At 38.9% G+C, this 118,904-nt stretch overlaps 2 protein-coding genes across 6 annotated transcripts; both read right to left on the bottom strand.

Moving 5' to 3' along the window:
* Positions 1–34,933: 34,933 nt before the first annotated feature.
* Positions 34,934–55,706, bottom strand: LOC135985074 (Y+L amino acid transporter 2-like). Of its 5 annotated transcripts, none has more exons than XM_065628003.1 (10): positions 55,477–55,706; positions 49,124–49,641; positions 46,850–46,975; positions 44,134–44,278; positions 43,041–43,164; positions 42,173–42,276; positions 41,769–41,865; positions 40,338–40,487; positions 38,284–38,467; positions 34,934–36,822 (listed from the first exon to the last, which is right to left on the bottom strand). In XM_065628003.1, the coding sequence occupies exons 2-10, from the start codon at positions 49,623–49,625 to the stop codon at positions 36,701–36,703; spliced, it is 1,554 nt and encodes a 517-aa protein (XP_065484075.1). In that variant the 5' UTR covers positions 49,626–49,641; positions 55,477–55,706; the 3' UTR covers positions 34,934–36,700. The 5 variants fall into 5 exon arrangements, with proteins under 5 accessions (XP_065484075.1, XP_065484076.1, XP_065484077.1 ...); XM_065628004.1 differs by lacking the exon at positions 55,477–55,706 and adding an exon at positions 54,505–54,703; XM_065628005.1 differs by lacking the exon at positions 55,477–55,706 and adding an exon at positions 53,588–53,645.
* Positions 55,707–61,572: 5,866 nt separating this feature from the next.
* Positions 61,573–83,411, bottom strand: RIPK2 (receptor interacting serine/threonine kinase 2). The gene is made up of 11 exons (XM_065629074.1): positions 82,919–83,411; positions 79,146–79,299; positions 77,830–77,985; positions 75,359–75,516; positions 72,414–72,463; positions 71,898–72,059; positions 68,622–68,707; positions 68,363–68,452; positions 67,660–67,765; positions 64,033–64,212; positions 61,573–62,153 (listed from the first exon to the last, which is right to left on the bottom strand). The coding sequence occupies exons 1-11, from the start codon at positions 83,104–83,106 to the stop codon at positions 61,828–61,830; spliced, it is 1,656 nt and encodes a 551-aa protein (XP_065485146.1). The 5' UTR covers positions 83,107–83,411; the 3' UTR covers positions 61,573–61,827.
* Between the last annotated feature and the right edge of the window lie 35,493 nt (positions 83,412–118,904).

Raw genomic sequence — 118,904 nt, 5'->3', positions numbered from 1 at the left:
GGGCCACCTGGAGCCAGTTGCCCAGGACTGTGTTGGGCTTTACATATCGCCAAGGATGGAGATTCCACAGTCTCCCTGGGCAACCTGCTCAGCTGTTTGACCACCCCCACAATGAAAATAGGTTTCCTTATGTTCAAGTGGAACTTCCTGTATTTCAGTTTGTGCCCATTGCTGTTATCCTCTTCCAGGGCACCACCGAAAAGAGCCTGGCTGTTTGTTCCCTCCCATCAGGTATTTATACACATGGTCAAGATTGTCCTGACTCTTCCACCGGCTGAAAAGTCCCAGCTCTCTCAGCCTCTGCTCATAGTAGCCAGTCTGCTATCCGAGATTCCCATGTCTCACACTGGATTTCTCTATTAAGAAGCAATAAGGGAGAATGACAATAAAATATGAGTATTTATAAAACAATTATAGCCTTTCATACTGAGTTAAACTTGCCAATTTGAAATGTCTTCTCAGTGAATCCATTCCATAAGTCCACGATTTGAAGACCCTACAAGGCCGTAGAGTTACTGGGTCTGAAGCAGCTGTTGGCAGCTGACAGTCCAGTTCATCTCTAGATTGTTCATTCAAGATTGTCATGATCAGCAAGTAATTAGTGCTTAATAGCATCGATCTGATTCCCACTAGAAAGGATGGCTTTATATTTGTTAGATATGTGCATTATAAAAACATAAGGCAAAAGAACACGGAAGCTGAGCTGTACCACTGAGGAAATACAGAATATTTATATAAAATCCCTGTTTAGAAAGGACAAAAGACAAGTTAAACACGTTGTTCTTCAAGTGGACCTAACACTGGTTGTAATGTGTCTTTAGACCGAATCACCAACCTGAAACTATGCAAACACTAATCACATTTTAAGGGGATTTACATCTCCTGTTCGTTTATGTTCACAGATTCGGGCAGTTGTTAGCTTCTACCTGTGTTCCAAATCTTGACAGTTTAACTCATGCTAACCAATCAGCCAATTTAAATTTCCTCTATTTCACTAACTCTCATTATGCTATTTTAGGTAACAAAATTGTGCATTTGTTCAAGAAATATTTTTTTAAAACTGAACCAAACTGTAAAAATTTTTCTTCTTGAAATGTTCAGTAAGTTATTATCTCAGCCAATGATGTTGGAAAATAGGTGAAATATAGTTTTTGTGAATCACAAAGGTCTTTTTAGCAATATTTGTAGCATAATCTTCTCCTGATCGACTGACTCATAACTAAATATGTTTAGTACCAGCTTGACACTGCAGAATTCCTAAAAATCCTGTGGACGTGTAAAATGGGAGCACTGGAGCAGGGGACTGTTGTCTCAAGCCATTATACACAGCATGGAAAAAAAGTCTTTAACCTCTTCTGTAGAAGCAGCATGGTCAGCGAGTAACTGGAAAACAACAACAAATGTTTGCTGAATACAACCTGCATGATGTAATTCAGCATGGGGAAACAAGGAAAATGACTGCAACGTTTTGGTAAGATTCCCGTGCCTCCACGCACTGCAATATGAGATTAAAGTACAAACTAAGTAGAAAATAGACCTAGAATGCTTCAGATGTCACCACAGGACTATGATCAACTCTGGATAAATAATGCGGTATCTCAGCACTGGTTCTCACCCAGAACATGTCTCATCAGTAACAATCCTGTGCCCTGTAACATTAAATGACTCTGAAGGATGCACGAACCACAAGGCCTAGAAGGTGACAGTGTAGTGAGACTTTTCTGAGATGAGCAAACAGAAAGTTTGCCACAAGCCTGTGGCACTCAGCCTGAAGTACAAGGTGCTGAAGTAAGGCCAGGAGAGATTAGGAAGACTTGAAATTATTTGCTCTCAATACTGTTAAGTAAGATGGCAACTAGGAAATCTAGTTGCAAAACAACTTTCTGCCTGGCCAAGGGAAAAGAATAATAAAAATGGGGGGAATCTCAGTCAAGAAGTTCTGTTGCAGTTATAACAGATCCTGCCAAAAAGTGAAGATTCTTGCCAAGAGGGACAAAGAAAAGACACTTATGGAACAAGCTTAAATGAGCAGGTCTGTTAAGTTCTTTTCATCAGCTGTTGAATACAATTATTTTAAATGGTTCTCTTCAGATGTTTCAAAGTGCTAATGAAATAATGCTTGCTTCGAGAATAAAGATGCAGAAATTTCTGCGTCAAAGAATTATTTTAGTACTATAGAAGGATTGACAGGAGGGTCTTCGCTGGCTTTCTGCACTTCAGAGAGAGACTTGCCTGAATATGTCAAAAGGGGTCTATGTAGTATTCTGTGATGACAGGATACAAGAAGAATTCTGCTGATGCCTCCTTCTCACGGCCACTGCTGAAACACACAAGGGAGCTGGCTGCAGGGACACTGGGGTGGGGAGGGGCAGATCCACTCCAGCCTCTCAAATCGCCCACAGTCAGACTCTGTGCTAATTATCACAGAACGCTGGATATTCTTTATCATCTTGGAGCATTCAAAGTTTTTTTGTTGTTTTGCCACAATGGGAAGTACACCTCAAATGTGTTTGGAAGATGATACTGCTGGGAGGGAGAATAGCTGACTGGGATCTAGTTACCATTAAGTGGGACTGGGCAGGGGCCAGGTGCCAGAAAAGAGGATGTAAAGGAGCAAGCAGTGCTTAAAAAGACTAGTGGGAAGTGGTTGAGCCAGAACTTACAGACTCTGGGAACAGGAGAATTTGATAGCTTCAACAAATGCATGGGAGTAAGCATGTGGCAAGGCATGAAACAACCTTTATGACGTATCCTGAGTAAGGCAAAAGGCATATATTCCAAATTGCCATAGATGTGTTGGCAAGAAGTGTGTGTAGGAAGATCTGGGTGAAGACGTACTCTGTGGCATGTACTAGACCTGCTCTGTAAACTTAATCAGTTTAACTCCTGAGGCAACTGTTTCCAAAGTACAACATATAAATCTTTTGGACAGTTTATATTTCACTTTGGATTTGTGAACTGTTCTGGTGTTAATGTATGAAATATCCACAGTAAAGTAATGTGAATAACAGAAAGCATCCAGGGTAGTAAAGATTGTGTTCTGCTCTGCCTTTAATGGATAAATACATTTAACAAGCTACAATCTTTCATGAATATGAGGTTTTATTTAGAGAATTTTCTATTTCTGAGCAAAATTGTTACCCGCTCTCTAATTATAATAATAAATAAACTGTAGATAAGATATGCAAATGGTATTTTGGAAATATAATTAGTCTGGAAGTTCTGTTCCCTTTGGCAGTTTCAAAATTCTCTGGTGTAACCTTTGAAGGAGCTTTTAGCTCTGTCTGCCTCTATAGAAATAACAAGCATTTATGAAAAATATATTTGGAAAATATGTGAAAATTATTTTAAATTGCCATATGAAAATACATTGTCTATTCATTACATAATGCATCTCTTATTTATTTGACCAGGAACAATGGTATGTTCTGAGTCTAAAATGTAATAGATTGTCAGTTCCAGCAAATCTACATTTGTTCTTATAGGTATCCCCTTTGTTTGTCCTCTGTATTTTTAGTGTGAATTATTGTGTATAGTTGTACTTCATCTAACATACAAGTAGCCCTAGTTGAAAAATAATTGATAGAAAATATTTTATATATGGATTATTCTACTAATACAAGCACACACTTTCTAGAAGGCAGTCAAACAGCTCTGAATCTTTCTTGGATGTAGCTGTAACTTTAATCGCCCTTGGTAATAAGCACAAGATACTTACTGTTTACCAGAAAAAAAATAGAGCCATTTCAGTGCTTACATACACAGCTGAACATCTGTCCTTCCAATTCTATGTTATTTTTGTATTATGCGAAGGAAAAAATAACAATGACAAAACATTCTGCATAGGGACATGAATTATTCAAAAACATTCTGTATCTTATCTGAAATACAAAATGCTGCAGTGTAGGAGCTGATTAAAAAAACCAGAGGGAAAGTGTTTGTGGATTCCTGTTATTTGAAACTTGGTCCAGTGATTTCTTTTTGATCAATTTGCTATCAAACAATCTTTACAGCATGTTTATAACTTTGCCAAAATTGCAAACCATGCTACCGTGCTTCTAGGCCACTTGAAGCATAGTGAAGAAGGTCTCTTATGGTATTATCCCACCGATAAATTTGCGATAGTGATCTTCAAATAGGTCTTGTAGAGAATATACACTTGCTCCTCATTTGATAGTTACTCTTCATCTCTGTATTTTTGCACAGTATGTTTTACTTGAGAATGACCGTTCTGTAAAAACCAGATAAATATTGAGTGGACTTGACCCTTAGTATTGTAAACTGCCCCCTGATCCGAACAAGGCGCTGTGCTAAGGAAGTGTCTTTATGTTGATCTATGGAGGCACGGGGATGGATAGAGCTCAGTACCTGACCTGACCAAATGAAAGCAAACTTCTAGCCCATGGCAGAGTTCCTGTAAATATATCCTCCACATGCAACTAGTAGTTCTTATCTTGGTTATTTCAGATGTCTTATTCTGTAAATAATCCCATCTAAGCTTACTGATTGTACTAAAGTTAACAGCTAATAATGTTACTTTATATCATCTATAACTATCCAGATCCACATTCACTCTTGGGGAAGAAATGCTGCAATTTTTAATTAGGAAAGGCTTCCTATTAGCTCAGAGTTTTTCCTTAATATAGACTTTAGAACGTGTTTTTATTTATAAATAAGTATTTTTTAAAGGGTGGAACTTTCCCCTCCCCAGTACAGCCATATCTTTCTCTATACTCATTATTTTACCAGAGTCCAGCTCTTGCAGCCAAATTATTATATAGGCTGCATCTAATCCTCTGTCCCCCAAAAGTCTGCTAAAAGTATGGCATACTTCTGATTGCACAAAAACTCTGTCAAAAGTTACTCCTTATATATAAATTAATTTCAAGTCCATATGTTTTGTAGGTCTGATTCATAATTTCTTAAATACTCAGGCAAGCACTACAGTGTTGCTTTAATTTCTTTTAGATATAATGCCATGATGCAAACAGCATTTTTATATGAATGTAAGAAAGTATAGCTTGTTCCTGAGAGTATCCAGTGCACACTTCACGCTGCCTTCTCTGAGTCAGCCCTGCTCACTGTGTAGAGGACTGAGACTTGTCACAGGAAGTGTTGGGAAAGGAGTAACATGAATCCAAAGATGTCAAAATTGTAATTGAATTTATAATGAATTTCATGTTTCTTAGTTCTTCTGTTATGATACACAGATTGTTCCCAGTCTCTCCTGAACCTGCCTGTTATGAATGTCAGGTTGCATCTCTTGGGGATAGTGCCAAATCCATGGGGAAGCTTTATGTACTTGCACTGATGTTTGAAAAGAGTGAGGAGAGGATTGTGTGCGAAGCAAACTGGCCAAGGCTGGCATGTATGAAGGATTTGAAGAATAATATAAAGAATGCTAACAATAGTTTTCAAAACAGGGAAAAAACTCCAGGAGATGAAACAGCTGAAATTCTTCAGCTACAATAGGTTGCAAGGGTATTGTACTCCAACCTACTTCCTTTTTTTTTTTTTTTTTTCCCCTGTGGCTTCTGCATTCCTCCCTCCTTTAATCTATTAAAAATCCAGCTGTCATAAGCATCCTATTGCTTTCGCTGCTTCGCACATTTCTTTGAATCACCCTTCTGTTGTGTTGCCCAAGTGGGACATGAAGAAGAGAGTGGGAGAGAAACATCAAAACAAGGATGTCAAGTAGTGGAAGATGGAATGTTCAGGAATAGCTCTTAGAGGTATTTAATTAAAAAGGAAAAATTAAAACATTTCAGTCATTGAACTGGGCAACGTAATTGCAGAATCAGAGTTGGTTTTGTTTTGGTTTGTATTTTCTGTCCTGTTTTTCCTCTTATCTGCTATAGCTATTCGTAGCATTTTATTTCTGATTACATTCTTAGCAGAGCGAAGTGTCCTTGTGTGTTTGGGTGGGCACTGTTGTCCTGGAGCCTTGTTTCTGATTAGGCCTTTCTACTTGTGCTGTAAACTAAATTCAGTTAGGTCAGAATGGAAAAAACAGACTATGTGGTCAAAGTATTTTGATGAAAAGTGCTGTTACTGCTGATTTGCCATTTCATTAATCCTTGTAACCACTTATGTAGCAGTAAATCTCACATTATTAGTGTAGTTGAGATTGTCAATGCTGCTTTGATTCTAGTGCAAGATGATTAACATGTTAGTCTCTGTTTTTATTCTGACACTCTCATTTTCTAAAGCTGCCCAATGATAATTAAAAGTGACAAATCTGAGGTTTTTTTTTTTTTTTGGTCTGTTGCTAGTGACTTGTGGTTTTGTCACAGAATGGGAGACACCATTGCTGAAAATTAAGGGAAGTAATTTTTCACAGTACACAACACACACCATGTATTTCAAACCTTCTCCTTTTCCTTCTGTTAGGCATCAAAGGAAATCAAAAGAAGAGCCATACAAAAGGTTTTATGCCTTTAAATGTTAGATTTCTGAATTTTAAGAGAATAAAGTACCCGCTGACTGTTTGGTTATAGCTGCACCTCCGTAGCAACAACACTTCGACCACACTTAGCAGTTGTGTATGAATGTGCGTTATTATTTTAAGTCACGCTATTTTAATTGTTACAGCTATTAACTGCTTCATGTCTGTAAAAGGCAGAACACTGCAAGAATCTTGGAATTTAAGTAGTGAAACAAGGGATGTGACCAGACCATGATGGGACAGGTGGTTGGAAAGCAGAGGCTGCAGGTGACAGGAGAAGGAACCAACAGGGAGTTCACATCATCTATGTCCATGTGCATGTTCTTTAGCTACACACAGATGTCCAAAAAAAAAGACTAAATCCAGTCCCAAAAACAAACCAGCCAATTAACAAGTATTGCAGAAAGCTTTAGAAACAACAACAGGATTTTCTGCTATGTTATCAAGCTTCTCCTAAGCCTGCCTAATCATAACTTTCCTCACTCTTTAATAAGCCCATCTTTTGTTTTGTGTCCTGTCTTGTTTGTCAGACCACAGGAATGGTCTGCAGCTTGCACTTGGTGTTACATGTGTTTGAGGACAGAATGGGATTTGACTTGGGTGGTGACTTGGCAAAATGTTTTGAAACATTTGCCAGTAATAACTCATAACTTGTTTGCTTTTCTAAAGAAAGTATGTAGTGCATGAGATGGGCATTTTTAAGGACCAACTTAAGAAAACATGTAGCTAAAAGCACATAAATAAATAACTACTGACTATATGTTTTCCTGTCTGGGAATAAATGGATTATTCCACAACACTCTGCAGTACAGTTTATCTTTCTTTATATATATATTTTCTAAGTCTCTCTCTCTCTCTATTTGTTTTTCTTCTACATGGACTGAAGGGTTATTTGTCTGAATGCGTGAGTATTCCTTTCATTGCTGTAAATACAACGGCAGTTTGCGTAAGATGTGCTGTATTTAGTGGATTCCAGTGCAGTTGTTCCTCTTTACCTCACATTAGAGAAAACACAGAATGTATTATGTCTTCAAGGACACATTTTGAGAGTAAACACAGACTTTTTCATGTGAAATGCTAAGGGCCACAATTTTCTTCATTCAGTTTTGCTCCTTAGGAACTATAACTTAAAGCAAAATTTGGAACCAAATATTGTCAGGTTCTCCTTAGATTCATGAAATAAAATTTTCCATCACAACTTCTGAAAGAGGAGTTCTACGTATTTTAAGTCATGAGGACATCTGATGTGTTTTAGTATAGATGTTTTTGATTTTTTTTTTTAGTTTGCATTAAAGCCTTCACATTTTAAAGCAGCATTATATGGCCTATTAAAGCCAAGCAAATTACCTGACCCAATATTGTTATCGTATGTTCTTTTATCAAAGAGCATTTAACATTAAAGATGAGGAGTGGCACATGCAACTGAGCTAGAGAATCTATAAGAAAATAAAATTAGGATAGTAGAAAATATTTGCTAAGCTCATATGCTTCTGAAACAGAAGACAAACCCCGACACAGACCACCTGCAATAGCTGTGTTGAATTCCAAAAAGAAAGCCTGGAAAAAGCTGCTTGTTAGAAACTTTATGGTCAGTATTACATAATGACATTCATTCCTTGAAGAGCACTGCAGTCTGTCAAAATCAGCAGTTTCACCAACAACTAGGGAAGAGGTGAGAGAGAGAGAAGAAATCCCATTCTGAACGGGCTATCTCATTTTCTCATTACACCTGCATAAGTAACATGGTAATGGTGAAATTAGATAAGAAAATCAAAATCATCAAAATGAACCATGAAGCATTACAGGTGCCCAACAGTAAGACTTGCTTCACCTTAGCTGCCAGGTCTGAAGGAAAAAAATAGCAATTAGTTTGATGGGAAAAAGTAGGGAAATAAAATCTAATAAATATTTCATATGAAAGCTTTAAAATTATTATGACAAATGTTATATATTTTTCTGGTGCTTACAGGATTATCTTCATCACTCTGTCCTTTGTTTTATCACTCGAGTACCGAATTCTACAGATTTTGGGGGAGAAGTCATGTTTTCTTCTTTGCTTCTACAGCGTCTAGTACTATTATACCTTAGTCTGGATTGTAATCATGGGGAATACTACAGTACAAAGACATATTTATAATTATATTTTAAATCAATAAGCAGCATTCAGTACCAGATACAAGCAGCTGCTGTTATATCCCCCAGACTGTATTTATCTCAGTAGTCAAATATAGTTTGCTGGTGACCAGATGTACTGATTTGCATCTTCCAAGAATATTTTTGGATGAATGCATGATGGAAATAGTCATCTAGCTCCTCAGTGGGGTTGCATGAAAAATCTATTGGGACAAGTTAATGGGAACAATTGGCACAGAAGCAGACAAGGCTCTTAATTTTGTATGTTCTTAAGTGGCTTAGTGTTTCTGGTACAACTTTGTTTTGGGCTCAGCGCTCAGTTATACTCATAGGTCTCTGCATTTGCTTAAAAAGCCCCGTGTTATATTACTGAAACAACAGACGAAAGACTCAATGATAATAGCTTTATTCAACCTTGCTGAAAATGTTAAGTCTAGTAACAATAAGGGCTTAACTGTTCTACATGCCAGCCAACTGGCCTTTGCATATTACAGCAAACAATTGCAAGCATTTAGCGTTTCAGTACACATAAAACAGAACTACTTGGGAATGCAGGAACTGAATAGATACCCCTGATGCATCCACACTGTGAAATGACAGAAATACACATTGTTGTAATCAATATCGGTAATGTCACCTTTGGAAAACTATGTGTTATATACATTTCAATTTTGCTGTCATGCATTCAGGTGAAACTGAAGAGAGTGTTTCAAATTTTCTGAAGCTTCAGAGACTCAGACAGAATTTAGGCTTAATCATTTTCCAGGGACCTGGCAGAGTAAGGATGGTATGAGGGCTCTTTGCAGCTCATATAACCCACCTGGGACTGGAATCAGGGATGATTTCCAGCTGCTGTGTGCAGAGCCCAGGTAGGTGCATCCTGCATCAGCAGACCTGGAGCCAGTTGAGTTTGCTTGCCACAGCTCTGCCAGCTGGTTTAATGAAAACCATTGTGTTTCTTATCGAGTGTTGCCTTATGCAACTCTTCTAGGAAGCAAAGACATCGGTATATGAGCAAAGATTCTTAGCAAATTGTGATGTAAATAGTGTAGAATCTATTTATTTGCATTTGTAATCATTTTGGGTCCCTAACCTGCTCATGCTTGTAAATTCTTCATTTAAAACCTAGTGTGAAATAAATCAGAGACAGGTGGAGAAAAGCAATGCTTTATCTGTTTTGAATTTCATCTTAGTGATTTTTTTTTTTCCTGAGTGTGAATCACTAGTTACCATTAAAATCATTCATCTTGATAATTCTTAGTAAGAAAAGCAGATTTTTCGGTTACATTTAGTTTAGTATGATTATTATATGATTATATGGTACCTGTATTTTTATTTTCCAGAAGTTTATTATCACTTTTAAGCTACATGCTTTAGAAAAAAATAGTTTCCACTCAGCTTCAGCTGTTCATGACTTTGTTTTAAATACTTGAAGGTACTTATGACACTGTTCTAATTTTAGATGTCAGATATACCCTCCTGCTCCTCTCTGCATTAAAACTTTTTTTATTTTTCCAATATCTTTCTCCAGCCTTTCTTCCTCAGACTACCAGGACATGAACATCTGTGTTCAGGTCACTTCTATCAAACTCTTACTTTTCCTACAGGACAAATTCTTCCCTCTAGTTTGTGCTAATGCCTTCCCTTTATTTGCTTTTATTCATCACGATTTATCTAACATACAGTTTAGAAATACTTCAACTGAGAATAACAAAACTTCATCACAGTAGGAAATTCTCTCTTTATCTTAGCAGAATACAACGGTACACATCATTTCAACTACAATCAAAATGTACAGGATCCTCTTCGTTTGTGTTTAGACCTCTTAGTGGGAAGTTTAAAATCAATATTTGGAGATCCACCAGCTGAAATTTTTCCTTTTCTGCTGTGGCGTTACTGATGGCAGCAATGGGTTATCATGCTCAGTATGAAACAATGATGTTGTCAGATAATGACAGAGCTTTTTGAATGAAAGATTACCCTAGCTTTTAATACAGGAAAAGCAATGTGTCACCATAATCTTCCTCTCGGAAATTGCTGAGCTATAGTTTATGTATCTTGTTCCGGCATTCATGTACAAAATATACTGACTTCAAGATTTCTTGGCATCGCTTACACACTAAGGCCCTATGGCTTTGGCTGTCTGTTATTTCAGCAGTGCCTTATCCCAGCCCCCTGGAAGTCAGAGTGCTGTGCTCATGCCACTCCTGATATTTTCAGACTAGCAATTCTGAAGTTATTTTAACAAGTGTTCAGTTGTGATACTGAAGTAATATTATGCCAGCAAGTAGCTTGCATGGTTGCCTTTAGAATAATTTTTGAATGTGCAGTAACAATCTGGTTTTGGAACGTGTGGCTCTTTTTTCTCTGAGTTATACAAATTCTCTGCTGTGTATGCAGGAAACTAGTCTGGGGTCTTTGGAATTTTTATTTGGTTTGATTTCTTTATTTTTGCTTTGAGAAAACCAAGAGGTCTCCTGTTACTGGCTTATGTTGTGTTTCTGTTTAAAAGTTTCCATTATGTGAGAAGAAAAAGTATTGCAGATGCCCAGGCTAGATTCATCTAATCTCCTAGGAAAAATCACTCCAGAGCTGTATCCCTAAGAGAAAGAATGCTTTGCCGAGGCTGGGATCACATGCTCTGTACTGCCAGTGTCCTAATCCAAGGCAAACCAAAATGTTTCATACCATCCATGAAAGACATTACAGTGCTTGGGGCGATGGGGCATCAAGCCAAAACCTCTAGAATCCCTCTTTCTACGGCAATCTGTTTGTGTTAGAACAACAGCATTTCCACTTTTAGAGGGATATGGCAATATTTTCAGAGATGTCCTTGTTGGTCACTTTATTTTTAAAAAATGAGCTGCAGACAGAAGCAGTAAGTCCACCAACAATATTCCTTTAAACTGCACCTATTTGTAGTGTTTGGGACACATCCTAAACAGCTCAGCTGCCTTGTCACATGAAATGAATGGAAGGCATTTTGACATCATTTAACCTCTGACCTTAAATCTCACTCTCAATAAGCAGAAATGAAAACATACCCCACAAAACACTGAGAAAATAGAACCTGTGACTGTGTCATTCCAAAATGAATCCCTATCACTACAGATGAGATGTTTCCCTGCTTTCACACAATAGATGCTTTTATTTATTACTATCAAGACTGGAGCCAAACTGAACAATCTCTCTTTGTATACAGATCCTTCTTTTAATTTTTTTAGTGGGTGAATCCTTTTAAAATTGCTAGTTAGCTGAGCTGTTATTAATGTGACTCAAATAACTGGCAAATCTCATAGTCTTATGATCAGAGGGCTTTTCAACTGACTGGTCCACAAGTACCACTCATTCCTCTTTCAAGTAAACTGGTGTTTAGTCCAGAAAGAAAAAAGTAAAGTAATGCATACTGTTCAAATTGACAATAAAAGTGTGTTCTCAATATAGCATTTTAACACTTCCGATACTTGATTAAAAGCTCAATTAGTCTCTTTAGCAAAAACAAATACAATTATTGCAAAAGTAATAGACAATTTTTAAGCAGAGGAGACTTTATTCATTTCCAAGTTTCTTGGGACATACAAGAGCATCTTAATTTCAGTGGAGGTCTTACTACAGAACATACATCCTTGTCTGTATTTTGTGTACTCTTTATTACAACAGTAAGTCCTTCAGTTCCCTGGTGTTGATCAATGTACCTTTGTTTTCAGTGTGTAGTCGTTGTTTTTAAACCTAGATTCATGTTACGTATTGTCTGTAGCAGTTTGCAAATAAACAGGATACTTGGCTCCAACTACTACTCCTCTCTATGTTAAATCTCTGTTTTCTTTTTAGAGGCTTATACTAAAAAACTACCATAATTTCTTTTATTTTTCCTTCTTTTTCTCTTTTCTGGAGTAACAAGCCAAACCATGGACCCTTCTTCTGTTGCTAACTGGGGAGTGGGGAGTTATGAGAAATCTTTCTTACCCATAAGCCAATTTATTTTTTCATACAAATCAGCGGAGTTCAGCTTAAATTACCAGATCTGCAGCTGGTAGTAACTCGTGTTTAGCTAACACTTCTTTTCCTTGAATCTAGAAATGCCATCTGCTGAGCAGAGCTGTCAAACTGTAGCAGAGGGCAATGGGAAAAATATGACATGCAAGTGCAGCTTAGTGGTAATTATAGCTTCATAACAGAACTAACTACCACTAGGATATAACTTAATCTAATTCGATCAGATGACAAGTGTGCATGACGCAAAGTTTGTGCTTAAGGCAATAAAAGTTACTGTGGCAAGACAGATCGAATGAACAATGTTGCCAAAACTTCATTTATTTGTGTAAAACTGAGGGCGGTTGTAGAAACTGTGTTCATATCAGATTTGCTGGTCTAAGCAACTACATCTTTTTAAGGATTCTCAGTCTATCAGCCTTATTGGCATCCAAGTCTTACTTTTTACTATGCTTGCAAAAGATGTCCTTATGGAAGTTCCTACAATATTCCTTTACTGATTCTCAGTTTTAATGCTTTTCCAAATACCAGGAAAAAATAAAACTATGCATATGACATCTCCTGTCACTGTAGAAAAATAAAACGGTATATCCAGATAGGCAGGTGGAAACTCATGTGTGTTCACTCTGCTAGGGGTCCATGGTGGCCAGATTTTGATTTAACTCTGATCTGAAATCAGGACAGCTGTATAAGTGAAATGGTGCATCTAAGCATCGCTCTCCAGAAGATATTATTGAAAGAAGCCCAACGCTCCTTTCATGAAAAAGTTACATGCAGCCAGGTAGGAAAAAGATAATGACGAACTGCCTGTACCCGTCAACAGACCCTAATCATAAGTTATATTTTAAATAAGAAGTATAATTTAATTGGTGGATGCATCGTCACACTGTCTGCTCATGGTCAGAAATAGGAATGAGATGGCAACTGCACAAATGTCAATACCTAAATCTTCTGTTCGTACAAGTGTTTTCAGGTTTTAGCCCCAAAGTCTTATTTATGTAGGTCTCTGGTTCACACCAGCAGATAAATCAAAATGAAGGTAGTAAAAAGTGTACCTTAGAAGTTTCTTCTGCAAGTGTTACTAACAGTTCATTTTAGAAGAGAACGTGATGAATTTTGAGGTCAAGGCCATATTCCACTGCAGGCCACTTTTTATTGTATTTGCAGTAAGTTTCCACTGCAAATCTCAGAACTGGTTTAATGTTCCTTTCATCAGCTGTCACATTATGATGCGACCATTTGAACAGACACTTCTTGCAAAAAAGCAAAAACCTTCATCTGTTTTTTGGTAAAAACAGGGGGAATTCATTATTGTGTCTTGGTTACCTAAGTGAGAGCAGCACAGTAGTATTATTACAGATGTGCATTTCAATAAGCAAGGAGAAATCTCTTGTACATTAATTGCTTTAATGAGTGTCAGTCAAGAAGAATCTCACACATAAAAAGATTCTAGCTAATAAAGAAGAGCTACAATTTGTCATGTTGCCTGACCTGAACTAATTAGATTGTATCTCACGGTTTAAAGATATAAATAATAATAAAAATAAATGTTATACATTAAAAAGTTTATTATATTGGCAGAACTATTAAGATTTTAATTTTAGTTCTATAAATACTAAATTACAAGGTGGTTCAATTTGTGGACGTTCAGTATTAAGAACTAAACTTTGAAATACTACAAAGCAAAAGTAGTGATATTTTGTTTGCTTCTCTTTCTTTGTTGAGAGCACCTGTAATGAAATATCTGTTACAAATGTCTGAATTTGAATGCAAAATTTACCAAAATAATAGTTTTGTTTTAAATTGACATCGTACATTTGCAGTCAGACTTTCCATTATTGTAATGAGTGGATACGATTCTGAATTCCAGAACTCATTTTGAATACAAGATTCTGGAATTTTAATACAGCATTTTTTGAGCTTGGTTACTAAGTAGACATATTTCAGATTACAAATGAACTCAGTTGACACTACATTCTTGAGAAGGAAAGCTGCTACTCGAGTAATTCATTAATATGATTACGTGAACAGAGAATGAAAAACGCAAGAAGAAAATCCAACAGGAATTCTTATAAAAAAACACTTTTGAGTTTTCCAGAGGCCATATCTGCTCCCCACAGACTGGCCAATGAATTTTTTTTTGTTGTTAGTTTTGTTTGTTTGGTTTTTGTATCTTTGTTTTTGTTTGTTCGTGTGTTTTGTTTGTTTTTGTTTTGTTTTGTTTTGTTTTTCAAACCTCCAGAAAATGGCTCGGGCCATTCTGTGTTCTTAAAGGTCGTGAAATAAAGTCATGACTTCTACCTGTCTGATTGGATGCTGGATTCCTTAGGGCAGCAGAGGTCCTTCTGAAGGCTGTGGTAGTCTTGTCTAGCACAGGCTGCCTGGGGACACCAATCAGGGCTACGCAGGGACGCCTCCTGAGCTGAAGTCCATAGAGGTTTAAAGCAAGAGTCTGACTTTGACAAAGCTTTTTTGATGCACTTCCATGACAATATTGTTTTGTTGTTTTGTTTTGGTTTGGTTTTTTTCTGTGCTTTAACTATAGAGCTTGAGGAAGCATAAGATGTTTCAAGAAATGAGATTTCTTGCTTTTCTTCAGAAGTTTCCGGTATGTACACCATAAAAGCTGTTCACTATTAAAAAGGAAAGAGATTTAGGATGGAGTTTTCAGAGGCATTTAAAGGGCTTTTGTTTTGCTCTGAGCCCTTTATTTGCTTAGACGCATCTGAGAACACCACATGTAGACTATGGTTTTGTATGTGCTTTGTTGTGGCATTGTGTAGTTTTGAGTGTGATGTGTAAGTGAATTAAAGATATGTATGTTCACATAATACACCATTCAAAACCACTCTTATTGACACAATTTTAAAATTACCTAAATCTGAAATTCAGATAAGTTGTACCAGTAGAGAAATAGGCCACTATGCAAGAAATAGAATTATTTTAGGAAATTAGACGTTTTTATGTAACATGTTAGTATCTTTAGCAATTGTTGAGTCTCTTGAGAAAAAGCTGAGTGGTTTACATTAACCCACCGGTATAGTTAGCTCAGTACTCTGTGGAGATGTGTGAGACTTACTAATAAGCATAGAAAGAATGACTGTACACGCAGTAGGGTTTCAACAGGCCTTCTCCTGATGATTATCCATGCCCTGAGGGAATTAAACTTGGGCTCAGTTGCCATAGAGTCTGCTGAGGCTTTGTAAGGTGAGACTGTAGCTAAAGGTCATCGTTTTATGCTAAGAACAATACTTTAAAAAATTCAAATCCACAAAGTTGACTTTTTGAGGGACTCTCGGTATATAGTTTTAGAGCGAGGTAGGCATTTTAGTTGTCTGTAGGTGGTGAGAAAACTGAAGAGGTAAAAGAAAAGGAATTAGACTCATGACATCAAAGCTGGGGTGTTCAGTATGTGGGGTTTTTTTGGTTTGTTTGTTTTTTTCTTTCCAGGAGAACTGTAAAGTTTAAAAAGTAAGTGGGATACTAGAGAGTTAGCAAGCATGGGTGTGGTAGAGTGTATAAAAACTTTGAAATACCAATGAGAAATGAAAATGAGCTCCTGGCAGTTCAAAGCACTATGTGAGAAGGAACAACATCAAAGACAAGGCTTATGATACCTGAATTGGAGAAAAGAAACCCCTACAGTGTGGTCGAGGTGAATTATTTTGCAGAGGAAAACTAGTGAAGAAAATGTTGTCATCATACTGTTTTCTCACTGATCAGTTCAGTGCCTTTTCAGGACACGCTCCTTCCCTGCTGCTCAGACAGTGTTGGGGAGCTCAGGACTGATGTCTCAAATACCCTGACGAAGAGAGTGAAATAGTCTTTCAAATACAGTAGGTAATGCACAGCTCAAAGCTTTTGTTTTGAGCTCTGTGCCTTTATGGAGTGGAGCACTGAAACAGGCATTCTTGATTCTTTTGGCTAATCCTCTTTTTGTAACACTGACAACTCTGTGAAATTGTTTCTCTCTTCCCTGTCAAGTATAACTGCACCTGGGTAGAAGATGATGCTCGGTACAGATATGTGCTTACGCTGGAATTCAGATGGCTGGTTGTTTTGACTGTCCTTTAAAGAAGGCTGAAGAATGAATATATGAATAAAACTCTGATGAATCCAAGCTGGATATTCGAAAATATGTGTGAAGATCACCCCACTCATCTCTTTAAATAGATGTCTTATTCAAGGAGATAGGTACTTGGGGAGTAGGTCTCTGTTACTTCTTGAAGACAATACGGTAGTCAGTGAAAGAAGTTTGATGTGGTAGTGTTCACTTTACCTTTAGCAAATTAGGCACTTAATAAAGTAAACTAATCTGAATATGTGAAACAGTTATCAGATCCAGAAGCAACTGATGTTTGTAGTATCTACTGAAGCTTGAGATTCAATTTTAATATTTTATAACAGAAATTATATTAAAAGAGTAGTTAAAAGTTAGCTTTCTTAAATTCCTGTTTCTGATGTATAATTAGTAAAGGTTATTTCTATTTCTTTTTGCTGTATGGTCTTGGATGGAGGCTACAATGCTGAGACAGAAATCATCTTCCTCTCTTGCTGAACAAGCCATGTGTCATTCCCCTCCAGCTCCTTCACTGGGTCCTTCTGATCTACATCATGTTTCTAAGAGTCTCCAGGTTTTTTTTGTCTTTATGGACATCTAGTAAAATATTTGCATGTCTTTTATTCCCTTCCTTTTCCTTTTCCCCAGTATGCACTTATTCAAACACTCCTGACAGGCTGCCTCTTTTGGCAGCCTTGTTTTGCTTATGTCCTTTTGCACTCTATGCTTGCATTGTCCCCTGTGTTTGTTTGGCAAATGATCTCCTCCTCTTGTTACAGTGGATTTTTCTCTTCTGTTTTTCCTCAAAAAGGCACTCCTGACAGATGTCAGCCTTTAAGAAAAGCAAAAAGAAACCTGGAAGCAAAAGTGTTCAACCTTATATCCTCTATGTTTGATTAAGCGTAGTATTCAGTTTAATTCATAATTTTAATGAGTTTCCCCCAGATGATTCAAATTCAATTCATGAGTTTGCTTGACATTTACTGTCATTGGTTGAATGCATCTCCCTGTTCTCATCTTATTCTGGTTCTGAACTTAATTTTTGCTTTAGGTGTTTGTATATGTGTTTTGAAAACAGAAGTTCCCCACCACTGCCCCTTTACTGCCCACACACACTTTCTGTCTGAATTACAGCTCTGCTGCTCAAGTGCTCTCTTCTTCTCTCTCTGAGCCATCAGTCTGGAAAAAACAGAACCTGGTTTATTTTAGCTTTGTGCATCATTTATGGAAAAAACAAAAACTAAAATATCTACTGGTTGATTGTGGCATGTGAAACATAACGGTGGTGGTGCTGTTGTTATGACAGCCTAAGGACATAATCAAGACAGATTTTGTTGGTGGAAGCAATATCTTTTATTAGACCAGCTTGTATCATTGGCAAAATTAGACAAGGTTTTGGACATGTGAGTTCTTCTTCAGGTCTGGAATAGAAGCAGCAGACTTCAAGGCTAAGTACAAGTTGAGAGCATTGTCTTATTACATTGGCTGTGTCTCAGACCTTCTCAAAGAGAAAGTAGCTGATGTTTTTGAAGGAAAGAGGATGCTATGGGAAGAAGCAGAGGGAGGCAGATATCAGGGTGGTGGTAGGAGATTTAATTCACAAGAGCACTGCCTGTGAGTTCAGTCTTTGCTCCCTAGCAGATTTATGAAAGAACACAAATTTTTCTTTGGAAATTGTTGTAGGAGTCCTCGAGGCTCAGGACTAAGACATTCAAAATACAGTGATTATTTTCTAAGAAATGTTCCCTCCCTGATAAATGGGTGCTTTTGTCCTTTACAGGTTGCATATGCTTGTTCTTTCTGGTGTATAGTAGTTGCTTAGTTTCACCTGCATAGTTATCCTGAAAGAACTTGATACACTTGAAATGTGTTATGTTCCCAGAAGTACAGGCACAGGAGTTGATTGTTTGGTGTTAAAGGGTATTTATTGTGCTGGTAGTGGAGAGATGTTGGTTACATTTTGTACTTGGGAAGGGCCTAAATATATTTAGTTTGTTTTGGCCACAGGCAGCTTGCTTCTCATAATGGGTTTAGTGAGGTTGTGGCCTGCGTAATTAGGGTGGTTCTGGAGAGAACTATTTCAAAATAGGATTGTCTTTTAATAAATCTTTCAATGATTGTGTGCATGTAGGTTCCAGTACATGAAATTGCAAGTGGGAAGGATGTGAAAGAGCTTGATGATATTCTGCTACCCTCACACTATTTCAACATTGTCCATACTCAACAGTTTGTCTTGCTTTTCTACTTGCGGCAGTCTGATAAAGCATATTATTAATGCATACAAACAAAACCAGTATGCTCTTGCCTTTTAAAAAACAGGTCCAAAAGGCAAGAAAAGAGAATACATGATGCTAACATTAGCTTTTGTACAGTTTGCATCACCATGCGCCAAGTATGTTGATTGCACTATAGTTAAAACAATATTTATGCAACCGATTGAATCACTCTGTGGGGGAGGATTTGCTAATAGTGTTGCAATTAACCCACTCTCTAAATCTTTTTTTTTGGTTATGAGCCCTAAAAGATGATCAGTGTATGACCATCATTAACATTTCGTTAACCACATCTACATCTTGATATTTTTAATTTCTGTTACTTATGGTCATTCTTGGTGACTACTAGCAATGCTGAAACACGATGTCTATACCATTTAAATTAACAGCCCACACTGTCCTGTTCACTGTAGGGAATCCACTCTATGTCTAAATAACCAGGCAACTCTATATAGTACTTTGGCCTTTTCCAAGAAATGTCCTCTCTATTTGGGTAATGATTTATACTCCAGTTCTTTTTGGTTTCTCATAAAGCCATCCCATGATGACTTCTCTTTCAAATCAAGTTCTCCACAAGAGGGAAGTCTTCTTAGTGCCATCAAGTACATAGTACAGGGGGGTAGTTTGCTTTTGTGATGCTTGTAACTTCAGTATTAAACTGATTGATGATATTATTTAGCATTAAACCAGGCCTGTCTGGGGAAGGTTATGGAGCAGATCATCTTGAGTGCCATCACACAGTATGTACAGGACAACAAGGCTATCAGGCCCAGTCAGCATGGGTTTATGAAAGGCAGGTCCTGCTTGACCAACCTGATCTCTTTCTATGACAAGGTGATATGCTTAGGTTGGAAAGGCCATAGATGTTGTGTACCTAGGCTTCAGTAGTGCCTTTGATACCACTTCTGACAGCATGCTCCTGGAGAAACTGGCTCCTCATGGCTTGGACAGGCGTACTCTTCACTGGATAAAGAACTGCCTGGATGGCTGGGCCCAAAGAATTGCAGTGAATGGAGTTAAATTCAATTGGTGGCTGGCCACAAGTGGTGTTCCCCAGGGCTCGGTTCTGGGGCCAGTTCTGTTTAATCTCTTTATCAATGGTCTGGATGAGGGGATTGAATGCACCTTTAGTAAGTTTGCAGATGACGCCAAGTTGGGTGGGAGTGTTGATCTGCTGGAGGGCAGGAAGGCTCTACAGAGGGATCTGGACCAACTGGAATGATAGAATGAGGCCAATTGTATGAGGCTGAACAAGGCCAAGTGCTGGGTCCTTCACTTGAGTCACAACAACCCCAGGCAGCGCTACAGGCTTGGGGAGGAGTGGCTGGAAAGCTGCCTGGTGGAAAAGGACCTGGGGATGTTGGTTGACAGGCAGGAGAACATGAGCCACTAGTGTGCCCAGGTGGCCAAAAAGGGCAACAGCATCCTGGCTTTTGTCAGAAATAGTCTGGCCAGCAGGACAAGGGAAGTGATCATCTCCCTGTACTCAGCACTGGTGAGGTCACACCTTGAATCCTGTGTTCAGTTTTGGGCCCCTCACTACAAGAAAGACATGGAGGTGCTGGAGAGAGTCCAGAGAAGGGCAACAAAGCTGGTGAGGGGTCTGGAGCGCAAGTCTGATGAGGAGCAGCTGAGGGAACTGGGGCTGTTCAGCCTGGAGAAAAGGAGGCTGAGGCGAGACCTTCTTGCTGTCTACAACTACCTGAAAGGAGGTTGTAGCATGGAGGGTGTTGGTCTCTTCTCCCAGGTAGCAAGTAATAGGACAAAAGGAAATGGCCTCAAGTTGTGCCAAGGGAGGTTTACATTGTATATTAGGAAAAGTTTATTCTCTGAAGGGGTTGTCAAGCATTGGAACAGGCTGCCCAGGGAAGTGGTTGAGTCTCCATCTCTGGAGGTGTTTAAAAGACATGTAGATATGGTGCTTAGGGACATGGTTTAGTGGTGGATTAATGGCTAGCAGTGTTGGTTAATGGTTGGATTTCATGATCTTAAAGGTCTTGTCCAACCTAAATGATTCTGTGATTCTACAATTCTAAGATCCACTGAAGTGGTGCTATGAGCACTTGTAATTCTTTAGGGTTTAGGGGTGACAGTGCTTTGTAGGAGAGCTTCCACAAAGCTGTCATATTCCTTAGGGGAACACAAGAGTAAAGATCTAGTAGTTATTTTGTAAATGGCAGTGAAACTGGTCTCACTGTGTCACATCTGAGAGAAGGATGTTGGCAGCCTCTGCTTACTGACCACAGTAACTTCCAGTTTGGGGTTAAGTTTGAGCAGCAGTTTTTCTGAGAGTAGGCTGGTTAAAAACTTAAAGTGGTAAGGACAAAAGAAGTCTAGGCAGACCATGGATTTTGGAAAGACAAGGATATAACTTCTGCATGGAAAAATAAAATAATAAAAGTGTAGCATGGGGAATTGCAGCAGTTCTTGATCTCTAGTGCTTCCTGACCTTAAAGTTGTGTCACTCTCTACTTCTCACCAAAAGTCAGTCACATCCAAATCAATTCATACTGTGAAACTTCCTTATCTCCAGCTGGGACAATATGTTTCCAAAATGTCTTTCATTTTTTTTTTCCATCCTACAACAACTTAAGAAACGTTGAAAAGCTTGAGGTATTTAACAATGGTATTGTGGTGTGCTGATGTTCTCAACTTTTAGGGAGTACTCATTTAAGAATAAAAGCTCTTGTGATCTGTACTTTATAGTCTGATTTCAAAATACTGAGAAGAAATATTTTCGTTTAAAATTATGTCTTCTTTCACAAAAAACCTCCTAACAGTATTTTCCATATTTTCCATTGGGTTCTACCAGAACCTTTCTGTTCTTTCCAAGTGAAGATACAGGTGGTAGAAAACCATTTGTAAAGCTAATGGTGTATATTTAATATAGCATATAACATGAGATTAATTCTTAGTGCTCTTTGGAAGACAAAGTCTCAGGAAACAAGCAGTCCCCAAGCTTATAGCTGCAGAAGCTCTCCCATGGTGGCTCCCTCGAGTTGGACTCAATGATCCTTGTGAGTCTCTTCCAACTCAGGACATTCTGTGAATCTATGATTCTCCTGAGGCAGGCCACCAAGCTCAGGGCCTCGGGTTCTACCATGGGGGGTTGCTCAGACATCAGCCAGATCCCAGCCTCCAGAGATATCCCAGATCACATGTAATTTTCTGTATTACATAGCTACATGCTGTGCTCTTAAACCCGCCTGCCCAGCACACTCAGGAGGGTGCGGGCACAGTGATTTCATTGTGTGGGATGTGTGGCTGCCTCGTGTGGTTTGTCCATCCCAGACTTCACCAGTCCTCAGGCACCACCAAGCCCAAAAGCCTTGAGATGGCCCTTCCCAGGGCAATGTGGGGCTGTTTCTGCTGAGGGTTTGGCTGGGAGTGGAAGAATGGTTTCCCTTGCAAGCTGTGGCTTGCAGTAGTTGCTGGCCTTAGGTCACCACTGCACTGGTGAGGCTTCATCTCACATGGATATAATGAAATGACCAGTATGGTTACATCAGCCAGGGACTCGTCCTTTTTGACAACCCTCTGTTGATTGATACAGCTGTATTAATGTTTTTATCTGGGGTTTATGGGAAGCAAATACTTAGTAGGGAAAATAAAACAGAATATAGGCATTTTTATTACTACCATACAACTTCTAAAATTTAAAGTTGTCACTTAGGACTGTTGAAATATTACACAAAGAAATACAAATAGTTGACTGAAGCAACACTTTGTCTTGCTCTTTTGCAAGTAGTTTTTCTAATAAATCATTTAGCTTAGTGACAAAGTACGTATTCTCTTCACTTAGGATCTTTTTTGGTCTCCTCCCTGACTGATATTTCTCTTTGGGCTCTGAAACAATAGTTTAGAGTATGTCTAAGTTATTATATCCCACCTGAAATATTGAAAAAAAAGGTTTCATTCCGGATGACCCATAAATGGTTATAAAGTATTTGGATTTGTAATCGAGAGAAGAGCTTTTTTCCATGTTTAGAAACAATAGAAAACACAGTTTATTAGGTGAGAGTACTATACCATTATTTTCCACTAAAGCAACAGTTAAAAAGCTATTTACTATAAAGTGCAATTTACACTAGCACTTTCCCTTTGTTAAAAGGGGGAATTGATAATAATTCTTAATTAGAAAGAGGAGTGTTAGCAGTATTTAAAGAGATGTCATGCATTATAGCCATATAGTAATTAAAAAAGAAGGGAAGATTTCTTCACTATTTTGTTTTTATGTTTGCAGCTGTGGACTGCAAATATGGGTCAAATAAACTGCAAAGAATCCTTGGTGACAAGAATACAGGGTAAGGTTTTCACTACAGAAATGAATTAATCAAATATTCTTAGATCCAGTTTAAACTTTGTTCATAAAAGAATGCGGAGGAGGTAGGTGGCATAAACGCTAATGTACCATTTCTGTTTTAAGTAGGCACATTCAGCTTATTTAATGGAGATTCATCTATTTCAATCAGCATGAATCTTAGGAGTTGTATTTAGTATATGTGGCTCAGAAAAATCTCTTTAAAAGCAGAATTACTGAAGGGCACTGCAGAATCTCAATACTGTGAACCGATTACCTGAAGAACACAAGTATGTTTGGATCTTTAAAGACAAAGTAAGCCAAGGAAAACTTACTTTATCAGTGCACTTTAGGGGAAGCTGGTGACTCAGTACTTGAATTCTAACAGTATTCCTATACTGTCTTGTACACCTCCACGTGAAAGTCCTCCACTCTCCTTTTTTAATCAAGCAAGTCTGTAGTGTCTGCACACAACAGTATTACTGCTAGGTGCCTCAGACAGTTTTTTTAGAGGGCTTTTATCACTTGTGTATGTACAGCTTAAAATCTACTGCAACACAAAGTCTTCTGGGTATTTACCCAGTCACCATGCTTATACTCACAAACTGCTCAGGCTGATGTCAATGTTTGAATAAATAAAACCCGTTTTCTCTGACACCTTATTTTTCAAATACTAACTTCTCTGTGTCTGACAAGTAAGAAGTTCTTGCTGTTACATTACAACCTGGCAAAGAAAGTCAAACAGATTAAGTCTCTTGTCAAGGACACACCAGAAGAGGGTGAGATAGGTGGGAAGAGCTATTTTCTGCTGCCGAGTCCCTGTGCTTCAGCCCAAGGATCATACAAATGAACGCAGCCAGAAGCATGACCTGAAAAAAAGCAGACTTTCAGTTAAGATCACTAATGAGGATTTTAATTAGTTGAGTGAGCCAGTGTCAATACAATCAGTAAACCAAGCTCCATGACCTAGCAGCCTACTTCTTTCTGAAGGAAAATGTATTGTAGGCATGTGGATAGCAGGCCATTCTCAGCTAATTTTTCCCGTTTATTGGCACAAGTCTGGCTTCATTTAGTATTTTAATGCATTTTAAATAGCATGGTTCTTCTTAGGATGTAGATCCATTCTAAATGCTCTCATCTGGACTAGAGTGGCCACCCATTTCCACCAAGAACTGGTACGACTATGTGTCTCACCCAGGAGGACCCGCTAGCCTAATGTCTCCTTCTGCCCTGGCAGCTGGGATTTCCCCACCCAGCCCTCTCCAGGCTGCCATCACTTGCTTTTTCGTCTGGTCCCAGCAGTGACTTTCCCTAGATTACAAAGGGAACATTCTGCAGTGGTTGTGGGAAAGCCTCCTCCCCAGCATCACTGAAGGTTTTCTGTTCCCTGACCTGGACACCCCTTAAGTTACAATTACTAAAATCAACTTTTCAGCAGACCTCATAACCCAGTCTTTAGCATGCTACACATTATGCAAGGCTTGGCAGTGGCTCTATTACAGCTTTAAATTTATCTAGACAATGTAGACATTCTGTGATGCAACAGAGTCTCTATCTTTTTAAAGTAGCATAATCACCAGTGGAAACAGTTCGGCCCAGTGAGGTAATTTGTTATTTCCATGGTGTGAAGTCATGGTTACAACAACAGTCAGGGAGGCTTTCTAGCTGAAAGTTTGTGAATATGCAATAAGATAGGGAACTTCTGAACTTGCAAATAGCTTAGGATGATCGTATGCATTATAAACAATAACCCTGCAACGATCACGAGCGATCACAAGTGCAAATGTTGTGCAAACACTGAACAGGAGACTTCCATATCCCACAGTGCTTATAAACAAAACTAGGTGAAAGGGAGGAGGAAGGCTGAAATGTGGTTGGAGAGAGGATAGTGTGATAGCTGGCAATCATCAGGGCAGCAGCAGGGAGGAATTAGCAAACCAGGAAAGGAATGGAAGGAAAAACTGGTAAAGAAGTTTCCTTGGAAGCTCCCTAGGAAGGGAGGAGAAAAGCTGGAAGTGTGGAAGGGAGAGAATAGTTCTGCTCTGCTGGACTCTGCTGGATGAGTTGCAGAATGTCCCTTCTATGCCTGATCTAGCCTGGGAATACACTATATAAAATGGCCATAGGGCCAGGCTAGCGCTGGTCCCAAGAACTATTTCACCATTAGGATTAATTGCTTTTCCTGCAGCATGCAGGAAAAGCCCTGTGTGAATTGAGCCTGCACAGGGCTAAGAGAGTCCTGCCGGAAACAATGTGTTGATGAGGGCTGTAGGAGGTCTTTGCAACTCTGTTCCATTGGCAAATCTGCACTTCATAGGAGTGAATACAGATAGAAATATAAAATACAGACAGACTCTCAGGAATGAGAATGCAGAGCAAAAATGTCAGGCTAGGTCTGATAAAGAAGAAAGTTTAGAATTAAATCAGTGCAAAACATCTACTGACTATTGACTTAGGTCACTAAAAGACTATAGGTACAAACTCTAAGTCAATGGCCTTTTAAAACATTTAAGATGTTTTCTGGATGCTATTACGAATGAAATGTTAAATGCACAAAAAACAGTAGAAGCAATCAAAGACAAAAATAAAAAAGGTTGTAAATTCCTTATGTCTCGATTATACAGACTATTAAGTGGCAATAGTACAGTGTCAATTTGCATTAACTTCTGCCATTTATAGCAGATGAAATTGTCGTTCTATTTTACCCAGCATCAATGGTGTGCTGGTAATTAAAAATATCACAGCTTCAAATAATTTTCTAATTCAATAACTTTTCTTCTACCCTTTTACCTGAGTTCAGAGTGAATGAAAGAAAAATAAATCTTTAAATGCTCACCAATTAAAACTTTAACCAAATTCTCCGAAGTTTACTAGATTTATTTTTCGTGTGTGAAACTTTTTGCAGAAGCATGATTTTTCTGAAAAAGAAGTTTTGGTTTTTAATAGTGTTTGTCAACAGGTCGTGCAGAGGCAAGAAGCTTGCATACATATCCAGGATTTATTCACCTTCCTAAGCACAACCCACAAAGTTTTTGAGCCTATTTTGACTGTTCTAGATCATTCTTTCACTTTCCTGCTCATCATTTCCTTGTTAGAGCAAGATCAGATCAACTGATTTTGAATTTTATCTGCATTGCAGGGCATTCCTACCACACCATTGGAATCCCAGAATGGTTGGATTTGGAAGGGACCTCCGGAGATCATCTCCTCCAACCCACCTGCTAAAGCAGGTTCACCCAGAGCAGGTCGCACAAGAATGTGTCCAGGTGGGTTTTGAATGTCTTCAGAGAAGGAGATTCCACAACCTCTCTGGGCAGCCTGTTCCAGTGTTCTGGCACCCTCAAAGTAAAGAAGTTACTTCAGGTCTCCAATAGCTCTCCTCAGTATATGAAAAACTGCAAGGAAGTTAAGCTACTGCAAGGAGACCTGTACCATCCATCACTCAGCTTTTCAGTGAAGAGGACTAGATTTACCAAAGCAATAGCGAGGCAGAGGTGCCTCTTGAAAACATCTTTGGCCAAATTTTCAGCTAGAATAGCTCATTTTGGCCTCATAAATACTGGTTCAATTTTTGGTCCATTTCTAATATGCTCAGAAGTATTGGTTTTATTTCAAACTGTGGTCTAATTCTCATCACAATTACCCAGATATCACTCAGAAGATTCTCTTTTCAAAAGTTAAAGACATTATATTAAAGCAATATGCATCTGGAAGACAAACACAGTTCTTTTAGGATGGTGTATACTGTTTATTTATAAAATTGAACTGTCTTAGCTTCCTTGAGTGTAAACCTATAATAAAACCTAAAGGGGAGGTAGCAGGTACCAGTTATAATGATGTCTGCATGGGCACCAAACCTGCAATTATAATTTGCAGGTTAAGTGATCACACCACTGAAAATCTGAGAACATAACGAAGAATTTGTTCAACCTTAATTGGGACAAGTAATTACAGCAATTTTGAGGGAGAGGAGGGGAAAAAGCAGGCAATGAAAAAGATTTCTATCCTTAATATTGCTGTATAAAGTAAAATCACTCTCAAGTGAATATAATTGTGGCCATGGAAATGGTTAAAAAAAAAGAAAAAAAAAGAAGGGAAAAAAGCAAGGGAAAGAAATTGAAAAGAAGTAAACTGTTGATATATGAAGGGAGAAAGAAATAAAAAAAAAACCAACAGATATACGGCTTTCTTAAATCTGTGTATGTTTTCTGCTAGCGTGGCTGTTGCAGAAAGGTTGATGTTGTCATTGCACACCCATTGCTGATTTCTTCCCTGGTTCCGCATCAGCTAATTTACTGTTGGCTCTCTCTGCACTTCAGTGACAATGTTTGGAAGGACCATAACGAGGAGGGGAAGGGCACAGCTGAGAAGCTACAGCCAGAGGTGGCCCATCAGCCAGAGCTGGAAACTGCAGGGTGACCACAGCTGCACTCTGGTTGCCCTCCTTTCTGACTTTCCCCATTAAGGTAATCGTTAAAATCTGTTAATTGTATTTCTAATTTTAAACTGTTCCATGTATTTGGTTAAACCCTAACTTGAATATTTTGATTCTGTGCTACTCTCTCCTTTTAAAACCAAAAATCAACTAATAAAAGAACAAACCTACCCATGTGAATGCCCTCTCTATACCTCATTATTGTTTGAAATGCAACTAAAATATAAACAAAGAAACTGAAAGACCTGACCAAAAAAGAATTCAACACTGCTATTTTAGATCTCATGGGATTTTTTTTTAAAGTTTATTAATTTGGGAGTTCTGGCTTTTGAAAAATAAGATAATACCGGTAGGAAGGTACTGCTGTCCCCCCTTGTTCCCCGCTGGCACTGCCGAGCCCTGCTGGCTCTCTCGGAGCTGAACAGCACAGGCACAAAGCTCATACCACTTAAGGACTGTCAGCCTCCAGTCTATCAGTGCAGGAGTTACTTAATTAGGATTATTTATATCCCTGTAGAAGTCAGATTCTGTCTATTCCTGTTCTGGTTGTAGGATGCTGAGTATCTGTCCCATTTGTGCAGGCTACTTGTCCCCACCTTCATATCCTCGGCGTGGCTGCTGCCTGCTCTGCCTGGCTGTCATCTGCAGCTGTGCTCAAGCCGTTGTCATTTATCCTCAGATGTGGCACCACAAGCCCTGGTGCCTATGATCAGCCAGAGCGCAGAATTTCTCTGACAGTGCCCTATAGTGCACTTAGGGGCCAGACATGTATATCCTGACCCTTCTTCACGTAGAGAAATCATGCCCAGCTGATTATTTCCTAGTGACCATGTCTGTGTTACAGCCTTTTTATTCTGCCAAAAAAATGTGATAGAGCCGCGGGGCAATGGAAACCAGCACTGCCTGAGCCCAGGATGTTGGAGGCATGATGGTGACTCACTGTCACAAGCTTTTGCCTTAGGTCCTGTTTCTAGGGACCTAATCTTGCAAAAGCACCCTGCTCTGTCTGAACCATGAACAGAAATGGATTGCCTGCGCTGTATTCAGGAGGCTGTGCTGATACATCTTTCCAGTCACGTGAGAGGCTGAACAGCTGTCAATCTCCATCCTCTCTCCTGCCCTGGAATTTAAATAAAATGTTGTGAGATCGATTTATAAATGCCATGGATGTCAACAGGGCATAAAATCTACAGCACAAGAGGTACCAGACAGCAATGGTGGTGTTTTCAGAGAGCAGTTGGTGTAAGCTGATGATGTTTAGCCCCTCTACCCCATCACTTTCCCTTTCTGAAAAATGGGTGAGGAGTGTAATTAGGGAAACCGTTGATGTCTAGTGAAAGCAGGATGAGAGGCCAGGGGTGTGCCCAAGCATTGTGGGTGGTGGTGCAGGGGGAGGCAGCCCACCTGGGCTCCCCCTCATGTTCCTGGCACAGCCACAGGAGCACAGCATCATCCTTCGGAGGAGCAGCCTTCTCCCCACATCTCACTCTGTATCACCCAGGTGATTGCTGCAAGAATGTCCTCAAAAGGGTAAAGGCTTTGGGGCCTTTTTTTTTTTTTTTTTTAAGTGCTGTGTTAGTCTCTGTACTGAGAAACATCTTTTAATGCTTTTCTCCATAATGACAGACAAGGCAGTGTGGGTACCAAAAGTGTTCATACCGACTTACAGCTGCCTTTCTAGGTATCCCAGACCTCATGTTTCTTCTAGAAACATGAAGCAGTGTAAAATAGGACTGTTACTCTTCTAAAAACCTTTTGAAATCAAGTGGAATTTGTAGTCTTTCCATAATGCAGCTGACAGTAACTGGAAAAAATAATGCAAAGCTATATTCTTAATATTAGATGAAGATTTAGAAAAGTCTGGGTGATGTATTACAGACTGTGCAGCTCTATAAAAAGCACATATTAAAGTCTTATTATTAAAAAATTTAGGCATCATCCTATCTTTAATGTATGTGCTTGAACAATGTTGCTGTGAAGAATTCCTGTTAACACCATTTTAAGGAGCTGAGGCTTAGAAAAAGTTAGATAATGTTTTTGTCATTATGTAGGTTACATTTCAGATCCTCAACCACCAAAGCCGTCTACAGGGGCTTGGGTGTGCTTGAGCTGGGTGAAAACTCAGCCTCAACTTGAATACAGACCTTACTGGCACAACTGGCTAAACCCATGAAAGAACTTACCCTGTTTCCCCGGGTATCTAGATTATATTTAAGATCGACATTTGGAAGTGGAAATCTGTCCATTACCCTGTTTCCCCGAAAATAAGACAGGGTCTTATATTAATTTTTGCTCCAAAACGTATTACCTTTTTATGTCTGTAGCTGCCTGGACACTATTTAAATTGACTTTTTAAATGAACTGTAACTAGGGCTTATTTTTGGAGTTGGGCTTATATTTTGAGCATCCTCAAAAATTCTGAAAAATCTTGCTAGGGCTTTTTGTCAGAGTAGGTCTTATTTTCGGGGAAACAGGATATCCTTACCTGGAACAAGAATTCCAGTTTGTTGCTCCATTTATTATCATCTTTAGCCAGGAGGTAAATGATACATGATTTTTCATGTATGGAAGTCTGAATCTTTCTTTATACAGCTTATAGAATTTACAGATTACTAAATAAACCTTACTTTTCAAAAGGCCTCAAAGCTCTTAGACAGTTAGATCTTTTCTCCTGTACCAAGAAGCACATTGAGTCTGGTAATCTGCAGTGTCCTGGAAAAGCAGGACTTGTAGGTCTCAATTCAACATTTAGTATATCTGGGATTTGATCTGTTAATTACAGTGAATGTCAGGAATAGATCCTGCTCACTGGCATCTACTGCTAAGTAGGAACCAATGTAACCTCTGAAGCCAGAGCTGGTGTGCTCATGGCAGCCAAGGTCATGCTGAAAGTGAGGAGGTACATTTTGGGTCAGCTGGGATTGCTCCAGCGTCAGTAGCTGCCTCCTCAGATGCAGCGAGTGCAGAGTCCGGTCCAGATGTGCGTCCCACAGAAGGAAGAGGCAAAGCTCGTGCAGTGCAAGGGTGTGTGAAGATACTTTCACAAGAGACCCAAGTGCCACCATGCTGTTAGCCAAGCCTCGCAAGCAGCACAACGGGGTTCAGAAACTCTGCACAGCTGACAGACATACCTAACACATTTTGGAGAGTGAATAGCTGAGATATATGGAGGGAGGTCAGTAGGCCAATACACATCTCTCTACCATCCAGTTTTGTAGCAAGCACTGTGGCTAATATGGGTGCTCTGCCTGAGAGAAACATAAGCAAAACGAAGGAATATGAAACTTGCATACCCTTCCCCACTTGCTACCTTTTGCTGGCAACTGCTTAGAGAGATCTTGCCTACTCTCTGCATATTGTTCACTTGCAGCTATTACTGGAAGTAACTAATTCAGAGTACCTTAAAGTATTGAGAGAATTATGGACAGCAGGTGGATATCATAAACTGTAAGGCAAGGATGGCTTGGTATTCCACTTAGTGGGCAGAGCTAGGGGATTACTCCAGAAGGCATTTAAAGCAGAAGTGAATTCAACAGAGTGATATGGAAAAATAACAGATATATATATAGAACAAAGGCCAGAGCTGCTCATGTAATGACATGATATTGGCAAGAGGTCAATAGGCAACAGATTTGACTGAAGCACTGTATTTTCCAAAGGTTGTCTTTATAAATAGCTCTTCACTAACAAGTAGCAGATGACTCGGAGATTTCACAAGTTTTATCTGAGAAGAAGGGAAAGTATGGGTATGGAAGGAGAACTGCTCATACATTAAAACAGAACAATTTTTTTCCATTTCCATAAAATAGCTAATTTATTATCTATTAGCTATTACTAGCTTGTTTATGTTTTATGCTTGAGGTGGAAGTTCTGAAAAGAATGTTAATCATCCTTTTGAATTAGGTATTCACATGTGCTGTTATATGTGGGAAACAGCCAGGATGAGAAAATCTGTCATCTGACACATACACAAAAGCAGTCCTATAAAGAAAGAGGAATGCTTAAACTTTAATCTCATCTTCATTTGAAATTGCAGCAGGCTGCTGTACAGCATTATTCAGAATATGTATCTGACACTCTTCACTGGAGCTAAGCCTGTCCTTCTCAGGACTTTTCCTGTGGGAAGCAACGTACACGTTGCTCTGATTCTGCGGCTCTGAGCAGAAGGTCTCAAAACAAGGTTCTCTCTTTTCCCTGAGAGCTTCGAGCAAAGGAGTTCTCCCTCTTGTGGAGTCAAATGTAACTCCACTGGAAATTTTATATTCTGCTTCCATGACCACACACATGCTGAGCCAGACAGGACCTAACTCCTAGGACAGCAAAAGAAAGATGCATTTAATTTGCAGCTTTCCTTACGGGATGGCGTGCTATGGGCAAGAGCAATAGCTAACCAGAAATAAGGTAATATCATCATAACGAGTATATTTTTACCCAAGCACATACTGTCATTGCAACCAGGTTCTGAAATTCTTCTTTTGTGCTATTATCGAAATATATCTAAATAGGTCAGGCATCTTGTTCAGCAGCTTGTCTTGAACTTCTGATAATTACTAGCAAATTTGCCTTTCTTCTATTTCTGAATGACTCTTTGCATTTCCCCTCTAAAGAGGAAGGATTTATTACAGTTTTAAATCAGTGCATGTTCCTTTGTATTTTTTGGTCTCTGCATATAGGTAGAATGTTCTTCAACAGCCCCAAGCAGGTTTTTTATCTCCCTCCAGCAGGCGTGGCTCACACTTTTTTTTGGCTCTGTGAAATGAACATTTCTGAGTGCTAAATAAATACATTGCAGAAATAATCTTTGTTCTGTTTGTACGTTGAAGTGTATTTGGTTCTGTCACTCGACACATAGAATGTTTTGAGTGACCGGCTCTTCAAACAGCTACTATTTTCTACTGGTTTCTTCAACTGAAGTGTAGCAGCAACCAATTAATGCTCATTTATTCTTCCTGTTAGAACAGCATTGATTCACAATCATTTGCTCTAATGTTGACGTCTCCTGATTAAAAACCATGGTCATGTAAACCAGGTTCCAGTCCCTACCTTTTACTCTAATACTGATCTTCTAGGTAGCTATGATAATAACCAGACATTTCAGTAGCCCGCTTATCTTTCATGTTTTTCAGTGACATCCATTACATTAAATGTGTCTTCCTAAATAAGCACTTCAAATTTTTTTGTGGTTATAATTCAGGTTCCTGACGTACAAGACAAAGAAGTTATTCTCTCCTTATTGTGTGCCATCTTGTTTAGAATTGCATTTTATTTTCCTCATTTGCCTTTGTTTTTTTAATCTTGGAGCTTCTGAGACATTTGCAAAGTTACAGCACTTCACACGGTTACATAGCTCCTCATAAGTAAAAAAAAAAATGGGGAGATCTACAAAACCCGATAGTTTATCAGCTCATCAGGGACTTGACAGATCTAGTACTATAGATTCAAAGATTGTGCAATAATACTTCTAAAGTTCCTGTTACACAATGAAGGTAAATTTTGAGAAAAGATAGTTAGGAAGTATCTTCAGTTTTGAGTCACACATGTGCTGAAGGCACTTTGTCCTGTAACAGTGCTGTGACCTGGGCCAGTGTCAGGTTGTGTGTCTGTCAGGTTGTTTCACACTTCGATATCCTTGTCCTACTTAATGTCTGAAGGCATTTCTTCACCTCTGTAGCACGCAACAGCCATTACCACTCTTCAGGCTCATGCAAAGCCCAAACATCTTCTTCAGACTTTCTGTGCCTGATAATTAGTCTTTCCCCATCAACATCAACTTCTGTTTTCCTTTGCTGACACAGAAATGGAATCTAATACCGATACTATTCTTCCATTGCTATTCATAGAACTCCAATTCTTCATGTGGCAGTTGCACAACCCCCTGAGATCTGAAGCCTTCAATGGGCCAGTTGATGGCTCTTTAGCAGCTTTTGTGCCCCATTGTGCCTGTCCCCACATACACACCTATGGTGGTACCAAGGTGCTGACAGTCACATCCTCCCCTACCATGGGGCAGGGTGACTTCACCTCCACCAGCTGGTGGGGCAGGAAGGAACATTTGACAGGGTCATTAGCAGAGGAGGTGCCCAGAGTAGCTGCAAAGCTTCTGGACCATGTTGTAATGCCCCCAGCCAAACTTGACCAGGCTATAAAATGGAGTTCCCGCTGAAGACCTCCTTTGGATTGGTCTTCTTGGAGCAGCGGGTCTGTGAACTGGAGCCCTCTCCTTAGACTGGGACACCATCTAAGGAGACTTCCTGGGATTGAAAGTGCCTCACCTCCTCATTTGGGTGAGCGGTTATTTACTGGATATATCCTTGAATGAGTCCTTGCCTAACCAGGCAAGTGTGAGTCCTTGCCTAACCCAGGCAAGTGATTATTTCTTGTGGGTACTCTGGAGTCAGAGGGCTCTGGTTTTGTTTCTTGTGAGTGAATGCATGCACGCCGTGGATCCTCATTATTCTTATTTTGCTGTACCCCAATAATCTCCTCAACTGATATCTGAATCTGTATTTTATGTTATTGGAGTGCTAACTAATTGTATAAACCTTGTTTCTAGTTAGTTTATTGGCTGCACTTTTCCAGCCAGAATAAAGTCTATTTTGGAACTTTTGTCTGCCTAAAGCTGACTTTGGGGTTCCTCTGTGACACTTGATAAAAAACAAGAATCACGTATTTTCTTGATTCCTAAAGGAGAGCTAATACTACCCCCAAGTACTGTATTGCCCCAGCTTTTGCACCTGACAGACCCGTCCCCAGCTCTGCGTGTGGGCTGTTCTCCAGGGTCTCTGGTCCCTGCAGCTGCCAGGCTCCCGTCACGCACTGCAGCAGCCTGCACCTCCAGGGACTGCGTCTTCCAGAGGCTTCCAGTGTTATCCTACCCCAGTCCCTTCCATGGCAGAGATGCCAGCTGACATATTAGACGTCAAACAGCCTCCTCCTGATATTTTGTTATGTAATAACAAGATACGTAGCCTGGATGCCAAGACTGTCTCTGAAAAAGTGTTTATTGTTTGACTGCATAATTGAGCATCCATGAATAATGTAAAAAGATGTGTTTACTCTTAGAACAAGAAAGCATTTGGGTAAAGAATTGCTCATAACTGCAGTGAGAAAGAATCCTACCTGGAGTAACTAGAAATTATTCCTTCCATGAATGCTTGTTTTGTTGTGTTATAAAGAACACAAATAAGAGTTAGTGTCTCATTGCTGTCCTGCCAAACCAACTTGCAAGTTGTAAGGCAGGGTAAATTTCATTCACAGTACTATTTTTATGCTTTAAAACCACACAACTACAGCATTTGCCATGGATCAAATGTTTATTTATTTAAATACTTCGGCATCTATGACTTAGTTTAGATGTTTGACAATAATTTGCATACATTATTTGTAAGGAGTGAAAAATCAACAAACACATTAACATTTCTGAGATTCTGATGTCCATAGAGAATTTCAGTAACGTTATTTGCATTTATAATGTTACTTCTGACTACTACTTTCCTTCAGTCCATAAAGAAAATGAAGGCTCGTGTGTGATGCCCAGAAAGTTAACAGAATCACGAAAAAACAGATTTTGGCAAAAAGCAGACAAAGAAGTTTCTCAGTTCTGAATTCTTTATGGAAATAGCCTTTGTCCATAGCCCTTATTATACTACCTGTAGTGCCCGCTATCTGTTACCACTTGAGATGTCACCTCAGGTGTCCCAAATCACTTAGGAACTTTGGTCCTGCAAGGAAGAACTTCAGAGGATGGTACAATGCTTTCTTGGTGTGACATACAGCTCAGCACTGAGCACGACTTTAAACTCTTGGAGACAAAGACTGTCACGTTTAGTTTGGTACTGACTTGTAGGGTTTGTACTCTCTTTGTGCCCTCATACAGTCTGGTACCATGGCTCTGTCGTTATCAGTGCCTTGTAATAGAGGGGATGAGAATGCAACTTTTCCGTACACTTGCAGAGTGTTATCGAAATGGCGCTGTGCTGTAAGAGAGGCACGTGCTGTGTATGTGAAGAGCACACAGGGATGTTCTGAGCTGGGCAAACTAAACCACACCTCAGGTCTTCTTTCCCCTTAGTGATTTGTGATTGTGACACTTAGATGATTTTGCTGCTCAAAGGTTGTGGCTTCCAAAAAGCAAAACAAGTACCCCTAATATCTTCATGTTTACTTTAATTTAGTGCATTTTTATTGTTCATATTTTGTACCGAAAGAAAACCCTGTTGAAAGGAAAACGTCACAGCAGATGGCATTGGAATGCAAATATAAGGTTTCACAGGAGCCCTATTGGGAAACACTGTGTTGGAGATGCACAAAATTGCAATCCTGCAAATGACCTTACAATGTGAGGAGGGAATGAAGAGAGGTTTAAATAGCAATGATTGCCTTCTTCCCCATTCCCTTGCTCTTTCTCTGGGCAGAGATCAATAAAAGACAATAATGGTAGAAACTACAGGCACTTGAATAAGATTAAATTACCTTAATTGGGGTTAATTGAAAAGAAATGGTGAAACTCAAATTAGAAACAATGTGCATTATATTCAAATGTAATTACAGAAAGGAAGCACGACTTGACAGCAAGGATAACAAACAGTACTACATATCAACAGAGCATATTAGAGCTGGAGCAGCTGTTTTTATGGTCTAGGTTGCAAGGCTGATGGCTTTTTTTTTTTTTTTTTTTAAACAACAGTTATCGTCTCTTTCGTTTCAGAATACTAAGAATTAGGCCTAGTTGCACATTCCCATGTGCCACACTGAAAAATTTAATATTCAGTAGAATGATTCTAGTTCTTAACTGCCTTTTTGTTTTGTGGCACCACCGGTGGGTGCACCTGTGCTGGCTATTGTGCAACAGACACCTGTGTGAGGTGGACCTGGCAGCCAGCACTGGAGACTCTCTGTGTGCTCAGCAGGAGACCTGCAGCAGGCCAGCAGGAGCTGGTGAGGTATGAAGGGTTGGGCAGGGGCTCGAAGAATTTGGTAAACATCAATAATTTTTTAATTTCTCCTTGTGAATTCCTTAAATAAGTTCCACTCTGGAAAAAAAATAGTATGATTCATGGGGTCACAACTTTGATACTTCTAGACAAGCAATGGACACTATGAAAAGGTGAAGCGTTTTCCCTGATATTACACCAGCTGGAACATGGCTCAGTCCCTTACAGTGTTCCATGGCAGGCTGTTCTGCTGGAAAGCAAAAGTACTGCAGTTACAATGATATAGTTTGTTTGTTGAAAATACTACTTCTGCGAAAGGATAATGAATGTGGGATAGAGTCAAATGAGAATTTCTCACAGAATCTAAGTGGCCAAAAACTTTGGGTAAAATATGTGTGCTGGGAATTACACGTCAGAATAGTCTAATGCTAATCCTACACTCAAAGCATGTCTACCAGTTTAAATTGTATATTTTTTACTTTGGTTAAGGATTTAGTCATATTTTTAGAAGTACACTGTGGCTTCTATTTCCCAACTTGTGTTTTGAATCTTGCAAAAATCTGGCCTGTCTTTTGTTATATTTATCAATTTATTTCTTAGGATTCTGGCTGGACCTGATACTTTTATTTTTGCATTTGTAATTATCTTAATATTTAGCACTTAAGTACTAAAAAATTTTTGTTCATACAGTGCTTTATAGTTTCAAAGTGTCACACAATAACTCACTATTCATAAACAGAATTAAAAAAAAATCTACTAAAAAAAGTGGTTTATAAAACAAGGACAAATTAGCAAACATCAAACTAATGCATAGTACAGAGGTTAGTGCTTTAGTGTAACTGAACACATGGGGAGAACTTCAGATTATAAAAATTTATCCAGTTGCAGCCCTCAATGTCAAGGCAACTCTCTTCTCTTAGCTGCTGTATGTTCCGTGTCTATGTCCAGATCTGACAGAGCACAGTAGAAGAGCATCTGAACATATTTTGTTGTTGTAGCTGTAATACATAGCAAAAATGTGTAGCTGAGACAAAGTTATGATATATCTTAGACAAAGATATGGATTTCGATGAATTTGAAACCACTACACAAATATTAGTAAAAACTTGAAACACCTTAATCAATTGGATTGAGCACATTGTAAACAACTAAAGGCAAAAGGAGCTCAATAATTAAACAAAGTCTTGTTTAATCTATGTTTCATCAACACTTTCATTGAATTATCGGATTGATAGCTGAGTTCAAACTGAATAAAAATATTAAATTTTGATTTTTCAAGATTGCCTGAATTTGAGGAGTTGAAACTAATCTTCAGGCCAGTAATTCATTATTTCGTAATTTATGAAAGTGCATGTACTCCTCTGACTCGGTGAAGCAATAATGTTCTAGTGTTTCTGCCTTCAGGGTGCCAAACTGCATACATTTAGTCTTCACAATCATATGTGGCTTTTATTGTGCCAACATAGTGAAATGGCTCAACACCACAAATATTAGATGACCATATTATATCTACATAGTGAACTGTTTTGTACAGGTATGCATGGTTTTATTTTCAGGACCATGTGATGAAGCAAATGATCTCAGACATGCCGTATACAGTAAAGTAAAACTTCATAAGGAGAAAAGATTTCAAGAAAAATTATTCTTTCTCTCTTCTGACCAAGCATGCAAGATTTTGGCACAGTGACTAGGACAAGATCATGTTGCTTACCAGTGAGCTGCTGTAGATATTTAGGCCTTTTTTCAACTGGCAGATAGACTCCCAAATAGTATGCAGGAACCCCTGAGAGGGCAATGCCAATGCCAATAAGGGAATTGAGTGTGTCGCTGTAGAGAGGAACGATGACCACGAAAAGGGAACAGAAACAGTATACTATAGGGATGAAGAGGTTAAGCTGTGGAGACAAAAAAATATTCCTACATTTATTAAAAGATGCAGTAAATACTCTACTGTAAAAATGTCAGCCTTTTCAGATTAAAATTAGACAGTCAACAATAAAAATATAACTATTGACTATATGACTACCATGTACTTTATCTTTTGGCTGCCTAAAGTCAGTACAATTTGCCAGCTTCTGTGAACACTGCTGAGAGCCTCTGATCTGGTATACACCTGAGTATCTGACCATTTTGTTGTTTTCAGACCTGCACAAGCTCAGTTCCTTTTCAGTTAGTAAGAGATCAGTCTTTGAAAGCAGTACTTTAAAACTGAGCAGCAATGGCTGGTATTGCCTCTAATTTCAATTACAAATTTTTAATTGTAAGCTTGATTGAGAACTAAGTGAGCTGGGCTTTCAATTGCCATGTTGATGCCACAGAAGTAACAGACTGAGTTACAACTATTTTGCTTGCACACTTAATAAATATAATATCATAAATACAGAAAGTTGCAACAACCTCTTTATGGATTTATTTTTCACTAAAATATTTTTCACTGGCTGTTGTAATGAGCTTTCTCAAGAGTCCAGTAGCTGACATTTGAACAGTAGCTGAAAATCCTGAGAGCTTACTGGTATAAATACTTCTTTTTTCCTTATTAAGATTAAAAATGTAAGTTGATGAAAACCAACTGCTACTTTTCAGAAAAGGAAAAAGTTTATTCAGTTGTGGTGTTGACTAAGCTGGCAAATGCTGATAGGAATTAACCAATCATTATCTATAATCTGACTGTAATCCTTGCTTTAGTAGAGTTCATGACAAAACTGCCAATAAGGCAAGATTTAATCTTTATCTTCCACATATTTTGGGGGCGAGTTTGTAAATGTAGTGTGAACATGCTTCAGGAAAATTTGATCTGCTCTGGAAGACTGAAAGGTTTTCCAGCAGTAGGTGCTTAAGATATTTTACTCCTTTGCTTGAACCGCATATTTTATAGTCTGGGTGTTGCACCTAAGCAAAAAAAATGTGTTGGTAAAAATCATGCAGGAGGTTAGGGAGAGAGAGTGACAAGAAAGAAATGTTTAGACAGGGTGTTAGTTTGGATTTCTCATAATTTTTACTGCATCACTGCAGAGCCAAAATGCAGGCCATGGAGCCAAGAGAGCGCAGGGAAACGGATGCCAACGCGTGGTTTTGTGTGCCTGGGGGAAGCTCTGCATTTCCGTCCCTGCTTCCCAGACAATCACTGGATTACAACTTTAGGCACGCTTTATTTCTGTGCAGTCTCCCTCTCCTAACTGATAGCCGGACAGTCTTCTGCAATCAGTCATTAAACTTGCATTTTACCGTCTATGACCACTATACAGTGGGAGGGAACAATCAAAATATATTCAATTGTTCAAGCTTTTGAACTTCTGCATGAGCAGAATTTTGGGCATTTATGGCCTTTGGAGGAATTTTGCTGCATTTGTTAAGTCACATAATTTTGCTCAGAGTGTGAGCCTCCCTGGTACCCCATCTTAGCTCAACAGAAGTTCACTGTGAACAAAACAAAAGGGGGTTGTTCCAGGATGGACCAAGAACCCCAGATACTTATTTGTTCCTTATTTATTTTGACATAAAGACAGTTATAAGATTGAATGAAAGGAAAAAGAAATTATAAATATCATTTAAACCTCACAGCAAAAGTACCAGAACAGATGCTCTTCTGGAAACTCAAATGGCTTTTGCTCTTTCATTTCTTTTCTTGTATGTTAAAGGAAATTTCTATGGATGAAAAAAATAGTCTATAACATAACTATTAATGTTACAGGTGTGGCATTATGGGTCACATAAATACGTACCTTAGCTGTTTTTTAGGGCTTGTTTCCTCTCTTGTTTACTTACTTTAATAGGCCGTGGTCTATGTGGCTGAGTATATCTCAAATATATTAGTCCTGCGATAGATAGACCCACAAAGAGCCAGTAGTTGAAGCTGTAGTAATTAATGAGGAGGAAAACATCTTCCACAAGGAGATACAGCATAGTAATTAAGCCCTAGAGATAATAAGAACAAAGACTTTTAAATGTGAAAATAAATACACCTTACAAAATGAAGAGGCAGTAAAGTTATAAACCGGCCTCTTTCCAACATATATGGCTGGGCTTAGGAGACCAGGTCCTAAGAGGTCTAGGTTTTGTGAAGTTGTGTTTCAGCACCAGCAGAAACCCTCCTAAGAAGGCAGGTGAGGAGACCCAGACTCAGCTGCGCTGTGGAAAAGGCTGGTAAGAAGCTTTCTGTAGGCAGCAGCTTGATCTGTTCTTCTGGTTGGCTTCAGTCTGAAAGCAAACTTTTAATGCAGTTTCACTGTTGGAGGCTCCCACAGCTCACCCCTACATTGAGACTATTAGAGTAAATTCTGTGGTACACAGTTATGCTCTGGAATGGAAATGCCTGCATGGAAATACCTAAAATACCAGGAATTTAATGTCTGTTTTAACAGATGAGCAGAAAAAAATTCCACTGTGAAAAACATGAATGGTGGCATATTAAGGGAGTACAGCTCATCTTACTGATGCAAAAAGAATCTCTCTGAGAAGAGTATTCATAATGAGATCATAACTTTTAGTAAATTATTTTATGTCAAACAGAACTGGTATGATAATCTATATGTAACACAGGGCAACGGAACACACCAAATAAAATACATGTTCTAATAAACAGCAGTGAAATGTATTTGAATAATTCTACCTTCTCTGTTTGTACATATCCTCTCCCTTATTTTAACCTATTAGATGTATGAGTTATTTATTAAAATAATTTGCACTAATTTTATACCTTATGGTTCCTTGATTTTGTGTCACAAGATTCATTTGTATAGTGATAGCAGCAAAAAGTCAACATGGTTATAGGCATCCAATGGTGCGAATTTAATTTGAAGTGCTTTGTCACTCCTGTTATAACTAGAGTCCTAGAAAATCAGCCTGTGGCAGTGTCTAAGAGATGTTCCTGCTGTATTTTTCTTCAGTGACACTCTGAAAACTCACATAAAGACTTTAACAGCTCCTGTCTACGCCGTTACATATTTAGTCATTCTATGTTCTCTAAGTAATGCTATTGTACTTCTCACTAATCTTGTTCAGAGGGCATATGAATGTGAATCAAGCCGTTCTCTTTCCACTGAAAAAAAATCCCACCAGACAAAATAACACCACTGCCTTCAGTGTGTTTTAGAGATTGTGGGCATTTGAGGAAGATTTCTGCAGCACAGGAGAAACAATGGGCAGAGGTGACGTGTTGTACTCCCTGAGTCCCAGGGCAGGCACGGGGCCACTCACATTGAAGAGGAGAGCAGGGACTGGTGTGAAGCGCTTTACATGTATCAAGCTCAGGCTGTCAGGGAGGTGTCCTTCTCTGGCTCCAACATAAAAAAGCCTGGAAAAAAAGAATTAGGAAACTCAACCAGACAGTGAGCCAAGAAATATCTTGTTACTTTCCGACAAACGCATCATTAATTATTTTATTGCTCTGTTCTAAATGCTGCTCTCTTCTGAAGTGACTTTAGTTTACCAATTAGTGCCGACCATGAGAAGACACTCCAGATCATGACAATCCTTCCATCATAAATAATTTGAAGTGGCAAAAATTATGTCACTTTTACAATGTAAAATAATGTAAATAATGCAGATTAAGAATAAATTATTAATTTTCAATTATTTAAAATAAATATGATATTTCATACCTAGATGCTGCAATAATTGATGAGTTCAAGCCACTATAGCAAGACATGGCCACTGCTATAGGAATTATCCACTTGGCATAGCTAAGGGTTTCACCGCCAAATGTCTGTAACAAAAAAAGAAAACAGTAGTGAGGCCTGTTACATTAAGCATGTGGACAATCCTGAGAAACTCTCATGAAAACACACCAGCCCAAAATAGCATCATAGCCTATGCTTTCCTATGACACCGATAAGAACTTTGGAAATTAGAATTTGGAAAAACTGATCAGTATCAAAATAAAAATATCAGATACATTAAAAAAGGTGTTTTTTAAATATATAATTTCTAAGCCTAGATCAAGTCAATGAGATAACAGATTAAGATGTATTGATTTTAATATATTCTGACAAATCTTGACTGTAGTAATCTATGAGTTATAACTGTACTTGTATATAAAAGAATGATAAAGTTTTAAAAAACATTTCACTGCATATTTTTGTGTTGAAAATATTGCTGTAATCCTGCAGCAAACACCACACACTGTACATCAGAATGATAGCGAAAACCTCTGGTTCTCAAACTGCCCAGACTTTCCCTAGCTCTTTCTCTGTCTGGCCCTGGCAAAAGCATCTTCTATAATGAAGCACTGTTAGGAGCAGGTTTTACAGAGTTTATAAGAGGATTTTACAAGAACAGATTTATTGGATACATGCTTTATATACACCTTCTAATATATTCTTACTCTTACATGAAAACAAAGTTTAAAACAAAGAAAAAATCTTCAGCATGGAATATTTCAATTGTTTTGCCAAGAAGTATGCTACCTGAGATTCTTCCGCAGTGTCATCCATACAGTAACTTTTGTTTTACTTGTTTTATACAACTTACCACAGCCACTGCATCACTTGTGAGGAGAGCTGACATGTCCAAAACTACATAGTATGCTATATTAGTCAGCAAGTAAATAATAGTCACAATAGGCATTGAAATTGCAATAGAAATGGGTAGATTCCTGCAAAAGGAAAGTGTCAGAATTATTTCATGTTCTTTAAATATGAAATATTTAAATAGAAGATCGTTCCCAAATTCAAGTGTTCGTGAATAGATACCTCCATCCCTTTTTGTAATCTGTCATTTTCTTATCATGGGGTTACAAAATAAAGAACAGCCATGTGTGAAACAATTCCATAGGCAGCTTAGTTGTCTGCTTGTGGGTCTACCACCAGTTTTAGAGAAAAAAAGCATACATTTATACTTGTAATTTTTATATACTGTCTCTTATATGAAGCGATTTAAGAGAGCACTTAAGCAATGAGATTTAAATGTACACTTTGGTGTTTTCTTGACTGTAACATTTTTTTCCTGACTCATAACCTATGCATGTCCCAAGAAAAGGTGGACTACAGCAGTCTGAGTAGGTGAGCTCAGCACTCCCACAGGCTGGACAACCCTGTGAAGAGGAGGAGATGGTATTACTAGCGTCACTGTGGACTTCTTTATTTTTTACTTAACATTTCATCTTTAGCAAAATTAAACATTTTGCCCATAAACAGTAATGCTGAAGATCACATGATAAAACAGCCATAAGCCTGACACTGTCTTACTCTATTGGTGCAAAACAAAATAACTGTTCCATCTGACTGAAAAGAAATACGGAATTTTAGAGGGCTAGATGGACCCACACTTTTCCCTGCTTTCAGCATGGATTTGTTCTCCTCCTTTAAGAATTCTGGCCTAAAGCGTAAGGTGTAAAATACATATATGCAGACAAGTGATTTATTAGTGTGATACAATTGGTGAGAGAGGAAGATAATCAAGAAGTGTTCTCACACTTATTACTTCTTTGGAAAAGAAGAAGGTTTTTGCTGAGAAAATAGTTTGACTAATTTCCAGTCAGAAACAAATACAGAGCAGCTTGTCCTGCCATCACCTGTCTTACCAGGACATTCTTCAGTGATTCAAAGGAAAAGCACACATTTACCTCTCGGGATTCTGCATTTCCTCGGTGACATAGTTGAGTGTGTCCCATCCCGAGTAGGAGAAGAGGGCTGAGTAGAGAGCCAGAGCGATCATCCCTGGGTTTGTAGCTGAGCCCTCAAACGGAGCTCTCAGGTTTTCTGTTTCTCCTGTAAAAACAGTAGGTACCAATTGTCTGTTAACGTTTCAAGGATTACGATGTAGAAGGATGCTACACTAAAAGTCTTGGCTAACCAAAAGGAACTGAAACCCCACTGCATCCAGACTACATTACTACTTCTGAAAGTGCACAGCTTATATTTTCACTTGGAAAATAGGAAAGTTCCATTCAGACATTCAGACAGCTGCATTTGTACCAGGAGACAGCAGAAGATGTTTTCCCATGTTTGTTGTTTGGATGTGACTTGTGTAATTCTACCAGAATTCACAGCGTTCTTCTCGTCTCCCAGCATTGCCGTCCAGCCTGCCACGGGAGGGAGCCATACCGAGGTCGTGCCGTGCCCTATGAGCCAGGCAGAGGCAGCTGGGAAAACCAATTTCAGTTCCTGAATCTGTCTCATATTTCTTCCTCATATCTGTGCTTTCATTTTCACTAGATGAATTAGCGACGACTGGAGGGGGAACTCCTGGAGACATGGTCCTCAGTGCAGTGCTCTGCCTCACAAAGGAGACTGCCCCAGAACTGGGAGGAGACTTTAAAATATTTCCTTTCAAAATTCTCCTCTAGTTTAGCTCAATCGGTTAGATGACGACCTGCAGAGTGTTGCAAAATAGATGAAATGTTAATGAAACTGTGTAAGCTTTCACTGTAGTTCTGGAAAGGGGAAGAAAGGCCTTACTGAGTTTGCAGAAGGAAAGTGAACTATCCAATATAAATGGAAATGGGTCAAATATTAAGGAAGATAGAAACATGCTGAAACCTCTATTAGGGAAGAAAGTAAGGTCTTTGTTATAAAATGAAATAATTTCACTCTGTGGTTAAACTAAGGAGTTTATAGATACCACAAAAGCAATTCAGTATTTAAAGAGCAGTAACTACCAGGAGACTATCCAAACTGAGGAAGGTGAAGCTGCAAGACATACGCACACTTTGAGGAAGAAAATAGTTGAAAGCAAAATAAAAAGAAAAATCCAGAAGGTCCAAGAAAAGCTTTTTTAAAGTAAAGACAGCTCATATTCAAACCCAAATACATTCACAGTGTTTTAAAACAAGAGGTGTATCTGAGCCCATCAGAAGGAATGTGGCAGGGCTAAAATATATTAACTGTTCTTTTCATTAAAACAGCTGCTGAGTTTCAGGGAGTACATTGACCCAATCACAGCTTCCTCCAGAAGTCTGCATCATTCCTCTTCCCAGTCCTTTCTGTATTTAAGTGCTTGGCTCTGCTTAAACAAAGCAAAGACGAGACCTTTACTACCAGTAAAAGCCCTCAGCATTTTGTGTTCCTCACAACACTGTTTCCTCTCTGCCTTCACCCTCCCTGACCCCGCGGAGCAGCGCTAAGGACCCGGTTGGGTTACATACAGCAGAGGGAACAGCCCCTGGCTCAAACTGCATTGGGGTAGCTGCCAGCCAGTGAGCGGCTGGGAGGTTCGAAGGTGGCAATTTAAAGCACAGGTAAATTTGTGGCTGTGGGGACAGGAAGAAGCTGCTACACACCTTTTTAAAACTGCAGCAGCTTGTTTTATAAGGAGGACTAGTCATTCGTGTAACTGTGCTTTTCTTGTGCATCTTCACATTCCCTCCCTTAGGACTGGGTTTGGTTGTTCAGGTTTCTTTAAACTTGAACGAACCAGTGACAAATGATGCGCACAGATAATAGCTAAACAAAAAAGCTTTCTTAAAGCCTGATGTAGCTTTACAGAGTAACAGCTGATGCAGCTGCAGCTAAGGAAAGGAGAAGGCCAGCAAACATGGAAAAGCGAAACGCTCATTAGGTTTTACAAGCCAGTTTCAGCAGGAGAAAAAGACAATTCCCAAATTGAAGAGGGAAAACCATCTTTATTTTAATTGAATAAAGATACAATGGCTATTTAAGAATTTCATGGGAAAGGAAAATGAAGAAACCTTAGTAACTAAGCAACAGAGCTAGAGTTGGAAGAGACTTCACTGTACCAGAGACCCAAATTAATAAAATCAAATCTATTGTCATATGCAAAGATCAGAGGTAGCACCAGAATAAACTGGTCTCCAGCTTTTCAATGTATTCAGTTTAGTCCTGTTGCTGCTGATACAAGGTGGCTCATCTGTCCTGTGATGTCTTATGAAACCACAGTGATTCACCAGACTGCACTATTAGTCTTCTCCCTTGTTTCTAGGAACAAGCACGTCCTGTCGTCACTGAAGGAAAGGACAAGAGTTCCTCCCCCCTGAACCTCTCCCCTCACAGGGTGCTGCGGTGGCTGTCTGGAGAGCGATGGGTGAGGAGTGATGCGAAGGATGTGTCCAGCAATTTCTATTATGCTGTCCTGTCAAGTATCAACTTTAGCCTTTAACAACGAGTGGTGCATGTTGCTTCGCCACACTAAGGGTAGAAGAATAATTAAACCTGTCCTGCTTAACAAGCCCTAAAATTCCTCTTCCTACAGCAGATAGGTGTTTTTCCAAAATAAATAACATTTCATATATAAGTCTTAAGGAGTCTTATCTTCCTGCACAGATTTCGAAACTCATATAGGGTTCATTTTTAAGAATTCAAGTAAATGAAAAATATTCTTACCTTTACCAATTTTGTAAAGGCCAACAGCTATCACCAAGATAAGAGCCAGAACTTTTGCATATGTGAAAATATCTTGTACACGGGTTCCCCACTTTACATTAACACAATTAATAAATGTTAAGGAACCTGTAGAGAAAAAGAAGGAGGAACACTGCATGAGAGCAGCACTGATATTTTACATCACATACAGCAAATTTCAAATATATCCTTCCAGATATCACCCCTCTTTCAAGACATAAAATCAAATTTCACTCTTTCAAGACCCCCTAGATTTATTAAAGCAAATAAAATACATGATTTAAAAGTTATACCATAGTTTTTGGAAGATATTGTTTTCATGACAGTAGGTAAGACAAAACACATCAGATCTTGAATTTCAGGACTAGCTCCTGATCCTTCTAAATAATATTTAGATTTTATTAAAGCTAGTAGAGTTTCTCACTTTCAGAAGGTAAGGTTTCTCAATCTTTTATTTGTGCTGAAGTTCTTCCTGAAGTTCTCCCTGCTAATTTGAGTTCTAGTCTACATACAGAGTATGGACAGATTCCGCACCAAAATGTTTGGATGCGGTTTACAAGATACTGAATTGAGCCAGGCTAGCATGCTGTTCCTCTGGGCCCATGGTTTAGGAGCTGTGCCATTTATACTTTGACCCAAAGTCTGAAGATTAGAGAAGTACTTACAGAGTTCTCTTAAGCTTCAGTTTTGATAGAATCTAAGAGAAATAACAAAGTAGTGAGCTTGTAGAGAGTGGGTGGGATTAATTAATTCTCCTTTCCTCTTTCTGCCACATGATTTGCATTCAGTTTTGCTGCAGAAGTTAAACCCCATTGAGGGGATAAAGTGCTGTGACGAGCCCTGCTGTTCGGCCTGGCAGGTCCACCAGGAGCTGAGATGTGTACCCACCTCCTCTTGCTCTAGCGCACACACACACGGCATCATGGGCAGTGTATCTCTCTTGGAGCTCCATAATTCAAAACAGAGGTAGATGAGGAAAGGACAGGCTGTGCATTGGTATCAGGTGTGAAGCCCAGCTGCTGGAGAAGACAACGGGCCAAATGCGGCATGGATGGTCCAGAGCGCTCTCAAGCATGGATCAGAATGAGCTATTTCTTCTCTGCCAGACTTGTTGGTCTTTCCTTCTGTTTCTTTGACCTGCCTATAATCTACACTTCAGTTTTGAAAGGAAGAAAAATGGTTTTGTAATGCTTAACATGAAAACCATTTAGAAACCTTTCTATTTAGTAAGGAAATTAGCATCTAACCACAGATGCTCACAGAATTTCTTGCCTTCATTACCATAAGTGACTGCAAATTTGACAGAGTGTTCTGTCAGCTGTCAAGTTAATAATAAACCTATTTACAGAAATGGGACCTGATTTGCCCCCACTATTTCCTATTAATATACCAATGTTGTGCAATGGAGATAGATTTTTGTTTTTATTCTGGTATTAAAAAACCCCAAAAGGTTATTGAATGATTGTTCATTTCTAGTGTCAGGTTTGAATATAATTTTAAATATGTCTGTAAATAATGACCTCTATAAACCTTGCTCTAGTAAGTGTGGCATATATATTGAAGTAAGATTTTTATGCTCTATAGTTTAAAAAAATCTGCTTAGTAGAATCAGTACCTCAGTAGTATATACCAGTAACTGTTAGAATTATAGGTCTATGTCTTGAAAATTATAAAGTATTGACTGAAGCTTTTGATACTGAACATTTAGGAGTCATTTGTGATACTATATAGTGTTATTTGAAACTTATAGCTATTTGTCCATCTGCTAAAGGACAGATTTGTAATACTTATCTGTGTGTTCACTTAAGACATACATTCATGACCAGGTCAACTCTGCAGAGCGTCTGATTACACTACACAGTTTTTCTAGAGACAATACTCATATTAGGCAGAGTATTTCTAATTCCACATGAATGTTCAGATTTTTGTTCATCTTTTACGATTTGCAAGAAATGGGGAGAGAGGGCAGGGACCAAACGTGGGCTATGAATTAGGCCAATGATTCACAGAGATATATGTATCTTTAATCATCAGTCACAGTTTCCCTCAGCCAAATTGCTGTAATTCTCCTCTCTCCTCTAATAAACTCAGCTCCAAATAAAATCCATCTGAATAAAAGATTATTAGTTCCTAAGAAAGTGTTTTAGAGAGGCAAAAATTATTTTCACAGAAGGTTAAAGAAGAGAAAATCAGAAAAATCTCTCTAGGAACCTACAATTATAACTCTTGACTTCTACGAATCACAACTTTACTTACAAATACAAGCAGCTGCAATCAACCTGACTGCATCATACGGTGGCTCACAATGAGGAAAAATTGGTTGAACAATATAGTTAGCAAACGTGATTGCTATCACTGCCTGAGTTGTTGGTTCGATAATTAGCAAGGAAGACCACAATCTGATGAAGGCCACAAAGGCACCAAATGCTTCTAGGATATAGGCGTAACTGGCTCCAGATTTAACGATGGTTGTTCCCAACTCAGCATAACACAAAGCTCCGAACAGTGAAAACATCCCACCGAGTGCCCAGATGACTAAGGAGAGTCCATAAGAAGCACTGTACATTAAAACACCTTTGGGTGATACAAATATCCCAGAGCCGATCATGTTCCCTACGATTAAAGAAACTCCATTTAGTAATGTGATTTCTTTTTTCATCTGCATTTTTTCACTTGTGTCTGCCATATTGTCCATTTCAGCTTTTCCATTCTTAGTTCTGGATTTTTTATTATAGCATTTTCTCCACGAAGCTGACATCTTCAACTATCATTACCTGAAAACAAGAGGAGAGACCATCTTTTGTAACACACATGGCATCAGAGACTTGGATAGGATAATCAGTATACAAGGCATAAATGCTACAAAGAACGATTATTTTTATCTTGCAGTCCAGGATCCACATACTAGTGGACTTTCTTAACTTTCATTTTTCCCTCCCTTTTTAATGGCTGTGAGGCCATTCTCTTTGTTTATAGATCCTGCACCTTTCCTGAACTCTGAGTTCACTTTTATTATTTATCTTGAATTGTAATTCTACGTTATGTTATTGAAGATATCTTAGGGATGAAAGAGATACTGTACCCCTAGAAACATGTTTTAATACAGCTGGAGTGTCCCCCACGGTTATACCTCTCCCTAAGTTTTGCTCTCATCCCAGGAAGAACTTGGCTTTATTATTATTTGTTTCACCAAATCACATCATCTAAAATGATATGCTGAGGAACACAAGAGAAAATAGAGAAAAAGATACCAAAAACTCCAGCCTCAGGAGGCTAATGTTAATGTGAAGACAGAGAAAAGAACTGTAGCTGTTCTTGGAGATGAGATTGCTGCTGCAGTGAATAATGAAGCTTGTTTAGTTATTAACCTCACTTGACTTCTGGGCAGAAGCCACCAGCATGCACAGGGATTGAGGTTTGAACATCCTGTTCCTGGAATACTTTTGTACAAGGGAGTCCAACAAAACACTTCTGTAAAAGCTTCCTGCTCTGGGGCTCACAGGGCAGGATCCAAGTATGCTGGGAGCTGGGGAGAATGATGTAACTGTGTAGCTGCGTCAGTAAATCAGCCTTGTACACACATCACACCCTTCTGGGGCTGAGGTCCTCAGGGATGGGGAAGGGAGACGTAACAGCCGGGACTGCAGCGACTGTCTCGGTTCTTGGGTCCTGCTGACTCATAATGATGCCTACTTACAACAATAACTATTTTTTGGTGCCAGTCTCAAAAGAAATTAATTTCTCCTTCCCTTCCCCCCTCCACATACACTCTCACTTCCAAAGAAGATTTCCTCAAAAGGGGCTGAGCTAAAGTGAAGTTCTCTGAGTAGAACAAAGCTCCTCCATGCGACACTGGCCAAAAACTCTTGATCACAAATTTATGTTGTTAAAACATGGGTCAATGGCCAGTTTAAAACAAACAACCTGCCTGCCACAGACTTCCCAAAAGGTTTGCTTTCCTTTGTAAAGCGTCTTTCTTTTAGCAGCCCTTAACAACTTATATGTGTTCTTTTCCAGCTTTTTTTGGTACAACTCAGTTTCCTAGTTGATCAAATAACTAAGGAAGCCTGATAAGGATTAAAGATTAAAAGGTATCAAACTCTTTTTACAGGTTAAATGCTTTTCTCATCCCAATGGCACTTTATCTAATTGCAGGAGAACTGTGGGAGCACTGGAGTAAAGTTTAACATTAATTCTTGCCATGGGTGTTCAAGCATGACTACTGAGTCTCCCATCTTTTGCTGACCTCCTCTTCACACACAGGTGACTCCTCTTACTTCTCACTTTGTCCCTCTATGAATAAAAAAACCATCACCTTGGTCTGCGGGAGGACTTTCAGGCATCCAATACACCAGTTATATATCTTTCTAAAAACTCCTGATAAGCATTCCCAGTTTCCTACTATTAAAACAGTTTTTCTGCTTGTGTGAAAGAAAGGAGGGAAAAAGCCACCCCCACTGCCCCCACTGAAATACCAGCTGATACTTCCAGAACCTCCTGGCTCCGTTTCTGCCTTCCACGGCTATGTGAAATATTGGCAGAAACTCCCTCCTGTGATCACAGCTGTCCAGGAGCCCATCAGGACAGCAGCATGCCAGAAATTTGGGCAGAACTCTGTATTAATACTACTTTGTTAGCAGAGATGGTTTAAAATTACCTTGTGCTTTTTGTGTCTGATGTGGGATTTTTTTTAATTTTTATTTTTAAATATGGGTCATTCAGAGCACTGGTTCTGAGCCAAAATGCATGAATTTAAAGTGGTTACAGCTCAAAGGGAGCAAAAATTTAAAATGAAGCTGTTCCCAAGGTGTTGTGAATGTGGAGCTATGTAAGCAGTGATCAAAACCAATGGCTATCAGTTCTCCTGGAATGAAGTCTCACTGATAAATAAGATAAAGTTATTTCCCTATAAAGTAAGACACATAATGCAACTGGTAGGTTGTTACTAGTAGAGGTAATTTGTGCACAAAGTATCAAACCTGAACTTTGATGTCTAGTGTGGATGACCCAGTAGCTAAAGGGAGTTTGAGCATTTGAACTGGCAATGCTACTTGAGTCTAGTAGAACTTTTACAATCTGTAGCTTTCATGAGAGCACAAAGGTAAAGATTAAATTATTTTTATAAGTAACAGTATGTTTGGCATATTTTTTTCTTCTCTCTTGTGCTAACAAAAGGTTATTTCAGATCTCTAAAAATGTGTAACCAGAGCTGTGTAGGGAAATATTTCTTTCATAAATAAGTGACTGTGGATGAAACCATTTTGAAAGAAAAACAATTAGATGAAGAAACAGTTCAAACTTCTGTAATTTGAGAGATGTCACATTAGCAAAACTTTTAACCAGACCCTGAACCAGTCCATGAATAGGTACCAAAAAAACCAAAGGATGAGTAATTCAGTTTCCATAACCAAGATGCGTAACTTCGTTGTAGTAAAGTTACTCCAATTTATATCAGCTGATAATCTGCAAGAACAATCAGAGCTGTAAAAAGTTGACTTCTTACAGAGGGGTGGCCATTTTCAGTTGGAAAAACCTGTATTATAATAGGTAACAAATCCTTACTTTGAATCCTCTAGCATGGAGGAAGTCAGAGTGAATTCCTGAGAATGGAAAGATTTAATTTATGCAGCTCCCAAGAAAGGGAGCTTCTTTTCATTCTGGCATTCTGCTTTAGCATGGTTGAATACTTAAAGGCTAACACTACTGCAACAATAAAACTTTATGGCATCGAAAATATCAGTACAGGTATTTTAGTAGCTTTCGTGTATGAAATCTGAAGAGCAAGACATAAAAGCTTTCTGATATTGAAAGAAGGTCCCTGCTCTCTTGGTGCTCCTGAACTGTGACAAGCAGAAAGAGCTGCTGCTCTCTGGAAATCAGAGATCCAGACAGGCATCAACATGCTGATGCACCCCGGAGGCTAAATGAAACAGCTGCAAACACTATCCTGTGCTTTGTGTCAGCAAGTGATCTCCACCACAGAACTTCAGATCCCCGTTTTCATGCAGGTCTTGCTCTTCCTTAGGGTATCCCTCAACAAATTAGGGAAAAATTTCCCTTCAGAGAAAAAGCAGAATGCCTTGAGAGCACACACAGGCACAATGGCCTTAAACCTTTGCAATCTTATGTTTACTTCCCAGAAAGAACAACAGAAAGGAACTTGTAGACTGACATCTGAGAAGTTAAAGAAAACAGTAACACCATACATGGGTAATACTCAATAGTTCGTTTTTTTAGTCAAGCCATTGCCAGAAGTCATAGAGAGAAGTGAAGGGAGAAGGGACAGCTTCATAGTAGCTGAAAACCAGAGCTGAAATCAAAGAGAGATCTTCCATGAATTAGTGCAGGACTGGTTTGGCAGGGCAGGATTTTCTCAGGCACTTCCCATCCTTCAGGGATCTACAGCCTCATGAGTGAATTGCCTGTTTCTTGAGAAGGTAATTAACTTTTGCCAAATGATTAAGCAAGTCTTGGTTGGGGTTATCAGAGTGTGACATCTTACGAACTGCTCCATAGACTTTCAGAGGGACCAAGCTGCCTCCGTTTGTTAGGACATTTTGAAATTCTCAGCTTCTAATTCAAGGAATACTAGTAAATAATCAGAGAATCTCTCTCAGGGACCACATATTGTTCACTTCAGCAGACTCCCTTGGAGGCTGAGGCCATTTAGAAAGCCATCTCCTATCAAAGATGTGGGAACATGCTAGACATCAAACTTACCATTTAATATTATTTCAGATAATTTCATGGCTTTTTCTCTAGGTGATTGTTGTCTACTGCCACATAATTTTTCAATAATCAAAGTCTGCTACACCATTAAGGAACCTAGCAAAGTCAAACCAGACAATAAAACTGATAAAGCCCCAATATTTTCTAGCTTCAGTTAGAAAATGAATGACATTAAGAATGGCATTTAAACCAAAATCTAGCATATTTTAATTATGTTTGTATTAGAAATCAATATGTGTGTAGAAAGCCATTTTAAAAGTCATGAGCAATCTCTTATTTTCTCCAAGTACACTCTGGGTAATTTTTTCCTGCATGCAGCAGATTGACCAAAAATGAAAAAGCCCAACAATATGCATCTATATTAATAGATGTTGGAACATAAAATCAGATGAGCCAGCAGTTTTCAACATGACCAAAAATGTGTAGATCAAATTTCAAAACACTGTTGCTGAACATGAGCACCAACAGGTCTTAAAGGGAGTATTCATGGCAGATTATGCTGTTGAACATTTTCCAGTGAGACAGGGGACTGAGCAAACAAAACAAGATTATACGTTATGAAGGAACAGCATAAAATAAAACACCCTTAGCAATAATTTAAAAAAATCTCAAACAACAACAAAATCCATTTTGATGTGCTTTGGAGAAAACTTATCCCACTCAGTAGGAAATGAGCACATTTCCTTTTGGTTTTTAAATTTTCTGTTTACAAAAATATTTAATGAATTAATGCTTCACATGCTCCAATTGCATTACTGTGGTCAGAGGCTGCTTTTCCTGTGGGAGGGACTTGCTCCACCCCCAGTACTCCATTCCCACCCCAAAGCAAATCACAGAGGCTATTTGAAAGAGAAGCTACTGTAATCCAAATCTAAGAAAGGCATTAAAAAGAGGAGGTAGCAGCTTACCAGAAGGCAGGTGATATGCTTGCTTCCTCTAGCAGAGAGCCTACTGTAATTGAATAGTGACTCTCTAGCTGCTGCTCTAAATAAACACACATCTGTTTCAACAGGATGGGTAAGTTAACACCAATATGAATAGCCTCTTCTCTCACTCCCAGTTTATCCTTGTCTATAGCTACTATTTTTATTACAGTAGCATGAATAATAAAATCAATGAGAGCTTTCAAGAAAGAACGTCCCAGACTCTCTGAAATGTGGTTTCTCCAAACAACCTCAGTTGAGGTCATTAGCAGGCAGAAGCAAGCAGCTTAAATATCAGCTGCTCTCTATTCCTTAGAAAGTTGAGATAGAAAGAAGACAAAAGGAAGACTGACAAAAAAAAAATTCCTTCTTCTACATGTCACTGAAACCAAGAACCACACTTTTCCAGATGTTAATGTGAAACAAATGCAGTCTAGTCCCTACTCGTTTATTTAGAAAGCCATGATGAGACTTTTTACTAACACTGTACACAAAGAAGATGTTTATTCTTGTGGCATAACTTGCCAAATCAGAAAGATTTTCAGAATAGGGAAACTAGAAAAGAGTGGTACTTAACTGAAAATTATAGGTATTATTTTGTTTCAAACAATCTAATGTTTGTCTGTTTACTTTTTAAAAAATACATATTTGCTTTCAAATTTAATCTACTCATTGCTAAATATGTATCAACTCAGTTATTTTTCTTAACCAGAGAATTATATATCTGTGGCTTTTCCAATAACTTATAACATGATGTGTGGTACACAAAACAGGTTGTTCTGGTGTAAAGGTTTTAGTTATTTTTTTAAAGCTTATTTAATTAAAATAACATTAAAAATAAACGAAGGAAGAATTACTTACCGAATGTATTTGGCTTTCTCTTCTGAAACAATATGTTGCCCTGTCTATGAAGTACAAAGTTAATGAATGCAAGTTAATGAATGCAAGAGCACTAACCTGGGATTTTTGTTTTCCATGAATGACAAGGCCAATAGTAAGGTAAAACAGGTAGGAGGTGATCCAGTAGGTAAATAGTCTTAAGTCACTGGACTGAGCTAAGGAACCAGATAACAGGGCTTCATCAGAACGGGCTACTGATCCACACAGAAAAGTGAAATAATTGAATTCAAACACAGATATCCCTCAAATCACGCTCAGTAATCCAACTGGAAAACAAGTGGGAGAGTTGCATCATGTTGCACGTTCCATACTGTAACCCACAGTGACCCAAAGGAATAATAAAAGCAACCCAAATCTTTCCCTCGTAAGTCAGTGCTCCTCCTATTTCTTCCTTTTAAAGTAACATCTTGTAAAAACATGCTTTCTGTGGTAGATCGAGACAGGTCTACAGTTAATGTTTACCCAGAAATGGCTGTGCTATTTAAAAATACTATTCGAAACAGGTATATGACAAGTATTATGAACAAACAGCCTCCAAGGTGCTTTATTTTTATCTGTGAAGGACAGTTACTTATCCCTGAGAGCTCTCTATGTCTGACTGAAAAGATTGCACAATTCCAGCTGCCTGCAAGTCCGTGCTTACGTACATTATAATATATCAAGAAACATTTTGGCAACAGAATTGTTTTGCAGGGATGTTGTTCTCTGCTGGACGAGCAGAGAGGCTGAGTGCCACATTCTTTAATCGGGGCCTCTGTCATCTTAAAAATTTTTCTTCTGTTAGGGCAGTGTTAACAAACTGTAGCTTAAAAACCAGAATACATATTTTTAAGAATCTGTAATTACTTGCACTCTGAAATTTGAACTTGAATTTGTCCTGTTTCTGATTTGGGGCACCAAACTGTTTCTCCGATGCTGAGGAACTCTGTCATCAGACACTTGCCCCCTCTTATAGCTGGAGAGTACCTTCATATTATTCATATATCCCCCTTCTAAGCCAGCTTCAGGCTTTTGTTTTAATTCTGTAGAGGCTGCATGTTGGATCATGAAACAAAACAATTTCTTCATTAATGCTTCCTGTATTACTATTGGTCTGACCCTGATAGTTACGTTCTACTTGGCATTTCCCACAAATTTACAGTAATGGCACATAAATCAGTAATGAGCAATCATAAAGCATGCAGTATGCATGAAAGACATTTCTTTCTCAAACATTTCTTCTGTGACTGGAAAATCTAGTTTCTTCGCAAAGGAAGATTACACTCATCTTACATTTTAAGTAAGTGGGATGGGAAATGTAAAGTTAACGTGACTTTTATTTTTTCTCATTCATTTTCACAGTCTTGCAGAATTTGATTAGCACTTCTACAGTGAGGATTCTCCTATGCCAACTTACTGCTCATACCAATTCTTCTGTGTGTTGTAGCTACACATACACACACTTGCTTATGGAAAAACAAAGTGAAGTACACTTGACTGAATAAGCTTGTGACATTTTCTGGTTTCTTGCCTACATTTCCATTACAGCACAGGAAGGCTTTTCATACTCTGCACTGGAGATAAGAGTACTTCATTCATTCATACCCTCTTCATTCATACCATTGCCCTGGTGCAGCACACAGTTCAGCTGCGCCACTGCCAAGTGCTCTACTTCTCGTGCCCATCAGCTCTGCCCCCTGCATCTCAGTGCTCAGCCAGCACAGGTTCCTACAGTCCTCATCTACAACAGATGCACTTACAATTAACCATGGTTGGAATAATACTGGTGAGCATCCTCTGCCATTAGGTGCCAGAGTCTGAATGACAAAGGCCACTCTTTTTGTTATCTTGGTAAAATCAGATCTTTACTTATTATACTTTCCCATTAAGTTGATGCAGGATATAGCATAGAGTCATAGAATCATAGAACCGTTTCGGTTGGAAGAGACCCTCAGGATCATCAAGTCCAACCATAACTTAACTGTAGCACTAAACTGTGTCCCTAAGAACCTCATCTAAATGCCTTTTAAACACCTCCAGGGATGGTGACTCCACCACTTCCCTGGGCAGCCTGTTCCAATGCCTGACAACCCTTTCCGTGAAGAATTTTTCCCAATATCCAATCTAAACCTCCCCTGGTGCAACTTGAGCCCATTTCTTCTTGTCTTATCACTTGCTACCTGGGAAAAGAGACCAACACCCTCCGTGCTACAACCTCCTTTCAGGTAGTTGTAAAGAGCAGTAAGGTCTCCCCTCAGCCTCCTTTTCTCAAGGCTAAACAGCCCTAGTTCCCTCAACAGCTCCTCATATAGCATACTGCACAGACAGTATCAAGGAACCTCTACCAACCACATTAACTCAACATGCGGGAGCTGAACATGAGGATCATCAAAGCTTTGCGCATACAGCAGTGAACGCTGTAGCTGGTCAGTTTGGCAGCAACACAGGCAGGACTGAGCTCTGCTTGGGCTTCTTCATCATTATATGCACACACCAGTTTGGGTTGGCACTAGTGCAGAATATTTCCAAAGTTTTGGTTTTGAAGAGTAGCAGCACATCACCAAGACCAGGTGGCTTCAAGGTGCTGTGAAGGACAAGTATTATAAAGAAGGTGAATAATAACCTAATGACACAAGATATTCAGTGCAGTAAAATTAAAGATGATTACAGATACTTGAAACAGTTACACTACTGAGTAGGTGCTAAAATGGCATATGAAATCTAATGGTAACAAGTGCAAAATAGTATGTATAGTCCTATGCTTCTATTTTCCACCTGTACATGTAAAAAGACATTTTTACATGTACATTTTAAAAGGCTCTCAATGAGCTATTACAACGCAGAGAAAAGCTCTTATTGTAAGAAAGAACACTGCTCTGAATCATCATCAGCATTCCTCCTTGGAGTGAAAAAGCTGAAAAATCTGTTAGGAATTGCTACAAAGAAGTGGGGAGTGCACAAAATACTGCTGGGTATTGGAAGGTGTGGGGAAAACCAATCAGCTTTTCAAATGGTTGTCTTCTGAGAGCTTACAACCCTTTTGTTGGAGAGCAGGGTCCCACCTGCCACATCCACAGAGCGTGACTATAGAAGACACCCCGACTTGGGCTTCCTGACAGAGCAGTTCTGCATGAACTGCATGGCTGTGCCCGACTGTCCTGGCTGACCCTGGACTTGCTGCCACAGTCAAAATCAGTGCTGAGTGTTCCACTTGGACAGAATCTCTGTTCCTCTTTCATAGTACTTGAGTTAAATGACAGAAGTGTCAAGACTGATGGATTGGCTCATCTGTCTAATTGTCACCTCCACACACCCTTCACACACCCTGTGTGGCTCAGGCACACAGCCTCCACCTCCCTTCCCCATGCCTACCTCAAAGTTTTCTCCTTATCTCTTCTTCTGTATCCCTGAAGTCTTGAGTGTGGCTGCCCCCTCCTTCATTTGACTCTTCAGGAAATCTGTGCATGCCTAACATGTTGGAGAGGACAGGTTTATTGATGCTCCTCCCTCATGAAGGGAAACTCCAGCTCCAAGAAAAGAAGAAGAAGATAGGACCAAATTCTATCAAGCAGCCTCAGGGCTTCCTTGGAGTGCTGGGTTTTGGCTAGAACAATAGTCATGGCCTTACAGATACATGTATATTCAGGACTGGGGGTAGAAAATTACTCTTCCTGCAGCTGTGCCACCTCTGGGTGATGTCAGATGAAGAGGGGCAGCCAATAGTAATTGGAGCAGCAAGAAAACCCCATTCCTGAATGTGACTCTGTTGGCCAGATTTATCATTACTATTATTATTATTAGCCGACCCCAAGCTAGTTCAAAGGAGACTTCATAAGGCAGTGAGATGCTCTTTTCCGTCAGCCGGGTGTCCTACCAGTGTGTCCTCATCTTTTATCTCCAAAATTTCATCTCCACTATGAAGACACTAAGGGTGAGCAACTACCACAGCACCTGGAATGGCTCTGGGATCTGTCTCACCCATTCTCCAGGGCTCCTCCACCCATCGCAACGACCTCTGGTGAAAAACAGCTCATGGGGAGCTGGCAGAAAAGCTGCAGCCAGCCTCACTGTCAGGCTGCAGAACATGCCAGAGGTGAGTGACTACAAAGGTGCAGCAGCAACACTGGGAAGAATCAGTAGCACGGATCACGTGTTCGGAACAGAGCCTGCCAGACTGTACAGGCATCATCAAGTACCGTGCACAGCACGTACAGCTAGGAAATCTGGCATCTGTGCTGTGCTCTAGTTCTGCTCGCTCTAAGGTAGAAGTTGCTTTCAGTGAGTTGTGAAATAGGAAGAAGGTGCAGACCTGCCACCTGGCAGGCCAACAACCGCTCTCAGCCTTTTTTTTCCCCTTTTTTTTTTTTTTTTTTTTAAAAAAAAAAAAAAAAAAAAAAAATCAGGACTGCCTTTACCTTCTTAGACATAATTTAAAAGAATAAATTACAAAGTTTGCAACTCACGCAGACCCTGCTACAAGAACAACTTACCAGTGGGTAAAAGGATATGCCTAAAGAAGCCTCTCTTCTTCTAGACACTAAAACTACAATTCAGGTAAGCTCATAATACATGAGGAATTTTCGAGTAAGAAATGTGATTTTCCTACCTGAGATGACAGAATCTTTCTTTAGGCACTAGTATTAACAAACAAATGTGGCTTAAAACATGACATGCAGTGAAACACACAGTTCTGGCACCAAACTCCCACTGGGAAGGCTGGCAGGTTTCCTCAGAGCCTGTCCCTGCTAGACATCTTCAGATCTGTTCTACAGAAATCACAACCACTCACTGCACCTTTACCCTGGTCTCAGCTATCTAGTTTGAATTTTACAGCCTTCAGAGGGAAGCAGGATAAAATGCTAATTCCCAGTTTATGCCAAAAAATTATTTATAAAAAAAATTAACCCCCCTCTTTTTTATCCAGTAAATTATAATCTTATTCTTGTCATTCAGTTGACAAATTAAGGCAGATATTGAAAAAATTAAGCTGTTGGCAACTAGTAATGCCTACACTGAAGCTTGAATCATTGAAATGGAGCAGATCTCACATCTCTGTTGGTTTCCAAACAGCTCTTTCAGCATTTTTCATTTATTGGCACCTTCTTATACAGCAATTTAGGTAGATTTCAGCTTTCTTGTACCAGAAGTTTGGATTTTCCTGAAGTTTAGACAGTGTTACCAGAACTTGTAATTATTTGTGTCCGTGAAAATCATTTGCCTGTGCTGTTTTCTGACAAACTAAAACCTGTAATTTCTTTACTGGATTTGAAGCCACCTAGGTAAAATCACTAAGGGTTTCTGAAATGAACTAAGAAAACCACCCACCACATACCTTTTACTCTCAGGTGGCCCCATTTGTGCCTCAAGCTGTTGGCACCATCCTTCGGACAAAAAAGGACAGCAGAGATGCTGTCCAGAGAAGGTTAAGGTGGGTCAAGGCAGGAGAGACCCATGCACATCACTTCCAACCTGGCAGGGCAGTGCATGATTGATCTTTGTACAGACCCAAACTACTGCTCATCATGTAAATAGGAAAAATAAAATTGAATTAGAAGTTTGATCCAGCAACGTGAGATAAGAACTATATATGGCAGATGACAAAGGTAAGGGAGGCGTTAACTAAGGAAACATAAAAGAGGCATTAACTGAGGGTTCCTTCCCATAAGCTGTGTGTGGATCTCATCATACTATGATTTCAAGAGGAATCTAAGTGGGTGTAACCAAATAATGTAAAAGACTATAGCTCCACCCTTTCTAATGTATCAGTTCTTGGCACAACAAGGATGACCAGCATAGTGTCCTCATTGCCCTCAGGCTCCTCTTTGGACTGACATTCTTCTTATGCAGTGGTCTGAAGTGCTTGCCCTGGCAACAAAATCAGAAAAACAAAACAAAACGTAATAAAAAAAATCCTGTAAAAATGCAATGTAAGCCTCCTCCCACCTACCGCTCTTCTGAGGCATCTCAGGAGGAGTAATCAGTATGGCTGAAAGGAAATTTCTTATAAACACAGCACACAAGTCCCAAAATAGAGCACCCAGATTTTTTTCCCCCTCTGTGGGAAAGACCAAATGGAGAGAGATAAACCAATACTCCAAGTTGAGATGGGTTATCTCAAACCTGTGAGGTAGAAGGAAAGGATATGTATAAACAGAAAATATGTAAAACAGGGAGCATTTAATTTTTTTCTTTTGTCATGTATAAACAAAATACTTGTATGAGTCAATAACTGTCAAGTGTTTGACTTCATGACTGCACTCAAACTGATTAATTTGTAACTCACCCAGTGCAGTCTAGATGAACTCAGTGTCATTTCTGAGACTCTACAAAGGCACAGTAAAGACAAAGCAGTACATATATAAAACTACTATATAGAAACAAATCATGTTGTAAGAAATATTCACATAGCTTCATATCGAAAGAATAAATTTAAAAATGCAGTCTTAGAGAATTAGATACAATGTCTGGATAAGGTTGAAGTCCTAGCTGTTTGTTATCTTTCAACTTTTGTATTATAATTCTGGCAAATTCCTCTCCTTGGCTGTCTGAAGTATCAAGAAGTTGTCGGACTTTTGATGTCCTTGTAGGTTTGGTGCTTATAAGTTCATAGTCTTCCTTCATGAGTAAAAACCTTGATAGAAGAGCATCCAGGGACTGATTCAGACATGCTTCAGTCATTTGGTCAATGATTTCTTCTCTTTTACTTTGGATCCACTGATGAGCTACATTCTGTTGTATGGTTTCCAAAACAAAATCTGAGATTGAGGAGGATTAAAGAAAAAAAAAAAAAGCATTGTAACTGTCTGTCAACAACCAGTGCCATAGAAAAAGAACAAGCTGAGAAAGAGCTGTTTAAAACTTGGTTTTGGTCAGAAATACACCAGACTACTAAACATGCTTTTAACATTTCACTATTGTTTTCCCCATTTAAAATGTTCCACTTTGTCAAATTTGGTGGTTAGAGTATTTATTTTATCTGAATTGCAGAATAATTTAGGATGGAAGAAACCCTCAAGGAGGTCATCTGGTCTAATGGCCCGCTCAAAGCAGGGCTAACTTCAAGGATAACTCAGGTTGTACATCTCCAAGTGACAGTACTTCTACAGCTTCTGTGGGCAACCTGTTCCAGTGTTCAACTGAACCCAGCAGTAAAAACAGAGAAGTGGTAAATTCACTTTCCAGTGGGATTTTTTGGGGAGTTTACTGAAAATATTCCTGTAGTTCTCTGTGTATTTTCCTTAAGTGGAGGATTTGCACAATGAAAAGGTGCCGACTCTCATATGCAGAATAGAACAGACTATTTCAGTTGGAATGGACCTACAACGACCACCTAGTCCAACTGCCTGACCACTTCAGGACTGACCAAAAGTTAAAGCAAGTTGTTAAGAGCATTGTTCAAATGCCTCTTAAACACTGACATGCTTGGGGTATTGACCATCTCTCCAGGAAGGCTGTTTCAGTGTTTGACCACCCTCTCAGTAAAGAAATAACTCCTAATGTCTAGTCAAACATCTCCTGGCACACCTCTGAACCATTCCTACGTGTCCTGTCACTGGGTCCCAGGGAAAAGAGCTCAGTAACTCTCTCTCCGTGTCCCCTCCTCAGGAAGCTGTAGAGAGCAACGAGCTCTCCCCTCAGCCTCCTCTTCCCCAGACTAGACAAACTCAAGTCCTTAGCTGTTGCTCACAGGACATGCCTTCCAGCCTCTTTGCCAGCTTTGTTGCCATCCTCTAGATGCGTTCAAGGACCTTCACATCCTTCTTAAATTGTGGGGCCCAGAACTGCACGCAGTACTCAAGATGAGGCTGCTCCAATGCTGAATATGGTGGGATAATCACCTCTTTTGACTGGCTGGTCATACGGTGTTTGATGCACCCCAGGGTGTGGTATTCCCTCTTGGCTGTCAGGGCTCACTGCTGACTGACAGTGTACCTGCTGTCGGCCAGCACCCAGGCTCAATATGAATCAGAAGAGGGATGATGCGGCAGATCTTTATAAGGTTGCATGTTATTGTGTGGCCCATAAGAAAATATCTCTCTGAATAATTAATCATGCATTAAAGTTTATTTTTGTTACCTTTTTGGAAGCACACTTTTAACAGTTATTTGATGCATAGGAATATCATGCAGTGGGCTCTCAGCTAACACAGAATATCATTAAAGGTGAGATGCTGACACAGCTGCTGCTTCTCTTTGGCCTGCCATTACTAAGAGGAAGATTGACAAGCCTAAAAAGTGGGGAGAAGTGGCAGGCAACAAGATGAGTTAAGCTCAAGATAACATTTATTCTTGTTCTGCTGGATTGCAGAACTGCTACAGCAGCAGGAGAAAGGAGAAATAATATAAGCAAAGGTAATAGGATAAAGAAGACCCAAAGCAGCAGGAATTAAGATTGCTTAAAACGAAAGAGAATGCTAGGAGCTACGGGTGCATGTACTAGGTCACAATTTACATTGGTTTCACTTACTTTGTAATTTAAGGCTACAAGGATAGAACTACTTGCATTCTTAACTTGTAGAATGCTTTGTTTTCATTTTACAGATGAACAACAGTTCCAGTTTCCATTTCATACACACATGTATTTGATATTAGGACACTTATTGTAGGTCTTGGAATTAATCAGTGTTTGCTGTACCTGAAGGAATTGGTGATGACCGCAGCACACATGATGCAGAATTTGAGGCTTCTGAAGTACTCTTGTCAGATGAGGGAAAATAACTGTATGGATGCACAAGAAGTTTGGCGCTCTGAGTTACAGAGATATTTTCGTCTGTGCTCTGACTGCTGAGAGAGTGTACACTCCCAGAATTTTCATCTTAAAAAAAAAAAAAAGAGAGAAAAAAAAGATCTGTATTACTTCCATGTTCAAATAAAACAGAGCCATCAGAGACTATTTAGAGCAATTCCATAAAACAAGTAATAAAAACCTAAATTCACTTCAAACACAACACAATATTCCTTACACTCAGGTTCTGAGTACATTTATGTCCCATATCTTTTACCCGGGCTTGACCATGGGATTGGGGGTCTTGTTTTATTTTAAAAGAATATTAAGAGAATAAATCTGGTAGATGTGAACTTTAAAAAAGCTCAGTTTAACAGAAAATTTTTGTATGGACTAGAAGAACAAAATAACTCCTTCAAGTGTTTGGAGAGGTAGCCAGGAGACAGCATGAAAGCTGACTAATTTATTTTGCTGAAGTTTGGCAGCATAACAAAGGTGGAAAGATTGAAAGAAAGATTCAGGTGGAAGGAAAGAACATGAAGACCAATGGTGACATTTGGTGGGAAGCCAACTGAAGCTTTTGGTAGTCTGTCAAAACAGCATATGACTTCAAGAAAGCTTCATGTAAACGTTTGCAGGGAAAGGGAAAAAAGGGGGTTTTAATCAGGTGGAAAGCTCAATAGTTTCTATTTTTAGATTTTTTTTTTTAATGGCAGGAAAAGATGATGGATATGAAAGCAGCAGGAGGAATAACTCGAAGTGATGACAAACAGCTGATCAGAAACCAATTACAGGGCATATGCCTGACTCAGTATACATTTTTCATTACAGACTTCCATAGTGTCACTGAATAAAGAGCTCAGGAGATGTTAACTCAGAACCAGAGATGCAGATGTAAGAATTCAGATGAACATCTAAAGACACAATAAGAACAGATAGCCCCCTGGACAACTCAGCATTTATAGATACCCATTCAATGAGGGTATTTGAAGGTGTATTCCTAGATGAGAGTGTTGACCTGTGGAAGAATATGGCTATAAGTACAAGGAGCAGGAAGAGGAAAACAAATAAGGAAAGAAAATAGGAAAGAAATTACAGTCATATTGTTTAAAAAATGGTGGACTAGAATTCATAGTAATTAGCATTTCATTTCATTAAAGAGAGAGAAAGTAAGCTGGGCAGAGCTATATAGTGTGAAGCAGCAGATGTTATCTACTACATGAATGAGAAAGGATTAGGAGACAACTGGTGTGAGTGAAAGATCATTTTAGAAAAGGATTTTAAATGGCTCTGCTGGGATAGGATGTTATAGAACTCTAGGCACACACAGACCTTTAAAAGCATTAGAGACAAAACTACTGGGATTGTACTAGTATGGGAGAATGCACTTGACCAGTGACCATGGCATAAAAACCAGAAACATGCTAATGACATTTGCAGATGTTATTCAGAAAGAACAGGTTGACCCAGGTTACTCAGAAAGAAGCTAGCTGATCTAGAAGACTGGAGTAATAGAAGTGGAAATTCGGTAGCACAAAACATGAGATCTAGATTTTCTGCTTCAAGCTGGAACTAGTGATTTGGAATTGAGATGAAGAAAAAAACACCCACCTAGGGAGATTACTATGTAAGGACCTTGTGAGAAAGGAAAAATAAAATTGTAAGGTATTTTAAGAAAAGTTCTTATTTCAGGCAGAAAACACTGGTCACACTCTTTTTTTTAATACCAAGTACAGATATCTGGTATCTAGTAGGATACCAGGGGAATGAAGAAGCTTGTTTTGCAAATGGACTTCAAAAGAGTGTATCCTGTTTGTCTAGCAAAACAAAGTATATTAAAGGATTACTATCTATATCAGAAATAAAATGAGCAAAGAGGGAAAAGAGCTATTTAAGTTTAAAGCAATGCCCAAGAACAAGTGTGTGTATAAGCTGGCTAGGGAAGAAAAATTGATGAGGCTGAAAGTTAGAAGTCTAACTCTGAAGGAGGAAGTTTGTGAAAAAAGTCTTCTAATTGTATTGGTGGGAAAAACAACTTGACCAAAATCTGTAGTCATTAACTTCTGCCTTGGTGCCATGCCAAACTCATCTCTTGCCAACAGCTACCTGGGAACAGATTTTTTCTGCCGAAACAATTGCATCTAATTTTGGCAAACTAAGAAGAATGTCAATCTTGCCTTCTATTATAAAACTACCAGATGCAGATATTGGCAAAGTAATAACAAACACTTCTGCTGTGGTATGGTTTTGTAGACGCTATTTTCACAGGCTTTACAGTATCTACATGTACCTGCAACAAAGTCTAAGCAGGAACTCTGTAAAGGACCAGATTAATAGTACCACTACAATCTTATCAGTGACCTCTACAGGCAGATATGACCATTTTTAACAGAAAGAAGGGCTGGCATTTATCATTATCCTATCTGATTACACTTATAGTATATGCTCATATTCAATCTAATATTCCATTTTCTAAAATTATTCACAACATTTCTATTAAGCTTGGTAACCACAAGTTATTCTTCATATTTAAGATTTTTATGCTATGTGTATAGAAAATGCTTAGGTAGAGGTACAGCCAAACTACACTACTTTCTGCCATTTTCCCCCTGTAACTCAAATTTCTTAAGCCTCTGGTAATTTATTTTCCCTAGAATTCCTGCTGTATTTATATCTTTCTAGTACATTGAGTACAAGCCCAGAATTGTGGATGTGCCCAAACAGGAGCTGGAAAAGAAACTGCCTGTGCCCTCCTACCTCTACCAGAATATCTCCAGTTTTGCAGCACCTGAGCACACTTTTTGACGCCGTACTTTAAAGCAGTGAAGCCAATCGCCTTGTCTGCTTTCACACCACTGGACCCTGCAAAGTCAAAGGATGCTCCATTCTTTTGAAATTTATGTATGTTTGCATTCTTTCAAGAGAACAAACTCAAGTGCAGTTTTAGTTTCACAATGTATTGCTATTTCACCCGGGCCCCATCACATTCTTCTGGCTTCTGACATCAGCAAAACCTCAAAACTGCATTTCGTCTGCAAATTTTCCCAACTTTTATTTAGAAAATGTGACAGGTACAAAAAGTCTGTGCAGATACTTTTGCAAGTCAATCTATTTATTAAAGGCATTTTATTTATTGAATTAAAAATGATTGAGAGGTTGGGCTGCATTAGAAACTTTCAGTTTACTTAGCGTTAGGAGTGCCTCAAAATGTTTAGCCTCTTTATCTTTAGAAGTAGTTCACAAATGATTAACTAAACTGCCAAGAGTCTGAAGGGACAAGTAAATGCCATCTCTGTACTCAGTACCCTGAACAGGAAAAATGAAGCTGTGAGCTGTGGGGATTTCTCAGGGGACAGGAACAGAAAATTGGAGCTAAATGACTCTAGTTTTTTTACCCAGAACGCTAAGTTTATGAAACACACCTCTTTTCTGACATAAACACAGATCCAACTTTCTACTATGCAAATGTAATGTCAAAGTGGGAATGCAAAGCTGCAATCGCAACTTAAATTTACACAAAGTCATGAGTATCTCTACCTGATGAGAGGATATTACACTTGGGAACAGACTTGAGTCTTGATATATCTGGAGAGATGCTCCGAAGGGGAAGTGCGTCACATTGTATGGAGGCAGAATATATTTCCTGAAATGATTCCAGTTGTATATTGAAAAGGCATATTAAATAAATACAAAGCTGCATTTTTTTACAGAGTATTTTCCCATCACCGTCTTTTCCCTGCTACCCCCAGCACGATCAAAATACAGCAAAATAGAAGAAATGATGCAAACCTAATGCTTGTGTATTTACAAAGCTGTCAGTAATTTTATATACTTTAACTATTAGTAAGAACCAAAAGCAGCAGCATTAAGAATCAAAATAAAAAGCAAATCTATATGATCCTATATAAGCAAGCTCCACAGAGGTGTAAGGGAGCAGAAGACAATCTCTTACAAGCTGCAGACGTTGTGTGCTGCATTCCTCTTCGAGGAGATGGCTTTCCCACATTTAGAGGATATTCCAAACATGCCCTTCTTATTTCTGCTTACCCATCCTTTCCTATCTTCACCTAGATGTCTATGAATTTGTTACACTGCAGCTCAACTAGCACATTTTATGCCTTTCCTGACTACGTAGGAAGGTAAACAACAGAACAATTCCCCCTTACCAAGTTAACCCCCCTTTAGGCTCTCAGATCTTTAATGATGCCAACATAAAAAATGCAATATATAAAATTTTTACCTCTTGAGGATTCAGAGGTATATTCAGAGATATCTGTTTCACATCTGCTTTCTGTTCACTCTTGTGAATACACCGTGATTCGTATAGTGACTGGAAGAGACATATTTACCTGCATTAAAATTCTGCTGTAACACAAGATGACACCCCTGTACAAACACAAGCTTCAGCCAGATAGAAGATTAGATGAATGCGAAAGGTGATTATATTTCTTTTAGCAAGTAAACATTACCAACTTATGACTGTAACACAAGCCACTTACCTTTGATCTCTTTAACAGAATTACCGCTTCCAGCATAGCTATTTCATCAAATGTTCGCAGGACTGGCTCAAGGTCTATTAAACATTCTAAACAAAGAAAGAGTACTTTGCTGAATTAAAGTGGAAATTAAGTCTTCATTTTGCTAAAGCTACTTTCTTACATTTATGAAAGTAATTTGTCTATTGATTTGTATAAAACCACTTATGCTGCCAAACAGAAGTTTCTTGCTTTCACCTGTTACAACAGTTTCACACCACCTAAAGAAGCCCCTTCCTGATCTGCTCACCTCAGCACTCTGTATCACAAGAGACCCAGGGCTGTGCCAGACCACAAGTGTTGCATTCCTGGAATGGATACATCCGTGGGTTTGCTATGTTTCAAGACAGACCCAACAAACCTGGCTTGCTAAATGCGACCAAACAGCACAAGACCTCAGCATGGGTCACCGTCTTCCCACTCCAGCAGAGGTGTTAAAGATTTCTATGAGAAAAATAAACAAAGAACCCCCCACCACAGCAATATCCAGAAGAGGTGATGTGCTGCAGGGCCATAAAAGGTGGTGATAGTCAAAGGCACTGATGTATCACACCCAGTGAATCCAAATGATAGTGTCTGCATGCTCACCAAAAGCTGCAAGTCACAGAAGCTAAAATCACCTGCTCACGTAGGGAGCCACCCGACAATCCAAAAAGCAAGTGACAACCTGTGCTATGTTCCCTTGATTTCCAACGCTGACAGGTTTACAAAATGAAGTATTTCAAATTTTGAGGTGACTGTGTTATAAAAATGTCTTTTTGAAACTGTGCTCAAGTACAACAAAATCTCAGGAAAGTATGATGGCATATCACAATTCTACTGCATTTCTACGGACTCCACCCATTTGGCAAAACCTATTTACCTTACTAGCAATCCATCACACTGTGTCCTTATTAACATATTTTTATTATTTACTGTAACTTTACCACAGTTCTCCCATATTACTTTTTTTTTTTTTTTCCCACTAGCATCTTCAAGACATACATTCAGTACCGGGATTCTTATTTTCTTGCATCAGCTAAAATAGAGTTTTACAAGTTTGGCACTCCATTTTCCACACTGAAATACAAGCACTGTTAATTTTTGTTGATAATAATTAAATTGCAAGTACACGTTCCTAGTACATGCAGAAACATCACGATAGTCTTTACCCCTTCCTTATAAGGGGAACAGAGAGGTTAACCAAGCTTTTCTATTTAAAGTTTATTTAACAAAAAGGGGGTTTGGGCTTTTTGGTTTTTTCTCCCACTGTGCTATAGCAATTGCAAAATTTCCCAATCAGTGAGCTTTACTTCCCTTAATTTTGCAACACTTTTGCAACTTCCTCTTTCTTTTTATGATAGTAAAGTAGAGGAAAAACAATGCATGTTTTCTTCAAAGATCGTCTTACTACAGACATGGTACTAATCATAGAACCCAAGTTAGCTCACACTTTAGTACATATCCCAGGAAATTATCCCTTCTGTGAGACCACAGACTTTGACTGCTATTTTGTTTTGGTTAACGGACACGGGAAAACAAGAATATGTAAGGAAATATCATGATGTGTCTATTCTTTCTGATTAAAAAAAATTAGATATATTTCCTTGCTTGAAAAAAAAAAAAATTACAATTTACAATCCTACAAACCAGACATGCCAAAATATCCTGAGATTTCAAAATGTTCTTAATGAAAAAATATGAATGCCTCAAAACAGGTAATTTATTCTGGACTGTAAACTGAACATGAAGATGCTGTATGCATTTGCATGTGTCCTCATTTTGTTCTCTGCCAAACTCATGCAAAAAACTGCAGTTATGAACATCTCTTTCTAAGCTACCTGAACAGGCACTTTCTAACACTTTCCAAATCAAAGGAAGTTTTTGAAAATAATAAACAGACTTCGCCAAAGCTATGAATGAAACATTAAGATTGTGGACCCCTCTACTCGTAACATTAAAACAAACAAACAAACCAACCAAAACAAAACCAACCAAACAAAACCCCCCAAACAAACCCAACCCCCTGCCCCAAAATAAAACAAAACCCTAAAAACAAAACCAATCAGACCAACTAAAAAAAACTAGCAATGACTCAAATGTGAAATACATCTTCAACCTAACCAGGGAGAAACTTAAAATATAGCATTAAGCCAGCTCTTTGTACTGTTCTACACTTGAATACTTTCAGTAACTCTTTTGTTCAATATTTTTACCTCTCCAAGGCAATTCAGCTTTCCTACAGAATTAGGATCATTTTTTCTAAAGGACTAGGGAGGAATTTTTTAAAGCATACATAAATCTAACAAGTTGGCTTCACCACACTGTCATATGTGACCACAACAACACTCGCAAGAGCAAATTTCACAGCTGAAAATGTAACCACTTTCTGTCAATTTTGATGGAATTACCTTTACACAACGACCAAACAAGAGCTGAAAGTCACCACAAAATTAAGCATGTTAATGAGAAATTGTTATGGGAGATCAATTTGGACTCAACATATACCAAATACGTCGGTTAAATGCAACAAACACAGGTTTGCAAAAACCAAAACAAAACTTTTCCAGTTCACAGTACGCCACTCTAATTTTACAAGCTTCAGTCTGATTCTCTAAATTCTGTAATCCACTGTAAAAAAGGCTGAAAGTATCTATATTTGGTCTCATGGACAAAAATCTGAACAAAGAGATGGAAAGGGAAAGTCAAGCATGTGGGTTCAACCAGTTCCTGCTCAATTTGGGAGGTGGAACAACCAAAGATAATGTCTCAGTGAAAAAGATCTATACTGAGATGCAAACACTAGGTGAAGTCACTATAGCTTATCTGATGTGCAATGATTTGTTGATGTGTTTGCCAGCTTGGTCATAAATCCCACTGTACTTATTATATACTTCACTTCCACTCCTTCTCAAAAAAAAAAAAAAAAAAAGCCATCCAACAATAAACAAAAAAGCCCAAGTGCAAGTAGTTAAACAAAACATGCTGCTTTTTTACAGGTAAATTAGAGATGGCAAATGCAAAAGACTCCAACTAACAACTTGGTTTTATGGCACACACATGGTTCCATTAATAAAAGTTTGTTTACAGACATGGTGGAAGCAAACAAGCACCTTATCGTACAAAACAAGACTGGGCACATGTATCTCTTGACATCTTTACCATTTTCTTTTTGAGATTATAACCTTGCTCTGTAAGCACCATGTTCAACAGAAATCTGACAATTTAAAAATCTTTTCTCCTTATGCAAGGTAAACTCACTTAAGAACGATGGTCTTTCATCTGGGTTTTGTGCCCATCCACTTCCTATCAACCTTACGATGAGCGCTCGATGAGGAATGTCCATTGATAAACTTTCTTCACTTAAGTCTAGTCGCTGTCCTTGTGACACACTATACATTATCTGCAAGGGGTTTATAACTTCTGTCAAAATAGACATCATGCATTCATTAGAAATATATGCAATATAAATAGCTTACTATAGGAGGAATAGTTTAGTTTGCAGACATAGTATTTATAGTTCACCAAAATAAGGTTGTTTCTTTTCTTTTTTTTTTTACATAAAAATGTGATTTTAATTTATCAAACAACACTATAGTTAAAAAAAAAATACAGAAAAGAACCTAATTTGAAAAGTACCTCAAAGTGTTCTTTAACAAGCTTACAAGTTGAGTCATTAAAAAGTAACCCCTAAAATGAAGCCCCCAGGTACCCAGGTCTCAGGTTTAGCCTTTAAGTAAGGCTGGAAAAATAAAGTAAAAGAAGACACGGCCTTACCTTCAAATGGCTGTTTCCTTGACATCACTTCCCACATAATAATTGCATAACTGTTTAAAGTATAAAAAGTATAGAAGACATTATTTTAGATTACCAATACTTAGTAACACAATGTGCTCGGCTTTACATTCTATTAAAAACATTTAGCTGAAGTGATCCTGCATGCCCAGGTGGGACTGACTATAGCTACCTACAACAATGACCTGAATATATGAAAACTAGCAGGAATTTTAACCAGTGACTTCGACTAGAAGTAGTTAATAATATTAAGAACAGAAAAAAATACATGGCATATAAACACCTATTCCAAATCTGTATTAGCTCTGCTCTGCTAATATGTTGTGAATTATGTACATACAGTGTAATCTCAGTAGGCAAATTACAGTGAGGCCCAGAGTCCCAGCTGCTCTGTCCTGACTGCAATACTGCGGCATCTCCCCAGTCTGGATTGACGCCCCCTGACATTCCCACAGGAAGCAGGGCACCAGCGGGGAGGATGGTGTTCACCCACACCTCTATCCCAACGCAGAGTCAGGGTCAGGTAAGATACGGACTTGCATCTGGGAAACATACTCTTGCTTCCCCCTCAGACATATATATAATACTTTCAAACATACACAACCTTCTCTATAGGGAGAGGTGTCACTTTTACATACAAGACTCACTTTAGAAAAAAGACTTCCAAGAAGACCACCCTGAACTACAGCCAGCAGACTGAACACACATCTGCTTACTCAAACCGGTGATTTTTTTTTTCCCCTTCGCATCAACATGAACGAGAAGTGGCTCAGTGGGTACAAATCTGGTACATCTTTAGTAGACCAGACACTCTCTCTTCAGTCATCAGGAGATGTTAAAAAAAGGTAACTTTAAACAGGTTTGTAATTTGAATTGAATTAGATTATTTCATTTAAATGAAGCGTTGACTTCATTTATAAAAAAATAATCAATGCAGTTAAAGCAAATAAAAGAAAATAAAATTATGTAAAAACCCCAAATCTGGCCTTCCTATTTAAGAACATGAATTTGATGTGAGGAATAAATCAAGTAGTTCTAAGGCTAAAATGAGACCACAAAAATATTTAGCTGCTTAAGAACCTAATTTCCAATGTCAAACATATCCTTGTAAACTTACCTCTACTCCTTTATTTTTTCAGTAAATCAATTTAAAAATGGATTGAAGTTTTTAAAATGTTCCTTAAAAAAATTGAAGTCCAAAGAATTATTTTTTTGCTAAAGAATCACACCTATCAGAATAAATGTTTGTTCAACTACTGAAATAACTGTACACAAAGACGGGCTGATTTTTTTGGCATGGCAAATTTTTCATTTTGTAAAAGTTAATGCTGCTTGACTGCTGTTCAACCAATTTGTTTCTTTAAGAAAGATCCTTCCTCACAAATTAGCTTCAATATCTCAACAACATTCAGCTGAATCTGCTGTGGTCAATTAATCATTCAGCCTTTCATTCAGTTGGGAATCTCTCTACAATTAAAGATTATTTTCTCAGTCCTACAACACTGCAGCATACCACTTTCTGCTGATTCCCCTTTACACTCTTCGTGTTTTCCTTTCTTATTTCTGTTTCAGGGCATCTCCTTCTTTCTGATCCTGAGCACAGGTCTTCCTGTGTGACCTTCCTGGTGGTCACTTCCTTCACTGTGTCTCTATCTTCATGTCTTTGATCCCTTTTTATGATGTTGTCTCAGTTTCTTTCCTCTCTTCTGAAATAATTTATTTCCTTCCTAATTTATCAGATTTCTAAGCTCTTCTTCTGATCTTTTAGCTCTTATTTTCTCCTATTTGACTGTTATTCCTCTGCACACATTTTTTTTCCTTTCTAAAATACATTTGTCTTCTTCAGCTCCACTCACTCATTAAGCCACCAGACACACTTTCCAATCCTCTAAAATCAGAAGCCAGAGAAAATAATGTCACACGGCTACTTCTTTCCCATTATATACCATTATTTCTTTTCAATGTTTCCCTAGTCGAGATTTTCTCATCAAAGGGTGAGGAAAGCAGGTATGTTACCTTCTCTGTTCTTTGGACAAGAATGTCAAGGAACTTCATGTGCCCCTTAAGGGTAAGGGATAATTCAGAGAAATAGCGGTCTCCTTGGAAGTCAGTAAGACCATCTGAGACTGATTCACCTCTCACCAAAATACAACCCTCTCAAAGATAACTGGAGGTAGAGGTGGTAAAGTGCAACAGAGAGATGGACTTTGTCACAGTGATATGCCTCTTCATACCTTCTCAGTTTCCATGTATACATGACAACTTCCTTCATGATTGTTCAAGGCATCCTTGAGCTCTCCAAGCCTTTTCAGATTAGCTAATTGTAACCCTTACATCCTAAGAGCAATTGCCGTTTTGTTTTATGGGTTGCCACCACTCTGCTACTTCCTATTCTATTGCTTCAACTACTCAGAACTGACTGAAGCAAATCTACCTGAACTTCCATGAAGTAATTTATTCCTTAAGGTGATCTCTCTCAATACTTCCTCCAACCCCATTATCCTGTTTTTTTCCTAACCACTTTTCAAAAATAGGTTTTCTTCTTTCCCGCAAGTACATTCTGCAAATTATGTTAATTGATGTGAACAAATTGCAGGGGTATGTGCATTGAGAGAATTGGTGTGAACAGTTTTTCCACCCCTGACATTGTCTCCATGTGTACATTAATTTATAGAAAACAGTTTCCTCTATCTGTTTCTGTAGTTCTAGCTTAACTTCTGGAACATTACACTTGTCACAGTGTTTCCTAAAGAAACAGGTGATCAAATCCAGCTGTCGCTCATTTCTGTTTTCCCTGATTCTTTTTGCTTATACACTTATGACACTTCTGAAAATACTAAAATTGCTGAAAACATGTTAAAGTCTAAGTCCAGTAAATCAAATTGGAATTTAGATTGCAAAACCCACTTGAGAACAACATGACTTACCTGTAGATATCGTGTTTTACACTTGCACGAGTTTTCTGACTGGGGTTGTAATCTTCAGGTGGCATATAGATAATTGTCCCTCCTTCTGGCAAAGAAGTTTCGCTTCGTGATTGCGACATGGATATGACACGCCACTTTGACATGCCAAAATCTGCAATCTGGAAAGGACAAATCAGAAGTTCTGAGAAGAAAAACTGGATTTATCTGCTGACCGTTGTTAGAAATTGCTGAAATACGCCTGAAAGAACAAGTCACTTAAAGTCCTTAACCCGACTGACAGAAAGTATATGGTTGTCCTAGCAACAGGCAACACCAGCTCCAGCTCAGAAAACATTCCCAGGTCCTGACTCACTCTATCCCTACAGCACTGCCCTATCCTGTTCTTCTTCTAACGAAGGATTCGTATACTCTGTGGCTGGGAAATCTGCTATGGCAGTCTGTCCTGTATGAAGAAAATCACTTTCTTTGGTTAAAAAAAAAGTAAACAAGAAACCACTGAGTACTTCTAGCTCCCTGGTTGTGAAGAAAGCACAGGTTTAGTATAAATCATAACTCTCTGTAACTTATCTTGCAGATATCCCAAGAGAGTTGCTCCCTCAGAAAAATTTTAAGGTACTCCACCTCACTCCCAAAACTATGAAATATTAATCTTGAATTAATACATTTGATATTCTGAAATTCTGTGCTGCAGAAAGTTGCTGAATATTTTGTTTACTGTGCACTCTGGGGCCTTGTCCCTTCGTACAGAGTTTACAGCTCCTCTACATAAAGAATTAATTGACTTCAGTTTACATTCCCTGACATCCACGAGCCAGGGAGCAAGATGTCAGACTAGGTTACAGGCAGGGAGACAAACGGCCAGCAGAAGCAGCTTGCTGGCTGAGCTGCAGAGTGTCCGGCCTACAAAGGAGAAAAGATAAGCAGCCAGATATGAGCTCTGCAGTTGTCCAGCATTTCCCTAAGAGCAAACACATTTTCCAAGGTGCCTATGCGAGCACAGTGGCAACTAAGATAACAGAAATAAGCTTTCTGGAGAGCATATAGTCAAAATCCACAGTGAAAAAGAACCTTTTTTCTCAACTCACTCTCTGCAAGCCCTCCTCACTGTAAATGGTCATGTCATTTTGCTAGTTCAGTAGATCTGCGACAGCCAGAGGCACTCTATGAACAGTGTTACTTTTCTACATATGAAATATTTCTTCTATTTGGCACGCGTGATAACCTTCCTTGGATTTCCTGACAGCTGACCTAATTGAGAGAATCTTGCTTCATCCCAAAAACACTGAAAACCCCTAAGGACAGTCTTCCAGAGACCCCTTATAGGAGGCAGGGCAGGCATGCAAGAGTTAAACTCTTCCCTTCAATTGCTCCAGCAAAGCAACTCCTTAGATGTGGTCAGGCAGAGCACCAGACCACACCAGTGCAGACGGGGATTAAAAAAAAGTGGGGACAGAAAAATTACTTGGACCAGTTTCCCCATCAGGTTTATCAGGAAGCTCGAGAGATGGCAATACCAGCGCAGCTGAGTGGGAGGAGGTGTGACCTGCTGAGGGTGTGAGTGGAGATGAAGCTGCGCAAGGTGCCTTGCTGCCAAGAAAAATGTCTTTGCACTGGAGAAAGAAGAAATCAGCACTGCATCTTTGATCTTTGCTCAAAGGGCCCACAAGAAGATTCATCTCACGGCAGCAACTGAAGCATTCGCCATTCAAGTATAAATTAGATGAAAAATATCTCTTATTTCTTGTTTACTTGAACAATATATTCTATCCATTTTAAAAACAGAGGATCTTTTAAAAACAAAACACAAACAACTCTTGAAATTATGGAAGCACACAACCATTTTATCAGAAGTACTTTTAGTCTCTTTTTCACATCATGGCAGTGGTATTTTAAAAGGCAGAATTAAAGCTTTAAACTAATAGTACTTCTCTAAGTATATTTGCTTCCTCTAAGAAGCTTCACAAAAGCCATTTCCCAATATATCCAGATTTTGCAGCTCCGTTTTACATGTCCTTGTACTACATGATCAGAACATATACGTACACTTTGCATGAAAAATATCAAATGAGGTGTTAAAATCTGAATTTTATCTACTATCTTCCAGAACTAACTTGTCTGAGCATCTTGGACAGGGACGCTTTCTATTTTCTCTTCAGAAAGGGCCAGATATAGCTACCCTTGGAAGGTTACCATACAAGAGTGTCGCTGTTAATGGGTATCAGCTACTTCTATAGCACAAACAGCCTGATTTCTGGCTTTCTGGTCTTTTCAGATGGATCGAATGCACACTTGAGCAAAGCAGAGTTTCCAAAAGAAGTTGATAAGATCTGTCTACAAGGATAGAAGAAAACATCTGGCACACAATTACATCCCCTCTGTATGGCCACATCCTCACTCTTCCTCCTCTACAATAAATAAAACACTGTTGCCCATTCTAGACGCTGAAGAACATAAGAATTAAATAAACCTACCTTGACATGAAACTCATCATCCAGCAAAATATTCTGGGTTTTCAAGTCGTGGTGCAGCAATGGAGGATTCATGTTGTGCAAATAGTTTACTCCCAAAGCAATTTCATAAAGAATGCGGAATCTAAGGCACCATGGAATGTCAAGATAGACATCTTTCTGCCAAGATAAAACCACAAAACAAGAATATAACCCTCTGTTCTTATCTAACAGCACAACACAAAGACTTTCATAATAAGAAGAAAGTGACTTGGACAAGCAGTAACCTCTTAAAACATGTATTACATTAACTCCTAAAAAAAATGTAACTGAGTGTTAAGACTGGTTAGCTGTTAAGACAAATATATAAATCTTAATCATGCAGTGTTATGTTTCTGTTCCCTAGCATTCACATAATAGTTCATGACAGGTATACATGATGTAGAACATTTACTGCATTATTCATATGGAAATATGGTTTACAGATGAGCTCCTGTATGAAACTTGTAACTCACAGATTATAAGTACTACACAAAAGAAGGCAAGAATCATATCTTCAATTGACATTGGGGGAAAAAAAAAAGTCGTGGTGCAACTAAGCACAATATACTACCTTTATAAATATTAATACACCAAGAAAAAGACAGTAAAACTCCACTGAAATATTAAAAGTTGCATTGACACTAATGCCTTTATGAAAAACACACACCTGAGCTCTCTAAGATGAGAGATATTCATTGATTAAAGGTAGAAAAGAGATTCCAGTGCTGTCGAGACATAACTGCAGTAGCTTTACAGCAGCAACACTGAATGCTCAGAGCAAGCTAATGGGAGCAGTGAGAGTTCAGCACAGAACTTACTCCTCAGAGTAAGATCTGGTTAGAAATATCCATATCTGTTTAGATTAGCAATATTTGACTTCCTTAAACCAAAGTCAAAATCTTCATTTTTTTAATAAAGATTCAGAAAAATAAAAAATCATCTTTGTGTGATATTTACACTGGCAATAATTCTGACACCCAGGCTGAAGTAAGCATAAGTATTTCAGCTTCTAGTTGGAGAATAACAGAGATTTTTAAAGTGATTGCATACAACAATTCAACATAAAGCTAGCTATAGGTCACAACGTTAAAAGTGCAATAAAACTGAAGTCTACTGAGTTTAGTTGTCTTTTTGAGACACAGAAAGTCTATCAGAGCACTAAAACCTACTAGTGATGATGACTGTCTTTTAATTTGAAATGTTATGAATAATGCACTTCACTATACTACTTAAGTATGGAAATCACAGTCTATTTGAAACAACCAGGAATTGTATTTAAAAACTGTAAGTACACTTACCCCATGTAAAAGCTGGTTTAATGACCCATTTGTCATGTATTCTGTTACTATCCCCAGAAATTCAGGCTCATTGCAAATTCCCAAAATTGGCAGAATGTAACTAAACCTGGCTTTGTGTAATATCTCTGCTTCTTTTAGAAGATGTTTTCTGTCACTTAAAGAAAGCAAAAGAAACAGGAAAGGTTACCATACCAATACTAGGAAATTCAAAGCAAATGTTGGTTTCACTATAGTCTCCTAAAAAATTATGTAGCTATATGCAGTACCACCACTGTTACCATTTTTTGTACTACACTGTTTTGATAAGAAGATACTGTATAAACAAATTAAAATCTGCAAATGCAAATACAAGATAGCTTCTTCAGTTTTCTTCTCTATTTCCACTACACATTTCATCCATGTTTTCACTAAATAAGGATACAGTCAGAAATCTCTTAGCATTCTGTGTATCCATAACAGGAATAACCATCTACATTTGTCTTATTTTACTGCCCATCTTCAAACCCCAAGTTTTCACTGAGGCTCAGTATTAATCTCCTACGGAGTGCAGATTCTAACACTTGCAACTTTCCAGTCACTTAAATGTAGTGGATGCTGATGTGCACTAAAACAATACGAGTTAAAGGAGTGCACTTTCAGTTTCTGAAGGAAAAAGAATGAACTATGTTTTGTTTTCACACAATGTTCCTCCAAACTGGGCCCCTGCTTTGAATCACCCTCTGGAAAAGACATTCCCTGGCTGCACAGGAAGCAGGAAGGGACCAGCCTTATGATGTTTGGGTACCTGAATTAGGCTGTGTGAAAACTCTCCGTTACGTCAAACCTCCTCATAAAAGTGAATTTGACACATCTTTACAAATTCAGGCCTTGCAGCATGTGGGCTCAAGGAGCTCAAGTTTTATTTAAAAATGCATATACTTCTATCCCTAAAAATCATAAACTTTTTCACATGCCTCATATCTCAAATGTTCTTGAAAAAAGTTGGTTTATTGACAATGAAGATAGTTGGACCAAGAAGGATCAATTCTGAAAAAAAAAAAAATTTAGACTTTATACCAGTGGAGACTGCTAGAGATACAAGTAAGTGACTAGGATATCCAAACATAGGACTTTTACAGCACATACAAGATTGATCCTTTGGATGTGAGCCAGTCTGATTCAGATGTGATACAGCTGTACTGGGGCACGGCTGCATACAAGCCAGGGCTCTGCCCATCACAATTCAGTCAGCGCAGTGACATGTGATATTGCTATACAGCGAGAGCTCGCTTGTGTCCATCGAGTTCAGGGCACACGCTGAAGAGCTCATGTCAGCCTAGACCCATGAACGTAAATGTAGCCCCCGCACTGAAAAGGCTGTCTGAGTATATGGGGAAAAAAGGAAGCCTGGAGAATTAAAGCTTGCTGCTTTTATGACAGGAAAACTTTGAATTAAGGTGGATGTGAAATTAATGCTGATTGTTGTTCCTTATCTGAGGGAAAAAACCTTCTATTATGGGAAACAGCAGAAAACAATCAAAGTAAAAAGGCAGCCTTCAAGAAAAACACAGGACAAAAGACACAACTTCTTCCCTTCCTTCTTCTCTCCAGAAAAGATTAAGTTTGAGAAAGTTAGGGGTTTTCCCAAACCGTGAGGCACATCTGTATGTGATTCAGCTGTAGCTGGGAAACGAGTTGCAATATACCGAGGTCTACTCCTGTGGCTGTAAGTCACTTCACCTTTGCCTGCTCCATACCAGAAGGGCATGGAGTAATACCTAAATTAGTGCAAGCCCACAATAGCTTCCAAACTGTCTCTGCTGTTCGGCTGGTCACACACCAAATTCTGGGATACACAGCACAGGCTTCCTGTTTGGGGAATTAACTACACTGTGAACTCTTCTCTTTTCTTGACAGCACTTACAGAATGGCATTTTATGTTGCCTCCTATACAACCGACACTTGCTGTAGAGACTCGGCTATAGCAGGTTTCTTAAAGCTTTCGGTTCTTCTGATAGTGTTTCCAAACTGTGCATGTTGTATGGTAAGTGGTTGAGTTGCCTTGATTACCTCAGTTGCCCTTTTTGTCAAAATTTTACAGGTTAGATGTCACACTAATCCAAATTCTTGCAAGGCTAAAAATAATATTTACTGTTTTCTCTCAACAGAGTTCAGAGGATAAATACTATATGTCTGATTAGAGGGGATTTAATCAGACATTTAAATTAAAGGGAAAAACCCAAGCAAAAAAATGAAACAATAAACTTATCAAAGAACACAATACGCCAGCTTAAAAACATAACTGAGATTCCATTTCATTCTGGCAAGACTTCAGAGACAAAGCCTGCGTATACACACCTACGGAATAAGAGGCTAGATAGCTCAAAACAATTTCTCTTCTATAGTAGCATGCTGAGTCACAAGACTAGAAGTTTTCTGGGCTAACTTTTGTTAAACCTTCCAGAAAACACAACAAAACAAAACTTACACATGAATTGTGGAAAAGCTGGAAAGTTTTTACACACACACACACATTTACACACATATATGTACACCCATGTCCCACTATTTTAAGTGTGCACATGCACAAACACACACATATACGTTGACTTCTAGACTTCAGTGAGGCTGTCCTGCCTAAATGCCTAACACTATGCATCAAAGAAACCCAAGGCAAAAAATATTAAAACAGCTAAATAGGACACAAGAGGCAAGTTTACAGTCAGGCAGGCTTCAAACAGCCTATGGAGAGGCAAAGTTGCATTGATGTGATAAAAAATTGGCACTCTAGGGAGTGAATGAAGCAGAGACAGATGAAAAATTATTACCTGCTGCACCCTTACATGGAGTGACAGCTCCTCTAATACACATGGTGTCACTTGGGCCCCAGGAGAATGGGGAACACAATTGTTACAAGTTGAAGAGCTAATGGAAAATACCAGTTGTGAGGACTTACAAGCTTCTTATTTTAAATTAGCTTATCTGAGTACTGTGAGATCGGTGCAAAAGAAAATATCAATTGTACTTTGTGTTGAAGAAGCTTCTAGGAGCTAGAAGCAATCTCTAGTGGATACAGTAATATGTTCCTTATATTTGCTCTGTCTCTCACTGTAAACAACAAATTTCTAGTAATTACTGTATTTTAATACCCCACTGATACTTCTGCAAAACGGCTGCCAACCAATAGACCCAGAAAGAAGCTGAACTGCGCAAATCTCACTTTGAACAGGGACCAAGGTGTGCACTGCAGAAGAAAAAACCTTAAGAAAAGGTGAACTGCTCAGTGTCTCACAGGCTGAGACTGAAACTACCCATTTTGAATGACGGAAAGAGAGGAAGCTCCGAGGCTGGTACGTGATTTCTCGCTGCCCAAGCTGAATCACTCTTCGTTGGATCTCCTCTGCCCTGGGATTTAAAGCAGCGCTGCCCAACAAGACACCCGGTCTCTGACACACCAACCTGAGAAACCTGCGCCGGCACCTTCGCCGTGGCAGCACGACCCACGCCCAGCACAACCCGGGCTCCGCCACCCGTCGCCGCTTAACCCACCGACGGGACGCACTCACGGAGTGTCCCGGGCAAAGAGGGAGCGTGGGATCCCCTTCCCGGTTTAGGGGAAAGGCGGGTTCTGGTCGGTCCTTCCCCCGGAGGAGGCCCGGGGGGCGATGGGGGCGGCGCGGCTGTCGGGTGGGAACCCCTCACTCGGCGTCCACACCGTCCCCATCACCCCCCGTCGCCGAGCCACCCCCCTCCGCGATGCCCATCCCGGCGGTTTCCCTCCTCGCCCCCGTTACCTGTCTAGCAGCGGCCCTTGCAGGCATTTGAGGGCCACCGGGACCCTCCAGTCAGCGTGGCGGGCGGCGGACACGGTACCGTAAGCGCCGCGGCTGATAAAACGCAAGTCCGGGAGTTTGTTAGAGGGGATGGAGGGAAGGGCGTAGCTGATGGCGCCCGCCCGGCCTCCACCATCCCCATCGCTCATCCTCGCACTCCGCCGCCGGGGATGGGAACAGGCTGCCGGGGGCGGCCTCGCTATCTCTCCGCCGGCGCAGCGGAGGCCAGGGCGCCGCTTCTCTCGCCTCCTTCCCCGCCTCTTCCTCCCACCTCCCGGGTCCGCCTCCCCTCCAGCCGCCCGCAGCCCGCTCCTTCTTCAGCCCCACAGAGAAGCGACTTCCCTTCCCCGCGGAAAACGGCCTCCCGCGGGTTCCCGGATCGGGGAAGGCGGAGCCGCCGCGATGAGTCTTGCGGGGAGGAGGACGGCGGAGCGCGGTGCCGGTCGCAGCGGTCCCTGGGGAGGGCTGTGCTGGGGCAGCAGCCTCCCACTTCGGGGGAGCGGGGGCGTGGTTTCGGGGGGCATCCCCCGGGCCGGGGATGGAGCACCTCCCACCGCGTTTGCGGGACGGGAGATGTCCTGCCGGGGGGGGAACCCCCGGGCTGCAGTACGGGACGGGTGGGAAGCAGCCCCCCTCTGTCTGGGCGGCGGGCGGGACACATGTTATTTCTGTTCCCGAAAGATGATGCGGGATGCCAGCGCCCTTCGGAGCTGTGATTTGTGCATTTCCGGGTGTGTGTTCATTGCTCAGGTGCAGTGAGAGGAGAGTTACCTCTTGCACTTGCTTGAAGCCTCTGCGCCTGTCCTAGGAAGATTTTTCAGGATAGCGGCGTTTGAAAAAGGTAATTTCGAAATTTCCAGGAAGTACAAGTTCACCCTTGCCCTGGCTCAGAGAGAGCCGCCCGGTCGGCTGATGTGTTTGCAGCAGCTTTACATGAGTGTTACACAGGAAGGTTTTGCAAAGCCTGTTCACCAAGTTCTCATAGACCAACAAAATGCTTTAATATAAAGTTAGAAGTCTGTAGCTTTCCACAGTGGGTGGCAGTTCTGCAGGATGAAATGGAGGTACATAGAGCAAACCCCTCACCTTTCCATGTGTGTGGATATTGGGCTAAACGTTTGTGGCTTTTCACCTCTTTTCTTTTCTCCCAGTAATGCATATGGACCAGAGAATGAGGGAAAGCAGTGAAGTTTTCAGACTGTGATATTGTGCAATATTTCACAGCATTCATTTTGAAGCCTGGAAATTATTTTTCAGTTCTGTCTTGGTCCTAGTACTTGACAGCTTTGCTATGTTTTTCCAGTTTTCTTCTATCTTAGATGCTTTATACCCTCCAAATGCTGCAGCATTACTAACATACTGAGCAGCCCTATAAAGCAAGAGCTGACTTACTCTATTTTCAGTTTTCATTTAGCCTGTGTCTTTCAGACACACTAGGTGGTTTCCCAGAAATGTAATTTTGATGCAATGTTTGCAATATGCTGTTTTCGGGTATCTGTTTATGCACATCCCTCTCTGTACTTACCATGTCATAGTACTATTTGTCATACTATTTCAGCGTTGATATGTAAGAAAGATTTTGTTTCCTGAATAAAATAATATGCAATGGATGCCTACAGTGAACATGGACTACAAAACCACTGTGTAAATACATACTCGTGGTTATTTCCCATTAAGATATTATGAATGCCATTATACTAAAAATTTTAAGATACTGTACAAAAAGTTATTTGTGCATCTTGTTGCAATGTCTTGTGTTGATTTCATGTATATTGATAATTTTAAGTATGCTAACTTGAAAAACAAGAAAATGATTGTGATTATAAAAAGCGGCAGATTGATAACAGTGCCAAGAGTATTATGATACTTTTTATTTAACTAATTGTTTTGTTATAAAATGAAGAGAGGTTTTATGACTTAAAACCTTACATATTGTCTAAAGAGCCTGCTATTTTGGTTAATGTCAGTGGGTTTTGGATCACCCTAAGACAACATTAGGTCAGTTTCTGCCAGTTCAGTGGAAGCAACTTTGACATTTTCATCACAGTAAAGGAATATGAGATGGGTAACAGAAGTAAGTAGTTATTTGCTGCTTTCTACAGATCTTTAGGAATTTTGTCAGAGTTTGAAAGCAAGCTTGCTAGTAAGGGGGAAGGAGGAGAGGAATGTTCCATTTGATTTGAGCACTGCAGCCGTAGCACTGTGGTGAGCTGCGTATTTTCTTGTCTCATCAAAGAAGAAGTTCCAAAAAGATAAATTGGTGAGTTGGAGTTCCCAAGATAATGAGGGACTTCCAAGGGAAAAAAAAGAGTAGATCATTACTGCTTCTGGAAACTCCCCTTTTTTCATTAGTATGTTAAAAGGCATTCTCTCAAATGACATAAGTGGCATCGCAGCTGGCTTAAGGTTTTATTGTTGAAGTTATGTGGCATAATCTGCAGCTAAAATATAAAGTAATATCAGTGCAAATTAAAGATTTAAAATATTCCTTTGAGAATGTGTTGAAACTGTTAGCTGTTGTAAAACTCAAATATGATGTGACATCAACTGAAGTATTTTATGTGGTGTTCTGATTTTCAGATTAACTGTATAATTGACTTCAAATCAATGCTGTAATGGCATTCAGGAAAGCCACATAACAGTATCTGTTGACTTTCTGTTTCCAACTCTAAGTCGGCTCATAGCCTCATATCTGAGAGACTTGTATTGTGCTCATTACTCATTGTGTGTTGTTGATATTTTTTTAAATTGCTTTTAACAATTTTTGAGAAATACCTTCATAACTATATTTCTCAGTCAGTGTAAGACCTAACTTGCTTCAGCAGTTCATCACATGCAAAAAATCTAAACTTTATTATTTTCAGTGTTACTAATTTTTAATTAAAATCCCTTTGGTATCTCTAAATGTATGCAAGATCCCTTTATGTAATACACGGAAAGTGACCTGCAGGAAAAATCAATGGCAGATTTAAGGATAATCAGTGACTAAATGGTGAACTCTGGTTAGTTTTTGCAATTTCAGAACACTGAAGACTGAGAAAATAAGCATTTTCATGTAAAACTCCATCTATCTGTTTATACAACCATGGTGGTGACACCTCAGACTTAATTCACAAAGTGCAGCTCCCTCATCAGTGAAGAACATGTGATGGGCTTCCCAAAGGTGTGGTCATTACAAGAAGAGAAGAGAGATGGAGACTGTGTAGTGAAGCTGCTTTTGACAGTGCTAATTAGTGGGTTCCTGTCTGATGATGTTAGTGGGATACAATACTCATTTACAAGAAACCTGAGCGTATCTGTATCTCAAAGCACTGGCATTTTCCACTCCAATTTTCTGGAATCATGTTGAAGAGTTAAGTCTGTGGGAAGTTCTAAAGCAGTGAGTAAGTATATTTTCTGGCTAAATTAACTCAGTTATTTCTATCTGAAAAGTCCTGGGATAAAGAAAGAATACAGACCAGAAAGTCAGAATCTAGGTCCCAGGTCCTGAGCACAGGATCGGGGAGGAAAAGTAGGTTTGTGTTTTCTTCCCGTTCCTGGGGCTGGCTGTCAGACCATGTCAGAACAGCTTTGCTTGTTATTGCAGGGGCCTTGAGCAAAGCACAGACCCATTAAATGGTAATATGAAAACGTGCAGTTGACAACAGAGAAGATGCATACTATACTAATAAAAAGAACTGGTAGAATATCTGATAATCACGTTCTAATGTGTTATTTATTCAATAAACTTTTTTGGGACCTAATTAAGTCCACACTGTTTCTGACAGTGCTGCTGCTACATTTGAAGGAGTGGGTGATGTAATCTGTAATTTGTCCGGTGTCTCATTGTATCAGGTGATAAATGACCTGGTACAGCAAGGTGTGCCTTTCACATCGCTTGTTGTCTAATGGACATAAGAATAAAAAAGTACTCTTCATAATCAAAGAGAAGTTTCAAAGTCCCTTATTATGACTGTAAAAAGGGTCCTTATTCCTGTGGGCTTCCAAAAGCAGATCAGGCTTTGATTAAAAAAACCCCAGCTTTTGTTTAATACTGTTTCTAAATGATGGAAACAGTATTTAGACCATGTAGCAGATAAAGAGTTGCCTTTTGGTTTCATCTTTGAATTTTTAACTTGTGAGGATTCCCACATTGACCTTTTAAGTCTTGTTAAGGCTTTACTCAGACTCTTCCCTTCACAGGGGAATTTTCTGAAAGAAGGTCCACAGCAAAGAGAATGTTTTTTGTGTTATATGGTTATATATATATGGTTTGATTAGTATTGTAATGAATATAATTCTCTTTCTTGAATTTAAGAAATATTTGACTAAACTCGTTTGGAAAGTGTGACAGCTCTGTTGATGAGCTTAGTCTTCAGCTTGTGAAGTCCAGGAGGGCAGCTATTGTGTGTTCAGTACATGATGATGCAGATTTGTAAAATGCTTTTCACGCCTTGTGTATCTGTATAAAAGATCAAATAAAATAACAACTAAAATTAAACACATTTTCCAGACTGAGGTGGTATTTGTTTTCTGACATTCTTTCCTGTGGGCACCATAGGCTGGAGAGAGCTTTTAGATCTCTACTGTAAACAGGTATTCACACAGATGCTCAGAAGAGGGTACAAAATACAGAAATGTCCTTGTTTTCTGTGCATCTGTGGAGCTCAAACACATTGTTTCCACCTGAAAATCAGGCCTCCAATGCATAGATGTGCATGCAACCCCTTTATATTCATGTATGTGTATACAGAAATGCACACCACATGCATGTCTTTACTAACAGAAAGATTCATTTTTCTGAAGTAATTTGTTCCAGTCTTGTCCATCCATTGAGCAGAATTCTAGTGCTTTCATTCTTATGGACATTAATCACCAAATCCATTTGTGTTGTTTTTAAAATCCACCAGATTGACTGTGTTTCCACAACAGCATAGAAAGTTGTACAGATCTGTTTGTTGTCAAGGCAAGATGTTCAGATTTACAGAAGCTATGGTTTCATGATGCAATTTAAAAAACTGACTTAATCCTAGCTAAAGAGGGGTAATTTTCTCTCTAAATAAATCCAGTTCAATTTGTCATGGTTTCAAATACTTTCCTTTCAGTGCAGTTTCTCCTTGTATGCCAGTTTTTAGAAAGAATCAATTTCTATTTGTTCCCAGTTGTGAAAATGTAATTTATATTGCTGGTATGCCTCAGGTCTGGCCTTTTTGGTCATTTTTTTAATAGATATATCCAGATTTAATGAAACAGCTGGAATTACACTGAAAATCAGAGACAACAGTCAAATGATCATCTCTGATCTCAGTAGTTGGAAGACTATCAAAACCAGTGGACTATATCAAACACTTAGGCTCTGACTGTGTGTTGAGATCAAAGATGGATCTCAGTCTAGATGTGTCACCAGCTGTGACCTATCTGGAAAAGAGCTGGGAAGAGATCTACCTATGCATCATATTCTTCCACCTCAGCTGCATCCTCTTCTCGTGCTGTGCTTCCCATACAAAGTGATGCAATATTTGGAGAGGACGGCTACCAATAGCTCCCATCAAACGCTGGCACCAGAACTGTGATGGTCACCATCTGTCCTGCCTCATAAATTCAGCCTTACTTTGGCTCTGTCAGAGTCCTTCCTCGTTTTTTTGGTTTTTTTTTGTTTTTGTGACTACTATTTCTTTCTTTCTTTCTTTTTTTTTTTTTTTCATTCTTCTTTTTGGTGAATATTTAGAGATATTTTGCTATTTTAGTTTTTATGGCAGGTTTAAAAATGAGAGGCCCAGCAAAATAGAATTTTTCTCTTGCCCACAAAAATTGGGGAAGATTGCATAGCAAGATGTCATATTTTTAGCAAGGTAGTAAAAAAGCAAACAGTAAGCAATTGAAATCAAATAGCGAAAGTGGTTATGTCTTGTGAAGATTATTGAACACTTATTCAAGTTACTAATGTAGTTTCCTATGAACATATAATACTTAATATCCATTGTCAAGATTTATTGAATATGACTAACCTGAGGAGAGGAAGATGCTAATCTTAAATACACTAATCTGTATCACTTAGATAAAACTATTTACATGATCATATGAAGTAATATGAAAGCGTGGCAATAGTCAGAACATGGACTTACATATTTAGCTGTTATATCTCCCATACACCTTTACTGTATTTTTATTGTTGGACTTAAACGTGACAGACCCTGCTACCTATTAAATATTCTGAAACATTTGGGGAAAATATACTATTTTTCTCCTAACTCTTGAGAGTCTCTGCATTTGATTGGTATATTTAAAGTTGTATAAGGATCTATTTTTAGAAAATGAGTAATTCAGTAATCACAATGCCTTGCCTTTTTTTTTTTTTTTGTGGAATTTCCTAGCTTTTAAATGAAAAGAAAATTAATATTTGCCTCATAATAGCTTTTTAAAAAGGAAATTTTTTTCTGAATATTTGTACTATCTACGTAGCAGGAATGAAGGAGTTTGGTAGTAACTTCTTCAATTGTGCTTGTTCTTACCAGTGAGAAACTGTTCCCAGCCCTGGTATTTTCTGGAACAAAACATCAGGTGTTTAGATTCTGGCTGAGATCCTGTTTTGCCTGCTGCCACCCTGGCAATACAGTGATACACTTGCTCAGATCTGTTGATGGTGAGGGCTGCAAGGAGGAGCGCAATGGAAACCAACACCCTTTGCAATCACCCGTGTAATCTCCTACCAGCTTTAATTAACCCTCCTCATAAGCCTGTGCCACACACTAGCTGGGCTGCTCCTGAACATCTGAATTATTTTGGAATTATTACCTCTTGCTTTAGACGACTGTTTACACAGTTTTGTATTAAGAGATCTGCATGAAACTACTTGTATCCAGCTATTGCAACATGTGGACGCTACCCAGCTGACTGAATCAAGGGGCAGAGCTGCCAGGAGCTTTTCTGGCAGTTCGGAGGGAGGGAGCACTTTGGAGTACAATACTTCTGAGTCAGCTGGGGTTTTATTTCTGTCTTGTCCTACAGCTATGGGACATGAGCAATTTGATAATGCCAGCCTTCTTCCTAGCCACCTGCTTTGCATGAACCCAGCGAAGCTTTCTATGTGCAAGCAGGGCAAAGGCAAGAGCTCAGTAGAGAAGGAGGAAGGGAAAGAGGGGGATATTTTGGTGTATTCTGCTTGGACACAATAACACCATGGTACTTTTCTGTTTCTTTCTCGACACGTCCTGTCTTGGATTTCTTGGGGACACATGGAGCCCAGGTCTCTTAGTCGTGAATCCATGCTAATAAATGAAACATGTGCTGGACCATTTCTTAGCAAGGAGGCCAGCGAGCATGGGACAACTGTCGTCCATCCAAAACAGAGAATCTGCATCAGAAATGCCTGTTAAGAATAGGTCCTGGCTCTAACTCCTGAAGCAGGAAAATTGTTTAGAAGAGGGGTATTTCTCATGAGCCAAAAGGGCTTATTTTAATACTTTTTTAACAGAACAGTCTTCTGGCAGAAGATAGAGTTCCAGGGTGCAGGAACATTCCCTCACACCTCTGAATTTACTAGTGCAGGTAGTATAAGGTGTTCAGTGATCTGCTATGTTTAGGATCAGGCTATGCTCGTTTCTTAGGCTGGTGCATTTCCTAAAATACTTCAGCTTCCCCTTTCCCCTCCGCTTCCATATTTTAATCTTTATTTTGATTTTCAGTCTAAAATGCTGATGTTCTTGGTGTTTCCCATAAAATTATTTAATCTGAAAGCAAGCTGTAAAGTTTACTTTCAGCAGTGCCATTAGAACGAAATTTATTTTTCTCCCCTGTTTAGAATTTAAACTCTTTTACAGGTGTGGCAAATTTGATGCAAAGCACTGCCCAGGGTGTAAGAAATCTCCCAGGTCTGTAAATACAGTTATCAGAAGTACGCAGTCTGCTGGAGCTCTGTCCTCAAACTTGAATAGCAACAATTCCCTCCAAATAGCTGTCAAGCTATAACTTTCATTACTTTACTACAAGACTGCAAGGAAAGGTCTAGGTAAGCAAACGGATGCATAGACTAGGTGCTCAAGTGGCAGAAATATTAAACATTTGCATTTGCTTTTTTGTGTTTCGTATTGACACTTCAATAAAAAAAATTGGTATGTTTATTTGACAACACCTATATGCCTTGAAATCAAATCAAGATGCAGCCTACCTGTAAGTGAAATGAGGAGCTAAGACTGGTAGGAACTGAACATACATTGTGCAGTACAGGAGTGAATTCTCAATAGAAGCAACAGTCTCAGTTTCCAGCTCCAGGTTTGAAACCCTTCAGGCTTTAACTAGGTTAAATCTTGCCCAAATTCTGTGATTCTGAACCATCTTTAATAGATACTCTTTCATTTAATGAGAGGTAATTTTTCTTGTATAAAACTAATGGCTATGGCAACACCTTTTTTATTTTTTAAAATTTTTTTTAAGAGCGAAATAAAGCCTCCCTATTGTTTGTTGACTACAGCATTCAACCCTATTCACTGATAATCCAAACCTTAGTCATTTTGTTAGGAAGTGCAATTATTTCTTGTTCATTTAGGAGCAGGTAATTCCTGATGAGCATTCTGATGAAAGTATATGACTTTTAACAACAGTACTTATGTCTTGAGGAATTCGTATTAAGCCAAACTGAATCAACTCTGTTAATCACTTCCTTGGTTTTTGGGCATAAACACTGGTCATGGCTCTTTCTTCCTGTTTGTATACGTAATTAGAGTGTGTCATCTGGAAATAACGTAAGGCGTATTTTCAGCACAAATGTAACAGTTTGGGAGAGGGTAAATTCCAGAGAAAGCTCTTAAAAAACCAACCAACCAACCAAACAAAAAAACCAAGAAACCAAAACCAACCAACCAGCCACAAAAACCAAAACCAAAAATGCAAAAATGAAGGTGGAATATTTTAGTGAACAATATATATGTAAAATAGATATTAATTAAGGACCCTATATACCAGCCCATATGTGCAAGGTACCAAACACCATTCCTACAAGTTCAAATTGTCTGAACATCTATAGGTATTGGCATGACCCTTTCTCAAGTCTAGGCTGGAGCACACAGACCCCTTCTGTGGAAGTCTTCCATCAGCTTATTGACACTTGGTCACTATACAAAATGCTCATAAAGATTTAACAGACCTCGATTTACCACAGTTCACCATCATACAGGGAAAAATAACACAGAGAGGCTGACATGGTAGTTGGGATGGGGCAGAAAGACATTTTTGGAGTTTGGGAATGCATATGAAGTGATCTGCAGAATGAAGGTGTTTCCCTCGAATGCAATTCAGAAAACTAGACACATCAACATGATAACCTCTTTATTGGCAATGGCAAAAATGTGATGTTATCATCTCAGATAAAGTGTATGAAAAGAAGACACCCTAACAACTAGATCCTAACAGTTAACACCCTTACAGCTTTAGTGTCCTTCAGGTATCCCAGAGATAACTGCTGAATCTGCTGAATTCAGAAGTATGTGAGATAGGTGAAAAATTTTTCACTATACTCAAGCAGACCTCAGTGTGAACAGGCTCAGACCTTTCATGGTGCAGCACAATGGTACCAGGTAACACACCACAGCTGCATACATGATGGTCTCTGTTTTTTACGGCTACTTAATGGAAATCATGGAAGAAATTTTCTGAAGTTTACACTGATTGTTCTGTATTTTACCTCTGTGGGTAACAAGACTCATTGTCTGTGTTAGATTGCCCTAATATAATTTTATGTTAGAAAGAATAACCCTTCCTTATTAATGAAAGGCTTGTACACCTTACTCCTTTTCCAGTGTAAAGAGCTTGGACTGAAAAAGAGAAAAACCCACAAAAAATTTAGACTGCTTCTTAAAACTGTTGGAATTTTCAGGTAATGATCATCCAGTAGAACTGTGTACTAGTTTTCTACTATTTTCTTTCAAGTATGTTTATTGTATGTTTCACATGCCACCTTGTGGTCTTCAATGAAAAAGAGAAATTTGATCTGATTTAGTAAACTGGAAATATATTTCTGTGTAAATATTTCTAATAAATGAAAATATCTAGTATAGATCCATATCTAAGCTAATTTATCAAAAGTAAATTTTCAAAAGCTTTATAAATAATAAGTTTTAAGAGCAACAAATACAAATTAGTTTAGAACATGACCTTCAAACTGACAGTATTTATGTTGTAGTAATTGTGCTGTGTATATAGTCAAAACAAAGATGAAATACCAGAAGAAATATGCAGGATGTGAATCCTTTTTGTCTCCAGCATAGAAACACCAATAAACCATTGTAGATGCTGGCCAAGAAAAAAACCAGCAAGTTAGTCAGCAGTACTGATATTCCAGGAACTGTTCTCATAAGAAGTTAGTTCTGGCAAATCTATCTAGATGGTATGATTTTAAAAGATTTCCACTACCTAAAAAATAGTTATCTTTTCAAATCAGAAAATATTGTGGTTTTAAAACAATTAAAAAGACTGTTTTGCTGTTGCACCTTTCCTGAGTGACAAAACAGGAAGTTAATCCCATTTAAGTTTTCCTTCAGGGACAACTTCTGAGACATGTCGAGATTAGAAATTTGAATCTAAGCAGCTTCTGTAAGTCTGGAAGTGTTCAAAGTTCTTGTAGGAAAATACTCATTAAATTTTATTATTTATTATTTCTTTAGGACTCAAAGGTTTAAATTTGGGTTAGAAACATTTGTACATAAAGCAACACAAACAAAACAAAAGATACATTCTGTTTTCTTAAGTAGTGTCAAAATTGATCAAAGATAATTGAAGAGTACAAGGAATAGGTGGGAAAGATGGAGAAAATAACAAGGACAAAGACAGGTAAGATTATGTGGGTTTTATACATCTGATAGTTAAAAATACTTCAGAGTTCTCATAATTCATTTGGTGTGCAATTGTTAGCTGGCTATTTTTTTTAATAAGATGATTGACTCAAACAGACTTGCAGGAAGAAGACAGTAGCCTCAGACTGTCTTATGGTATGTGTTAAACTCAATGAAATCTTCTGTTCTTACAAATCGATGTCTTCATACATTGCTTTTCTATAAGTTACTGGTTTATGTGCTGTGTCTGCTTGACCATTAAAAAAGAATTATCATACTCTTTGGGTGTCCAAGCGTCCCATGCTTCTTTGAAAAACGTTGTAATTCTACATTATTGGAGCACTAGTTGAGATTTTATTTTTATTCTGTTATTGAGTAGATGCTTGCTTATAAGCTTTTGGGTACTTTTGCAGCAGACCTGTTTTGGTGTCATGCATAGCACAAATAATCCAGGTGATTTATTACTTTATTGATGGAAATAGCCAGGGCACCAAGAAGAAGCACTTATAGAAAAATAAATTGGGCTATACTGGGGCTGTGTCCTTTCAGAAGTACCTTGGAGTAATATCCTTACAGACAAGAGCTGGCTTTGTGGTATTGCTCTGTGTGGTGGGTTGACCTTGTCTGGACACCAGGTGCCCACCCTCTGCTCTATCATTCCCCTCTTCAGCAGGACCAGCAGGGGAAGAAAATAAGATGGAAAAGAACTTGTGAGTCAAGACAAAAGCAATTTAATGAAGAAAAAGTAAGGCTGCACATGGAAGTAAAGGAAAAGAAAAAGATTTATTTTCTACTTCCCATCAGCAGGTGATGTCCTGCCACAGCCTGGGAAGTAGGGCCTCAGTATGTGTAGCAGTTGCTCCAGAAGACAGATGCCCTAATGACGGCTGCTCCCCTTCGCTGTTCTCCATTCTCTTCACTTTTTCTGCTGAGTATGACATCTTATGGAACGCAACATCTGTTCGTTCTGCTTGGGTAAGCTGTCTTGTCCCTCCCAAGCTTTTGCACACCCATAGCCCACTGACCTTCGGGGGTGGAAGGGTTTGGAGAGACATCCTTGATGCTGTAGGGCCACTGCTCAGCAGTAGCCAAAATACTGGTGTACCATCAGCACTGTTCCAGCTGCCAATACAAAGCACAGCACTATGAGGGCTGCTGTGGGGGAAGTTAACTCCATGCCAGCCAGACTGAATACAAACTCCACCCCTTATTTCATACCATTTGCTTAATGCTCAGGTCCCATGTAATTTAATACATTCGTATGTCTTCTAACCATCCTTTTGTGTCTAATTTTCGTTACTGAAATCCCTTCTTAGCAACACTTAGCTTATACTATATACTTAAACCATCTTTATACCCAAGATTCAGTTTTATACATTCTCATTAACTACTATCCCTTGTCCCTTAGCAGATTTTATTATCCCATTCCATGGGCTTCCTCCACTCCTTCAAATGCTTATAAGGACATGTTATGACTTTGGCCCCACCTGTCAAGGTGGGTGCACAGTACAGGAGAAGCAGCATGTTCAAGCAGTGCGTGCCAACACCAGCTTGGTTTGGGTCATTGTTGCACTTGCTCCTTGTGAAGCTCACTCTTCCTTGGTTCTGGTCATTCCTGCTACGTTATTGCCTGCAATTTACAACTCCCTTCACAGATTATTTTTCTCCAAATGAGGCACAAGGATGAGAGTCTCCCCATCCTTCTGCATTACCCACCAAGTCCACCTAGGTTCTTGAGTGAAGACAATCCCACAAAGGGGTTTGCTGTTTCCCAACGGGAAAGCAATTCACATCACCTTCCCCAGCCACTTCCCCATGTGCACTACGGGGACCTTATCTCCTCCCACATTACGACGGGGTTTTGTTCGGGCAGGACCAGGATGGTTAGTAAATCCTCTGGTGTTAACCAGCCACATGGCTTCTGTTAAATTTATATCCCAGTACTTCCATGTCCCATTGTCCAACTCTCTCAACATAGTCTTCAGTAGTCTGTTGTATCTCTCAGTCTTTCCAGAGACTCGTGGGTGATAGGGTATGTGATACACCCATGGAGTGTTGTGTTTCTTAGCCCAGGAGTTTATGAGGTTATTTCAGAAATTATTCCCATTGTTTGATTCAATCAATTCTGAGGTACCACGTTACCACAAATTTTGCCTTTCAAGGCAACACCTAAGATGGTGTTTTGGATAGCAGCATAGTTTACAGGTTATATTTCCAGCCAACCTGTAGTTGCTTCCATCATGGTAACTACGTAGCACTTGCCCCGGTGTGTTTATGGTAGTGGTCCAATATAACCAATTTGCCAGGTGTTGCCATATTGAAAATCCAGCTGTTGCCCTCTGTTCCAGGGAGACTTTAGTCATGTGTCTTGCTTGATTGTTGGATGTTTCGTGTTCATGTGTGATGGCCTCCATGGTCAGATCTACCCCTTGATCGTGAGACCATCTATATGTTGCATGTCTCCCTAGATGTCCCAATCTTTTGTGGGCCTATCAAGCTACAAATAGCTCACTCTCAGCCTTACACTTCCAGTCCAAGTCCACCTGAGCTACTTCATTTTTGACAGCCTTGCCCTGCTATTCATTGTTTTGATGTTCTTCGGTGGTGCTACTTTTGGGCATGTGAGCATCTACATGATGTACACTAAGCAATAAGCAGTGCAGCCAGCAAAACTTTGTGACCCGTACAAAAGCTTGCTGCTTAATAACTGCTATCACTGTAGCTCGCTTCATACAAAACTGTCAGAAATTTGTCTGATGATGAACTTTCCTCATTATAATCTCATTCTAATACCAAAACACACTTCCATTTCAAAGGATACCTGCCCCCAGCATACCTTCAAGCATGCGTAGTGAAGTTTTTACCTTAAAAATTGAAGCAAGGGTTTCTACATCACTCAACAGCAAAGGTATGTATGACTGGAGTCACTCAAAGTCCACCTAAATGTAGAAAAGAGTATAAAATACCTTAACAACAGAGGAAGGGTGGGGAGGAAGACACCCTTACTGAGAACTCAAGGGAACAGCATAGAAAGATTTCTGGGAGCAGGTGAAGGGCTGAGCCTATCTTTCTGACCCTCAGGAGGATGTTCTTGGGTAAGATTTGTGGACTTAGTTATACCAAGTTTTCACCGGGACAAGCTTGTATTTATAATCACATTAATAGTGCTATATAGTCATCTTGGAATTTATATATTTATGGTACTAATACTTATTTCTTGCAACTAACATTTGTTTTACAACTAAAGTGTATTCTGCAACTAAAGTGTGTTTTTGCAGACAGTGTATTTATCAATGGCATCTAAAAGAACTTGCAGCTATTGTTTTAATAAACCTCATTATTTGTGGATCTAGTTATGAGAATTTCTCAGTGAATGCACTCAGATTTACAGTATATACTATACTATCCATGAATCTGTGCCAGAGCATAAAATCAATGAGTGTGACTGGCCTGCACTATCGTGAATCTAATTGTGCGAATTCAACGTTAATGCACTCAGACCTATAGTATATATTATACTATTCGTGAATCTGTGCCAGTGCATACGCCGGACTGGCTGTTGAGCACAATCGGACTTATAGTGCTGACTTCAGGTTATTTGATGTAATTAGGCATCACTTGGGTTAAGCCCAGCCGCCCCTGGCCCCCAGTGCAAGCGCTGAGGTCATGCTAGAACACAAGAGGTTTTAACTTTGGCTAAATTAATCTTCTTAACACAACAGACCGCATGTGTGCACCCAAGCTTGTGAACAGCTCCAGTAATTTCTGACAGGTTGTCAGTGCCAGGAGGTGTCTGTCCTCACAGCTAAGGCTACAGCCATAACACATAAGCAGCAAGGGCAATAAAGAGGAAATAGTGTTTTTAAATGTAGAAATGAAACAAACCATTTAAAAGAAGTAATAAGAGCTGAAAAAGATGAGGCATTTTAGTAGAAGTTCTGTCACACTGTGGTCACGGGCACTGGGAAGGGGGTAAAGAAACAAACAACAGATTAAAAAGATAATGTGGATTCAATAAGCAGCAAAAATAGCCACATGAACATTCATTTTATGCCTGACTACTGAGTGATTTTTGCTCTCCTGCTGTCCGTTGAAACCCTCTCAGCCATGCAAAACCCCAAGCATATGGCTCCAGCCAGCCTTTAATTATGAAACTGGTCTTGGTGACTTCATTTGCTGCACAGAGATTGGCTTCTGAGGCATGAGAGCACTCGCAAGTGTTATGGGTCTCTGATTATCCGAGCAAGGCGACGGTTTGGAAGATGTGTTCTGGCACCCATTCAGCCTGCACAAACCAGTTGTTTTGAACAGGTATAAAGTATTCAAGGAGCAAGAGCATGTGGGCATGAGTGGGTCTCCCATCAACACAGGGGCTGAGTGGGGCAAGAACAAGCACTAGGACTCAGTGGTGGGGAAGCACTGCTGGAGACAGAAATTTGTCACATAATTCAGTGCTGGTGACACAGCTGACTTTACGCACATGCATAAATGCTTGTATGGTTCAGGCCATGTTCTTCAGGCTTTTGATGCCAGCTTTTTAAAGCTGCAGTCCATCTTGTGGAGATGCTCTACCTTCATATCCTGCTTGTGCTTTTGTCAGTACGTTATGGGCTCTGCTACATTGTACACAGGATTATGTTTCAAATGCTTGACTGTAAATTTAAACCGCACATTGACAATTGGTGATGAATTCACCTTTGCAGTTGCTGTACAAGCAGCACTATTTGATTTAGCACTGTGTACTGAGTAGAAGTCTACTAATTGACATTGCCATTATAGCAGGGGTTTCATGGCAAAATACAGCAGCGATTAACAAAGATGACCACTTGATGTCACTATTCTCATTCAAATTCATACGTGAGAAAGCCTTTTTAGCTGTGTTTTGTATTAGTGAAAATGTGAATGTGACAGTTCAGATGAGCAGCGTGACACATCGGGGATAGATCTTTCTTCTGCGTGTTCCTCAAGTACTTGCAGAATATAAATATAATCAAATGTGATCTGCATTTCTTCTTTTTCATAGAATTCCTTTAAAATATAGACTAGCTAATATAAGGTGCCATCTGTATTACAAATATATGGGCAGATGTTTTTACATATTAGTATATTTTCAGTCATTATCCCTCATACACAAGCACATTTCAATAGATCCTTCAGCATGTTACTTTTCATAGAGCCGTCTATTTGATGCTGTTTTAAGTTTTCAGGTACATCTTACAGTGATAGAGGAGAACATGTCTTTTTGGAAGAGCAGCTGGACAAAGTTATTATTAACTTAGGTAATTATTTGCCAAAATTTGCTATTAATATTTTTATTTGTGCTTAGAAGACGTGAAAAGTATTTTAAAATAATTGCTCAGATATTATTTCTTTTCTGGTGTGTTACCTGATTTGTATTTGTTTATGAAAGGCAAATCAAAGAGACTAAAGAGAAGTCTTTTTCAGTGTACTCAGGTAGGGGACATCCTGCAAACCTGGGGAGCAAGGGCCTGAAAGACAGAGCCATTTAGGTATGATGGTCTAAAACTCTAATGAAGCATGGGCTACAAAGGCTGAAGAAATTTCAGGCATATATATTTCTTTGAGTCAAGTATTTCTTTCATTGCATCTTCGGAAAATACATGAAGTCTTGAAGACAGTGGCTTGTCAGCACAGTTTGTTCTCTCTCAGGATAGCTTGAGCTCCTGGGAACCTTATTTAGCTGTGGAAAAAAATGTCCCTGTCCTTCTCTTCCCCTTAGCGCCAAGCTTCTATGAAAAAGATTGTGCTGCCTTTGCCAAAGAAGACATACCCTGAAGAATAGGACTTTTTTCCCTGCGTTTTCCATCATATTTGATCACTGGCAGAACATCTTGGAAGCCACAGAGGCTTGCAAAGAAAGAATGGTCACCGAGGGAAAGGTGCTAAATACTGTGGTGATTTGACAAAACACATCTCTTGAAGGACAAGTTTTCCTGATGAGATATATGGTAAAAGTACGTGCTCCGCCTCTCCAGATGCTTAGAAAAGGTGAATGTTTTAAGTTCAGAAGTCAAATGAGGACCGTTTGAAATAAGGTCAGAGTTGAGTCTTACAGCAGAGTGCAAGTGTTAGTGGCTGTTTGGCGGCTCTGCCCCTGTTATTCTCACACTGCCTCCTCTTATAGACCTTACATAGCCACTGCAGCTGTTTTACAGCAAACTTCACAGAAGCAGGCATGCAGCTGGCAGGACATTTTCTGCTCCAACCCATTTACCCAGTATAAACAAAGCAGCTGAGGATCTTGTCCAAGGGATATCACATGGGTGGACTGTGACTAGGCAGACCTGAAAAGCTGAGTTGCTGTGGCTTTTCTATTATAAAACTAATTTAGGGTAGGGTTTGTAGATATCTTCAGGAGACATCTGCCTCTGCCTCTGAAGGTTCATACATCATACAGATGACAGATCCAGTCCTGGAGCAGTGATTTCCTGCAATTTGTTTCCAACAGATGGGCCACTCCTTTTTCATCCCCACTCCTCACTCTCCGGCTGGTGACTCACAGCTCAGCCCTGATGCCTTGTACAGACAGATCTTGCTTGTATTTGCGGAGCTGGGCTTCTCTTCCCTAATCATATCCCACATACAGAGGTTTTAATTAATCACTGCCCTTCCATGGAATGAAAATGAAAGGCACCATGAATCAGCAAAACCGGGTAATTCTTATTAATATGCATTTGTCTCAGGATACTTTGCGACAACTCCACCCTTAATGTGCTTTGACACCAGAAAAGTGCTGAATAAGTTTATGCTGTAATAGTGTCTTAGTGTCACACACTATTCCACATCTGTCAGGCAGAAGAACCTAACTAAGCTACTGACACAACGATCAGGCAAGCAACTTTTTATAAGTGACTCATGGTGATTTATTATGAAGCTATATTCCTTTATTTTAAACTCTATCTTTGTATATCAAAATCACGTTTAAATAATTTCATGCTGCTCCAGGTGAACATCAGAATATCCCTTTGGAGGCCAATTTTAAAATGAAATCTCAATTTTTTTCTTTATCCTGTATGTCAATAAAGCAGCAGATTTCCTTGAATGTTACAAGTAAGTGCTATTGTAAGTTAAATGCTGGATCTACCGTTTTGGAAACCATAAGTCTGACCTGATCTTAAAGACATTGTTAATAGACATAGACGAAAGTTTACTGTTGTTGAAAAAAACCTACAATGTTGGGGCACTGCCCATCCTACATCATTTTATGAGGTATCAGATTTTGCAAGGGGCCAAAAAAGGTTTGATCATGTAAACCGGTCAGATCCCTCTTCACTGCAAAAGAAATCTTGCTATTCATAACAGAGACTTTCTTCCAGTGATTTTATAGCATCAAAAACATTAATGTACTGACAGTAGGCCCTCAAAAGTACTGCTCAATGAAATGTTTCTTTTGGGAATTGCATGTATGCTAATCATATAACAAATTCATGAGTATTTTTAGGAGCTGCTATCATATGAGCAGTTATTGCCATGACAGCATGTTCCAAAATATTTTAAAATTTTGTAGATTATAAAAATATTAATGATTTCTTAATATCTCTTCAGCAGCCAATCTGTCTCAGGAGGGTCAACTGAATTTGTACAGAGGCTAAGCTGGTAAATAGCATATACCTAGAATTTGGAGATGTAGATTCTTCAGTTCAGACTCTGTGGCCTGCAAGCAATCATCTTTCTGTTTGCATGCGAAAGGATTTTAAAATAAGATTGAGATATATATAGAAAATAATATTTTGGCAAACTGTATCATGTAGCGCAAAATACCTGTAGGCAGAAAACATTCGTGTCATAAAATTAAAGAACTGAAACACCGGAAAAGCAGTGGAGGAGAAGGCTGATGTGTTGAGGCACAGCCCTGTGCTGATGCTGTTACAGGGCTGGGCCAGTTTAAGTGCAGCAGGGAGTCTGGTGCCCCAGGCTCCCCTTTCACAGAATGATTGGAGTTGGAAGGGACCTCTGGAGATCGTCTAGTCCAACCCACCTGCTAAAGCAGTACACCCGGAGTAGATTGCACAGGACTGTGTCCAGGTGGGTCTTGAATGTCTCCAGAGAAGGAGACTCCACAGCCTGTCTGGGCAGTCTGTTCCACTGCTCTCTCACCCTTTCTGGCACAGCCATACTGCAAGCCCAGGAACACATGCATATGCATTAGCCAAACAGCTGAGCAGTCGATATCCCTGTGACGAACCTGTCAGAAGGGGAAGAATAGGGCAGGTTTCTAGCCTGCCGGATTTGGCTGTTGCGACAAGTGGGAGTGCTGGGAGCTGCCTGCCTTGCACTGGGCAAGGCTCAGCCCATCAGTTGCCCCCACTGCAGTGACACTCCCAATTGGGAGGTATTTCATTGTGGTGGTGTCATGCCAGAGTGAGTTCCTGCCAGTCAGCAAAGCTGTATAGCCCAAAACAACACTTTGGTTGGAGTGCCATCCAGAAGCGGAGTGCAGGTACACCTGGAAGGGAGGAGGGCAGCAAGGACATTTTGTGACAGCCATGAGCTCCATTACAAAATAAACTTTCTAGGTAAAGGGATTTCTAAACACAGATTCATGGATAGATTCACTCCTTTGATAACAATTTATGCTTCATAGATATTGCTACATTTTAATGACACTGAGGCTAAATACACCCTGCTAGAACAGGGTAGATATTGATATTGATAGATATATCTAGCTTTATAGATACCGTTTTTATTAAAATAAAACTTTCTAATTATAGCTTGAAGTTATTAGTCCTGAAATTTTCATAAAGGAAAAAATAATGCAAGCAGACAAAAACACAGACACAGATCTGCATACGAATGTGTGCCAGTTACACATACCCTGATAAGGTCTGGAGCTTTCAATATGGGAGCTACTGGCCGTTTCACCCTTTTTGTACCCCACTGTGGCTGTCCTCATATCTGCACCTAGGTTGTATGCCAACTGTCCTGTCCTCTTCCTGGGACACGGTGACTCCAGTCATGTACATCCCCTTGGCTGGGGGAGCAGGAGGAGCAGGACCCTGGTCAACAGACAGGATCCTGAGCCAACAAGGTGCCCCAGGCCCAGAGAAACTTCTGAACCATGCTCATAATGACCACAGCCAAATCCAACCAGGCTAAAAAAAAGAGGCCCCCATTGAAGACCCCCTTGGAGTGGTCTTCTCAGAGCAGAAGGACTACGATTGGAGCCCTCTACTTAAGCAGGGACACCATTTAAGGAGACTTCACAGGATTGAGAACCCTCACCTCCTCCTTGGAGAGTGATTATTTCTCCTGGGTATATGAGATGCGCACTTGCCACCTCCCCCAGTCAAGCAATTATTTCTTCTGGGTACCCTTGAATGAGAGAGGCCTCTTCTTTTGAATGAGTGTATGCACGCTGTGGTCATCATTCCTGTGTTCTCGTGTAGCGATAATACCCCAGACTGATATATCCAACCTGCAGTTTGTTAAAAGATTTTGGAGTGCTGATTGATTTTGGATTACTGTCCCCTCCCCAGCTTATTGGCTTCTGTCTTTTGGTTTTGCTTGCAAATTAAAGTTGATTTAAGCTTATCATTTGCCTGAAGTCCTCTTGGGGTGCCTCTGTGACAGTATGCTTTCTCAAATGATACTGCAATAGCTACATGTAAGCTAAAAATTCTTACAGATAAATTTTTCATCAACATTGAAATATATATACTTCCATAGAAAGATTAGAAAGAGGACTTTTTTTTTTCCCTGGGTTCTTCTTGTCATTGAACAACAACAAGGAGGGCCAGAGATACAGGTATCTCCTGGCCTGCAACTGAACCCAATAGTACTGACCATGCCCCACCAGGAGGACCCATGGCAGCATCCTATGGGATTATAGTACTATTTATACTATCCTTTTGAGAGAATCTGGTCTGTTATAACAGAAACTATTTCATGCTACCAGTTCTGATTTTGTTTTTACTTTTGTTGCTTCTCAGAAAACATTGCCTTCCACATCAATTTTAAATTCTGACATCTTCTGTACCCAAAATAAGTTGCGACAATACATACTCTCTCAATCTTTTTGCGAAATACTTTAACCTCTTTATCACAAATGTCTTTGAGTTTTACACAATAACTCCCATCTCTAAATTTTAATAGCAGTCCTGTGAATCTTTCCCTTAACTGTTCAAGTATTAAAATTTATTACAAAGTTTTAGTACTGCACACTAAAAATCTTCTGATTTATGTTCGGTTGAGCCGCATATGCTACATTTCAACCACATTTTTTAATTGTTGCTCTGAACTGTAGATACCTAGGAGAGCTGTTCACACACTCTTTCATAATTTAGTGTCCCTTTCAAAGTATTTGCACTTTGGTTTAAATCCAGCTGTTTGTTTTTTTTTTTTTTTTTTTTTTTTTGGGGGGGGTGTGTGTTTTTCTCATTTATAGATATAATAACAAACTTGGGTTCAAACAGCTTGTATCCAATCCCCTTTTTGCAGCTGAAAGTGTTTTTTGGTCAGATGTGTCACAGGATCACTAAAATTGCAACTGCAATTAGCAAAGCGCTAAGCTCTTTGAATTTAAAATATGTATTGACTCCATCATTTATTTCATATTCTGTTTTCTTATCCCCTTCAAAGTGTGTCATCGAAATAGATAATCAGTATCATTATTCAGCAAAAGTTCATACTAGGCTATAGCAAGTTCTCAGATGTAATTTTTCAGCTCATTTTAAATATTCTTGTTTTTTTATCTGGATATACTTTCAAAGGCTTTTGCAGCAGGGAAATTGCAAGAATCACACACGACTGTGACTGAAGCCATGTTTGCTTATGTTTTTATGAACAAGTCATACAGCACAGTGTTGTAGGTAGTCTCAGGTACATTAGTTAGGCTATGCAAACTCAGCACATAACAAAAAGTTTTATGTGTTCAGGAATCATGTAGCTGAGTGTTATTTTTATATGACTTGTAAATGCTTAGACTTAGAAATCACTCTATTCAGTTAAGCCCATGTTTCACTATTGTTTTTTAGAACAAAAGCTCCTGTGATTTTAATTTTTAAGTGTTGACAATTTGTATCTCACAGTACCTGGCTGCTTAAGGCAAGCTGGACTGGGTTCAAACCACTGCAATATGGTGTTACATGCATCTCTAACGTAATTATAGAAAATCCTTTTCAATACAGAAGGTAAATCAATGGTAAAGATAATCTCTCTGAATACACTAGATTGACAGAGACAAAATTAATAAAATTCAGTATAATAAGGTTGAATTTTCAGTAATATCTTGACCTATTATATCTGATTGCATCATGACATAATCCCTGACTGTGATGATAAGACCTACAAACAAACTTCTCTTGGTGGCTTTTTGACTCAGAAAGCAATTATATCACTGAAAATCGTTGTATACAAAAAAATTATAGAAATATTCTATAAATATTAGTGCAGTGTAGTCTTCTCACTTGTAGTCGCCTTCCTTAATTAATTATGATAATAATTGTAATGTTTCTTTTGTCTTCAGAGTTTTACTGTTTTATTCAATTTTATCTTTATGATGTAGTAAGTCAGCCTTCATGGATCACAAGTCTAGAACTGATCACTCTAGTTCTTGATTATTACACTGTTTGTTTTAGCTGAATAATTTTCTATATCTTCTAAATTAATCTTTACTATTAGATGCACTTTAAATATCATTTAATAAATCCTTTATACAGTGTGCATGTTCCTGTATCTGATATATTGCTTGTGAGCATTAATTAAAATACTTATTTTAGACATTTCATTTTGCTTTTTTTTTCTTTTCTTTCTTCTTTTTAACTTATTTTCATTTTTGTCATTATCTAATTCCTCTCCTTATGGAATTTATAAACTAATAATTTAAATAAAATTAAATTAAATAATAAAATCTTCTTTAATCATAAATATTTCCAGTTTTATCATGGGTTAGTATACACTCAGTCATTTTAGTGTATATATTTTTCAAAAAACTAAATGAGAAAATGGTGCCACGCACATAGTGTCTGTCTTATGCATTTGTAAATCCTACTTGCCCTGTTGTGAACGTGACCCAAAAGCACCTCTGGGTTGCTAAATGGAGGATATTGGATTTGGAGGCATATTGCTGGAAGCTGTCACCATGGGATATGTGGGACAGATGAATCTACAGAGCTCTAGGATGGATCTTGTCATGGGTAACTGTACCTTTGAAGGTCTTGCTAATCGTACGTGCTACCCACATTTCTTGGGAATGACTAGGAAGTGTAGCCTAGAGTAGCTCAGAATGTGGTCCGATGGGACATATAGATAGATAAGCAACTAAGTGGGCTTTCAACTTACCTCCAAAGCTCCAACCCACAAAGCTTTGTAGGTTGTTTCCTACGTTGTTTCATGGTGTGTGATTCAGGAAAATACTCCACATGATCAGTAAGGATACCCACACATGTGGGTAGTGTTTGACTGGCTATCAACTTAAACAGATGTCAAATAAAGTGAATACTTCAGTTTATCTCTACTCAGCAGAGATGTAAGTGTCCAACTGTGTTGTTCCTTGTAGCCTATAGATATGATGTTAGATTATACCAAGGGCTGTAAAGTGTTTGCACTTGTGTTTTAAGAGGGTAACATGATAATAGCTGGTGATATAGTGAAGAAAGAGTCTTTCAATTTCTTCATTACTTTCAAGAAGCTTGATGTAATACCTTCTGTGCTCTCTAACGTACAGAGAACCACATTTTCAACTGATGCCACTTTTAAACAGAACATATCTCTTAGGTCAGAAATAGCTACTATTTTTGTACTATTTTCCTCCCTGTTGTTTACACTATAAAAACAATTTTTAACCTATAAAATTACAGTTATATTTGTGTAACTCAATATCTTCAGGTTTTTCTGTCTTTACTCTTCAAGCTATAGTGTCCTGTTAAATAAAATTAAAGTGTATTCCAAGTTTTTTCTCTATTCTGTTCTAAATAGGCTCATAAATTTAACTAAAGCAAAAATTCAGAATCCCATCATATCTACTTCTCTGGATAAGACCTCTTTGCCAGTAATATGGAATTAGTCATGATATTTCTCCACTAAAAGTCTGACTCCATGTTGAGAATATTTTTTTTAATTTGAAAGTTGCTGTTAATATGAAACATTGTATATTTTATATTAAGCTCTCTGCCCTCTAATCTGAAATTTTTAAAAGTCCCAGAAAAGATAGTAAGGTAAATATCCTGGTAAATATCACATTTCAACTAACAAGTAATATTGTCAATACACTAAAACTCCTTGTAAAGTGGTATAAAAGGGTACAACCACACATTTCTTGGTAGGCTATGCTTAGGGGTTGATTCTTACCTATATTCAAATATTTTGGATTAGTACTTCACTTAGATGATGGTCTTCACTTGAAGGCCCTTTGAAAAGATGAGGAAACAATGTAAAATATTTTTAATACAAGTGAGAAAAAGTCTGAATTTCCAATTCCTAGTCTTGTTCCTTCAGACACGTATACAAATTTTTAGCTTTATGCCTGCATATAAAGCTACTCAGATGCATGACTACAGCATTAAGATGGAAAGTCCATGTTCTCAGAATGGTCTATGAGTGCCATCTAAAATCAACTGAGCTCTACAAGGCTGCCAACTTTTATTTAAAGGATGGAAGTTTCACTCTCAATTTAATCTCATTATTAGATGTATTAAAGTCAGGCATAACCATGAGAGTTGGGAAAGTTCATTTCTACCTTTTACTAGTAATCTTTTTCATAAATCTGTTGATGTAGCTACTTCTAAGCCTTCCCAGTTTTGCTGTATCTTCCCTTGGGTCCATGTAAAGTCAATGCACACAGAGTGTCCAGTCAAGCGTGACTCAGAGCATGTGCCTGATGAATGTGTCTTAGGTTAGTCTGAGTAAATAATGCTCTTAATTACAAATCTATTTCCTCCCTAGACCTTTCCCTGTTAGCAGATGTCACCATCAGAAGTTCTCTCACAGTGACAGAACCTCAAGGTGAGTTTCCCAAGTCATATAAATCAGAAGCCCATCTAGCTGCACTCATATATCTCAGCTGAGACTGTGGCCTTTCATCTTTATTTTCATGGTCTCTTTTTTCTTTTTCCTTTAGAATCAATAAATGAACTTTGAGAAATTTCTGCCTTGCTTAACAAGTGTAGTTTCTGGAAGTCATTAAGACCACTAAAGGTGTAAATCAAAGTTGGAATGACCACATTTAAATCAATGGCCAAAGATCTTAAAAACCTTCCACGCTCCTGAAAACTCCCTGCGTGTACTTATATGCCAGGAAAAAAAAATAGATTAGAGTAGAATAGAGGATACTGAAGTTATATAAAAACCAATGAAGAGTCCATAAATGACAACTCTGATGCTTCTGATCAAGCATCTAAGTGAATCTTTTGATCTCTTATTTTGTACTGAGCCTTAATTTAGCATCTTCCCTAGAGCTTTGTTTGTTTCAGTGCTTTTGTCTTAGCCTTTCAAAATTCCGTAGGATACAATGATACCATTAGTTCTCTATCTGTTTTCATCCTCTTATCTTATTGTGTATTCTTCCCAGTATTTGCCTTCTTGTATTATTTGCCATTTCTAGCATTTGCCTTGTTTTACTGTCTGTCACTTGTTAGGGAGCTTATATTTTCAGTACTTGTCATTTCCCTTTGCATTTAATTTTAATATTTGTGACATGCCTTTTCTCCTTCCCATGACTCATAACTCATTTGCTCCCAGTGCTTCTTGAAATGGCAACAGGATAGATCCATGGATAATGTGGAAGGTTTCAAAGTCTAGAGAGATAGGCCACTATTCTTAATAGCATACATCTTCTTGATTTTAACCGAAAGGCAAAGGGGGACAGAATAATTTAATGCGTTACATGATGCAGCTTTCTGACTTTGACTAGCATTAAATTATTGTCATTGGACAATATTTCTTGATATATTTCTCAGTTATTTCAGAAAGACATAGTAAGTATTTGATACCTGAATATATTCCGTACTGATTTTCAAAATACTCACATCATTATTCTGCATTATTAAGAAAAGGACACATTTTTAAAGACATTCATCATTGTGCATATCGTCAAATAGAGTACAAATAAAGTATACAAGATATTCTGTTTTCTTAAGAAAGAAAATGAGTGGGATCCTTATGTATAAATAACTTTTGAGTGTATTACTATTTATTATGTTGCTTCAAAGGCATGTTTTGTAATGCATCATAACTGCGATATATCTTACATGCTTCCTCTAACAAATTTACAGCTAAATCCAATATGAACAAAACATAGAGGGAGAGAATTTAGAATGAAAAATACTTCAATATACTTTTTTCCTATATAATATTTTCTTAAGCACCTACAAGGACTGTGTTAGTGAAGAGCAGAAAGACATAAACATCCTCAATGTCGTTGAGGATCCATTCTTCTGGATGGGAGGGGCAGTAATTGACTGTGCACCATGCAAACAAAACAAGAGGAGGAGTTTGGATGGTCAAGGGTGATCTGTGCAGGATTTCAGTTTCTTAGCCTACCACTGTGCTAGTTTCACTATATTTGTGTTTCATTTCAATACCTCAGGGAGGGACATACCTGACAGCTCTAGGAATTAGCGTACTGCTACTTCTGCCAGCACCGCTGCTTCTGTAGACTCCCCTGCATTCTTGAATTTTTCTCTCCGGTGTAGCCTTTTCCTTTCTGTTCTTTCTCCCTGAAATAGAAAGTGAGTAACAATCTGTTCCCCATATATGAGGTGATCTATTTTTTTTTTTTTTCATTTTTAAACACTGTTGAACTTGTACTCTCTCCACTTGAACCATTTGTTCTTACATTAGGAAACATGAACAAGCCTGCAGTCCTTGGGAGGATACATGACTGAACTCTGGAAAGTCTGCTTTTTTTCTACTCTCCTACTTAGAAATTAAACTTCAAGGTACTAGGCCTCATATCCAGTGTAATTTTGACATGTTTATTCTTACTTCATGTTCAGAAAATTTTCTGAGTACCAGTAGATGTCACTGCAGACAAAAGAAAGTTCCCAGAAGTTTTTCACTATGAGTAAAATTGCTTTCCTAACAAAACACAAATGATAAAACCATTGTTATTTCTAGAACTACTCCCTTTTTATTTTTCTTTTTATTTGGCAGATCAAATCCTTGAGAGGATGAAATATGCCCCAGGAAGGAATTCAGGATTTAGGTCCAAGTTATTAATTTATTCTGAAAGTCAAGTGATTGATAATTTCTCAGCAAATTATGTTTTCATTGGAAAAGAGAAACTGATTCATTGAAATATTTTGTTGAAGTGTGATGCTGTAATGAAAAAGTTGCTATTAAAAAAGTTCCCAATTTCTTCAGTGTACAGTAGAGTCTGTTCAACATTAGGAAAGGAGATCCAATGCAAAAATACTTCAGACTCCTTTGATTAGGGGATACACTTTAAGTATAGAGAACTGGATGATCTGTGCAATTCTTTCTTGCTTTTAAAGAGTAGTTGAACCCATCTCATGGAACGGGAGAAAAGGAAAAACCTCAGCACTGTAGATGAGGTAAAAGAGCATCTTAACTTCAACTCTGATGGTGATACCTTTGGAAAGAAGAACACTTTATGAAAAAGGATAATGTCATAGTTAAGGCTGAAGGCTACATATTTAGGTTCTCTTTGCGGTTCTGCCAATGACTTTTAGTTTGATATGGAAGACTTATTACATCCATACCGCATTTTTCTCATCTTCAAAATGAGGAGAATACCTACCTCAAGCAACTCATGAAGATGAATTTATACACTTTTTTTTAAGGAATAAGAGATCTTAAAGGACCATGTGAGTGCAAAACATTGCTGATTCTCCCTCTCCAGTGTTACTGAAAGTTGCATTAAGCAAGAACTCAGTGAAAAAACCTTTTCCATTTCTCTTTGTGAACTTTTGTGCGGATTTGATGTTTTGGGGTGTGTGTGGATATTATTAGCAAAAAAAAGGCAGACCTATCTATTCCATATTATGCAGTATCTCGAGGGCTGGCACACTAGAACTCTAGATCTCCGTTAAAGGCCCTATTCTGTCTGAACATCCAAAAGGATTTGAACTTCTGTCTTTTTTTTCCTCCCCCGCCCTCCGTCTACATTTTACTTGGTGTGTCTACCTTTCTGTTGGCTATTACTGAAACAACTATTTGAACACTGGAATGGTAGATTTTAATCAAATGCCTGAAGTAGGTTACTGAGTGCATTTATCTCATTCTTACTGGAGATACTCCACTTCACATTATCTGTTTGGAGAGAGCATAAGGGAAGATGACTTAATAGTCCAGAGAGTAGAAAATCTGCTGGGGTTGTGGGAGTGTGAGGTTCAGACCTGTGGGCTGAACTAAACAAAGCAAGAAGGTCATGGTTGGATTCTCACTCCCCTGTGCCTGCCTGAAACTCTTTTAAGGTCAGTGAACATGTGTCTTCTGCCAGAATTTGACCAGATAAGCTTTGTCCTTTAAAAGTAGCATGAGGGCTTCTCAGTAATACTTTTCTATTTCGACCCACCAACAGTTTCTGACAATTATTTAATCACAAAATTGTCTACCAGTTTTACTTCAAACAAACATAGTCTCCAACGAAAAAGCTCAATGGTAGAACATATAGCAAGTGCCTTGCTGAACAAACAGAACATTATTTTAACAACTTCTCTCTGTTGCCCAATGTCATTGAGGTTAGAGTTTCCTGGTATGTGGACGGGGAGTCATCATAGAATCATATTAAACATAAAAACCAATGAATGCATCATTTTTGTCTGGCAGTGTATTTTCAGGAGCAGTAAGCACTTTCTTCCAGGGACTTGCTGAAAAGTTAGAGGATATGAACCATATCCATTGCAGCAGAGAACTCACTAAGTGAAAGGCGATATGTGCCATGGACAGAGATGTGGCTTTTGCTGGCAGTACTTTACTGCGTTATGTGCCTCATGATGTAATGATGTAAAAATATGGGTACAGAGGGAAGAAAAGCATCAGAGAAACCGACATGAAGCATGAAGTAACTGTGGGTTTCACAGAGGTGAATATTTGACTCTTTGTTAAATGTAAGTAGTACAAACTTGATATGAAATTAGACTGTTGCCAGCCTTGGGCTAGTAGAGCAAAATGGTCAATACAAAATATACCTACTCATGGCAAAAGTGAAGAAAGATGTAACTGTAGACGGCAGTAGATGTAATAACTGATACTGTGCTTAAAGTTAGACTTTGCTGCAGCAGCTGCCAAGGTGTTCGTGTTGGAAGATGTTGGAAAAGAGCTGGAACTATGGAGACTGTAGTTGGCTTTGTACCATCTCCTGTCTTCTCAGCAGAAGGAATCTTTGCTCCTGCCAATACGAAATAGGTCCTGCATTTGTTCTGAGATAAAACAACACTACTGAATAACAATTAAATTCACTTAAAAATCCAACTCAAAGAAAATGACTGAGCAGTTCACCTGGAGGCTGTTCTACAATTTCTTGAAGTAACCAGAAATAATTGCACAAGGTTCAGCAGGTGCTCAATCAGGCCATTAGCTGAAAGGAAGAGAGGACTCTGTTTTATAGGTTTCAATTAAACCACAGCCAAGGAAACTTAAGAGCTATTGGGTTATAATATGTTAATAATGCTATCTTATTTACAATTGAAGGAGGCTGGGAATGTAGTCTCACAGATGTGAATGCCCTAAAGCTACAGCTGTGTAGACACTATAGGCATATGGTAGACACATCTATGGACTTCATTGTTCTAGTATGGATCAGGAGCAAGTCTGTGATTTCCCCTGCTGTCTTCAGAATTCACACTGTGGAGCATGCAGACTGGATTTATTTTTTTATGAAACTAAACTGGTAGAAATTCTGCAGAAAGATACCTGCTCTCCAACTGCCAACAGGTGTTGAATGAACAGGATCAGACGAGTTCTAGTTTTCTGCAAAACCTTTAAACTGGATATGGACACCACATACTTGCCACTAACTCTTCTACCTCCCGTATTCTCTCCTTTTGAAACACACTAACTGCTGAGGTAGGCACAGCTTAAATGACTTAAATTCAGTATTTTTTCTTCTATCCCAGAGATGCCTGCAAAAGAGACCTGAACACCTATGCACGCATCAAGGTCTGTGAGAAGTCAGCCTTGATTACAACCTACTTTTCCCTTTTGTATTTGTGCATATGGTCTTTATTTGTGGCATGTGGAAGCAAACATTCCTTATCACCTCTTGTTTTTCACTGTGCTTATTTGTATTGCAATAAATATGAACCCTTTATAACTCTGTAGAATGAGCAGAATCAGATGCTGCTGCAACCTAGAAGATGGTGCTTTCTGTCATGACATTTCCATGCATTGCAGAGTACATCCTGCCATTTCCTTCATTGTCTCATGGGTATTGCTTTTGCTGTTGTGAGATTCATTCATTAAGAACAATTGTAGTGACTTAAGAACATTTTTAATGAATAACATGTACGAACTTGAGTGATTAATCATCAGTTGTCTTCTATAAGTCTGCCTTCCAGAAATCAGCCTTTTATTCCCTAGGCTGATTCATGCAACCATCAGCTGGCAAAGCAGTAAGACCAGGGATGTAGGTCTGAGGAAAGCGGTACCGTGAAGGTCTAAATTAGAGGGCAACTGTCCTCTAAAGTACAGGACAACTGTGGCACTTGAGAAATTAAGACTTGTGATGGTACTTGTGTAAGTAACCTACTGCTCAGTGATCTGCCAAATGGAATAAGAAATTATTATTTTTTTAATTATGATTTATTTTGATTTTTTATTAACGGATGAAAGGAATTTGCCACATATGATGATATATGGCTATAAATATGTTTAATTCCAAGCAGTTAAGTCAAGGGTACAAATTCTTTATGTTTCAAAGAGTTTTTCAGCTTCGCATTTGATCCCCCTGCTGTTTTACATTGTGTTGTCAGATCTTGAGATACAGTTTATTTTCTTTGCCCTAGTTTCCAAATTCAAGCTATGAAATTCCAGCTTCGCTGAAATGTAAGGAAGTCAGTGCAGTTAGTATAGGAAGAACAGCCATACTGTGACCCTTCTTTTACCCGTTTTTATTAGTTATCCTTTTGAGTGGCCCCACTGTAGTATGGTAGTAATAACCAGGTAGGAACTACTTTGGGGTTCAGAAGCTGAACCTCCTTGGGCAATGAAAGAGGAGAAAGAAAATTCAAGTTGTGGAAAACGCAGAATGAGCTAACTGAAAGAACAGGTCAGGAACAAAGATCCTACCTATGCTCTAACTCCCATTTTCCCAGATGTGAGTAAGGAGGAATACCTCCAGAAATTCGAGTTTATTCTAACTCCAGCCTATGTTTACTGAGCTCTCTTGGTTGTTTCTGTATTTTTGAAGGGATGGGAACTCTTCTATTGGACCTCTTTTCACCAGAACATGGTGCAAAGCAGCACCTGATAGTGCTTTGGTGGACTGAATGCACAAAAAGGCCTGTTACCTTTTTATATTCTCAGGAGACACAAAGATGATTTTTCTGGAGTGGATATATAATGAAAGCTCTAGTTAGAATTGGAAACAATGCTAAAGACAAGCTCTTTAATTATATCTTTTAAAACTAATGTAACTATCATGAAGAAAATAGCAGAAGGAGGTATTACCAGGTTCCTTGAAGAGTCATCAAAGCTTATAAATATACAGTGAACACATAAAAAAGAGATGTTAGATTTTAACAGAAATATTACTAGTCTTTTGCTAAAACCATGTTAAAAGGACTTCTGAAATCAAGTATATTGTCCTTCCACTCGTACCACTATCCAATCCGAATGTGACTTTAGAGGAGGTCCCTTGTCTGGGATTGAATCCAGTGGCTCATACACTTTAAAAAGAGTGCTTAGATATCAGATGCCTGTGTGCTAAGATGGGATTACTTCATAAAGCTCGAGTTATGTTCTATAGATGCTGTTCTACTCTTGGGAGCTACAAGCAGGAACAGACGGTGACTCAACAGCCTTTTCAAGTTGCTATTCATAGTAACACCGCATGACATAAGAAAACAGCAATAAAATAATCCATATAATACACTGTAATCTTCCTACACACAATTCAGCAATCTCTAGTTGTTAGTCAAATGTAGCTGTCTTCTTCAGACATCCTCTGTGCTACTTCTCTGTGTCAGGGAAAGTTATGATTGAACTCTAGTACTGAGTTCAGTCATCAACATGCCTGCTGACATGCTAAATTTGTATCCAGATTTGGCATGTCAATGACAACAAAGCCCAGACATATGAATTCAGTCAAGGTCTCCATCTCAGCTCAACACCAGAATGTAGGTAACCAAGGTCTGTTGGACCTCAGTGAGAAGTTCTAGCTCATGTCAGGGCAAGGTTGAAGAGAGCTTTCAACTACCATTGAGGATGGGTTAAAACATAGCAGAGCAGAGGGAAACATTTGTACCTTTGTATTCTTGTTCCAGCTCCAGTAGCCTTTTTTCCCAGTAATAGAGCAACAAACTAAAATATGAGAAGTGATAGCTGGTACAGTTCTGGCTTCCTTCCTGTGATTGTAGCTGGCCTGCTGATTTTGCCCTGGTTCCCATGGAGTCAGCTACCAGATCTTAGGTGGGAGCTGTGACTAATGACAGATACAGGAAAGAATAGCTACAGCTCTCTGCACTGGGATCTTGATCTGCTTCCAGGTGAAGAGGATTGTGCATCAGCATCATGGCTACACATGCTGGCTCACTTTACCTGGTAAACCCATGCCTGTCCTAAACTGGGTCATTTCCCATAAAGATGCTCTGTAACAGCATCGTATTCCTGTGACAAGCCAGATTCACATTCAGTCCCTCCTGAAGCAGCTGCTGTCTCAGGAGGTAGCTTTGTCTCTCTTTCCCCAAAATCTCCTCTCCTGAGGGGACTTTAGAGCTTGAGGACCAATATCTTGAGACCCCAGTTTTTGCTTTCATGGGAAAAGCTAGTGAGGTATGCATTTTCCCACTAATCTACCAGAAATTAAATATGTTGAAGGTTTTTTTATTTTTTTTTCGCTCTCAGTGTTCTATTTTTTGCTTTTTATTACTACCTGACCATTTATACTTATCTCCTCATAATCACATAGGACCCTCTGGTAAAACGACTGAATGTTCAGATGGCACATACAATGCTCACAACTTAATATAGGTTACATTCTCTGTGCACACTGGTATTTTATACTTACAGTTGTGTAGATACTTTCAAATATGCAACTTTAGCAGCACACCTTCCTGAGAATTTTTCAAGTATATCCAATATGTATGTGGTTTTTACTAAAAAAAAAAACTTGACATTGAAATGTTTCCTGAAAATAGCTGGTCCACAGCAAAAACACTGTACATATAAATTAGAATAACAATTGTTTATTCTGACACATGGAAAAAGATGTCCAGGAGCTAGCTAATCAGTGTAAAAATATGTACTGCTAGAATTCACAGAAAATTCAGGACAGCATAATACAAGGTCTCCCAGCATTCAGTATTGATTATTATGCTGATATGGACATAAAAATAGGAGCATATGGCTGGAAGAGACAGTCTAAGTCATGATCTGCTGACCGTCTGGTTCATCCAGGTCAGAACACCCAGAACTGTGGACAACCAAGGTAAAATCTCTAGTTCAAAAGGCTACAGAGACTCCACATGTACCTAATACCCCACATTGCAAAGCATCTCCAGCGCCCTGTATTGAGTTTATACTCTTATAAAGTCTAAGTGTCACAGCAGTGCCACGGGAAGCATGAGTGAAAAGCTGAGAACGTCTGCAGTCTCTGGTCTAGCATAGTATATGTTAAACGAAATTCACTCAAAGATTGAGTACTTTCATCTCTCTACAGAAAGGCAAGAGAAAAAAGACCTTTTAAGTCAAACTCTTTATTAGTATCTTCTTTAACCCTTAGCACCAGCCTGAAGCAATATATTGCACTATGGCCCTCAAATGTATCTTGTGAACTTCCTCTCTGCAGCTATGGTGAACCTTTCCAGCTCCAAAGCTGAAACCAAAACCTGCCTCCCCTAGAAACTAGAGCACTCACCTAGGGAAATCCTCCCTGGTTTCCAAATGTGGCAAGTAAAAAGCCTTGAGAACACATTATAAATTCAATGCAAGCTCAGAAAGATCCAGGTACTTAGAATATGTCTCTGCCTACATAACATATGATGTATCTGAAGTTTGATCGCCCATGCTGACAGCCTGATTCAGAAGCTTAAACACAGTCACCTAATGCCATTTGGGATGCTGTAACTTAGCTGAAAAATCTGCATAGGTCTGGAAAATACTATCCAGATCTTGCAGAAAAACTTCTCTGGACTGGCAGCTGAAGCCCAGGAACAGTGTCCGAGAACACAGAATCATAATATCATAGAATCGTTTTGGTTAGAAAAGACTTCTAAAATCATCGAGTCCAACCATTAACCAAGAACTGCCAAGTCCCTGAAGAACCTCATCTACATGTCTTTTAAACATCTCCAAGGACGGTGCCTTAACTGCTTCCCTGCACAGCCTGCTCCAATGCCTCACAACCCTTTCCACGAATAATTTTTTCCTAATATCCAATCTAAACCTCTCCTGGCACAACTTCAGGCCATTTCCTCTCATTCTATCACTTGTTACTTGGAAGAGGAGACTGACATTCACCTTGCTGCAGCCTCCTTTCCAGTCTAGGGGACTGGAGAGACACCAGCTTCCTGGCCCCAGACATTCTGTTACTCAGCTCTTTCAATAAATGTACTGAAGTTAATCTTAAACTGAATTTACCTTCACTTTCTCCCATAGCCTATGTGGATACTCTGAAAATTTTACTACTCAGATATTAGGAATTTCCAGAATAGATTTATTCATGACCTATTTACAGTAATTTGATTTTATGTTAGTGCTTCTATTTAGCTTGAGCCATTCTTTCTCTCCTTGATATTCATCCAAAGACATATTTCTAGAGTCCTCATATCCTCTTCCACCTCTTGTTTTGCTTGGCTAAACAACCCAAGATCTACCAGGGCTCATTGTAAGGCTTTCTTTTTACTTAAGGCTATAGTTTGTTTCTGCTCCTCTTCCAGTTCAATTTTATCTTTCTTGAGTATAGATGACCAGCCCAGTATATGATATTCCAAACGAGACCTTACCAATGCCTTTTTGCAATGGTACTTCTGCAATTACCCATCTCATATTGGTGTCATGCTATGGGCCTTTTAGCATAAAAGACCACTCAATTCTGGAAATATTTTATAAATTTTAATCACGTAAAATGATAAATCTGAGGGAAAAACATTTAACTTGCAATTTCTATAGAGACAGGAAGGTCAATGCAGGATTTTTATGCAGGCAGGAAGTTTCACATAGGCTGTTTCTTTTGTCTTTTGTTCGCTTCTCCATTTCCTCACATGCTGCCAAAGCAATTTTCCATCAGCACTTTGCCACTTCACTATAAACGGCTTTTTAGTTCTTCAAGTTCTGTATATCAGTATCTGAGGACACTTTTTCCACTTTCTTCTGTTAGTAAGAAAGGAAGATTTATCTTCATCGTATATGTTTTTTTCCTTATTTAGCATCGATATAATTTGCTGGTGCATGTCCCATATAGGTCAATTGCCCAAAGGCTCTACTGTCAAGGTCTAAGACCATTATCAAACTGCTAGTGGACTCTAGAGAGAAAGAGCTGTCACGGTATACCATAAACCTATGTGAGTTTAAATGATGCATTCATACATGATATGTGATTTATGTTACAAGGTGACAGACACAGAAATCCCTCTTTACAAAATGTAATCAAGATATCTCAGTTATGAAAACACAATGCTTCACCAGGGAGTTTCAGGAAATAAAGTTTATCTTCATAAACCAGAGGTGGCTGTACTTAAACAATATTATAACTGAAATTTTAAATTAAGATGACTGGCTAGGACAGAAATATATGCAAACTCTTTCCTATCAATAAACACTTATGAAATCACAACCTATCACCTGAACTGCAAATGGCTCACTTCTTACACTATCTACATAGACATTTAGGTGCTGGAATGTGAAATGGTTTTGCATTTCAAATTAAATAAGCTACTTTCAGAGTGGATATAGCAGGAGTAAGTTCAAGCTAGTATAAATTGGTGTCACCTATCTTTTGAAGCAGGAGAAAATAGGGAGGAATGTTAAACAGGAAATGTTGGCGAACTCCTTATTATCAGAGT

Source organism: Caloenas nicobarica, chromosome 2, assembly GCF_036013445.1.
Source record: "Caloenas nicobarica isolate bCalNic1 chromosome 2, bCalNic1.hap1, whole genome shotgun sequence".
Taxonomy (NCBI): Eukaryota; Metazoa; Chordata; class Aves; order Columbiformes; family Columbidae; genus Caloenas; species Caloenas nicobarica.
This window is presented reverse-complemented; position numbering and strand designations above follow the sequence as displayed.

Bases quoted from the DNA above. Each gene is read 5' to 3' on its own strand.
- LOC135985074 (XM_065628003.1), bottom strand. From the start codon at position 49,625: ATGTCAGCTTCGTGGAGAAAATGCTATAATAAAAAATCCAGAACTAAG. The intron at 46,976-49,123 runs GTAAGTAAAGTT...TTTTCTCTACAG, and splicing joins GATTGCAGCTGCTTGTATTT to GTTCCTTAACATTTATTAAT. The intron at 41,866-42,172 runs GTATGAAATATC...CTTTTTTTCCAG, and splicing joins TCAATTATTGCAGCATCTAG to GCTTTTTTATGTTGGAGCCA.
- RIPK2 (XM_065629074.1), bottom strand. From the start codon at position 83,106: ATGAGCGATGGGGATGGTGGAGGCCGGGCGGGCGCCATCAGCTACGCC. The intron at 75,517-77,829 runs GTAGGTTTATTT...TGTCCTTTCCAG, and splicing joins ATGATGAGTTTCATGTCAAG to ATTGCAGATTTTGGCATGTC. The intron at 72,060-72,413 runs GTAAGGCCGTGT...CTATTTTGACAG, and splicing joins AAGGAAACAGCCATTTGAAG to AAGTTATAAACCCCTTGCAG.